This window comes from Calonectris borealis, chromosome 3 (genome assembly GCF_964195595.1).
Source record: "Calonectris borealis chromosome 3, bCalBor7.hap1.2, whole genome shotgun sequence".
Taxonomy (NCBI): Eukaryota; Metazoa; Chordata; class Aves; order Procellariiformes; family Procellariidae; genus Calonectris; species Calonectris borealis.
In genome coordinates, this window is record NC_134314.1 from 37,749,604 (window position 1) to 37,865,471 (window position 115,868).

The following is a 115,868-nucleotide window of genomic DNA, read 5'->3' on the forward strand; positions in this document are numbered from 1 at the left end:
AAAACAAGAAGGGCTGCTCCTGTAGCCTGTCTTCTGATGGAAACTGAAAAATTCCCTATCTTGCAGTAAAATCACCTTATTTTGCATTTTTCAAGACACTTCCTGAGAATGTAATAGAGCAAATATATCCAAAATTTTCCTCGCCTTCTCAGTCAACAGAATTTTCTCATCAGTTTAGGAAGTGTTTTACTGACTACGCTCAGCCTCCCATGTCTTTTGTCTCTCTCACCACTCTTCAGAGCTCTCAAGCTTATTTCACCATCTATCTCCCTTCAATCCAGCTTCAGGACATCAGGCCTCCGATGGATGAATAAACGGGACTTGCATCAGAGCCCATCAGTTCTGCCTGTTGAATGACATAAGCTCCCAGACCATTTCTAAATGGTAAAGCAAAAAATTGAGCAGCTTTCAACCAAAACTCGTCTACACTGCAAGGGATACAACGTACCTGTGAATGAGATGTAAATTTTTCACTATATTATTTCCCAATAAAATAAACCTAGCACGCTTCTTGGCCTTCTATTCCACTGTCTATACATGCAGAATTGCATAGCCAAGGAGAACAGCAGTGTCAGCTGCCAAGACAGGTTTCATTACAAATTCAAGCTTTCTGGCCCAGTTCACTGTTAGCACAACTCTGTCTCCAGTGACTGGAATCCATTTGCTCTCATAATCTATACAGAAGGAATTAGAGGAATAAATATCCCAACAGATTTCTAAACTAGGAAGCTGTTGGGAAATTAATTCTGAATTATTTGGAAGACAGTGGTTTTCTTTACTTAGGGAGTAACTTTCCAAAATAATGTTTTTTAAGCACCTAAATATTTTCCAAGTGGTCCAAATAAATTACATGTCTAAAACTTATGTCAGAGAAGATTATGATGAAAACTAAAATTGCACTGCAAAGCCCAGAAAGAAGACAAGCTATACTTGAGATCACTTGTCCTAGAGATTGCTAAACACATGCTGGAAGGTATCAGTTATTGCAAATATTCAAATGACCAGTAACGACTGTTCTTTTTTCTTCTTAAATAATGCAGTTATTAAAAATATTGCAGTCTTGGGAGCTGGGTAAACCCAGTTTTATAGGCTACATATAGAACAAAGAACAAGTACTCAATGTATGTAAAACACACCACATGTAGTAAATCCAGATGTAACGTGGAAACATGAATCAATGTATAGAATAGAACAGAACAGAAAAAAGAGCAATAGTGTGTTAACAAGCATACAAAAATGATCCCAAATGGACCCAAGGCAAGGAGGAAGAAACCATCACCATCCTCCTCCTCCTGTCAGGGAAAGATTTGGGATGCTGACGACTTGCTGTAAAGACTTCCCCCTCCCAGATGAAGCCAGTCAAGTCCCAGAGGGAGAGTGGGTGGGTGAAGATAACACCACAGAAAGGGTTTGGTCCTAGAGTTTGTGCCTGTATCACTGCAACCATATATAATTTGAACTGTGTTAGGGTCTGGACTAATACTAAGTCTTTGATTAGACCGTTAAGATTTTCATTAGACTAACAATCAATTGTTGGCTCTGCATCTCAGATGTGTTCCCTGTTTTGCTCATAACAGCACACTGAATAAAACAAACTGGTGGGAATTCAAGCAACCCAGTCTGTTACTTGGATGCAAGTTTGTCCCAGGGCCACAGGGGCACACGTGGCATCCAGAAGGGTCCTGGACCTCTGGAGTGGGCACATCAGTGTTAGAGGCATCACCACATCCAGAGGTGTTAACCTAGCCCTGTGTGGAGGCAGGGATTACTCTACGGGGCAAATATCTTCAACAGTGTAGATGTAGCCAAGATACACCCAAACTGATCTGCCTTCAGGACACAGGAGGACAGAAAGAAATCATCAAGCACAGACTTCTTCTTGAGAAGAAAACAAATACGAATAAAAACAAATGGGACTGCATTTAGGGAAAACATAAATGCCTACATTCAATCATCAAGATGTCAATTATATGTATAAAACAAGAACACTCACTTTCACTTACTGACTTGAAGCCGATCAGTTATTTTATAGTCCCACAAGTGTTCACTGCAGAGGCAATAATGTTTTTGAAGAATGCTTTTCATAACTCAGTGTATTTAAAACAGACAAATTTTAAGAACTGGAGGATTAGAATTATCCATCACTTCTGTACTGGATATTCCCCACTTTTGAGAATAGTTTGCTAAGTATCATTTTGACATACAGCAACATAAATGAACAATAATTTTTGATGTGTTCTGGAAGTACTTTGAAAAGCGCTGAAAGTACTTTGAAAAGACTGAAAACAAATTTAAAAAGGTGCACCAATAAAAGCTCCTTTAAGGAATTGCTAAAAACATTTTCTGAATCTTCAAATGGCTTTCGGTTTTATAAATTGGTAATATTATCATATTTTTCATACAAACCAAGAAACCTTAGTCTGTCAAGTCTTGCCAAATTCAGTTTTCCACCAGTTTATAATGTAATTTGATTAACATAAAGAATGCAGAGTTTATCTTGAGAACAAATTAATCACTAGGATATTTCAGTTTTACTTCAGTTAGCCTAAGGACTGTCTAATTAAGAAACGCTTTGGTTCATTGACTTTTCAGTTGTTACCAACTAGTTTGAGTTGATAATAAAATAAGTTCAACTCGTGTGAGTAAGGTCCATAAAGACATCTATTTTGCTCAGTATATTTAATAAGTTTGTGAGGAGTGAAACATTGTGGGTCAGCAGTGGATCTACTAAGCTCCACCACCACCACCGAAACCGCAACCTCCTCCCCCGAAAAGCTCCATGCATGCTTTTAGAAGCCTAATGCATCAAGATAGATCAGTATAGAATGGCTGAAGTAAATCTGGGACTTGTACAAACTTCTGAAACTTTTTTTTCCAGAATTTCATATTCCTTCATTTCAGCAACTTCTGCTATTGCTATTATTTACATATTTTGTATTAAAAACATGCTCATTATTACAAAAACCAGTCAAACTCCACATCACTATGAAGGACGTGACAGACAAAATAGAGAACACAAAACAACTGCACTGGTGACAGAATACTGTCACTCTATCACTCCTAAGTAAATCACAGAAACAGAAATTGAACTACTGAATTACAGGTATTAAACAATAGAGAGAAAGGAAAATTTCCCAGTAATTCTCCTCTCACAGTACACTCAGGGCTTAGTTCTGTAATGCAAGACTCATAAAACTTTTAAAGTTCTTTTCAATCTTAATACCCTTCTAAGACCAGAAGAAGCTAGATGCTTTTACTGGTCACCGTATAACACTTCCTGAGCACAAATGCTGACCTCTAACGGTCCACTCAGTTTTTCCACCTGTTCTGAGAAACGGACAGCGCAAGAAAGAGCCAGCGTCAGACAAGTAGAAAAGCACCAATCCAAATTGTTAAAGTGCTGAACTTAAGAGCAAAGGATAACTTCAAAAGAAATTCGTCTTCCTCCTTTTCCTCCACCCATCTTTTTCAAATCTAAATACTGTAGTTTTTCCAGAAAAGAGAGGAGCAAAAGAATTAACTTGTATCACATCAAAAAGTATTCACTGATGAGGCTTTAGTGAGGAACAAATATTTTATTAAGGAAGCTTTCTGCAGCTGCTAACTTAACTGTACGCATTTCTTCTAGGTTTACCAGCTTTTTGGGAATTAAAATGCTATATGGTTTTAAAAGCCAATATTAAATCTATGCTCTGTGACTGTAATACTTAGTGTTACTTTTATCACCAGATCTCAAAATAAAAAAGTTGCAGTAAGTCCCAGGTCAGAGATAAGGAAACAGTAGTCCAAATAGGTAATACGCAGGCCAGTCCTACAACCAAGAAAAAAGATTATCTTTCTAAATCCTCTAGCAAGGAGGCCGATGCCATCGTTCCTATTTCCACCTATACCTCTGGTGTGTGTAGACTTACCTAGTTGAACTTAGCCATTCCTGAAAGCAGCTCTCCAGTTCCCAAAGTGTAAGCAAAGCAATTTTCCTTCACTGGGGAGAAGTTCTTAAAGAGCATATCGAATATTATTCTTAATTAACACTTTTAAAAACAACTAACGACTACACGTGACAGTACATTTTAAGTGCAATCATTTAACCCTACAATAAATGACTTCTGAGGAAAGGGACTGAACATTCGTGTACACCGCTTTTCGGAAGGCCTACTGCCTGAAACCCGCCGGTGCTCGGGACGAAGTCTCTCCTCCGCGCCCGAACTCCGCCGCTGGGAGTCCCGGGGCCCAGCCGCTGTCCCCGCTGCCCGCCCCGGCACCGAGCCGGTCAGCCCGGCCCACCTAGCACGTCGGGAGTAAGATCCGCAGCTGCGGATCCGAGCACACCCTCCCCGGAGGCTAAGCCTAGGCCTAGGCCCGAGCCCACTCTCAGCCCCCCCCAGCCCCGAGGAACAGCATCCCCCCCCCGGCTCCTCCCTCCGCCCCGCGATACCCCCGTCGCCCCAGACGGCCCCGGCCCGGCGCGGCCCCCCGAGCGGCCCCGCCGCCGGCGGTACCTGCCCGCCCGTCCGGCGGACGCGCCGGCGGTTGCCACGCTACGCTTAAAGGGGCCGCCGCGGCGCGCGGGGGCTATTGACAGCGGCTGCCCGAGCAACGGGGCGGAGGAGGAGGCGGGCTCTCGTCGTCAGCCATTGGCTACCCGCCCTGCCAGCTTGACGGGGCGCGGCGGCTGACTGGTACGGGAGGATGGCGGCGGCCGAGGGGCAACCGCTCTCCCCATTGGTGGGAGGCTACATTCCGGCTGCCGATTGGTTGAAGCGCTGCAGGGGAGGCGTGAGGGGGGCTCAACGCCCGGGCGCTGGCGGTGTCCCCTGATGCTTCGGTGGCGGCTCAAGGTGGCGGCAGAGGCCGGGCCGGGCCTTGCGCCGTGTGACCCCCCCCGCCCGAGCTCCCGCCCCGCCCCGCCCCGCGGGGAGCCTCCGGCGGGGGTGGCCAACCCGAGGCCCTGCCCCGAGGCCGGCAGCTCCAAGGCACTGCCACTGCCCTGACGCCGCCATCTTGGTTTCATAGGGCCGCACGTGTGTAATCGAAGGAGGTGTCAAGTGCAAGGTCAGAGAGGCACCCAGGAGTGCAGGGGATGAAGGCAGCAGTCCATCTTTGAGCTGGCATCCATCGTGTGGTGATGAGCCACCCCCCTCATAACCCTCCAAAGGGGAGGGGTTGAGGGAAACCTTGGGTGGCCTCGGGCACTTACCGTCCTCTGGGGTTTGAAATGAGGCTTTGGGTCAGAGGAACATCTGGGAGTCATGACTGATCAGCGAGGGTAGCAAAAAGGATAAAAATACTCTTTGCTTTAATGTTTAAGTAGGATGGGAAGCTGATGAATAACCAATATATGATAGGTTTTATGCATATATACATCTCTCTCTCTCTACATGTGCGCTCTGTGTGTGTGATGTCATTTAAAAGCAAAACTCCCATAAACCAGGTGGAAAGAAAAGGAGAGGAATGGTATCAAATTATAAAATAGCCCAGAACTTAAAGCAAAATGGATTACACCGACAAAGGGATAAAATACTGTGTAAAGCTAGCAAATAAGCTTGAATTCAGGGGCAGGTCCAATTTAACAAGGCTGTTGTGTTTTATTCCACAAAGAAGTAAGAGGGTTTCTAAACCTTGGCTTTTATTACTCCAAGTTGCTGCTGTTTTTTTTTTTCCCCCCCCAAATGCTAACCTTTAATAATGAATATAGTCAAGCAAACTTCTTTCTGGGGAAAGGAGGGGAAAAAGAAACAAATAGCAGATCTTGCTTACCTTGCTTCCTGATGGAATATGTTATGATAGCACAGTGATGAAAGTGACATAAGAATTTGGGTGGAGTAGAATAAACCAGAACATTTAATATGAAAGTTATTATAACTTGCCTGCACAGGAAGGCATATGTCCCATAAATGGGACATTCAGGAGAGGGAGACAGATTTGCACTCGACAGAACTGTCTGCAGTTCGAATTGTTCAAAATTAACACCTATTGACCACTAAATGAAAATAAAAAAACTGGAGGAAACAGGACAAGGTACCAGTTTTGTTAACCAAGGTGATGTTTTCAGGCAAAAAACCTCACCTTCTTCACAATAAAATATAAGGAAATATGTGAGAAAATACAGTTTTAATGCACTTGAAATTAAAAGATTGCCATCCCCCGGAATATGAATTTTAGGAGGAAACATTGTATCCATTTCAATGGAAAAAGAAAAAAATTAATTCATTATTATGAAAGTCAGAATTGAGAGATTCTCAAAATTGACATTGTGCACAAGAACTCTGAATATGCTTAATTAATTTTTTTGAAAATGTAATTTAAAGAGTAGGCTAGAATGCAATCATAAACATGTTGGCATAAACTCCTGTGAAAGAAGAGGAGTCGGGAACAGGTATTTCAAAAGCACAGAAGCGCTTGGGAGGCATAGACCTGACATGGAGTCTCCAAAGCTGAATGGAGCTTTTAATTTTTTGATCCTAAAATCCCAGAAAATGGGCATGAAGCATGCAAAAAAACCAACAACCAGTCCGTGAATTTCATAATTTTGATTGTCTCCCTAATTGCACTTAATATGTTTGCTATATTTGCATTACTATTATGAAATTGGTTTTAAAAAAAACAATAAAAACTCATGTGGATAATTTTTTAAATTCATGCTCCTGTGGCTTTGTATAGTTCACCCTTGTGCTAAACAGCTAAAGCATATAATTCATCACAGCAACGCTGGCAGAGAATCATTGATGTCCTTCAAAAAGATCCAGGGAAATGCAGAATAACAAAGACGGAATAATTTTATTGCTTGCAACAGGAGGAAATGTATTGCTTGTATCTGGCAGCAAGCCAGGCCAGAATCTGAAATGCTGTTGCTGCTGTAAATAGGATGAAAGGGATTCATAATCCATCTCCATGCCCACTGTAGCTAGGAAAATTGTAAGCAGAAAAAGCAATTAAAAAAAACAAGAGAAAGCATTAAAAAATGTGGAAGGGACTTTTCTGTGTTGATAATTTATAGACTAATTGTCATGACTAACTATTTGGGGCTTATTAGCAACTAACTGATCATTATTGAATATAGGTAATATAGGTATTGAATTTAGGCAGTATGTGTATTTAATACAGGTATTTAATTATACTGAATACAGGCCTCTTGTTCAGAACAAGTGACATCTCATCAGACTTCTCCATCAACTGCTCCTTCCAGAATAATGCTAACATACTTGAATCAGCTGCTGAACTGGAATAAATTCAGATATTGTGCAGTATCAGCATAGGGATTAATTGATGGAAATTTGTTAATCTAAAATGTACAGTAATGTATTTAAGGTATTGTCCTCTATGTAACAGTTGATACAGTGCAGATTAATGGTGTGGTATTTCAGATTCCCTTGGACAGGACAAATACATGAATCATCTGAGCAAGAAGTAATGTTTTGCAGTTTTCTTCTGTCTCTCTAAAGCAAGTCTGATGTCTTAACTGCTTGCTTGGATCAGAAGGTTGTTGAAACCGAGTATTTCATTCAAGAGCTGGAGGGGGAAGTAGAAGGCTTGAAAGGAACGGCCCTGGCTTCAGAGCTTAACTGAGGGGAGGGCTGCTCCAGAAAGGAGAATGGAAACCTTCAAAAACTAAATCAGGTCATAGTGTCACGTAGTTTGATATTCCCAGAGGTGCCAACAGGGATAAAGCCCCCGGGCTTATTCAGATGAGTGGAACCCGTGCTCATTTAATTGTTATATGTACATATTGATGGGAAATCCCTGATGTACAGAAAAAATGCTATTGATTTCCACTGCACCATAGCAATAGCTGTGGCATATGGGGCGGGAACTATTACAATGACTGTATTAAGTGTGATGGATAAAACAGATTCCCTGAATTGCCACAACAAAGACGGTGTTCAAATTTGGAAAGGGAAAATCTTCATGGTATTGCTTTGAATACTGTAACTTCTTGAAGAAGTGGGGACTTAAAGAACACATGATGATACGAGGGAGCCAAAGAGACATGCTGCTTGCTTTAACCAGGAGTACGGCATGATGTGAAGCTTCACTGTGAGATTCAGACTTTGTGGTGGATTGATGCCAGGTGCCCACCAAAGCCGCTCTGTCACTCCCCTCCTCAGCTGGACAGGGCAGAGAAAATACAACGAAAGGCTCGTGGGTCGAGGTAAGGACAGGGAGAGATCACTCACCAATTACTGTCATGGGCAAAACAGACTTGACGGGGAGAAATTAGTTTAATTTATTAACAATCAAATCAGAGTAGGGTAATGAGAAATAAAGCCAAATCTTAAAAACACCTTCCCCCCACCCCTCCCTTCTTCCCTTTTTTTACTTTACTCTCAATTTCCTCTACCTCCTCCCCCCAAGCAGCGCAGGGGGACGGGGAATGGGGGTTGCGGTCAGTTCATCACACGTTGTCTCTGCCGCTCCTTCCTCCTCAGGGGAAGGACTCCTCACACTCTTCCCCTGCTCGAGCGTGGGGTCCCTCCCACGGGAGACAGTCCTCCATGAACTTCTCCAGCGTGAGTCCTTCCCACAGGACTGCAGTTCTTCACTAACTGCTCCAGTGTGGGTCCCTTCCACGGGGTGCAGTCCTTCAGGAACAGACTGCTCCAGCGTGGGTCCCCCACGGCGTCACAAGTCCTGCCAGCAAACCTGCTCCAGTGTGGGCTCCTCTCTCCACGGGTCCACAGGTCCTGCCAGGAGCCTGCTCCAGCGCGGGTTTCCCACGGGGTCACAGACTCCTTCGGGCATCCCCCTGCTCCGGCAAGGGGTCCTCCATGGGCTGCAGGTGGATATCTGCTCCACTGTGGACCTCCATGGGCTGCAGGGGGACAGCCTGCCTCACCATGGTCTTCACCAGGGGCTGCAGGGGAATCTCTGCTCCAGCGGCTGGAGCACCTCCTCCCCTCCTTCTTCACTAACCTTGGTGTCTGCAGAGCTGTTTCTCTCACATATTCTCACTCCTCTCTCTGCCTGCAGTTGCTGTTGCGCTGCAGTTTTTCCCCTTCTTAAATATGTTATCACAGAGGTGCTACCACCGTTGCTGATGGGCTCAGCCGTGGCCAGCGGTGGGTCCGTCTTGAAGCCGGCTGGCATTGGCTCTGTTGGACATGGGGGAAGCTTCTAGCAGCTTCTCACAGAAGCCACCCCTGGAGCCCCCCCCACTACCAAACCTTGCCATACAAACTCAATCTGAGACGCTCAATTTCTGCAAAAGGTCAAAGGCTGGTGAAAACCATCAGACTGAGTATGAAATACCAAAAAAGATCCCTTTTGGCTCCTTCAGCCTTCACATTTTCTGATGCTTTCCCTCAGAATAGGCTATATGGTACTGCCTTGCACATTGGAACAGATGCATAAACATTTATACCCATCTCTCTACATATACACCAGAAGTTGTATTCTGCATCCACGCTTGCAGAAAAGCTTTGTTCAAAATCCAGGAATTGATACTAAAGAGATTTAACATCAAAGCAGTTCCGCAGATCTGGGTAGCCAAGAGTGCCAGTTCAGGCTGCTGTTTCCAGTAGCGAGGTAGATATTTGTTCCCTCTCTCCACCGCTATAAAGGTGGCCTACGATGTGACTGAGATGTCTGTATTAAAGCATGAGTATGGATGTAGTTAGTGTCCCGCTGCAGGTTTTTTCCTTTAACGTTGGAACATTCTCCTGCATACAAGATACATCGTGTATGAGCACATGCTTCCTGTTGCTCTCAATTATCTGCAGTCATATCATCAAAATATTTTAAATTCTAGTGCAAATAAAATTAAATGTCAGTCTGTTTTGGTGCTATAAATATTCATGGTCTCCTTGTACTTTTTAATGCATTTATCAAAATAAGCTATGTTTTTGTTGGAGGCCAGCTGCTTTTCTTACTGCATGCTCACCTACCTTGAGAAATGAGAAGCCCAAGATCGCTTTCAAAGCTTGGCTCCCATGCCCTGGACTGTAAAGTGACCAGAAATCTTTTCACTGTTTCTTTCCTCAAAAAGTGACCGCTCACCTTTTACAATTTAGTGTTATAATTCTTTGAAAGAACGTCTATTGGTGTCACTTCTCATACTACGACGAGTTGCAACCCCCTCAAGGGGATTTTCTTGAGCATTCTGTAACTGCGGAGCTGTTTAAGGGCGTTACTGACGCCCCTTTTGTGTCTCTGACAGGCAACGGAGAATGGGCTTCCATGAACGCAGCTGAACTTGAAGATGTATAAAAGAAGCACGTTGGGCATTGTTCCTGGGGAATTGTTTTTAACAATACAATTTTCCAAGGCTGTGAAATACTGAAATATTAAAGGGAAAATGCAGTGCAATGAAAGAAATATTTACATATACTTCACACCACTAGTTGATTTCAGAGATTTTATGAATTTGTTAAAATTCTTTGGTTTAGTATACCTGCTTGGATTTTGAGTTCACAACTGCCTTGTGGAGAAATACTAGGTGAATAACAAAAGTGGTTGGTGGTGAATCACAGGAATATGATTTACAATGTGATGAATTAACACTTCCACATAATAAAATAAGATGCTCCATTGCTACAAAATGAAGCTTTAACTGCTCATGTTGTGGGTATAGGTGTGTTTTAACAAGGTCCCAAATTAAAACAATGGAATTATTGCTTATGGGCTAGAACAAATATTTCATAAGCAATTTAAATAACAAAAAAGCCCAGTAAAGCCTGGAAAGGTGGAGAAGATGCTGAGGAAACAAGTATTGAATGTTTGATTAGAAAAAAATATTATTTGAAGGAGACATTTTGCTTAAGGACATCTTTCTCCAGACAACATATGCTACTGGGAGGAAAATTTCACGCAGATTGTTCAGGATCTGGCAGTTTTATGTTAAATGCTGCATTTGTTCTTAGAAGGTTTTAGTAATGTTTTTCCAGAAAGCCGCTTTTTGAAGGACAAACGTGGTATCTGTGGACTTGTTTCTGCTGCTTTTGCATAATCTACAATTTCATATTCACAATATGTATATTAGTCTTCAGAAAAAAAATTAATGCAGTGACCAAATAATTTTGACATATTCTTTAATCAAAAGCAATGTGTATTGCTTCTGAACATCCATCTCTTTTGGCTTTAAAATTCATTTCTGTTGCTACGATAGCAAATTAATTTTATTCTGTCTCTGTAGTGTTTAGTGGTATAAATTATGTTGTAGAGAAATAAGGTCAAATGTATCTTTGAAACCAGTAAAGTGAATGGATGTTATATCAAAATAAATTTGGCCCCAGTGTTGAATGTGACTGCTTTGAAAATATTTTTATTGTCCCAGTTACACAAGCGTCGCATAGGGACGAAGAAAAATCTTCCCCTTAAAAAAATCTGCATTCAAAATATAAACACATCCTGATTATTTGTGTTAGAAAGAGACCTAGGCAACTCACACCGCTTCTAGGCACCTGATCGTACCATCAAAATTTTATTAATTTTTTCTTTTAAAGCAAAATGGAACGCTTCCAGTGAGGGGGGAGAAATGCCAACATCTGTCTTATGTGTCACGGACTTTGGGCAACTAGGAGGTAGGGATTTGTGCCCACTCATTTGGAGGAGGGAGTTGAAACATGGGTCCTCAGATTTCTGGATGCGCCTCCCAAGTCAAACTCGTTAAGGGAGCGTAGGCAGACCAAAGTTATCCGTGAGAAACGTCCCGAGCTGCCCGTCACAGTGAAGGCTGAGATGCCTCTGAGCATAACACATGCCTTGGGAACTTTGGGCACCACTGATTAGGACAGCAACTTGGAGGCAGCATTCTTGACTTAATTACCTTAATTTCTTAAAATCCTATTTAGGGAAAGTCTGAGTCTTTACAGCTTGAAGTGTATAAACTCTTGCAATGTATGCATCAGCTTACTGGAATTCTCTTTGTTGGAATTAAATAACGTTAAACCAACATCCTTTTCATCTTCTCAGGATTTGCAGTAGTTTAACTTTTTTCGGCAATAAAAAAGCTAGAATATTCTATTATTCATGTTGTGCCTCCATACTATGCTTCAAGGATGCTTTGATTGATGAAGACTGCTTTCTGGATGTTTTTTTCCCTTTCTGTTTTTATAACCCAAACTGTCAATCCCCTCCTCAGACCTAGTAAATAATGAGATCAATCACTGCGTAGTCAGTGGAAAAGCAAGGCCAGTGACTGAGCCAACCCTGGACTACGGGTGAACAAACAGAGGCGGGGTATTTCAGATAGTTAAAGCAAAATCCTGGGCCTGCTCAGACAGATTGAAGGACTGCACAAGGGATGTTTACAAAGGCTAATGTTAGTCTCGAGGGGCTAGTCCTCTGGACAACCTATATCATCAATAAAAAGGGAGAGACGCCCATCCAAACAGAGCAGGTGAAGTAGGCTTTACTCTCATTTGCTTTATTTCTTTCTGTTCACCACGCAGGGAACCTCCTAGCAGCCCAGCACAGTGACATGAACTGCCTCCCTGCTGGATGCACCATCTGAAGCCTGGTGAGGCAGCTACTACAAGGTGGGGGAAGGCGGTGATGGGGAATGCTTCCTCAAGAAAGGATTGGATTCACCTGTGCCACAGAGCACATTCTCCTCCTTTCTCTCTGTCCTGCACCTTCCATGGGCATGAGTTTACTGCAGTTCTGGAGATGGAGAAAGGGTCAATTTGTAATTGGGGCTTTAAGTCCAATTTAGTTAAAATAATAAAAAAAAGATAAGAAGTATTGATCGTTGGGGGTTTAGTTTGGAGAGGAAAGTGGCATCACGTCTTTCCGTGCCACAAGTGAAACCTGTCAACTGAAACAAGGTAGGCAGTTCTGGTGTCCACACTTGAAGAAAGGTGTTGAAAAACTAAAAAGTCTTCACAAATACATTTCAGGAATCACTGGGGTCCATAAAACTTGATGTTATGGGGAGAGACACCCAAGAGAAGATTCTGTACAAAAAAGGGTTGAGAGATCATTTGGTAGTCAGTTCTGTTGTTCCTGGTGGTAGACGGCTTTTAGTGTAGCAGTAAAAAGGTGCAATGAACCTTAGTGGTTAGAAGTTGGAGCTAGTTCAAAGCAAGAAAGTGCACATTTTTAACAGTGAAAGGAAGTGCTTTTACCCAGATGAACTGAGCAGAAGGGAAGGGGGAGTTTTAAGTCATGAGTGCTGCCAGCTGTCTGCTCTGCCCCGCTGCTGCAGGTGACTGCTCCTACAAGAGCCTACAGAAGGAGGTGAGGGGCTGTATCTCGGGTACTTCAGAGTATTTTTACTCAAGCTCATCTTCACTGGTAACTGAAGCTGCTGTTCTGGGGAAGGGGGAATTGTATCACGCTAAATAACCGTAGCAGTGTTTGCCAGAATTGGCGGGTTGTGTCCTCATTACACTGTGAGAACAATGTGAAAGGCCTGGTTGACTGTGACTACGTGTCACTGGGTGAAATAAGTGTGACGCAGCAGGCTGGGTAGTTCTCAGAAGCAGGATGCTGAAATCAGCTAACCTCGTGGTTTTAATTGGATCCTAGCTCCAAGGTCATTTCCCGTCTGGACCAGCCTCTGTGTGACAAGGATAGCTGGGTACCTGTGCCAGGGAGATAATTAGGTACTGATCACTAAGTGCATGCTAGGATACATCATGCGTGATGTATGAGCGTTAACTTGAGCCAGCAAGGCACCCTTGCGGCAAAGGCAGCCAATGGCGCCCGGGGCTGCAGGAGGGGGAGCGCTGCCAGCAGGTGAGGGAGGTGACCCTTCTCCTCTGCTCAGCACTGCTGGGGCACATCGGGAGTGCTGGGACCAGCTCTGGGATCCCCAGTACACAAGAGACATGGACATACTGGAGTGGGTCCAGTGAAGGGCCATGAAGGTGATGAAGGTGTTGAGGCATCTGACATGCGAAGGAGAGACTGAGCAAGCTGGGACTGTTCAGCTTGGAGAAGAGAAGGGGGGTCTCATCAATGCCTATAAATACCTGATGTGGGGAGTAAAGGAAAAGGAACCAAACTCTTCTCAGTGGTGCCTAGAGACAGGACAAGAAGCAATGGGCACGCTTTGAAATACAGGAAATTCCATTTAAACATAAGAAAGCACTTTTTACTGTGCAGGTGATCAAAGACAAGAAGTTTGCCCAAGGAGGTGTTGGAGTTTCCAGCCTTGGAGATACTCAAAACCTGACTGGACATGGTCCTGGACAACCTACTCTGGCTGAGCCTGCTTGAGCAGGGGGGGGCTAGACTAGACGATCTCCAGAGGTCTCCGCAACCTCAGCCATTCTGTCATTCTGCGATATCAGAATGCAAATTACATGCGAGGAGTGCTGGGGCTGACAACACTGGTCCTGGTAAGATACTTTATCATTTGAATTCTCATGTATGCAGTGTTTTGATTAGGACTTTTCACTGTGGCATCAGCACCCAACTGCTGTTGATTAACCCCTCAGGATTTCTTCTGTTGGGGTTCTTGCTCTGTGTCCTGCTGCATTTTAGGACTCAGCCCCAGATCTAGAAATTTGATGATTTTTTTTGTTCTTAAGTGCGTAAGCTTGCATTTGGGTTCACATCTGCCTTAACAAAACTGGACATTTTTTTATGTCAACAAATGATCAGTCAGTCTGTATAATAGAACTGTTGCCTTTGTTGCTTTCCACGTTCGCAATTTGTGTGTCATATTGCAAATTTTACGTGCAGTAATGCTATGTTTTCATCAAGGGCATTGATAAACGTATTGGAAAAAAATCATGCCAAAACAGATCCCTCTATAAGCTCACAAAATATGCAATCCCTTGGAATGAAAACACTTCAACTATAGTCTGTTTTTATGACCTGGTTGTTAAACAGTTTTAAAAATTATCATTTAATATGTGTTACACTGATTTTGTTTAGAGTTATTTTTTAATGCAAGATTATGTCATATGTTTGGTAAAGACAGTATTTCAACCACAATCTTCATTATCAGTCTAATGCTTAATCTTATTAAAACAGTATCAAATTTGTTTGACAGTCTGAGTTCCTGGGAAACCATGTTGACTGACATTAATAAATCCGAAATCCGTTAATTCTTTCATTAGTATCCCATATCAGCATTTCTATTAGTTTGCTTGATGACACGTGCTAGCTAAAGCTGCCTGTAGTTACCCAAGCGATTATAGTCTGAAAATACTGGTTCAACATTAACTTTTTCTATACAAAGTCTGAAATTCAAATTACTGCGGTACCATTGCCAAGCCACCTGGCAGCAGGAGCACAGCATTGCCGCCCAGACCATTTCGTCTGCAGTTCCTTAACCCTCCTCCGCTTCCTTAAAGGCGATGGACGCGTTATTTTTCGCTCCCCCCCCGCCTCGCAGCGCTGCCGGCGGGCGGGGCGGGGCGGGGCGGGGCGGGGCGGGGCGGGGCGGGGCGGGGCGGGGCGGGGCGGGGCGGCGGGCGCAGTAGCGCGGCGATGCTCTAGGTGGGGCTTCAGCACCGGCAGAGGCAGCGAGCTGGCCTGCCCGCCTCTGTAAGGGTAAAACCAGCCCTTAAAGGCGATGGAGGGATTTGGAACAGCTTTGTCCCGTCTTTAAATTCATAGAATCACAGAATCGTTTGGGTTGGAAAAGACCTTTAAGATCATCAAGTCCAACCATTAACCTAGCACTGCCAAGTCCACCACTAAACCATGTCCCTAAGTGCCACGTCCACCCATCTTCGTTCCATTGATCTAATTGCCTTTTTACACTGGCTTGCTTGCTGGGCTGCTTCCTTTTCATCGTGCTTAACGAGAAAACCTGTTTATCTTCCCTTAAAATTCATACGTGCATGGCAACCAGCCAGCATGCATGGAGGAGGTTTGCACGGCAGTGCAAGTGTGTAGTCTTGTTAGCAGAAGATACATCCACAAGTCCTCTAAACCATTTTGAACATCTCAACCTTCCATCTTACTGCGCTACTGGGGAACAGCATGGCCTTGGTCTGGCACCGAGGTCTCTGCAGGCAGAAGGAGAGCTGGCCCAGCATGCGATTCGGGATCTGATCTATAGGCTAGGAGTCTCTGTCCCTGGAGATATTCAAAACTTGACTGGACACAGCCCCGAGCAACCCAATCTAGTTGCCCCTGCTTTGAGCAGATTGTCTGGCTGATGACCTCCAGAGGTCCCTTCCAAACTATATTAGTCTGTGAGTCTGTGATTCTGAAATAGCTGTATCCAAACCAGCAGTGCTCCCTGGCCTGTGCTGCCTCCCAAACCGTGCACGGGGATCGTTGGGGAGAGTGCTAGCTGACTAGGGGGAAAGCCATGGCACTGGCCACGGTCACAATTTAACAGTGAAGGATACCGAGTTCCAGTATCCGGTATGGTTTAGGTAAATAAACACAGTTTCCAAAAATAGAAACATAAATATAAATTTGGAAAATAAACACACTGCTTTATTTTCATGCAAATGCTATTAGCTTGTTCATTCCATTCACTTCATTTATGGCAATAGTTACAAATGTGAAATCCTGATCCTTCTCAGGCTGCATACTGGGCAGGTATCACCGAAGGCATACCATTACAACTCTATGCAAATATCTTTGCATTAGCAGTGATATTTCATTTGCACTTTTGTAGATTGAAAACCCTTCCTGAAACAGAAAACTGAAATTTCAGAACCAAACTAAAGAGTTCTTAACGTTTGACTGATTTTCTGTAATAATACATATATCTAGTTATTAATTCCTTATTCCTGGTTAAGATCCATTCATATCAAGATTTGTAAAACATGATGACTTATAGGATTGCTCAATTTTTTGCATACAGAAGACAGTATTTACTTTATACATATTTTCAAGCAGGTTTTCTGGAAGCTGAGAATCTTTCCTGCACCTTCCAAGTTCACAGTGTCATTCCTAGAGGGGGAATATAATCCAAAGCAACTGAAAATGCCCTGCCATCAGCCTTTCTCTGTTTAATCTATTAGCCACTCAGCTGTATAATGTATTATCTGACACACAGTGATAAGCAGCTTAGCTGTCCGAGATCATATTAAATATGTTCGGTTTAGCTTAATTCTGCAGCACAGCATGAGGAGACACCCTGATGTCCATCTGGAGCCCTTTTGAAATCACTGCAGCCCTGCACAGGGATGGGAACCCTCCTGCATGGCTTATGGTGTTGGAGGAGAAAATACTTTCCAATTGTCTGGTCCTTCCTTCTTTTCTAAAACGTTTTCTTCAGCTCATGTACTTAAGAAATGAAATATTCAAGTGAGTCCATGCCCTAGAAAACAAAAATATCCCTGTAGCAGATCATCCAGAAGTTCATAGGTTAGAACGGAACTGCCTTGATCTCTTGTTTAATGAGTTCTGCTGGAAAAACACATTTTAAAAAGAACCCCTATCCTGCATTTTCCATACTTTAAAAATACATCTTTTTAGTATTTTGTTAATAGTTCATTGGAAGATTGACAATCACATCTACTCCCCATATTCTCTCTTTAATTACTTGTAAAATTCATGTCACCTTGCAAAAAACCCTGAACAATCAGGTTTCTCTTGAGTCTGCCCAAAAGCCCTGACACTAACACACAGGTGAGGTAGCAGTCTTCGCCTCTTTTTGACACCTCTCTGAGGTCGAAGGGATAAAGACTCTGTAATGACAGATCCTCTCAGCCCCCTCTCCACTGTGGCTCCAACTGTTCCTGGCACGGACGCGTGGACTCCTTTTGCTGTTCGGGGAGCTCCATCTGCAGCTCAGTGATCACAAGCTGCATTTTAACCAATAGATATAAATAGATTTGATGGGGATGATGAATGTGATAGTCATCCCTAGACAGCCACTGCCAAGAAAACAGTGATATTATTAAAAAAAAAAAAATCCAAAATGCTTGCCTTTTTTTTGGGAAATGGGGACAAACTGAAGGAAGGAAGGAAGTTAAGGAAACTGTAGAACTCAAAAATAGTATTAATTGATATTAACATTGGCTAAATATAATAAATACAGCACTGGCTAAAACACAGGTCTACCAGTATTGGTGGGTGACCCTGAAGTAAGAATTGGTGAATACTGCTTGTGGTAGGAAAAGGAGAACAAGCATAAGTTTCTGCTTTTTTTGCTTGACTTTTCTGTTCATTCTTTGCATATTTTTAAACACAATCATCACAGCCCTCAGATCATCAGCTTTAAAAAAAATTCTACTCAGGCTTCTTCTCTTCCTTATAAATTCTAAAATGCCTATTTTAAGGAGATTGCCTGTACTCCTTTTTGGTGGGAAATTACATTCGACATTGGAATTAAAGGTCATATGACCTCAAACAAGATGTATGCCAGTGCTGAGAAAACTGAATAGAGTGGTACAGTTTCCACAGGATTTAAAATTAACCTCATTGCATGATTGGCTTACATTTCTAATCCGATATATCAGGCTAAATATAGCCTTTGAAGACAATTTCTTTCCATGCAAATAATCACTGCAGGCTAAAAATGAGTAAGAATGTAAATTAAGAAAGAAAAATGTTAAATTAAATTATAGACAAACTGTCATCTTGCTACAATATTGACCTGAAACTGCACATAAAGAGGACACCTGCAAGGGAGAGAAGGCAAAAGGAAAAAATAAATAGAGAAATTAGAATGTTTGAATATATATTTATAGAGGGAGAGTTTCTGATGCTGTCAGCAATTTCTGTCAAAGACCTACCTTCAGAGGCATCACTGTTGACTTTCAAACATTTCATGTTTTATTACTGCATTTTAATCATTAACTATGAATGGCATCCCTGGATGATCTGCAGGAGCTATGAATCATTCATTATAACTAAAACAAACTCTTTCTTTTTTTTTTCTCATTAACATAAACAAATACGAAATATTTTCCAAAAAATCAGGACAGCAAAACCTTTAGAAAAGAACTAATATTTTAGGAAATGCTACAAATCAATACTACAAAAAACTCCAAGGTCAGAGAAGGAACCAGAGAGTTGGGGGCTGAGATTAAGACTGTATGCAGGTTTTTTTTTTTTCTCATCTAGACTCCTAAATTCCCAAAGAATGTAAATATCATAAAATGTATTATGTAGGCAGGTGCAATTCCAATTTAGTAAGTCCATACTAATATTTTGTAGATAAGAGAGCTGCTTCTGTGCAAGAACCAGCTCTGTGGCACTAAACCCATTTGGGAACAGTCTTTCATTTCCCGTATTAGTGCAAGACATGAATTTCCATGTGACAGACAAAAAAGATTTGGTTCACTGACAAAGGTTCCTATCTCTGTTGGAATTCAGTGAGCTCCAAACATAGGAGAAATATTATAAGCCGGTTCACTTGGTTTTATTTATTTGTTAGTGTAACTTGTACCAAGAAATATAAATAGCCCTTAGCTCCTGGGGAAGTTCACGGCACTGTTTTCGATCAGCTTCACAAGAAATTTGCTCTGAATCCCTAAGGGGTTTATTCTTAATACATGAATTCCAACCTATGAGAGAAACCACATCTTCAACCATGATCTTCATTAAATCCAAGTCCCATAAAAATCAGTTTCATTCGGTTCAACATCTAGATGCAGCTTTCAGATAAACAGGTGAGACAACCCAGGCTTGGAAGCGACAGCAACATGGAAACAGCGTGAAGATACCACAGGTAAAGCTGAATCTGAGCAAGATGGAGATGTCTGTAGGTGTGAAAACCATGGCTAACAATTATCTACTGCTTGTCATGCGTAATGGCTGCATCCCAGTGAGTGACAAAATGGAAAGATCCTAAACAAAATATTGAAAGAGAGAGACTGTTAGAAATTGCTTTAAAAAAACATATACCTGCTGCACAGTCAGTCAACGGCAAAACTCAGAACCAAGCCAGGTTTCTTGGCCCATAGGCCAGTGTGTCAACACTGGGTCATGCTACATAAGGTCTGTAAGGCCCTCAGCAGTCATATTCCAAAGAGAAGTCTGCTGTTCGAGTTCATGTTGATTCATAGTTGCTATTTCACAGCCTGAATCTGCAACCCAGTTTGCTGAACATCATTCATTCACAGAGATGATAGTCCCATTTATTTCACTGAATGCTACTTGTCTGAGTGAGGTCTACTCAACGGGAGTAAGGACTGCAGATACGGGCTTTAGTGATTAGATGGGGAGGCAAGCAAGTGAATCGAAATGAAGACGCTGAACTGGCTCTGCGGGCATATGAAACAATATTTTTCCTTTCTGGGAAGTCTTCCATGAGGATTTTGCTGGACCCTTTCTAGTCTTTGACTCACTGATGATGTGAGGGATCTCAGGAGGAACCCCTGACACTGGCCTCCAGTGTAGCCTATTCTGTAGTCCAAAATCTCCGGGAGAAGGTCTGTTGTATGTCCTATTATCTAGATTCCATTAAGAAAAGCTGCATCCAATTATGATAACGAAGTATACATTGTGCTGAGTTTAATATTTCTCAGACTTTTCTAGACTGCAGTTATCAACATTAAAAAGTTAATATTGAGTCAAGTTATCTCTTGTTATTTTAAATAGAACTGTTTTTTGAAGTGTAGAAAGTAGACTGGGCATCACAGATAGTTACCTACTTAGGGTCTGAAATAGCTGTGGTATCATATTTGTCCATTTGTGGTCAAAAGACAACTTTCTGTATACAAGTAAGGAAATAATTCATTAAAAAATAGGTTTTTAAAAATTGCAGCTTCTTTTTCAGGAGTTATCTAAGAGCAGCCTATGCTGACCAATTCATGGCTAAAATAATAGGTTATGATTGAGGCAGGTATGCTGTCTAAAATAGGCTAGTTTGCATGCATTGCTCTTGTAAACCTTAAGACTTGAGGTGTATTTCTACTTACTAAACAACCTCCTTGATAATTTTATCTGTTCAATTTTTAGCATTTTTACATAGCGCAGGGTCATATTCTGCACTCAAATTAATCCCCAAATTAATCTGAGAGCAAAAGGTTGCTGTTAGGTTTAGCAACATAGTTGCTTGGCCATACCTTCATTAGTTATTTTATATCTGCTATTCTGAAAGTAATTCTAGTTCAGTCCAGCTGCATTTAGAAAAAATCAATAGCAGCTTTGACATGCTTACCCTTGCCATGCCAACAGCAGACTTGACCCTGCTGGCTGCATGATATGTCTGCTGCTTAGTGAAACAGAAAGTATGTATCTTGAGAAGATGATTTTGATGAATCGAGCAAATAATATTTCTTGCAGCAAGATTAATTTTGCTAACCTCTCATAACTTCTCATTTGGCTTGCCATGTTTGTTTTACAGACTTCCGATGAAGACCAGTTGTGTGCCTTTCACCATCCTTTTCCAATTAATTAAAAAAAATGGGTTGAATTAGGTTTTTGTTCTTACCATCCAAGTCATGCTCTGAATAGTCTGGAAGCTGTCCTAAGCTGTGCCTTCACTGACAAAAGTAATACATACTTATTGTGTCAACCGGCAGTTCTCCCAATGGAAAAACATGGACACAAAGCACGTGATTTTTTCTGCAAAGAAGAGCTGGTAAGGTCAAATGTAACCGGGGTAACAGTACTGAGTTTTGTAGCTAACTTTTGGGAAGTGCTAAAAATGCCTCTTAGCATTTTCACCACTTTATATTTTAGAACTGAACAATAGTTGTAGGTTAATTAGTCCTCTATGGAAAATATTATTTCCCAACCGCTACCTCCCTGGTACCTTTATGGCAGTAGAAAATAAATCTCAGATAGCTCTGAGACAGAGTAACAGCTGCACTGAAGATCTGATCTGGGAAAACATGGTGCAAAAAACAGGACATGGAAATGCAAAATGTAACAAATTTTATGCTACAAATCTGAAAGGCATAAATAAATGTTAGCAAATTTTGCAGGGTTGCTTTACCAAAGAATACAAAAAGTGTATCTGCTTTGACAGGCAGGTTCATGCTTAGCAAAAAAAGAGCCCGGATTGAGACTAGTAAGACGATGCAGGGAAGGGCAATGATTTGTCTACTCATCACTTGAGAAGTTGTATGGTTTCTCTTTTATTTAGCTGCCGTTTAGCAGCTTTGGCTTACATTGCCTCCCACATGCTCCTTTGCTCAGCGCATTAGTTGCCAGGCCAGGCAGCTGGTTTCAGCCCAGTGTGCTCCTGCTCTGAATCCACATCTCTTTTGCTTCTGTCCAGGCAGGAGAGGGTCCTCTCTGTTCAAACTACCTCGCGAAATTGCAATCAGTTCCCACATAGGTCAACACAACCTGCCCACAGCACATCCCTAATCACCACTGCTACATTTCCTTTTCTGCCTTCTCCCTCCACCAGCTCCAGCTCCCTCTTGCTAGTCCCCTCTCCAGTTTGGGAAACAGGACCCGTGCGTTTTCCCCACCCCAACCTCTATCACTGTTCTGCTTGGCCCCCGCCCACGAAGCCTGCGATGCTGACAAGGCATCACACACCTGGTCTAGAAGGATGCCAGTAGGTTGGCTGCAGCCATCTGCGCTGCTTTTACGGAGTTAAATTCATGCCATTTACGCAGCCTGTCTGTGGGGAAGGGCTCTGTCAATCACGCGGCATCATCTCCAGAAAGACGGGATACACCTGCGACAGGGCAGGGGCCAGCACAACACGCCTGGGCCACCCACGCTGCACACGGGGACACCTTTGGCTCTGGGCTGAGGATTAGTGTGGGCCAAAGGCTCTTCCCTGCTGGGTCCTAAAGGTCACCTCAAACATGTGCCCGAGTACAGTCTTGTGTCCCCGCGATGTGAATGTGGCCTCCATTTGTGGGCTTGAACCCATGCTTGAAATGCAGTGCAATCATAATCTTTATCATCAAATTTATGTCAGCTTTCCAAGTTTCAGATTTTTTTCCCCCTCTCTGTTCTGTGAAACATCTAAAAAACTCCTAAGTACTATAAAAATAATAACTATTCTTAGTTTATTTGGTGCATACACTTTAGGAAAGTTGCCAGTATTCATGTACTCAGCTCCTTCTTATTCTCCACAAGATTACTCGCTCTTTGTCCTTGTATACATAAAAATTATTGCCGACCCGCTTCTCCTGCATCCTGCAAGAAATGAATCTTCTAAAGTGCCTTGTCAGAGTGGAACTGGACAGACATGGAAAACCAGCTGGAAAACGGCCAAAATGAATGTGGTGGTAGATTGCTTTTCCAAGGGCTTGGCAGAAGGTCCTCCAGAATGGCAGGAATGTAACGCTCTATGACTGCTCCCTGAGTGCACTTCGCATCTCGAGTGCTCGCTAATTTAAGTTTCGTTGGAACTGCAGATGGGGAAATGAGATTTGTGGGGGCTTTCATCCCTCATCCCTCTGCAGTAATGTAGATTAGTAAAATTAGTAAAAAATTAGCAGAAATAAAGATGAATCCTTTCTCTAAATTGCAAAAACAAAAGAGAAAGCTGCTCACAAGTTTGGTTTCACCAAGAAATGCAAGCCTACCGGGCTTGACATTGTTGAGCCTGATTTGTTTGCAATATCTTGGGCTGAAGGAGCAGATGGGGTAGAAGGCTGGGCGCTGACTGAAACCTGCCTGGATTCCTGCTCCTCAGCCAGAGCCACCGGGCTTCAGCAGCAGTGGGATCTTTAAAGACGCAAGTGCAAAATGAACTCTGGCACTTCTTATACAATGTAGCTGTAAGTTTAAGGAATGATGAATGATTTAATACAGCGTGTGAAAGATGTTTTTACCTCCAGGTTCAGTTATTGCAAGTCAGATGACTGAGCTACATCAGATGATGAATTTCACAGGAAAATATTTTTCTTTTCAAAGGTCCTTAGTATTAGGAATTCATGGAGGGAATTGAAGAAGCCACAGATACTAACTAGTCATGCTTTAACTAAAGGGCGGAAGATTGTGACTTTAACTAAAGGGCAGCAGCTAAGAAGAATGGACTCTTATATACCTTTGGAATTATCTAGGTATATTTAGATTTAAATGGCATGAAGGAAGGTTTACTCAGCTCTCTGTGGTGGTTTTTTTTTTGTTGTTTTTGCTGTTGGTTATAAAGAGATGGTACAGAAATCATTCTGAAATCAAGAACAGCCATACCTTTCTGCTTTCCTCAACATGCCACAAATTTGTGAATGCAAGAATCAAAACCTTTCTCAAAATTGTTCCAGCTCTGGCTCTTCCCAATAGCCTGTTTTAACACCTGTGCTTTTTAGTAGCTTCAGAGTAATTCAAGTCAGAAGAGAAAAAGCTTTATCTTGGGATCTTATCTCTAAAATCTGACTGTGGGGAAGGCTGTGAAATGCTCTGAATGTAAACCTCTGGCCACAATCAAGGTTCTGGAAAAAACAGAGTCCTGCACGAAACTGAGTTTGTTACTGGGACGCCCCAGTGTGATTTACAAAACCGCTGAGGCCATTTTTGCAAGGGATAGGGTGATCTTGACTAGGAGCTGCTTGACCTGTTCTGTATGTAGAGGAGGAGTCATAATGTTATGCACAACCCACAACTGTAGGCATTAATGCACAACTGAGAGAGTGTATCCTGGAGGTTTCTTCTGCCATTAAATTGATACCTTTAAAATACAGTGGCTTCTAGGACGTATGTGGAGAATCAGGCTCCAAACAGCATTATCTCATATGCTTTCAAGCTGTGTCTAGCCAAGATATTTACAGGCTATCAGCCACCACACTGAGTGCTGTTACTCAACAAGTGGAATAATCCTGTACTTACATCACATTACTTTGGCCATTTTGTATGTTTTAGAGCCTTTAAGTTACCCACTTTCTCTTGGGGTCTGCAGTGCAAGATCAGCTGATGATACTCCGTAGCTCTATTGCAGCTGGAATATTCTGTTTTCTCTACTATTTGTCTCATCCTTTTGCTGCTCCCTGAGTCACATTTCTATCAAGGAAGATTGCTCAGGACTGTCAGAACTTTTAATGACACTCTAAACCAGTAATTTTCAAAATGTTTTGATACTTTTAAAAAAGTGCTAAATACCCCTTTAGAAATTTCAAGTATGTGGATTGTTGCAGAGCCTATGTGAATTTACTACTTCTTAGCAACCTTTCACAGCACCCAGAGAAATAACTCTGTTGTGGGTACCAACAACCCACAGACCAGAAAACTTCTAAAATGCCTCAGACAGCCTGCTCCTTTCAGGTGAGAGATGAAGCCATCTTAACCACTTTTTCAGTTCTGAATATAATATTCCATTTCTCCAGGATTTTTCTCCTATGCCTGTTGCATCTTGCTATACAAATAATCTTTTATCATAATTAGAATCTTCTTTGTCCGAGGTTGTACTTTCATACTTCTGTTTTCACATATTCACAAGCCTTGGTTTTGTGTGTTCCTTGTTACCTTAGTAGCAGCAAAGTTCTGTTTAATCTTCCATGAAGATCTGGCATAACAATGAATCATTCTTACCATGAATCTTTAGAAACTATCCCCTGCCCCCTATAAATTCACATTTTCAACTCCAGTCTGCACCTCCTGTAAACATGGAAAACTGCTCATAAATCATTTTAATGATGTTTTTAATTTATTACATTTCTTCTGCTTAACTAAATGTTTGCACCATTTGGTCTTCAAGCCTCTAGAACTGTACAATAGAAATGGAGTTAAAGGTATGGCCTCAGGACATTCAGCAGCAGCAGCTGCAGGACAGAGGATGATGGCCAGTCTTAACCTGTACACCACCTGAAAGTGCAAAATGTCACGTGGCAATGTCCGATAGGTTTTACTCTCCACAGAGTAATAGTTCTCTGCTTAGGAGCCATGTAAAGTAAGAGGCCGCTCTACAAGCTTTGAAATCTTCAACTTCTCAGTGTAATATTTCTTTTTCCTAACTTTCTGGATTACTTCCACGATAGAACTAGCTTCTTTGTGTGTATGGAAACACTATCAAAGAGAGAAATGAAAAAGCTGTCTGGGTTCTCAATGGGCATGCTACATCAAAGTTGATACTGAGAAGTTATAGGTGCAAGATTTTTAGCCCAAAGTATTGCTAATACATGACTTCACCAGTTCCTGTTTTACAGAAGATAGTTAGAGTTGACATCTGAGCAACACGATCTAGTTGAAGTTGTCCCTGCTCATTGCAGGGAGGGTTAGATTAGATGACCTTTAAAGGTCCCTTCCAACCCAAACTATTCTATGATTCTATGATTATAAGCTTACTTATAAAAATTGAGAATTACAAGAAAATTCATTGAAATAGAGCTTGAGATTGCTCAAAATCTGTTTCAAAGGGTGTCTGAAAGGACACTTTAATTAAGTTACTGCATTCAGGGTCAAGTAGTTGAACGCAGGCAGGAAGCCCCCTGCTCTGTCTTTGATGGCGTCTCTATGTGTGGAATAAGGATGCTGAAGCATTGGCTAGAAGCTGTGTCAGGTGTGATGGATGGAAGATCTCCATGAGCTCTGGCACTTTTGCTCAATTTGGGTCTACCATCAACTCTGGCCATGAGTTTGGCTGCTCAGACTCTGTTTTGAAGTTCAAGCTGTAGGAGTCTACTCACCCAAGGGCTACAGGAACAAAAGGGAGACTCTAAAAACAATCAGAGGAAAAACGTACATTGGCTTGGCTGGCTGGAGATCAGTTTGGGGCATTCGAAATGGAGCAGTGGGTTTGGATTCTTCTAATGGGTGCTGGTTTTACCTAGTTTTACTTTCCTACCACCTCTTTTTCCCCCACAGCTTTGGAGAATTTATGCAGCTCCATAATACTTTCAAGTGGACTGAAATGAAAGTTGTTTTTTTTCCACGATGGGAAAGACTAGACTTATGGCTTTTGGAGCTGACAAAGTAGAGAAGTCTTACAAGGAGAGGAAACAACCTTAGAAGTACCTTAGTTACAGTTTTTGCAGTCCCATTAGAATTTCTTTATTTTCTTATTTACATCTTGTGCTTTTTTCCAGTTAGTGCTATTGCACTCTATTTCAGACTCTGCCACACGGTTATTGGTTAGGTGTCAAAGTTGTCTCTGAGAGGTAGAAGCATGTTCAGCACTTCAGAATTAGACTTCACTATCTTTTTTTTTTGTTTTGCTGTATGTAAGAAATATATTAGAAAGCAGGAGTTATTAATATTATAATTTAATGCTATGTATTAATGCTGTGAGAGAATCAAATACAAACAGCTGTAGTGAGTTGCCCTGATTCTATTTGTTTCATATAATAACAGTATGGCCACACTAGAATATTAAAAGCAGTATCTTCTAGTAGGGAGTAAATAAGGAAGTAATTGGTAGTAAACATCTCTACCTTTTCAAGAAAATTTAGGGAAAGACAGGAAAACATATTGTCAGAAATAATCCTGAAGCGTGAAGGAAATTCACTGAGAAAGGTAATGGGGATTTTCCATCAAATTCCTATAATTACTCTCTTATCACAGGGTTTTAACAAGTTGCTCGGAGTTACCTTAAAAACAGTTTGGTTCCTTTGCTCTTTTTGCTGGTCCTTCAGCAGCAATTAACCGGTAAACACTTATTAGTCACTGGTTTGTGGTTCCCACAGTAAGAGTCACGCTCAAATGAAGACAGACTGAAGCCAGAAAATCTTAACCTTTGTACCTAAGTTTACGGTGACAAAGTTTAGTCTGTTTTCAACAAGCACTCTCATGAAAGCAAAGTAATGCATAGTTACAAATGTTTGCAAGATTGGTACCTAAATTCGCATTACAGGGTTGGACTTTATATTGCTGGTATTGAGCTCCACTCCGGAGGACTGAAGTCAGTGGAAAGCCTCCCAATGACTTCCACAAGATATAAATGAAGCTCAAAATGAGCACCGAGCATCTTGATTATTTTTTATGGCTCTTGCTAGGTACCTTCCACGAGACCTGCAGGATTTCAAAACAAATGATCGATATTAAAAGGTAAAGAAAGCTTTAAGGACATATTTGGCAGCGAGTCGAGGTCTGCGCTTAGTCTGGACGGTGGAAGTTCACTGAGGGCGGTGGCGATGCAAAGGTGTGAAGGAGGCTGACACCACGCACTTCACCGTTGGGGTGAAATTGTGGGAAGGGAGAGTTTAGTCAGAGGGAAGGAGTAACCATCTGGCTGCATGTAGGGAAGTAAGAAGATGAGGGTTACGACTGTAGTAACACGTATAAGGCTGCCAGCTATGTGGTTCTGAGTCTTTAAAGACAGGCTGCGTCCTCACAGACCCAAAGCTGATGAGGGCTGTAGGGATTCCCCTCAGCCAGATGAGCTGACTGATGAAGGGTTATTTGGGGTTATCTGCTTATCCTGTTGATTAATAACATCTGTTCCACAGCTGACAATATTGAGAACTATGCATCTATACCAGGGAGTGAAAATAGACAGCACTGTTTAACTCCTTTGAGATGTATGGTGTAGGAGAGCCCTCTCGCCCTGTGGGCTACCTCCCTTGTGTTGTCCCTTTTGCCTGCCCTGACAGGAATGATCTGCCGTAAATGGCGGCCAGTGGGGCTGGACCCGGGCCCGGCGGACCAGAGGTGGTGGCTCCACACGGGGTAGGAGGACCAGGAGCAGCCAGGCGGGCCGAGCTGCCAGGGAGGAGCAGCCTTGATGGTGGAGGGTATGAATTTAAGCGCGTTGTTCATCATGCGCTGGGGCCACCTCGACCTGCTGGCAGCGCACCTGGAGGGCGGCCCAAGCCCCTTCTCAGTCTCTCAAACGCGAATGGTGGCACTTGGCAGCCCCGGGCGTTGGTGGCACGGCAGCTTGGAGCACGCAGGCTGCCGGCTTGGCGCGGTTTTGCTGGTGAAGCACGACCATGAGCCGGCTGTTCCCCGCCCGCGGAGAACTACAGCGCCCGTCGGCCCCTGCGCGCCGCCCCCACCTTTCCCGCCTCTCGCCGTTATCGCCTGCCTCCTGTCAGCGAGGAGCCGGACCCGGCTCGCCCGAGAGGGGCTGCTGCCGCGGGGAAGGGGGGTGCTGCGGGTGGCGGCCACCCTCGGGGGGCGGCGGCGGGGTGGAGCGGGGCGGCCCCAGCCCCGTCCCGTGCGGAGGAGCGGCGTCCCCGCAGCCTCGCTGCCCCGTCCCATCCCGTCCGGTCCCGTCACCGCGGCGGTGGCGCGGCTCATGAGGTGAAGATGGTGATCCGCGTCTTCGTCGCCTCCTCCTCGGGCTCGGTGGCGGTGAGTTAGGGCGAGCGGCAAGGGAGAGGAGCGGGGCCGCCGCGGCCGGGGCTCAGCCTCCGGGGCGGGGGACAGCGCGGGGCGAAGCTGCCCGGTGGTTGTCAGCCGCCGAGCCTGCCCTCAGCTCCGAGACGTCGCCCCGCACGCAGACGTGGACCTGAGAGTCAGTAGGCTCTTGCGAAACGCGGGTCTGAATTTGCCGGGGTTGCGTGTGCAATGGGGGGTAAAAAATTGACAACTACCTCCCCCCTCCCCCCGCCCCCGAAAGGCTGCCAAAGCTTAGCTTGTTCATAAACCAAGCCGCCCTGAAACCTCTTTGTAGGGGACAAATATTGGGTGTGTTTAAAGGATCTTAATGGTGATTAAAGTGGGCTAAACTTGCCCGCTTGGGAGGGGGGTTCAGCTCCTTGGTGCAGGGGGAGACCACCCTGAGGCGCGGTGAACCCGGTCAGGTGCGTGCCTTGGTGCCTGCCAACTACTGCAGGTTTAAAAAATAAATAAAAGGAGAGCCTAGAGACAAACTTCAGGCCAGTAGCACCTCTCCGCATTAATAAATACTCTGGAAAAGGTACAACTCCTTTCAAACTCGGTTTTGAAAGGCATCACTGCATCCTCTGCTTAATTGAAGCTCTTATAGCTTTCTCTTGTTGAATTAGTTATTCATGTGACCTATGAATTTCCATATTTTCATATAAAGTGACAGCTCTGATTTCCGTTAAGGCAATCTGAGCGTAAGCATTCTACTGAATTGTTCTTTAATGAGAAACATCAGAAGGATTTAGATATAATTGCTATTCTTTATGCTTCAGCAGTGAAGGCAGCAGCATTTTTGCATTGCAGAAGGATGTAGCACTGTATTTTCCCATCTGAAGGTTTATTGTGTGTTCGCTTCCTTCAGCCTTTTATTGTGCGATACTTGTTTTCAGTTCAGTGGCATGGTGACAGGTATGTGTTCTGATATGTTTTGGCATGAAGTGTTCAAAATGCTTAGTGGCTGCATCACAGCTAATAAAAACTAATTATCCATTTCAGTAGCCAACTGAGTAAACACAGAGCATCTTCAGAACTCTATAATCCCTGTTCATCAAGCATCCATAATAAAAACATCTCCTTCCCTGCATGGGCAGTTGGTTCACGCTGTGGTAGCTCAGTATTGCTAGGTTTAATTTCCGTTTCATGCCTCATAGCTTGAACAATAATGCACAGTTTTATATTTTGTTTTTGTTAAAGGGGGGGAAAAGGGCCACATAATTAGCTCACCCATATCTCCTGTTCTCACCAGTCTGCAAATAGGTTATTGATGGGAGTTTTTGATTCTGTCCTCTCCTTCCCTTGTCTCTGCCTGCAAGGTACATACCCTGTTAGCAGCAGCAGTATAACCCTCTTCACTATTTATTAACCCAGCCGGCCAAATCTGAGGTTGACAAGCAATTTAATTTGCACATCAGTTCATTTGCTGACTTTTTTTCTGGGTTGGACAACAAGAAGATGACATATAATACGGATAACAGTTTGCATACTGGTGATAGTCAACTTTCTTCATCTAGACAGCAGTATGTCCGAGTACAGCCTAGCCAGAGAAGAACAGATAATTTAGTGATTGAAGGTACTGTTACACATTTCTTTTCTGTCAGTTTTTCTTCATCTGTGTTATCACAGCATTTAGGAACCTTCATTATGGGCTAGGTTCCTGCTGTGCTCAGTCTTACATCACTGAGGCTTTTTTTCTGTGGGCTTTGCAGGGGGTGTCCATAGATCATGGCTAAGTGATTGAGGAAAACGACAAAGAAAAAATTATTATCAGCTGCTGATGTGGGAATCCGCATCAGGAGAAAAGGGCGGTTGCCATATTGCACGTCTCTAAACAGGGAAGTCTTAAACTTATTTTCATCCTCCTAGAACTAAACATTAGTGAAAGGAAACAAAAAGTATTTGAGTCATGTAATTCCTTGTCGTTTCCTCCAGCCTTCAGCACAACTATGTCAGCTACTTTTTGGGATCCTATGCAATTCATGAGACAGGATGATTTCCCTGTCTAGAGAAATGAGTACCCTTTATAGATCCTACTCTGTCTCCTGTTAAAAACAGTGTCATAATCCATGGTTTAATTTCCACCTATAGGTCAGTTTGAGTCAAATTGTAGGCTAGCTGCTTGTGAGAGTGAGTGTGGCTGAGGTTAGTATCTGACCTGCTGTAATTGACCAAAAACTTCTATACGTAATATGTGCTGATAAACTAAAAGCAATGTCATAGTTACACAATTCACTTTCCTAATCTCACTAGAGATACTTCGTTAAATTACTCTCTATTTTAAAATGAAAAGTCCATCTAGTCTCTAGAGTAAGCTTTTGGTTTTGTTTGTTACCTCATCAGCAGTGTACTGTTAAAGCAGGGATACTTCTCAGTCCTCTTTCCTCTTTGTGCCTGGAATAAGATTGGTTTGAGTTTGCAGAGAGGGAGGGGTGAAGACAGTGATTTGTTTAAATAAAAATAATATGCAGCGATTTCCTTATGTTAACTGGTAAAAGAGATGATATTACCTAGCAAATACAATGAGCTAAACTCTTTGTGTATGACTTCTTTTGAAATCTTCAGAATACCCAGGTCAAATGATAGGCATTTGTCTGAAACATTCCTGAGAAACATACTGGTTGTGTAGTCAGCAAAGGCATCAGTTTGCATAAATATAACTTTCCCTGGAAACTTTTGAAATGTTTATTAATCCTGATACTTGGTGTAATTTATTTTGTGCTAAAGAAGATAAAAATGCGTAATAGTCATACATAATTCTAAGAGTTCAGTGTATAAAATGTTTTGAGGGTCATTCTGGAGAATGAGAAAAGGAAATAATTGGAGTGGATGAGAAGAAGCCAAGAACAACGTGAACCTTCCCTCCATTTGGTCTTGGACTTCTCCCTGCAGCATCTTCCTCACATCTGAAGGTTCTTAGAGCCCAGAGAGGTTAATGATAGTAACTATTTTTTGTTGTTTTTTTAAATAAAGCTTGTGAACCTGAATGCCTCATGAGCTTAAAAGAGCTCACAGATCCCAAAACCTAGTTGTTGCTTGTTGTCATCTTCAGTGTTTAGGGAAGCTGGACTATGGATTTACCCTGTAGGGATGCTGTAGACAAGTTCCTGAGACCTTCTTGTGGGAAGGGAGGAGAGAAGCATTGTGTGTATGTGTACATTTCTAAATAACCTCGTGTTGTTTTAAGCATGCATTAGGCAGATCCAACTGAATCACAATGGGAAGCCTCTGAATAGGCAGACAGGCATGTTTCTACAAGCCTTACCGTCTCCTACTTTTTCTGACCTGAATTTCTACTTTTTGTTGGTAAGCTGTGTCTCGAATTCCAAGCACTTCTTTGTAGGACTGGGGAGGGAGGCTTTGCTACTCCTCCCTGATAAGGACAATCAGTGTTCTTTTGTGCTTAGGAGAAAGGCTGCTTTAAAATTAGTGTTTTGTTCTCTCCCTCAGTGGTGCTTCACTGTTTTCAGGAAATAGTTTATGCCCTCATTTTTCACCAAATCATTCCAAAGTGACTGTAATTTAATCTGTTTCACATTTTCCAGTCTATCAATAAAAATTTACACTTGTGCTACTGTAAATGGTTTTCAGTGTTTTAATGCAGCTCTGCCTTTGACAGGAAGCTGGTAGTATGAGCTAAGTAACTCTATGCCCGGAATACCTACAGTTATCTAGAAATGCCAAACCAGAGGAGACTTCAGTTCTCTTGCAGGCAGAAGACTAAAGATCAGGTAAGGGGAATGTCACTGAAGAGCTTTCAGATAATGGAGAAACTTCAAACAACTGTCTCACTTGTACTTTCTCCTCTGTGGTAATAATTTATTGCCTTGGAGCTTCATCTGTTAAGCTGAACAGATATTATAGGGGTGTTACTGAAATAATGGTAGAATCTCCTCTGACCAGTAAGAGATGCGAAACACTTTCCCATTGAAATTCTTGTGTGTTCACAAGATGTGAAAAACACATAACTGAAATGAATTCCATTTAGCGTACAAGGGCAAGTGCTGCTCAGCCACATTCTCCATGAGAACGTGTTTAGGGGGACAGGAGGGTGTGGGGAGAACAGCACCAACCTGAAATGAATAGACTTCTTTAAATGAGCAAAACTTGGACTTTCACTCTTGCTACTGAACAGAATTATGGATTTTTTACTAGGAAGCTTGATAAGATAGGTGCAGTTATAGTTAAATTGTTTCTATAGCAAATATTGGTTTTATGAAACCAAAGCTCTGCTTTTGTTTAAGCATATTATGGAGGTCAAACGAGTTGGAATTTTTCTTTCCGGGAATGACTTTAAATCACAGTATAAAACATCAGAATGTCAGAATAATTGCAGTCATGTTTGTTTGGTTCACGTGTTGTCGGGTAATGTAATGAGGACAAATACAATGCTAACATTCTTATGGCTAAGCTTTTTTCCTAGCGATAATGATGAATTTCAACTCCACCCTTGTTTGTACAAAGTCATTGTAACTCAACATTTCTCATAGCACTTCTCAGGAAGACTGTGCTTCTTGTTGAGAGGTGTGGAATAAATTAACTTAGAATATGTCACTTCTAGAATATCCACCATCTAACATTTCTTTTTGCCTCTCTGCACCCCAAAAGCACAACAGTCAAAACTGAAAGTTATTTGATTGAGTGCTACAAGTGCTTTTTGTGAAGGCTGTATGAGTTATGGTGGTCCCTTGGAGGGATTTACAACTTGTTGCATGTGATTTACGGAAATTTAACTACCTATGATATAAAATACTAAGCTTTGCAAATTATAAACATTATAATGATTTTTTAATATTAGAAGTTTGTAAAATCAGATCATAGCAGCAGGTAAGTTAGCTTTTCAGAAATGAGAAAATAATATTTACAATTAGAAGTGATCCTGCAATATTTACATGGGAAATAGCAGTATTTTAAACGCATAACCGAAGTATTTTCTAACATCTGTCAGCATGCTGACGATACACCTGTTGGATTGGATCCTCAAAGCCTGATTTATGAATCTCATCGTACTGTGTCACTTCACTTGGTCAAGATGGTGGTGCTTTTGGTTGTGCACCTACAGAGTAATGCTGTAGCAAGAGCAGCGATACTGGAAGTTTGATCCTTGCTCAGTCACAGGACACGTCATGTGTATCCATGTCTTGGACTTTAGCAATTATCTTGTGCCCACAGGAGAGATCTGTGGACTTTCTGGATCTAGTCCCTTTGACTGACAGAATTAGTCTCATCCTTCCTCAAGTTTCTTATTGTCAGGTCAGGTGGCTCATACTCATCTTTGCTGGCCTCTGTCAGTCCTGTTTTGCAGGGTTCACGTGGCAGAGGGAGCCTGAGAAGTGACTCGCAACTGTGAGTTCTGCGAGGCAGGGAGGTCAGCACCGAAGGCTTTAGCTATTTTTCTACCTAAGGACCCTCTGTGGAACTAGCTCTCAAGTCTGTATTTCAAAGAAGTCTAAATTTTAGTTACATACTCCTGCCTCATGATGGAGAGATCTAAGAGCCTCTGAACAGAGGTTCAGATAGCTTAAGGAACGTGTTCAGGAGGGAACCGGGTGAGAACTCTAGTCACAAGGATACAGGTGGAATTTAGACCATCTGTCTGTGGTATTCAGTGCCTAACTGTTGCACCATTCTTGTGTGCTCTAGCGCTTTTCAAATATTTACATTTCTTCTTGGCAGATAGATTATGTCAGAAATAATGCTACCTTGAAGAACACGCTTTAGACTACATAGTGTCATGAGCAGTAGGACTGTTACTAACCTTGGATTACAATTGTAGCTGTAATAAAACTTCAAAGGAGGTATTGTTCTGACTGGGTTTCTGAAGACTGGAGTGTGTGTTTTGACTCTCCATGTACTGATCTGCTTTGTACAGGCATATGGTTCAATGTCTCTAACAACTATATAGTGACGTTTTCATTAAAGATTTAGCCCTCTATATGGAATATATTCGTATGGGTTGGAAAGAATAAAATGAGTAACAAAAGTCAACTTGTTCATTTTGAGAAGGTTTTTCCCTTCTGTTTCTGTAGAGTACAACAGTGTCAAAGTGCAAGTCCCTGAATGGACATAGTTCACTGCACTGGTGGTGACCTGTTCTTCTTAATCTTCCACCCATATCATCAAAGCGTAGAAATTCTTTTTCCTAACCCTGGTGATAGTGTCAGCGATCACAGGAGGTCACATATAACTGAATTTGATTACATTAATGAAAAAAAAATTGAAGTAATAACTAACTTGCATGCAATTTATTAGTACAAATTACTTTTGGATTACTTTTATTTTCCACATTGTTTTGTGAAATGAAAATTAATTTGGGCACATAACTCACCTATGGGTTTTCTAGAGGGTACAACCCAGGAGGAAAGGCAGGGAATGAAGCATATGCCATTCTTTGGTTGTCCCCCCCGCCATTTTGTTGTCTGGCGCTAGTACACCAACATATACACTGCCACATTTACAGTTGTCATCGTCACATTATTCTCTGCCAACATTGCTTCTGCAGAGAGAAACTCCAGCAGAGGGCAAGGCAGGGACCTCTCATGCTGTAACTCATTGGATCAGTGCAACTGCTCGCTTCAGTGCTGCTGAACTGGAGATCTTAGTACAAGCAACTTTAATCTGGTGAATTCAAATGGAAAGCAGCATGTTTTCCATATGCAGCCTACTGCAGGCTTGGTGTCTGGTTTCTTGTCACTACAAAGGTTGCTCAGCCACGGGACAATGAACTGAATTCCATTACGTTTGGGCATCACAGAACTGCTTTCCCAAAATTTGTTCAGCTATTCTTCTGTAAACCTAGGTGAGATATTCATTTCCTCTCTAGATTTTTATTTTCAAGAAGTCTTATTTGGGCAAAATATGCTAAGCACCAGAGCATCAGTATTTTTTTTTCTTTTGTAGCTAAGTAAAAAGAGATATTAAAAGAAGATGTTGAATTAAAGTCACTGCTGGGCTAATGTGAATCCTGTGATCTGCAGTCAGTTACTGGGATGTGATGTCTAGCATACTAAATTCATGTAAGATGTGATCCAAAGCTTGTTGAAATTGGTGAAAACATCTTCATTGACCGACTGGGCTTTCATCCAAGCCAGGTGGCTTCCATGCTTACCAGTAAACCTAAACAGTGTCTCGTGTGTGAGAAAAGTTCAGGACTTTAATAATGTGTATTGTTCTAAATGTTTTTATTCATGCATGTAAACGGTACAATGCTGCTGGCTCCAACTTGGAATTGCTTGAGTACTGTCTGCAAACATAACATGTTCTCATTAGCAGTAAGGAGAAATGAACCTTGGGATATAATCTTCCACCTAAAATGAAAGAACTAGATTGTTGGTACAAGGGTTGTATTGGACTCCTAAGCCTCTGTCCTTGGGCAAACCATAGCAAGTAAGTACCAGTTGCATGACTTACAGGCCACATTGTAGGCAAGAGAGCTGAATTTCCTGAATCTCCACCATTCTGGTGGACAATGAGGCTAGAAACAAATAACTAGTTCTTGCCAAGTTATGTCTCTCTTCTATTCCTGAATACTTTCCCATTTTTAAAATTTAAGGACCTATAGATAAAATTCAAGAAACAGCAAAGACATACCAATGAATGTGGAAGTGTACTAGTCAAAGTTACCTGATAGTACCAAAGCCCAGCAAAGCTTGCCAATGTAATGGGACAATATTTATTCAGAGTAAATTACCTTTCGTAGTACTTGTAAGAGCTTAATACTCCCTCTATATTTTAAGTGTTATATTGAATATTCTGGTTCTAATAGTCTTGTCAAAGGTGGAGTATACTGCTGAATAAGTCCATTTCACTTGCTATATGAATGCTTTTGATTTTAATTAAAATCCAAGCAAAAATTAAGTCTATAATGCAACACGTTTCAGTTGACCTCTGTTAGATTCTCTCTGGTACTCTTCTATACAATCCATCTTCCAATTTATTTCAGACAGTTTATACTTCTGTTTATCCAAAGAGGGAAATGTAGAAGAAAGTAGGATTTGTGGAAGAATAGTCAGCATTTAAGGAAGTTCTTTCTTGTATAAAATCAGGATCACTTTCGTCTTTAGCAATCTGAGTGCAACTTGGAGATAAAGAATTGTCACTAAGCTCGTAACACCGAGTGTATAATTTTTCTAGCAAGTACACTGAGGGCAACAGTTTCCTCACCTGCAGCCTCAAGTCCTGGCTTCCTAAGGGAGTCTATCCAGAAGGAAATACTGCAATCTTTGTTTTGCTTGCAGTGTGAAAGCTTGGTAAGAAGAGTAATGAACACAGAAATGCTGCAGTCCTTGGAATCTATTCTTAGTTGAAATCTACTGTATCCAAAACCATGATCATGTCAGTGTTTTTTACCAGCTTAATGTTTTGATAAGTTTTACAGAAGATAGTTAACATTTTGCAAAGCCCTTAAGTTGGTGGATTTCCTTCTTGGTAAGGTGAGGGGAAATGTGGAGGTGGTGGTAGTGTTTCTTACCTGTGACTGCCAATGGAAACAGTCTGCAGTTACCTGCAATAGCTTGGAAGAGCTTCCGAGTGCTGCAGTAGCCATGAGATGTGGCATCTGATAGATACATGCACAGCCTTTATCATGAGTCTGAAGCATGTGGATATCCTTCTTTTGAGGTGATAAGAGCTATAGTGATGAGGAACCTTCTTAAAACAAGTTATTTCTATCTATCTTGTTAGTGGGGGAAGAGAAAAGCAACTGGATTTTACAACAGTAAACAAGCTTATTTAGTCTAAATAATGTGCTTCACTGTAAAGTAATTGAATTTGGCACAGAGGAAGGGGAGTAATTGTCTTGCTAGCTGATCTATGAAGAGAAGCTCTTAGGAAACGCAAGTTGTTCAGTGACTCATGTTGATCACCAGTAACAGCATGCCCTTCTGTTGTTGCCCATCTCCCTTGGGTAGGATAGAGCTTGTCTTGACAGTTAAGAGTTCCAGGATTTTTTGTTGTTGGTTTTGCTCTTTTACCTCTGGATAACTAATCCCCACCATTCCTAGTAAGACAATGTGGAAAACTGCAAGATGGTTCTCATTTTACTGCAAGAAATAAACTTGCAGAAGTTAATGCCTGGGAGTGACCTTTGCTTATGTATCAACCTGCCTTTTGTTTGAATATACATATGTAAATGTGTATTTTTGCATACACAGATATATATATATATGTCTTTATGTATCTATATAGTGTGTATGTTATGTATATTTGTATCTGTGTATATGTGTGTGTGTATGTTTCTTAACCTTGGAATCACCAATAGACGTTTCTTAACCTTGGAATCACCGATAGATGCTAATTATCACTTGGTAAAAATAAACCACTGTTTTTTGCATCCCCAGAAGAGAAGTAAAGATAACGTCCTGGTGCCTCACACTGGTTGCTCAAGACATGTCAGCATCTGTTGTGACCCTGTCAAAAATGACTGCTCCTTTATTTGAACGTCTGGACTTTATGGAATTGTAACCATGGATGTCTGTCTTCTGTGTAAGCTAGAGTGCTAAAATCGTGGTGCTTGCTCAGCTCTCTCTCTTATTCCATGTGTCTGACCTATACTTAAGCGCTTTACTTATGTAACTTATTTCAGATAATGAGATGCTTATAAAACATCAGAATAGTTATACCAATGTAAGATATCCACCAATATAATTGTGCTGGCTAATGGGCATAAATATTTCCCTTCCTACCTAGGAAAAAGGTAACATCAGTGTAAACAATGTTATGAAGATTTTTATCTGAGAGCTCTGACAGGGCTAGCAGTGGCAGTTGAAGACCTTACTGCTGATAACTTCAAAGTTGCTCTTCTGCCTGTTGCAGAGCTCCAGGACAGAACACGTGCCTACATTCTAGCCTCTTCGGTTGCAGCCTTGTGTGTTTACCTTCATGGGTGCTGAAGGTGGGCTGGTAATACATTGAACTGTGAAACTGAGCCTCTGCAGCACCAGGACATGTCCAGTTTTGCCACTGTTGCAGGAGTGATGATAACTTTTGGCAAGACGAGGGCAGCAAGCTTCTGCTTGTGACAAAGCCTTAAACAGCCACAGTTTCTGTCTTTCTGAATGTCCCATTTCATGGGATTGTTCTGCTGCAAACTCTGTCAGCAGGGTTACCTGCCCTCAGAGCTTTTGTCTGTAGGCAGAGCCCTGAAACCATGAACTTGTACTCCATATTAAATAAAACTCAAAACATGTGATTGTGTATGTTCCCTTCACACATGCTGATAAGTTTTTCCTGTTGGCTTTTGGCATTTTATGCTTTTACAAAAAGACAGAATTTTGTTAACCTGCACATGCTAGGAGATACAGCCTGCTGTGATTCCAATCTGCTGTGTAACATGGGTCCTCTGAATTCACTGGATAGATCTCAGTTGAAGCAAGAGAACGTGACTCAGGAAAAAAATTCGTCAGAATTTAATTGTGGAAATTCCATCACAACTTTCACAAATTTGTTTTATTTCCTGACATTTTCATATGCTACAGGGGATGATGTTGGTATTATCTGTGCTATTAAAACCTTTATGAGTGATTATTTGGAACAATTTAATAGTTTCAATTAAACACTAGTTTCTTAATCATGGAATTGGTTTTTCAGAGAAAGGCAAGTGAATTTTTGTGTGTCTTCATTTGAAAGAAAGCTTCCTTTGATCTGATGAACAATAGAGCATCAGCAACTGAAACCTGTTATTACTTTGCTGCAGGGTTAGTGAAATTATCATCCCTGTCTAATCTAAAGAAACACAATTCAAGTATGCATTAAACCTTTGCTTTGGATCTGCATCTCCTAAGGTCAGACAATCTTCCTGAAGCATGTCTAATTGTGTGATCTGATATGTTTGTATAGAAGCAGAGATAGGAGTGGCATTTGAAGGATTTAGATAGCCTCAAATTCTTCAGTAGGAACCTTCTGGGAAGCTAAAATTAGTTAGAAAGGAGATGCAAAACTAGTCTTTGATCAGAGAAGACAGCTGCTTTGAAGACCCTGATGTGCAAGCAGTCCCTTCCTACTCTGAGACTGGGTTGTCTGCAGCAAGGTCTACTTTCTGGTAAAGGTTCCCAGCATCAGGACCTGGTCTGAGAGTCTGAAAATCTGTGGGTTTATTCAGCATAGTATTCAGCGATACCTTTGGCTATGTGGAGGTGACTCCTGTTGACCTTACAGGAGATGTGTCTGCAGTTTATGGGATGATAATCAGATGGCTGCTGTATTTGGGGATGCAGCTAGTCATTAAGAAATGGGGCTGCAGAAGTAGAAAAGAAAAGGTAATTTGCACGGAGCTGCAAGAACACACAAGCTACATGGATATTGTCGCGTTTGTTGAAAGAGAAATAACATTGACATTTGTTAATAAAGTTAGAAGCCTCATTCTGCTCTCACTTGAGTCAAAGATAATTCTGTTATTAATGTGAATAATAGCAGTGGCAGTCAGCCCTAGTTTAGAGAATGATATCAACAAAATCTATCATCCTAGCCTTACAAAAACATACTGATAGGACTTTGCAGTAATACAGTCCAATTTTATCTGAAATCTGACATTTGTCTAGAGCTGCAAATGCATTTTTCTGTTGCTATTTCATATACTGCTGGGAAAACCTGTAAATATCCGTAAAAACTTAGCACAACAAATTCTGAATGACTAGCACTGCTGTTACTGCTGTTATTTTAAAGTGCATTATCAGGGGTGTGTATATCTGTAGTTGGCAGAATGACACATCTGTGCTGTGCGGATAGTAGCTGTGAGGAGAAAATAGTGAAAGTATTGACAGCTTTATTTCACAAACATTTTTCAAATTCTTTGGAGCGTTTTGGAATCAAAATAGGATGAGAAAACAAATAAATGCAAGCATAATCCTTCTTAGGGAAAGGCTAGATGTTTTTTCCAAGTGTTCAATCATTCTCTAAAATTCGTGGCGGGGGATTAGTAGCTGTGTGGAAGAAATATGGATGTGACCTTGTGTTTATGTGGGAACAGGGTTCTCCATAGAATCATAGAATCACGGAACCATTAAGGTTGGGAAGGATCTCTAAGATCATCAAGTCCAACTGTCAACCCAACACCACCATGCCCACTAAACCATGTCCCATGAAACCCAGTATGCCACTGTGGAGCTTGGCAGTACTGTAGTCTTGGAGTTTGCCTTCATGTCTCTTTGAAACTCTACCATACTGTCAGGAGACTCTTTGCTGCATGTGGCATCTTAGGGCTCCACATTCTTTGTCAACTAGCTCTTGTTTTAGAAATAGCTGGAGCTGCAGTTGGGTGTAACTGGATGTTGGGCTATGGGTCCTGAGTGACAAAATATAGAGGGTGCAGCCTCTCAGGTAGGGTAGGAGGTGGCCAGCGGGACTTACATCTTGAGCTAACAGAACTGAGACCCCACTCAGACAAAACAGGGCTAATTACTTATTACGTCTCATGGGCTGCTAGGTGTTTTTATCCATTCTAATAGATAAATATTTCTGTGCCACTGGGTTTTGATGCTTAAAGCTAATGAGCAGGAAGAAACATGGCCTATTTTTTTTAGAGCCAAGAAATTTGCTTTTATATCTCATTTGCAGTAAGTACAGAAAATACAGCTGCAGATGCTTTATTCATTGTTACAAAACAATGTGACTGATAAATGTGTAGAACTAGTTCACAACACTTTCAGTGTTCTGCTGACTCACCATGTCACAAAAAAAAGACAATTGTGTGTTTTTATCTTAAAAGTTTAGGTGATAAACATGTTACATAATAGGAAATGTGTGTGAATTTCTTGTTAGGGGGATTTTTTGTATTTAAACGTCTATTTTTCATTGCAGAATTTAGAATAGAATATTTCAGTTGGAAGGAACCTGCAACAATCATCTAGTCCAACTGCCTGACCATTTCAGGCTCACCAAAAATTAAAGCATGTTGTTAAGGGCATCGTCCAAATGCCTCTTAAACACTGACAGGCTTGGGGCATCGACCCCCTTTCTAGGAAGCCTGTTCCAGTGTTTGACCACCCTCTCGGTAAAGAAATGCTTCCTAATGTCCAGTCTAAACCTCTCCTGGTGCAGTTTTGAACCATTCCCACGCATCCTGTCACTGGATACCAGGGAGAAGAGATCAGCACCTCCCTCTCTACTTCCCCTCCTCAGGAAGCTGTAGAGAGCAATGAGGTCGCCCCTCAGCCTCCTTTTCTCCAAACTAGACAAAGCCAACATCCTTAGCCGCTCCTCAGAGGACATTCCTTCCAGCCCTGTCACCAGCTTTGTCGCCCTCCTCTGGATGCATTCAAGGACTTTCACATCCTTCTTAAATTGTGAGGTCCAGAACTGCACACAGTACTCAAGGTGAGGCCACACCAACACTGAATACAGCGGGATAATCCCCTCTTTTGACCGGCTGGTTATGCTGTGTTTGATGCACCCCAGGCTGCGGTTTGCCCTCTTGGCTGCCAGGGCACACTGCTGACTCATAACAAGTATTATAGCATTTGCTTACTTTCCAAAACCTGCTTATAAAACTGCTCTCTTCAGTGTTATTTCAGTGAACATTAAACAATTACCAAATATTTAACACATTTTAAGAAAATAAAGAAACAAAACATAGTTATCGTGTTTTTCTTCCCTCCACAAAATCATAATTCTACCAAGCAAGCTTGATTCACAGTAACAAAGTGATATTTCTTAAATCTCTGCAGATTTTCAGCTATAGCAGTGTTGGACTTCTGTGTGCAAGACACCAACTGTTCCCCGCTCTCCTAACTCTGCAGGAGGAACTGTGAGATTCAAAGGTCAATTTTCCATTAATCACTGCAGGACTAAGGACTGAATTTCCAATAGTTCAGAACTTCATGGTTCTCAACTACCTTGCTGAACTGGGACTTTACTGGGAAGCAAAGGATATTCTTCAGAATCAAATAACTTATAGAAATCAAAAGAAATAAACATATGAAGAAACGTAATATAGCATGGAGATCAGAGGACAACTTGCATTTAATCAGGAGGTACTAAAGAGCAGCTGAATTAATAAGGGTTGCAGTTATCATATTTATGTGTAGTATACATTTTGAAAAGGAATATAGATGTTGCTTGTTGAAAGGGTTTCTTTCATGATGCAAAATACTTGCTATAAATATGCCACTTTGACAAAAGAGAATAGTATGTAAAGGAGTTAAATGTAGAATGCTAAAGAGGAGATTTAAATTATTCTCTGGCAACTTTGAGGTTTCTGTTGGAAAAATGCATGAAAATAACACTTTCTTTATAAGCACTCTCTCGAATTACTGAAACATATGGTAAATTACAAGCAAAAACATCTATCGGAAGAAGTTAGCTGCCAGCTAGGGTTTGAATTGTTAGTCTTTTGAAATGAATTATTCTAGTCCTGCAGGATGGTTCCATCAGGAGAAGTTTTTGATAGATGAAAATATGCTTTAGGAATCCCTGAAATCTTCCAGGCTCATCAAAGTTTCTCTTGTCCTTTGTGCTAGCCACTGGTATCTCCAATCTCATTTTTAAAAAAAAAAAAAAAAAAGAAAGTCTGAGCACATAATTCTAATAATTTTGAAACTTCTTGGCTCGCTGTTGGCTGAGACATTTTTAAAAACAGACCAAGTTACCAGAATGCTCTGTTAATCTGCCCTCTGTTTTAGCTAGAGGCCGAAGAAGAACCGGTATGCCTTCCCAGAAAGAGGGAATTGTGTCCTCACAAGAAAATATCTATGGCTAGGAAGGATCCTGTATTTGTAGTACAAATATAATTTCCAATGTGCATTTTGTCAAATAAAAATGTAAATGTTTTCAGGATAGTGTAATTCCACAGAATGGAGCTCTTGCTGTGGGTTACGATCCAAACTGGAAGTAGGTTTTGCAAGCTTCCCTACTAGAACAACCAACACTGCCTCCTGACCTTCAACCTGGCAGTCACTGCCGCTTGCCAGGCTAGGCTGGGAATCCTCTCGCTACGTTGCTCAGTCTGCATGGAGTCCTCTGGCTGCTAGTCTGTCAAGGTCTCTCTGGTTTGGAGCTGCCTGCCTGTACACTAGGTGGGACTTCCAAATTCTAGTTCAGTTCCTGTTGCAAAGTCTTCAAGTTTCACTTTGTTTTAGCCATTTTTTATTTCCACAAGCAATGCTCTTTTTTTGGTTTCATGTTGATGCAACGGAATACAAATTCACATTAATTGGAAGATCCAGCTTCAGTGGTATTCTTATTCTTTTGATGGGAAGTAATGAGCCAAGATTTGGGTCTCATAGCATCTGCTTTCCTCCAGTCGGTCAGAGACTCATATATAAGTGGATTTTCAACACTGTAGGAACACATTGTTACTACTGCAAGAAGAAAATGATGATAGAATCACTTACTTAATTTGGCAAGTCTTGTTTCCTGAAACAGAAGAAATAGTTTTATTTCTCCAAGTATTTATGTGTAGTATACATAAATATATTTTTTGGATGTGAGTCCAAAAGTGGGAGTGACTTGAGAGGCTTTCTCAGCTGCACACAGCTCAAAGGCGCCCTTCATGGCGCTGCCTGTAGTTGATATTTCTGTAGAACCTTCTCTTTTTCCTTTCTTGGTCTTTCCCCTTTTTCTGTTTGTTCCATATCTGTCTCTCCTTTTCTCTTACATGCGTACTGAAATACTACCAACTAAACCCCTGAGCAAACTCCCATCATCTTGTTTTGCACAGTGGTAGATGTATTTGTACTTGCTAAAGGCTCCGTGTTTCTGAGTGTTACCTTGATACTTGTACAAAGAACAATAGTTTATTAATAAAAAACCCCCAAACCTTAAATAAGAAACTTTCCCCTTCAGCTTGTAATAGACATACATACACAGAAATAGATTTAAATGCATTTTATCATAGTGCAACATCTGACAAGGAAAATAGGAGGTTAGCAGGCTTTGGGCGTGGAGCAGTTTACTGTCTTCTGTAGCTTTATAGAAAAAGAAAATAGTATGTTTTCCTTTGCTGACTGCTTGTGATTAGGAGTCTTTTAAAAAACAAACCTGGCACAAATTTTAATTGCATTTCTTGAATACTGGTGTCTTTCAAAGACACCATACATACATTGCACAGAGGTAAAGGTGTACAGATTGCCTGGCTAAGCAGCGTGTCAGCAGCTCCCAGGGATCTGCAAACTTATTTTGCATAAAGCTGAACAGATTGCCCTCCCAGTTCAATAGAGTATTTCATATGGCGTGTCCTTAATTATGTCTCTGTATGCAAGCGGAAGATTGCTGCTAGTAGGAGACCAGGGCAGTGCAGGCTGCATGTGGCCACTGTTCCAGGACTGTACTATTTCTTTTCAGATTGAAAAGTTCCGTGGTCAATTTTTAGGATATTGAAACATTAACATATAGTTATATAGTTTTGCTGGAGGATGAAGCATTGCAGGAGTTTTTAGCTATTTGGAGGTCTGTTCTGAGGAGACTGTATTTTCCTTCTATCACATGTAATGCAGTATTTGCTACAACAGATAGCCACTTATTTTACTTTTGGGAATAGTTATGTGATGCTGATTTTTTTAATTTTTATTTTTTTAAAATTCTTCTTTATTACCCTCCTTCACCTCACCACAGCTTCTCATCTCCTTTTTCCCTATGTACTAGCCGAGTTGTATTTTCCTGTGCCAAGAACAATGAATTAATCATATGAACCTTTGTAAAGGTCTGTCACAGCACTACCATCTCTGTGCAATAAAAATTGCCAGGGGTCAGTTGTGCTCTCCTTTCCTAAGCCAGGCAAAGAAAGAGAAATTTGGCAGGAAGTCTCTGTCGCTACAGGTTGCAAATGTATCAGGACCATGAGGATTTGCATGTCAGCCTTGGTGAATGTGTGAGATTGTTTTCATTGTTTCTGTATGAAAGCAGAAACAGTGGAAACAGAAGAAAAGAATGCAGATGTTGCTTAGTGTGTTTGTGAGAGGCATTGCCTCCTCCTTGCTTTTCTAAGGAAGGTATGTGTAGGTTTGCAGTTAACACTGTTTAGAGTTCTGTTCATTTGGTGTGGTTAAGGCTTGCATCTCTTTGTTAGAGCGTAGTATCTCCTTATTATCTGGGAGTATGTGTTAAGCCTCATCTGTATGAGAAGTAAAGATTAGTAATCCTCTGCAGTAACTATATTACATCTGCATTTTACGCTGCAACAATCCCTGTGGTTATGTTTGCATGACTTGTAAAGGCAGAGGCTCCTGTTTGGTATTTTCAGCTCTGGGAGTGAGCTGGAGTTTGTGTTTATGTAACACAAATGCTGTTTATGCAGTTCGTATTTCAAAAACCTGTGGCTGGTCATGCTTCAGCTTCTGCTGAGCCATTTTCTTAGGGTGCGGTTTTGCTACAGATAGAAACTGATGAGATTGTGGTGCTGACATTATTGATGCTCCTTCCCTTGTTCCCCTGGTTCCTGCATTATGCTTGTGCAAGGAAAGCTGCAGGAGTTGCTTGGCAGGAGGGAGGAACACTGCGTCTTCTCAGTGACAGCCAGCGGTGAGATCGGCTTAGCTGTATCATCAAACAGCACCCTAAAGATGCCCCTGCCAAATGCAATACATTCAGTTTTCAGCTGAGTCAGTGAGTGGATAACATGGCTGCTGCAGTTCTGGAGCAAGGGCAGAGCTCAGGAAAGAGTAACAAGATTGAAAGAGAAGGAAGGGAACAGCAGGACCATCTCCGTCTTTAGAGGCACAGGTCTAGATAGACATATGCCAGTCTGTGAAACAAGTCTTTGAGGTGGACTTAGACATGCATTCTGTTTTGTTTTTTTAAATGTCAGACTTCTAAAACGTGTTTGTGGTCTGACAAGCCAGCTTAGAAGATATTCATCATAAGGCCTTGTTCTCAGCATGTGTGGTCAGTTGCAGTGAGTGGACAGTTCAGGTTAGTCTTTTGGTCCCTTCAGTTCCAGGATGAAGAGGCTGTAGGACAGTCAGAGCTACACATCTCACTCACCAGCCAGTGCACTGAATGGTACTGCTGTCATTCCCTCCACTTGCAGGCAGGAGGACTAAAGCCTAGGGAATGCCTTATCTCCAGAAGGTGGAGGTTGGAGTCCAGAGCAGAAGACCAACCTCCTGCGTCCACTTTGTGGGCATCAGCCACTCAGCAACATGCTGACACCGTGAAGAGATTTGAAACTGAGAACATGTCTGCTTTGTCCCATTTATATTAACTGGGCTAATGAAATAAGGCAAAGAAGTTCTCTTTAATCATGGCTATTTCACAGTTCCTATTAATACTGCTACTTGAGTCGTCTTGCCTACAGTATAGTAGAAGTAATATTCATTTATCCTATCTGGATTAGATAAAACCTGGACTAGTGAGATTTTTGCAGTGTATTGAATATATTGGTTAAAATAGTATAGAATAAAGAAATACTGCTGCCATTTTATAATGGAGAGACCACATGATACCCTCCTCTGGTTCAGCAGCTGTCAGTAGGCAAGCCTTTCCAGTACAGAAGATCTTCTGAAAACAGATTCAGGAAGCATAGAGAGGGAAAAAAAGAAGGAAATTGTGACTTGTTGGAAGTGATGAGAAGCTTCCAAGGAATTTTAGATAGAGGAGGTGATCTTATTTTGCTAAATTTCTGGTCCAGTCTGGACATGATTTATAATAGTAACATCCTTCTTCTGCTGTTAAATGAGTGATAGGATTTATCTTTTTACTGGAGATCACTGTTCAGGCTAGCTGGGAGATCTGTTTCCCCCCCCCCTCCATATTAGTTGTGTGGGAAACGGAAATCTTATAACAGAAGAGTTTTCAATCTAGCCAAAGATATAAAAAGTAAAGTGGCTGAAAGCTGGAAGTGAGGTGAATTCTGAACAGAAGCAAGCAAATATTTTAAGTGAAGGCAGTTAATTAGCTATGGGAACAACTTACAAAGGCTGGCAGATTCTCTGTTATTATCAGTTCAGGAATGGAGCTTAGTGGAAAAAAATCCAAAGAAACTCTTCACTCCTAAGGGGAATTAATTCAGGGATGCTGAAGGTCAGAACAGATAATCCCAGTGGTCCCACCTGGCCTGGCCTGAGGATGTCTTTGAAGTATTTCTCCAAAGCAGTCTGAAAGCGTATCCTCTTGTTACCTGCTGCAAATCAGTATAAAGAAATGAAAACTAGGGGAGAAAGCTGCAATACTTTAGCTGAGAGAGACTTTTTTTTGTAAATCAGGCTACTGAACAAGTGATTAGCTCATTTTAGCTGCTCTGTATGTCAAAATGGACATCCTATTTTTCTGTTTTTTAATCCTAATAAGGAGACCAGCTCCAAATACTGGGATAAAATGGAGATGTCTCTGGGAGTTTTTTCCTATCTTACTTTTGTGAATAGAAATATAGATTAACAGTAAAACCAAACCCAGAGAAATGATGTTCAGAAAACAATCAGCCTGCTAAAAATATGGGAGACAAACATCGTATTACGATAGTAGACTATTAGCTCTATCAGAGTTTTCTTCACCATGTTAAAGATAGATTAGGATCATGTTATGTAAAGAGACACAGATTTTATTTCAGAGTCAGTGTCACTGCTTAATAAAAAGAGATGATATTGCCTGTTCCTAGTTGTATTTATGGCTAATACTCTTTCATGACTACAAGGAAATTTTAAAAAATCAACATCCAACTGCCTGTTTGAGATGAGACAAATAGGATGCATATGGAAGCTACAGTCTCTTTACAGAATACAAAATTAAATGGGGGATGTGTTTTCGTCTGAAATTTCACAATGGATATATATTTTGATGGTGTATCTCGCAGTGTCTCTTGGTGTGCTGAAACATATTAAAAACAAAACATTTTGATGCTAAAGCAGTCTATCCTGTAAGAATGCAGATGCTTTCCCAAAGTGATGTATGAATAGCCATGAAGCAAGTTTTTCTGAACATGGTACCTCTGATTATATGAATACTCTTTTCAGATTCCTTTTGGTTGCATCACACTCTGGAAACCTCGGAAGCAGCAAGGTACAAGGCTGAGTTTCACAAAGAGGACGGAAGTATGCACCTCCATAGTTTGTCAAATGAGGATGTATTTTTCTCCACTGGGCTCTTGACAGGAGCTCAGATCTTCTGCATTGGCTAGGGAGGAAGGGACAACTGACGCTGCTCTTTGTGTCATGTTGTCTTTGCTCAGTGTTTCATGTTGTCGAATGCTGGAAGTTTTCATAGCTTAGAGTAACGACAGATGACAGCTGCAGGCAGGGTTGTGAGGCTGACGCACTCCTGCGGCACAGATCCAGTTGTAGAGGAAGACAAAGGTCCTGTGGTTTTCTTGGGGAATAATCAGCTGACTTCTGTTGTGGCAGATGCTCTGAGCATCCATCTTAAACAACAAGGCATAATTTAATAGGATTTTTAATGTAACTAATGCCCTTGTTTCAGTTTACAGACTTGAGTCAAATCACTTGGGGGAGGAGAAGATGCTACTTTTTTGGCTAAAAATTTTCAGGGCATTTTGTTTAAATTTATGCAGCTGGCACATCCACAGCTGATAACTCATGCAGATGTCATGTGGAGAATTACAAGGCTTCTGGCTAAAAAAAAAACACCCCACAATTTATTTCACTTCAACATCTTAATTAGTTTTATAAAAATGAAAAGGAGAGATTAGGAAATGTGGGTCTGTGGGAGAATTCTCATGGTGTGAACAGTAAAATATTAGGCATCTGATTAAATCTGAGTTGCAGTTAAACTTGTGCCCAGTGTACAGACTACTGGAAGACAGCGGATGAAAATGGTACATACAATGTAGATACATATGTACTGGTACGTAGCCTGGGCCGCAGCGATGGAGCTCTCTGGTACTCTGGTACTGTGAAACTGTTAGAATGGTTGCCAACATGGACAGCTTTGGCCAAGGCTACTTACAGTCTCACAAACAATTCGTGGCCATGATTTAGATGTTACAGCATGCCAGGGATCATTCCCAATGCACAGTTTGCATGCAGCCACTCGGGGAGGGTGCAGGTTTAACAGATGTCGTGGTTTAACCCCAGCCAGCAACTAAGCACCACACAGCCACTCGCTCACTCACCCCTGGTGGGATGGGGGGGAGAATCAGAAGAGTAAAAGTGAGAAAACTCGTGGGCTGAGATAAAGACAGTTTAATCGGTAAAGCAAAAGCCACGCATGCAAGCAAAGCAAAACAAGGAATTCATTCCCTACTTCCCATCGGCAGGCAGGTGTTCAGCCATCTCCAGGAAAGCAGGGCTCCATCATGCCTAACGGTTACTTGGGAAGACAAACGCCATCACTCTGAACGTCCCCCCCTTCCTTCTTCTTCCCCCAGCTTTATATGCTGAGCATGACGTCATAGGGTATGGGATGGGATATCCCTTTGGTCAGTTGGGGTCAGCTGTCCCAGCTCTGTCCCCTCCCAACTTCTTGTGCACCCCCAGCCTACTCGCTGGTGGGGTGGGGTGAGAAGCAGCAAAGGCCTTAGAATCATAGAATCAGAGAATCATAGAATCATTAAGGTTGGAAAAGACCTCTAAGATCATCGAGTCCAACCGTCAACCCAACACTACCATGCCCACTAAACCATGTCCCTAAGCGCCTCATCTACACGTCTTTTAAATACTTCCAGGGATGGTGACTCAACCACTTCCCTGGGCAGCCTGTGCCAAGGCCTGACCACTCTTTCAGTAAAGAAATTTCTCCTAATGTCCAGTCTAAACCTCCCTTGGCACAACTTGAGACCATTTCCTCTCGTCCTATCACTTGTTACTTGGGAGAAGAGACCAACACCCACCTTGCTACAACCTCCTTTCAGGTAGTTGTAGAGCGCGATGAGGTCTCCCCTCAGCCTCCTCTTCTCCAGGCTAAACAACCCCAGTTCCCTCAGCCGCTCCTCATAAGACTCTTGTGAGCACTGCTCAGCAGTAACTAAAACATCCCTGTGTTATCAACACTGTTTTCAGCACAAATCCAAAACATAGCCCAGTACTAGCTACTATGAGGAAAATTAACTCTATCCCAGCCAAAACCAGCACATTTGGCCTCAGGGCGAGAGGGCTGGCCCAGGCACTATGTGGTTTGCTAGTTGCTCTGGCCAGTGCAGGAGGGGATTCATGTTGATTTTAGCAGTACTCCACTATAAGGAAATGACGTCTCCCACACATCATTTTAGACGTCTCATTTCTGGTTGAACAAATACTTAATATTCGTGTTAAGAAAATCTCAGGCTCTATCTCTTTTGGGCCTGTCTTGCAGCTTTTTTTGGTGAAAGACAGAGGAAAATATTTTCGTCTTTCAATTCTACATTGACAGAGATTGTCAGTCAGACAATCAGAATTTGTCTTTGCAATTTTTAGGGAGACAGTGAAAGGCATGTTGTCTTTGGTACCAGCAATGATGATGATGCAGTAATTTTGCTGTTGTTGATAATGCATTATTTGCACACAATTTTAGGAGCTGCCTTCTGTATGAAAAAGTGATCCTTTCACATATGCCTAAAAAACCCCACCAGTATATGTATGAAAAGGAAGAAGAATAAGACACTGAGACAAACTTACTATGCAGCCACTTCTTAAGAAAGATAGTAATCATTTAAAAGCTTTGTCTTTGCAGTTTCTTGGGACGGCTAACCTCTTATTTCAAGGCAACAATGATTCCATCAGCATTACCTCCAAAGTCATGTATTTTTGTGGTGCATTTAGGTTGACAGAACGGGTTGTGTGACAAGAACAACTAGCACACGCACTTTAAAAATCCTCTGATTTCCAAATAGTATCTAGGTCATATGATACCCACAGGCATGATTCATCCACCTGGGCTTTTTGCCAGTCAGCAACTGCGTGGATCTGACACTCCAGGAATACTGTAAAATTTTTAAAGCTGTATTTTTTTTTCTTCAAATAACACTGTTGGTGATTTATAGTTCTTTCTGAAAGAATTAATTTCATTAAGTAGATGCAAAAAGTACAGTATGGACTGAAGAGAGTGCAGAGCAGACCTAGCTAATGAGCCCTGGTAGTTTTCCTTGGCCCTACAGACTTTAATTTCAACGGTTGCTATTCTTGATATAAAGTCCTATTTGAGGCAGAAGTAGTCTTCATCTGAATGCATCTGCTTGAAGCCCAGCTAGCTGTGGATTTATCTTAGTTAGCTACAATGAGCTAAAAACTGCCAGTGTTCTGCCTCTGTTAGGCTTTTGTGTAAAGATGGTAATCAACTTGAGGGGCAGAAACCCCATACATTTAGTACAAACCTCATGCATTTTTTTTGCAATGAAGTTAATTTTCAAGAGATGAGATCATGCTTATTTTTAGGCATGTGTATTATGCAGACAGACACTCTTAATTAAAGATTCAGCAAGCCTTGTTCAGGGAACCATCAAGCTGCGTTTTTAAAAGATATGTGTCTAGGAAAACAAAAATGTGTGTAGCTGGGATGGTTTTTTTTCAGACGTACCAACATGTTTATTTCAATGAACACTTATCGAAGTAGATTCTTCTGGGGCTTGCCAGGTTGCTTACCTTGCATTTCTAGGAGCCTGTATACTTTAAAAATGTAGGCCCTAATGACTTTGAAAACAAGCTACCTCTTTTAACTCCTACTTCTGAAGAGTCCCATACAGATTATATTTTTTAAAGCATCTTTAGAGAGTAAAGGCTGAAATTCCCACAGTTGAACTGAAGAGACAGCCTTCTAGAAATGAGGTGAGAAAGTATAACCTTTGCCAACTTGTAAAGAAACAACAATTTTTATGAAGTTAAAACTAAAAAAAAAAATTTCTCCTTTGTCTTCCTGAGTTTGTGACTTCCCATCCCATGAAAGCGGGACGGGAGAGGAGGAATATTCTCAGGTTTGTAAGCATGTCTGGGTTATGGTGGACTTGCTCTGAGTATTGTTTTTTTTTTCTTTCTTTCATCTAGATAAAGAAGAGGCAACAAGATGTGGTGAGGTTTCTGGAAGCCAATCGCATAGAGTTTGAAGAAGTGGATATCACTATGTCAGAGGAGAAAAGACAATGGATGTATAAAAATATTCCTGAGGATAGGCAGCCCGCGCAAGGCAATCCACTGCCACCACAGATATTCAGTGATGATCGGTACTGTGGAGTAAGTAGCTGTTATGGTTGTCAATGGACGATATATTAGTATACTCTGTTGGCCATTTAAAAAGCTGGGACTTGCTGTTGAGCTTTCTCTAGTAGTATCTGAATTAATGGTGGTAGTTTGGGGAGACAGGAGCAGGTGATGATCATAAGTGAAAATTCAGATCATTCATCTGTAAATCCTAAAGTTGTCTTCAGCCGGTGGATTCCCTCCACGAATGTAAGAATTTGTAATGTCACATGCTTCATGTACAACCTGTTTGTGGTAAAGTCCCTTGTGAAACCCCCCTACAAGCTGGGGATTTATGGTTTTCTTGCTACTTGAGTCTGGTCCAAGCATAAAAATTCAGAATGACATCTTCGGCACAGTAAACGAGAACATTGGCTAGATTGAGTTATATTGTCATTGTAATTAAGCTCCTTCTTTGCTGCTGTCATAATGTAAATTTCATTTATGCTCAGAGAGCCCTTATGCAATCAGAGGCGCTAGGTTAAATGAAAACTATTTGCTGTTTGAATTGTAGAACCGTTTTATTTTTCCCTAAAGCAAAGCAGCTTGAGACTTGTCTTCCTCTGCTGAAAGACTGCTAAGCATGAGAGCCTGTGAATCTGACCACAGATTGATAGGTGGACTGGTTTCTCTGATGGTGTAAGCTGCAATAACTTCTCCAGCTGGTAGAGCAAGCTGAAGTGGTAGCCTTTGATATGTTAAGAATGGCACCATATGAATGTTTTACTCTCCTGCTTAGCCAGCATGGTATGCTGCAGCTCTGAGTCTTGGGCACTGTTGTAGTCTGGGAGAATCTTCCCAGAACTTTTACTCACCTTTGAACAAAATGTTGTAAAAAGACCACAGATGGGCCCTCTTTGCCTTGCTGCATCTTTTCATACTTCAACCGTGTGACTTGTACATCCTTTAGGAGGCAGGTTTGAGGTACCTGTTAGACTAGCTGATGGGAGAAAGGGAGGTTTGATGTGCCACCCTGGCTGCATCAGGAAGTGATTGGGTAGGGTTTGTCTGTGAATTCAGTAGGAGAATGAAATGGGGAAGAGGGTCTCTCTGTTTATAATAGCTGGACCAGAGTAACTGTGGGTATTGTGTGGGTTCCTGACTACAATGTGGTGGAGGTACATCCAACCTGTTTTTAACGTAGTCCCTGCCAGACTCAATGGTGCTGTAACTAAGCTGCTTCTGGCTGGTGGATTGTTCAGATCTGCTGAGAACCTGTCGACTGCAATGCAATTGTTAGCTTGATGTAGGAAGCATATAAGAAGTGATTTAGGATCCTCTGCAACAAATAGATTGGGTATGATGCAGCAGCTAACTGGCTTCTTGAAGCGAGGTATTTAACATCCCTCCCATATGTTTTGTATTGGCCTTACTTGTTTACCTCAGCAGTATAACGCATATCTTCCTACTTCCGGGTAAGAAATGTCAGTTAAAGAAATGTATCTGGGAAGGGATTTTGACCCTCACTTATGGAGCAGCTCCTCACTTACAACTAACAACATTTACATTGTTCTATGTGATTTTAGTTTGCCTGGGAAATACAATGTTTTAAGCTGTTGTTTCTTACCCTTTCAGCTTGTCTTTATAGCATGTTTTAACTTCGTCTTAGAAATTGCTGTTTGGAATTAGCAAGGAAAAAGTTGTCATGCAACATGTGAGATGATCTTGTTAATCTGTCTGCTCAGCTGATAGCTGTTTTGGTTGAGCGGAGTTAATCCTATTACTAGATCTCACTGTCTGCATGAACATCTTTGAAGAGCGAACATGCTTTGCAAGAAACTGTTTTCTAGGATGAAGGAAGGAATATGTGCAGGATCTCCAACATTCATCAGTTAGTCTACTGCATTAGTTGATGAAGTGCTTAGGTAATAGAGTGGAGGCAAAACATTAGGCAGAAGGCAAAGGAGATCAATGCTGGAAAGGGGGTTAAAATATCGCATTTAGATGAAGTCAGCAGACATTGCACAACTTGTCACTCTTTGTCATTTCAGTGAGTGTTTTTCATATGTTTATCTTGACATAAATAAAAAAAAATCACTATTAAATAACTTAAACTGAAAAAATACCCACTGAGTTTTCTGTTAGCTGAGTTAGTGAAAATTGTGGCTTGTCATTCCTGATTTGTGTCCGGGCAATTTCTAATCCAATTTGTCTATTAACAAACACTGTCTGTTTTTCTGCCTGCCAGTTCTACAGTCTCACCAGGAAACTGCCTATGTAGTTGTTCTGGCTTATACATTGTCACTGACAATACAGACTTATTTACAGTACAAACTGGTCAGATCCATTGCTGTTCCTCTAAATGTATGAGGGCTTAGACAAGACAAAGCAAAATAGGTACACTTTTTATTTTGTTCATGTTATTGCAATAGCGGTTGACACGGATATGGTGTACGAGCCGTGACTCCATGTCATGTTCATAGCCATGCTGTTTTTTCTGTGTTAGTAAAAGGTTAAATCTCCTTGCGGTACACACTCGGTTTCGCCATCCTCCTGCATTACCCACCAAGTCCACCCTGGCCCTTGAGCAAAAGGAACCCCACAAATGGGTTTGCCTTTTCCTGAGGGAGAAGCAACCCACACTGTCTTTCCCAGCCACTGTTCTCCGCAGCAGAGAGGCTTTACCCACGTGACTTGTTTGATCATGGTGCATGTTTCGCATTCATGGATAACCTGTTCAATGGCTTCAATGGTCAGGTCCACCTCTCGACCACGAGCCCATCTATACATTTCATCTCTTCCTAGGTGTCCTGATGTGTCATGGGCCCACTGAGCTATGAATAGCTCGCCCTTATATTCCCAGTCCAGGTCCACCTTAGTGATTTCAGTTCTGGCAGCTTGGTCTGTCTGCTCCTTGCTTCCATGTTCTTCGGTGGCACGGTTCTTGGGCATGTGAGTGTCTATGTAGCATACTTTTACCCGGGCAGCAATGTCTTGCCACAATGCAGCAGCCCAAATGAGCTTACCTCTGCTGCATTGTTAGTCAGCTTCTGTTGCTGTAGCCACCCCCACAGGGCATTTGCTGCCATCTGTGAGTCAGTGTAGAGAAAGAGTGCTGGCCACTTTTCTCTTTCGGCAATGTCTAGGGCCAGCTGGATGGCTTGCACTTCTGCAAATTGACTCGATTTGCCTTTGCCTGTGACAGTTTCTGTGACTTGTCTTGTGCGACTCCACACAGCAGCTTTCCACTTCCGATGTTTTCCCACAAAATAACAGGACCCATCGGTAAATAGAGCATATTGTTTTTCATTTTCTGGTAATTTATTATACGGTGAGGCCTCTTTGGCATGAGTCATCTCCTTGGGCGATGCTTCGAAATGTCTGCCTTCTGGCCAGTCCATGATCTCTTCCTCCTGTTCCCCCTCAGGAGGAGCTTCTTTCTCCTTTACTAACCGGGTCGACGTATGTTTCCATTGTTTCTTCTTGACTGCAGGAAAAACTGTTGTAGTTGAGAGTTGGGTGTCTGATTTAACCGTAGTGTCTGTTTGTATGTCCTCAGATCCAAAGACCCTCACAGCATCCACTTTTATGTCCTCAGATCCAGAGACGGTCACAGTGTCTGTTTGTGTGTCCTCAGATCCAGAGATGGTCACAGTGTCTGTTTGTGTGTCCTCAGATCCAGAGATGGTCACAGTGTCTGTTTGTGTGTCCTCAGATCCAGAGATGGTCACAGTGTCTGTTTGTTTGTCCTCAGATCCAGAGACCCTCTCACTCCTTTGAGCATAGGCATAGGCCTACCCCAGGCCCCAATACAGTGCTGAAAGTTGTGTCTTTATGGTATATGCAAGGCATCCTTCCTTCAAGTGGTCTGCCAATTCAACAGGATTCCATGTCTGTTCAGGAGTGAAGTCCCAGACCATTGGAGGTGAAAACTGCTCTAGGCACCTGCCCAAATTCTCCCACACACCTTGCCACCAGGAATGGGTTGCCTCAGGGCACATTCCTGTGTGGCATTCCCAACTGGTTGGTTAACCTTATGAAAAGCCAAAATCAGCTTCACTGCACTCACCAATACACCCTTCTGGTTACATAGCAGTGTTCAAGAAACTGAAGGGCCATTGCAACAAGGGTGGAAACCTCTGTCCTGCAGAAGAGGAAGATGCCATTCTTCATTTCCTCCACAAAGTGGCTCCTGGAGAAGAGGAGAAAGGTATAATTGCTAATTGTCTCCAAGAGATGGTTCCGGGAGTACTGGAGTGGCAGCAGTGCAGGGGCCAAATACCAGATTAGGCTCAAGGCCAATGTTTTTATCATGGCTCTCCCAGGCAAAGCAAAAGAAAGTGATAAACAACACGGCAAACAGCAAAAGCTGAAAACAGCCAGTAACAACCTCTTGAGTTTGATGTGCAGGAAGAAAGGGAGCAAGCAGCAGAGCAACTGAGGGAAAAAACAAATCAGTATCAAGAACAAGCAAGTCAACATCATGATCGGCAACACAAAGTAACAGCCTGCCAAGTAAGAGCTAAGAAGGTATAACAGCTGTATTCAGTCTAGCACACTCTGATCAAGTCTGTCATTATCTCGAACCTTTTTGAGTGCCTGTTCAGGAGCCAAAAAGGATTGTTGTGGGTTGACCCCAGCCAGCAACCACACAGCTCCTTGCCTTCCCCCCCAGCTCCCAGCAGAATGGTGGAGAAAATAGGAAGAGCAAAAGCAAGAGAACTCATGAGTTGAGATAAAGACAGTTTAATAATCGAAGGAAAGGGAAAAAAAACCAAATGATGCAAACGCAATCACTCACCATCTCCCAAAAGCAGACCGATGCCCAGCCAAAGTCCAAGCAATGGCTACCTTGGAAGACAAACAAACACTCTCCAGTTTTTTATGAGCATGACATATGGCATGGAATATCCCTTTGGCTGATTGGGGTCAGCTGTCCCAGCTGTGTCTCCTCCCAACCTTTTGCCCACTCCCAGCCTACTCTCTGGGGGTGGCAGGGGGGAGCAGAGTGAGAAACAAAGAAGGCCTTGATGCTGTGTAAGCAATGCTTGGCAATAGCCAAAACATTGGTGTGTTATCAAGACTGTTTTAGTCACAGATCCAAAACACAGCACCATAGGGATTGCTGTGAAGAAAGTTAACTCCATGCCAGCCAGACCCAGTAAAAACAGGAACATGACGACTGTAGTTAATTTTCTAAGTTTTTACTAACTAAATCCTTTGCTTTCAAGGTTACAGAAAAATTTCTAAATGCTTTACCTCCCATTGTGAATTTATTTTACACGGCGAGATCAGTGATTTTGCACGTGAGTTATTCAGATTTTTCTAAAGTACTGCTGGTAGGATCCAACCTAGCACTAACTATTCAGTATCCTGCACGTTAAAAACACTATTTAAAAGAATGAACAAATAATTACTTATCCTTACTTACTTATTACTTACTGTTACATTTTTTACAAGGACCATGGACAGTCCAGACAGATGGAGGGATCACTGCAGATTAGGGCCAGATTCACGAAGGGACTATAGCATGATGCCAAGCAGTGAAATGCTTAAATTTTGGGCCTGTGGCTTCTGGATTGGAATTTGCAGCTCCCAGCTAGGGCTCTAGCTTCTTCATATGGTAGGTGAGTTACCTGTATCCAAACAGGATCTGCAGTGGCCAGAACGCTGGACATGGAGAGCTCTTAAAGCAGCAAGCAAGAAATGCTGGAGAAGTGATTTCTGAAATTAGGCCTGTGCCTCACACCTTCCTCTTCTGCTTTCTCTGAAATCTCCACAATTGAATACATAATCCTTCTTAGACTAGAGTTGCCTTCTGGATCTTTCAGAAGATTGGACATCTCCACTTCCCAGTGAAACTGCACTCTAATTTTAACCTTACAAAGCTGCAAGTTAGCAGTTTGAAGCAGTGACAGTTTTATATGCAGAAACCTGCCACTGATGTGAGATTGCCTGAAATTTAGGCCAACCAAAATTAAAAGGAAATCTGTTTCCAGGTGGGAGTTAGAGCTGAAGGAAAAATATTTACATAGCAGGCTGACTCTTTTTTTTTTTAAGCTGCTCATATGGTTTAGAGTGTTAGGGTAAGTCCTGATAGAGTGCCTAGTGGGTACAGCAGTAGAGACAGAGATATGTGATATTTATTGTCCTTCCCTGAAATGTAATATATGGGTATCAACTCCATCAAAACAGTGAAAGCCTATAGACAAGAAAGAAATAAAATAGGCTGCTGAAAGAGGTGCACTGTTCTCAGGAAACTATTTAGTGCACAGGCAATTACTGTGGCACTGATTTCTTTGCACTGTTAAGTATCAGTCTCTTCTGGTTTTTTTAGAGATCCTGGAAAGATTCATACACATTTCTTTTTGTTCCTTTTTTGTATGTGTCAAATGATAAATCAGTAACTACTCACTGATAAGAGAAAGAAGAGGAAAGAGAGGATTTAAGAAAACTGGCTAGAGGCCACCTCAGAGTTTCTGCCCTGGCCTGTTGTTGGGGAGTTTGTAATTATTCTTGTGCCTACAAGATACAGAGAGCTTGAACTCTGTCTCTCTAAATCCCCAAGCAACGTGGCAGAATTCACCTTCGCACGCCTGCTGTAGTGTGGTTACTTCAGGAGCTAGGGCAGTTGTGAGGTTAATTTGGTATTCAGCAAGTCTACATTTGATTCCCCGCACCATTGGAGATCTCTTACCTGACTCACTTAGCATCTTGGTGGTCTGGGTCTGTCTTTAGAAAAGGAATAATCTCGCTAGATAAAAGTTAGTGTGAATTGCTGAGAAATCATGTAACAGTTGTTAATGATGGATGATGCTGAAACTTTCTTGATTAATTGTTTTTTTTATCAGAGGTAGAGTCTCCTGTATGGCCAGTTGAAGCTGTTTGTTTGAAATCGTTCTTAATTACCTTTTGCAGTTGCATTAGGGCAGTTTGTGGCTCACAGGTGTCCACAGACCCTAGGCTGAATGTGAGTGACTTGGGGCCGGTGTCACAGCACTGTTTATCTTCCTGATGAAGCCCTTTTCTCAAGCAAGGAATATAGAAGGCAAAGCTGGCATTGGAAAGCAACCCCTGCCCATGTGTCTTCTGCATGTTGGCAAGATACTGTTCAAGGTCTGTATGGTTGTAACTTACAGGCTATGCCTATGCTTTTGCTGTCCACTTCACCACTGCTTTTCTGTGTCCTGAGGCAAAGAGCTTTAGTTCTGTGTGATATGTACTTAATAAAAGGAAGTGTGGTACCAAAGGCAAAGTGCAGAGTAGCCAGCCTGCCCAGTGTTAGAGCTTAAAAAACAGAAACTCCACAACTCAGTAAAAATAAAATAATCCAAGAATTTTATCTTCCCCAGAGCAGTTGGAACTGGTATCAGTAATGTCTTAGTGCTGCTGTTTACCCTGTAGCGGAGATAGTTCATTCCTGTTGGGCACCGCAATTTTTATTTTGACTCTTTCCTCTCTGCTTTCTAAACTTCATGAATAGCTGTTTCAAGGTGAAGTAGCAGGTATTTTCTTGTAAACCATCCCACCACATAAAGATGATAGCTGTCAAAGATTTGGTACATCTCTGGAGATAACTTACTCTGTTTTCAGACACTCTATTTCCTAAATATAATAATATAGGATGTTTATGTATTTTAAAACATTTCAAGGTGACCAGTATAAAATGAGAATTGTCACCTTTATAGGAGATAGTAGAAAATACCACAAATCTTTTTCTTTTAGATTTTTATATTTATGACATTGATGTTCTGCAGAACTTATGGATAATCAGTAAGCGTGACAGAAGCTACTAACAGTTTTGTTTGGGATACTAATTCTCCTTTGCATGGAATGGAAACTTCCTATTGTGCCATACTTTCTTGGGGAGAAGGTGTTTATTCTTGAAGGCATTGTTGTCCGAAAAGCGGATTCGTGCCCGGCGTGCAAGTAACCAATTCCACACGCTCAGGAGAGATATTGTTTTATTCAGGCCTGGGTGCTCGGTGGACTTGCCACAAATCAAGCACACCTGGTCTAGTCACCTGTCTGTTTATATCCATGCTTCTCATACATATTTTAAGTTTCCTTGTTACATATTCATTACATTTCCGAGAACTAATTATAATATTACATCATCTTAAACACATGCGCACTAAAACCTTTAGGGTCTTCTTGGGGGTCTCGGGTGGTCTCTGGTGGTCGGCAGGTTAGTGAACTCTTCATGAACTTATTTCCTCTTTACCTTATAGGGTCGCAATTTGTCCCTGAGCCATGCTTGGACCACGTCTGTTTATAGTTTCCATAGCTAAAATTAATTATCACTACTTCTAAAACACACACCTGTTAGTTACCTAACTTCTAAGCAACAAGTCTTCATTGTTTAAAATTACAGAAGCGAGCAATATAGTTTAGTTTGTTGTGGATTCTATCTATCACCATAGTGTTCTTAAATTAAAACATATACATCTTGATCTCCTCCAATCAAACACCCACTCACTAGCTTCATCATTCTGGTTTCTTATTAACTGGTCTTTTAACCCAGTTCTGGGTGAGGGCTATACACAGGATGATAACACTTTGAAGATTAATGTTGATTAAGATTAACATTAACAATTCCCCCCTTTGAGACTTATGATGTTAAGCATCATGAGTCTCATAATACTTATTTTCTACAAAAAGATACAAATTGAATCATACAACATGTAATCATAATTAAAATAACGATCAGTACCACAAACAAAAATAATTGTCTAAGCCAATTTAAATTCGGAAGCCACGAGAACAACCAAGAAAAATCTAATCCTTCCCGTTCTTTAAACCCATATGCCAAATCTTTTAATTGTTGAATTTTCTTCTCTACTAACTGTGAATTATCACTCAAATTAAAACAACACATTCCTTTAAATTCTTCACAGCCATGATTGTGTCTTAAAAGTAAATAGTCAATTGCAGCCCTGTTTTCAAGTGTGGCTTCTCTTATTTGTGTCATTTCCATACCAATAGTCGAAAGTGCTTGGGAGGTATAATTTATATCTTTTCTTACCAAACAAGAACTATACATCTCTCCCACAGAATTTTCGGCTGCAATACAAAAGGAAGACATGTCGGTTACTTCTCGGGCTAAAAGTTCCCAGATATTTCGATTTCTATAACAAAAATTGAGAATCAATCTGACTGATCGTTATTATTAACAACAACACATTTTACATCTTCCTTCTCTCTCTAATTTAATTCTGTTCAAAATCAAATTGTTACACTAATTTAGCAGCATCTCCAGTATCTCATTGAACACGCCGCAAAGTTAACTTCAATGGTTCCTTACATACAGATGTCCACAGTCCAGGTGGAATTTTTTTAATCCTCGTATAATGAATCCAAGAATCTATTCCTTCTAGTTTCACAGCAGTGTTTGTTATTAACAGCACCTGGAAAGGTCCTTTCTACTTTTCTCCAAGAGGGTCGTCCTTCCACGTTCGCAAATAAACTTGATCCCCTGGATTAAATGAGTGTACTGGAAATTCAAGAGGTAAAGGTGTCTTCAAAAGGACATACTTATGGAAAGAATTCAACACCTTACTCAAAGATAAAAGATATTCAGTTAATACTTTTTCTCCTATTACATGCATTTGTTCTGATCCTCCTGTCAAATTAACACTATAAGGTTTTCCATATAAAATTTCAAATGGACTCACTTTTTCTTTAGCTCTAGGGGTCACCCTAATTCTCAACAAGGCAAGTGGTAAGGCTTCGATCCACTTCAATTGAGCTTCCTGACATATTTTAGAAATTTGTCTTTTCAATGTTTGATTCATCTTTTCCATCTGCCCACTAGATTGAGGTCTCCAAGGGGTATGGAGATCCCACTTAATCCCTAATGTTTCACTCATGTTTTTAACAACCTCTGCTACAAAATGTGGACCTCTATCTGAGGATATTCCTAAAGGGACTCCAAACCTTGGAATTATTTCTTTCAACAAATGTTTTACAACCTCTTTTGCTTTGTTGGTTCGACACGGGAAAGCTTCCGGCCATCCAGAGAAGGTATCTACCAATATCAATAGATATCGGTATTGGTTACATCGCGGTAACTCTGAAAAATCTATTTGCCAATACTCACCGGAAGTTATGCCTCTTTTTACCTCTCCAGGAGGGGGTCAAATTTGTATTTTTGGATTGTTCCTAAGACAAATCTCACATTTATTACTCACACTTTTAGCAATCAATAACATTTTGGTTCCTATCGCATATCGTCTTACTGATTCCACCATTGCCTCTGCTCCCATATGTGTTTCAGCATGGGTTTTGACCATTAATTTCTTCATAATTTCAGGGGTTACTATACATTGTCCATGAGAAGTTATCCACCATCCTTGATCATTCTTCTTACAATGTAATAACATAGCTAATTTATTTTCTTTCTCATTATAATTTGGGGATTCCACCTGAATTTCTTTTGATGGAATTAAAACATAAATCATAGTATTTAATGCTACACGTTTAGCAGCCTCGTCTGCTTTTCGATTTCCTTGTATTACTTTTGAGTCCCCTTTTTGATGAGCTTTACAATGAATCACCGCAACTTCTTTAGGTTTCTGTACTGCTTCCAACAAATTCAAAATCTCGGTTCCGTATTTTATAGGGGTACCGCTAGCAGATAAAAGTCCTCGCTCCTTCCATATTGCTCCATGAGCATGCACAACTCCAAAAGCATATTTAGAATCTGTATAGATGTTAACTCTTTTACCTTTAGCCAAATTTAAGGCTTTTGTGAGGGCTATAATTTCTGCTTTCTGGGCGGATGTATTTGGAGGTAATGCTTTTACTTCTCGATCTTCAGTTAAAGTTACCACGGCATAACCAGCCCTCCTTTCTCCTTTTACAACGAAGCTGCTTCCATCAGTAAATAATTCTTCATCCGGAGTTTGGAGAGGGACATCTTTCAGATCTGGCCTGCTGGCATACACCTGTTCGATAACTTGTAAACAATCATGGTTAAGATCACTCTCTTTTTCACTTGGCATTAAAGAGGCAGGATTTAAAATTGTACTCACTTTCAAAATGATGTCGTCTTGTTCCACTAACAAAGCCTGATATTGTAACAAACGACTAGGGGTTAGCCAATGATGTCCTTTTTGTTCCAGTACTGCAAGTACCGCATGCGGGACGTGAACCGTTATTTTCTGTCCCAATGTCAATTTTCTAGCTTCTTGAATGATGAGAACTGTTGCCGCAACTGCCCGCAAGCAGCTAGGCCATCCTGAGCTTACTTTATCTAATTGTTTGGAAAAGTAAGCCACTGGTCTTTTCCAGTCTCCCAAAAGTTGAGTCAAAACCCCCATAGCTACATGTCTCTTCTCATGCACAAATAGCTCAAAGGGTTTGGTCAAATTTGGAAGTCCTAAAGCTGGAGCTTTCATTAAAGTCTGTTTAATGTCATCAAAACTTTTTCGGCACTCTGGAGTCCATTCTAACAATTCTTCAGGGCCTTTGGTTGCCTCATACAGTGGTTTTGCCATCAAACCATAATTTGGAATCCAAAGGCGACACCATCCAGCCATTCCTAAAAATCCTCTCAACTCTCTTTTAGATTGAGGGGGTGCCATCCTGCAAATGGCTTCTTTTCTACCATTTCCCAATCTTCGCTGTCCTTGGGAAATCTCAAACCCCAAATAAATTACAGTTTGTTTTGCAATTTGTGCTTTCTTCTCTGACACCCTATACCCAGCCATTCCCAAAAAGTTTAGGAGGCTGACAGTCTTTTCTTTGCAGATTTCAATGGTATCTGCTCCCAATAGGATGTCATCAACATATTGAAGGAGGGTGATTTGATCTTCCTTACCGGACCACTGTTCCAGTTCCTTATTCAGAGCTGCTCCAAAGATGGTTGGGCTATTTTTAAACCCTTGTGGCAGCACGGTCCAGCAGAGCTGAGTCCTCCTCCCAGTCGAGGGATCTTCCCATTCAAAGGCAAAAATCTTTTGGCTGTTTTCTTCCAGAGGTATACAAAAGAAAGCGTCTTTCAAATCTATAACAGAGAAATATGCATTTGATTCATTGATAGTTGTTAACAGCGTATATGGATTAGGGACTATTGGATGAATGTCCACCACTAACTGGTTTATTGCTCTTAAATCTTGAACCAGCCTATATCCTTGGTTATGTGGCTTTTTCACTGGAAGGACAGGAGTATTATAATCAGATTGACATTCTCTTAAAAGTCCGTATTTAAGAAAATTATTTATTATTGGTTCCAAACCTTTTCTGGCTTCTATACTAATAGGATATTGTTTCTTTCTTACCGGTCGAGCTCCTGTTTTCAATTCAACTTTTACCGGTTCCACATTTTTCGCTCTTCCTGGTTTCTCTGTTGCCCAAACAAAAGGGTAAACTGCATCTTTAATCTCTTCTGGAATTTCTTCAGATTCATCTGTGTTTGTCTGTAATAAATAAACTTGGGCTTGCCAGGCATTAGCTTCAGGAAAATGAACTTGGATTCTTCCTTTTTTAAAGTTGATTTGTGCTCCCAATTTATTCAATAAATCCCGTCCTAAGAGAGGCATGGTGCATTCCGGTATATATAAAAATTCATGCATCAGTGTTTTTCCTCCAATTTTACATTTTAAAGGTTTCAAAAAAGGCCTTATCTCCTTCTTTCCCGTGACCCCAACAATAGATACATTAAATTTACTCATTGGTCCTTTACATGTATTTATAACAGAATATTTTGCTCCAGTATCTACTAAAAAATCGACTACTTCATCTCCCAGCTTTACTGGAACCAGGGGCTCAGCTGGGAAAATATCATTTTCTACCCCCGGTCCCCATCATTCAGAGTCTCCTCCCATCATAAGTAAATCAGCTTCAGGTGGTATCTGCTGTGACTGAGTCATGACTACTCCTTTGTTCTCTGGACACTCACTCTTCCAGTGTCCCTGTTTCTTGCATACAGCACATTGATTAAATCCTAATGGGGTATATTGTTTAAACATATCTCTACCTCCTCCGCCTTTTCCTCTCAAATACCCTCTACCTCTACCTCTCAAATATCTTCTACCTCTTCCTCCAGCTGATCCTTGGGCATTTACAAAAGCAGCTGCTAAAATAGCAGCTTTTTGTTTCCTGTCTTTTATTTTTTCTTTTTCCTGATTTTTCTCTTCCTCCTCTTCCCTATTGTTATACACCTTATAAGCAATTTCAATTAACTGTGATATAGTAATTCCTGTAATCCCATCCACTTTTTGCAATTTCTTTCGAATATCTGGAGCAGCTTGCCCTACAAACAAAGTAGTAAATATTGCTCTATTCTCATCAGTCTCAGGATCTAAGTCTGTCCATTTCCTAGCTGCCTCACATAATCGTTCATAAAAGGTGGATGGGTCCTCTGTTTTTCCCTGAATTATTTGAGTCAATTTCGCCAAATTCTTTGGGCGGGATATTCCATTCTTTACTCCATACAAAATTAATTGTTGATACTGTTTAATCATCAATTTCCCATCATTACTATTAGGATTCCAATTTGGGTCTTGAGTTGGCATAAAATGAGCAGGACCTTCTCTTGCATTTATTCTTTCATTTTCCATATTTGCTTTTTCTAATACTACCCTCTTTTCTTCAGGAGTAAACAAATTATTCAAAAGAATTTGAATATCTTTCCAATCTGGATTATGATTTTCAATAATTGTTCGAAAGGATCTATACACCTTTTCTGGATTCTTTCGACATGATCCTGCTAATTCTTTCCAATTCATTAAATCAGAAGTTGTAAATGGTACTTTCACAAATACTGGCTCCCCCCTTGGGCCCACTGCCTGGCGAAGGGGTGCTAACCCTTGCTGGGTTCTAGTCCTGCCAGCTATCGGACTAAAAGTATTGCTTCCTCTTGCTTCGGTTTCAGAAGTTTCATTTTTACTTGGTGGTACTAACATTTGTGTATCTTCCTCTTCTTCTCCTAGTTTTAAACATCATTTTCCTATGCTACAAGCAGAACAACAATGCACTTTTGGTTCCTTATTTTCCATCATCATCATCATCACATTAAAATCTAAATCTAAAAGTTTATATTTTTTCCAAATTTCATGATCATTTCTCAAAGAAAAAAAAAACAAATTACATAAGGTACCTCATAACATTAATTGTAAAATAGTATTATATTGCAAGGTTTCCAATTCTGGCCATTTTTCCTCATCTTCTAATTTATACATTGGCCACCATTTAGTACAATATTCAATTAATTTATCCTTTCTCAAAGGATTACCCCCAAATTTTCCCCAATGTTTAATGATGCATCCTAAGGGGGAACAAGGTGTTACTTTTGATGGTTGAGCTCCCATATCTTTACCAAAAAAAGAACGTTCTTTACCACAACTTCATATACTCCAGTCGTCACTGTCAAACGCATATGAATATACCGGTTTACCCCTGGCGCCTACAACTTCATATACTCCAGTCGTCACTGTCAAACGCATATGAATATACCTCTTTACCTGTGGCCACAATTCCTTACCAAATGCATGCACAGTTTTATACTCCAGAACAATATCTCATTTACCTTAGCGTTGCACCGTTGAGTCGCTCACCTGCTCTGGTCGGGGAGAATACTCACGGAGTCCCCGATCAAAAGGTCGGTGCGCGCTGGAGTCCAGAGAGCAGGGTCTCCCCACCGAGAGCTGGCAAGTCGATCCGGGCAAGGCTTCACAGCAGTCCCACCTGGGTCGCCAAAAACTGTTGTCCGAAAAGCGGATTCGTGCCCGGCGTGCAAGTAACCAATTCCACACGCTCAGGAGAGATATTGTTTTATTCAGGCCTGGGTGCTCGGTGGACTTGCCACAAATCAAGCACACCTGGTCTAGTCACCTGTCTGTTTATATCCATGCTTCTCATACATATTTTAAGTTTCCTTGTTACATATTCATTACATTTCCGAGAACTAATTATAATATTACATCATCTTAAACACATGCGCACTAAAACCTTTAGGGTCTTCTTGGGGGTCTCGGGTGGTCTCTGGTGGTCAGCAGGTTAGTGAACTCTTCATGAACTTATTTCCTCTTTACCTTATAGGGTCGCAATTTGTCCCTGAGCCATGCTTGGACCACGTCTGTTTATAGTTTCCATAGCTAAAATTAATTATCACTACTTCTAAAACACACACCTGTTAGTTACCTAACTTCTAAGCAACAAGTCTTCATTGTTTAAAATTACAGAAGCGAGCAATATAGTTTAGTTTGTTGTGGATTCTATCTATCACCATAGTGTTCTTAAATTAAAACATATACATCTTGATCTCCTCCAATCAAACACCCACTCACTAGCTTCATCATTCTGGTTTCTTATTAACTGGTCTTTTAACCCAGTTCTGGGTGAGGGCTATACACAGGATGATAACACTTTGAAGATTAATGTTGATTAAGATTAACATTAACAGCATCATGACTACTTTGTTTAAAGGGCCTGGTCTATTAAAAGATACCGAAGAAAGGATAAGAAAGCTTACTAGGTGACAGTAATACTTTGAGGGCACATAGTATTGCACAGGATATGGATGCAGGATGAAATAAGAAATCTAGTGCACCACTGTTTCACTTGTAATTGTGCTAATATGATTATGTTCTAAGACATACTTTGAAGATACAGCAAAGTTTATAATCCATTTGTAAGTAAAAATGTTGTTAATACATTGCAGTGCCATTACAATTAGTGTGGCTTTCTTCTTTCTTTAGTAGATTCACATTTCTGTTCTCCTCTGAAGGAACCACAGAAAACAAAGGAAAGGTTGAAAGATGATTCTGCCAGTGTCCGATTCCTAAAATAAACAAATGGAAGGGGAAAATCCATATTTCATTTAGTTCTCTGAGATGTCACCTAATATTGACATGAGTAAAATGTTTTAAAAGGAAAAACAACCAACATGTGGTTGTCATGTCCCTTGTAAAGTTACAGCTACCTTAAAACATGTCCAAGTTAAAACATGTGCATGCAGTTCTTCTGTGCAGCACGGTCAATTTATGTCTCTTAGCCATGATTTCATGTAAAAGGATGACTACCACAGTTAACTCCCTGACATTTCAGTCCCTCCCTCTCTCAAACTCTTGTCATGGTTTGATTTGATAAAATTCTTATCCAAACAACTTGTAAATAATATGATGAGCTGGAAGGTGCCCAAAAGGGAGAGGTGGCACCTCTATGATGATATGTTATTATCATAGTATTTACTGATTCTGCCACTAACTCCCCCTGAATATTCCCCTGCCCCAGGTGGGCACTATGTCAGCTTGAGGTCTTCAGTGCTTAGATGGGGGGAAGCCCTTCTGCACTTTGACTCCATCTTAGAGGTGAGGGATATTGGTTCTTAGAAAGTTGATGTCTGTGTACTGTGTCACGGTTGCTGAATGAATGACAAACATCAGCCCGAGTTTGTTATGTACTATTCGAACAACAGAGCTGTAGATGACATCTGCCTCCTTTTTATTAAAGCCTTTGTTTTTGGGAGCCTACAACAAGGGATTACTGAAATAAACATCTAGCCCTTAGGAAAGGAGTAACAGGTTGCTTTGTAGAGTCAATTGTATAAGCTCTTTAAAAATCCTGTGCAGAGATCTTATCAGAAGGTTAGCTAATTGAAAACGGTCGTGTTTAGACTGTCCTGTGTTGTGCAGACAAGATCTTCTTATTTTTGTGTGTTTATATAATCTTAAAAAAGACTCACACATGCACACACACTCGTTCTCCAAGGAGAGCTGTGCTGAGTAAGACCTTTCCATTGTAATCCTAATCAGATCAGTAAGTGACTGTCATCTGTCCTAGAGAACTGGACTGCCCTTTTCAGGAAGGATGCTAACAGCTCATTGTCAATGGCATACAGTATTAACTCAGTCAGTAGCAGAGTGCTGATTCAATGCATTTAAGTTCTCCATTATTACTTGTAAGAGCAATTACATTGCCCCTTTTATAAGAATGAAGAGATTATAATCATATATTAAAAAATTGTTGCCAAAGAGAAACAAATTCAAACAGCATGCCAATAGACTTATCTTTAAGTGCTGTCCAATAATTAGTGCATTTAAAAAATCTGTATAACAAGCAGTGCAAGCTACATTTGGGCGGGTTCCTTGTTTTTCTGCTTCTTGGTGTGGTAAGCAATAAGGATTTGTCTGAAATGTGTAACAAGCTTGCTCTTGCTCTTGTTGCAAATTAAAAGCAAACAATGAACAAAGCCAACTTGCTCTTTTAAGGAAACTTACTGGGAGGAGTTTTATTCACAGTTATTGTCTTTGAAACTTCATTAGATATAATGTGCTTCTAATCTCAGTTGCAGTAATGGATAGACAGTGTCTGTATAATTGCTAATTGTAAATGCAATCTACTTACTTTTACTTTGACCCAATGCCATCATGTTGTGTTATGTTCCTTGAAGCACAAATAATTATTTATGCTGAACTGCAGTACTGCCAATTTTAACTTTCGTGTGTCGTAAATAGTTTCTCCCAGCAGTGACAGTGTTTATTTAAACAAGCCTCAGTGTACCTGCTTAACAAAATGCTGAGCCAAATTAATTATGGCAGTGTCTGTAATAACATCACTACAGTGATCTGGTTTCCCAGCACCAGGAATACAACACACTTAAGGCCTCCACATCACAGCTGGGATACAGCTACTGCTATAGCCAAGTTGAGCTTTGTGAACTTGGCAGTTGCTGTTGAGAGAAGGAGAAGCTACCCTGGAAGTGGGATTTCTAAGGAGGAGAGAATTCCCAAGGACCAACAGTTTTCCTACTGGAGTAAATTGGCATAAAACCCACATGAATGCCAAAAGGATGTAAGGCATTTGTGTCATAATGAGGAGTTAAATCCAGATTTCCTGAATGCTTGTCCACTATCTCAAAGACTAAGTTGCTCTTACTTCACTGTAGCATTTGGGCAGTGGATGGCTGTTGGGATTTCTGCATAATCTGGACATTAAGAGAGTTCTCCTGCCTTTGCAAAACAACCACAGCACCTTTTGGTTTCAGGATAAATTGCAAGGACTCAGATTTTGAAAACAAAGCTATCTAAGTGTGAAGCTTTTTTGTTTTTTTTTTTCTTTTTTTCTTTTACCAGCATACTAAGTGGACAATATCACTTGACTTTGCTGGTTATTGTAAAACTTTGTGTAAGATAAGACTTAAGATAACACAAGTGGCCTTAATTGTGTGAGACTGAAGGTCCATCTAGCCCAGTCTTGTCCCAACAGTGGCCATAAGCACATGCCTAGGAATGGCTACAAGTGAGTCAAGCATATAAAATACTTCCGTTGAGTATTCTCCCCATCTCTAGCTATTTTTCTGAAACAAATGTAACTTTAATGTATTTAGTAATTCTTATAACATTTCTCTTTCATGAACTTCAGCCTTCTGGTGAAGCCATGTAACCATTTAGCATCCTTAGTGTGTTTTGGCAATGTGCACCATGGGTCCACTGAGCTCTGCATCTAGTACCAAATCATCCTGCCACCACAGTGAGCTTCACAGCCTTCCTCCCATTACCATCTGGGTAACTTTGCTCCTGAAGACCTTTGCAGCCACAGCCTGCCTCTCTATCCTGATTTAGAGTCACTCAGCAGAAGCAGGGAAAGCAAAGAAGCGCTTTATGCCGTGCCAGCAAGATTTTGCTTATCTCTGTAGTGAGCTGTTGAAACTTCAGTACAGTTAGCTTTGCTGATTTTCCACAAAGCATTCTGCTGGTAAAACAGAGGGACTGTGTCTTTCTCAGACCACTTGGAGATCAAGCTGCCATTGACTTTAAAGGTGAGGAGCCAGGCCTAAAGCAGCCAGATGGCTGTTATTCTGTTAAGAAACCTTTTCTGACTTGAAATAGCTTTTTACTTGCCTTATTTATACTCCTGTCACTTCTCTATCCCCTCAAACCATTCTAAGATACGTTCTTCTCCTAACTGGCATTTGTCGTTCTCTGTAACATTTCATACCCTTGTCTTTGTGATTTGTCACCTGTATTTTTGTGACTTTTCAACTTTTCCAGAGGGACTGAGCATTTGTGCATCGCTGATGATTCATGTCCACTGTCTCTATGTCCCCTTAGTTTTAGTAGCCTTAATCAGCTACTAATGTTGCCAGAATTTTATATGTTAATAATGTGTAATTACCAGCTCTGGAAAGCACCAAAGATCATAATTCAAAGCAATACGGTCAAAATTATATTTGTGCACATAGTTGCCTTTTGAAGTGGGGCAGTGGGTGGCAGTTTGCCAAGCTCGTGTATTTTTAGGTTAACAGCTGCTTTCTGAATGCCTCCAGGCATCAGTGGGAGCCACTTCCTTGCTCAGCTGTTCCCAGCAAAGCCGCAGCACCCTCTGGCTCAGTAGAGCTGCTTGCCACAGTAGCAAGGGGATTGTAGTAGCTTGCTACTGGCAGTGAAGCCTGGTGCAGAAACAGGGAACCACTGCCTTGCCAAAAACAGCGGATGGTGGTGTCCTTCTGTGGGAGGCAGAGTGTCCCACAGAGGTTTTCCAAGTGGAACCCATTGGCTTGCAAGCAAGTTGGGCTCTTGTCTGTGTATGAAGGTCTCAGCTTCCACTGAGCTTGGCACCATTTTCATTCTTCAGCCTCTGTGTCTACTGCTGGTAGCAGTGGGATGTTCTGTATGTGAGACAAGAATTTTCATGTCCTCACCCGTGAATTTAGTGTCTTTACATGTGGCCCAAATCAGCACAGACTTTCTCTCCTTAAAAAGGTAAGGTCAATGGCAGGATATTTTCGGAACATCTGTTATCTCGCCTGTATTACAGGGAAAGCCAGGGATGCCCACTTTGAACTCCTACCACATGCCAAAGCAAAACTGATGAGTCCTTGGTATCATGTTCTTTGAGATCATGCTTCTCAAAAATCTCTTAAAAAACTACCATACTAAAGTGATTTCTTTCAACTTTTATAGGACTATTATGCATTTTTTATAACATTTTTTCCCACATGTGAATGTTTTGGGATCATATGTTTTCATTGCAGAAATTAGTAGGAAAATTCTCCTATTAAAATTTTACTGTTACTTTATCAAAAAGCATGATGCTTCTACCCGCCATCCCCCATGAAAGTAAGAAAGTGTCAATAGCTTTTTAATATGTTTTGCAATGCAGATATTTAAAAACATTGGGGAGATTGCTTCTGGTGGATAATCTCTTGCGATTATTATATATTCTGCTCCTTTTAAAATGAATCAATCCACTGGGTTTTGTGCTCTTTCAAACATACACTTGCTCAGTTTAGCTCATTGTTTAACCTTCACGATTTTTTCAGTAAGTGAATCCAGCTTTGATAATCTGTAAAAATGTGGAAGAAACATACTAAATCAGGCCTGGGTACTTCTGGAAGTAAAAATTGATAACTAGCACTTGCAGAAAGCTTTTTATGATTAAGTCTTAAATTACTTTACAGAAGTTAAGGTAAACAGATGTTCACAGATATTGGTGGATTAGCTGAGTCACAAAGTCATTGTCAGAGCCAGGAATGCAGTCTTATTTCTTATGACACTATTTTCAGGCTGTGAATCCTTCCCTACTCTGTTTATCTTTCCAATTTACTAACAAAGAGTGAAAAAACCATGGTCTTAGAGCAGTGATGGTTTTACAGCTAATTGAAGTACTAGGATTAAGACACTTCTGGAGAACCTCAGAACTTGAAAATGGTGATGAGAAATGATGACTCACCCGAACAAACAGAGACCCTTCTCTTCGACAAACTTATTGAGACAAACAGGTGTCTGGGGGTTCATGAAAACTGCCTGTGTGCTTAGGAGGAAAGGGTTTTCTTGGCGGGGAGTGAAAATGATGTGCTGCTGCAGAAATGCTTGCAATAGCTGCCTGCCCACAGGTTGGCTGCTTACAGTTTACAGGGCTGTAATGAGCAGCTTAAGGCAATTTAAACCTGCCCTGATATTAAAGGGGTGCCCTTGTTCTTCCCATTGCTCCCCTACCTTCAGCTCCAGAGGTAGTGTGACTCATTTGTAGATGAACCCAGTGGAGAAAATTAAGGTTATTTCTCAGTTAGATAAGGCACTGTCTTCATGTGTCGTTGCTTGTAGAGCTCATGTCCCTCATGGCTTTTCATCTTTTTAGCAGAGTCAGGCTGGACGCTTTTCAGCATCCACCCTTTTCAGGTTTAACATGTCCATGCAGTTTTTCAAGTCAAGGGCTTAATCAAACATCCTTCTGCAGAGCTTCAGTATTACTTATTACTCCTCTAGGTATTCAACGATTACATTGTCCTCTTTTCATCCATGGCATTGTTGGGGTTGCTTTCAGTACTGTTTCAGCTTATTCCATGGCCTGGTTGTGAGATCTGTCTATTTTATTTGGATTTACTTGCTGGCTATTAATTGTGAATTTACATTAAATCAGAAATTAGCATCCGTTCATCACCTTTAATCATTTTTTAATGGATGTAAATTTGTCTATTTCCTCTGTTTAATTATATGTTTAATTTCAAGGTTAGGTAGAACAGATCATACCTAAAATTAACAGTGAGGGAACTTAAAACTGTTTCTAATATCTTCATATGGTAATATTTTAAAAAGTAATGGTAATAGTTCTGTGCTCATAACGATAAGCAGCATCTGTCTGCAAAGTCTGTTTTCCAGTCTCTGATGCTGATCGTTGCGGGAGAGTCAACCTTCCTTTGCTCCAGAACTGCTTTATTCCTTGAAGTGTTTCATTCCCCTGGCAGTGAAAGCAAATAAACTTGACTCTTCCCATAGAGTGAATTGCGTAGATGGTATTCATTGGAAGTTATGTATCGCGCATAGAAAAAACCATGGAACTGAAAACTAGATAGAGGAGATGCATACTGGTGAGGCTGCACCTCGAATACTGTGTTCAGTTTTGGGCCCCTCACTACAAGAAGGACATTGAGGTGCTGGAGCGTGTCCAGAGAAGGGCAACGAAGCTGGTGAAGGGTCTAGAGCAAAAGTCCTATGAGGAGCGGCTGAGGGAACTGGGACTGTTTAGCCTGGAGAAGAGGAGGCTGAGGGAAGACCTTATCGCGCTCTACAACTACCTGAAAGGAGGTTGTAGTGAGGTGGGTGTCGGTCTCTTCTCCCAAGTAACAAGTGATAGGACGAGAGGAAATGGCCTCAAGTTGTGCCAGGGGAGGTTTAGATTGGACATTAGGAAAAACTTCTTCACTGAAAGGGTTGTCAAGCCTTGGAACAGGCTGCCCAGGGAAGTGGTTGAGTCACCATCCCTGGGGGTATTTAAAAGACGTGTAGATGTGGTGCTTAGGGACATGGTTTAGTGGTGGACTTGGCAGTGGTAGGTTGGACTTGGTGATCTTAAGGGTCTTTTCCAAGCTAAATGATTCTGTGATTCTATGATTCCATATATACAAGTGTATGAAAGCTGAAAGGATCAGTAGACATAAAGCTTAGTCCTGGAATACTGACATATTGCCTGAGTCTATAGCACAGCACTACGCCATCTCTTAAGAAGGCGACAACAAAAAGCCATCTTAAGAAGGTTTACTCCTTCTACTTATGTCAGCTAATGTCTGAGGCCTGATGACCATCATACACTTCTGCTGGCCTCTCTGTGTCTTTCAGGGCACATGCTTTTAGTACAGTGTTATGCTGGGAAACTGCCTCTGTGCAGCTATGTTTTCTTCTGAGCTGAGGGTATTTGAATGATTATGCGACTGCAAAGTATCACTTTGCTAGGACAGTTGTGTTCACATTGGTACAGCAGTATATCATTATGGAAATACTAGTGAAACATCTTTGTCTAGTGCACCATAAAGATTTTAAGAGAACTTCTGCACATCTGCAGGATGATTATGGATCTCATGGGAAGTATGTTATCCCTGCAATGGTGACTATATATTTTCTGTCCAAAGAACCTTTTATTTTAGGTTGGTGGAGAGAAAAAAAGAGAACAAAGAGAAGTAAAGTCTTCATCTACAAGCACACACTTTCCTTACAAAGTTATTTCACAAAATACCAACCATCCTTCTGCAAGGATATAATTTGGTATATCTTATAATTGGGTCTGGCAGGTGGCATGAAGGGCTATTCAGGGATTCGCACTGCATTGTGAAGACCCAGAGAAATACTGGGAAGCAGAATGCTTGCCCAGACCATTTTTGCTTCCTGCTTAGGATCTGAGAAGCCAAAATGTAAGCACAAGTGGATATTGGCTAGGCATGAGTAAACTCTGGTTGGATGATAAAAGAAGGTTCTTAATCTTTGCATATCCTATGATGGCCTTCCAAGAATAGCCACATCAGAGAAAGATTTCTGCTTTTCAATTAGAGCTGCTTCTGTTTATCTTACATGGTCCCCTGTGATTGTGGGGTGGTTTGTGAGGTTACAGGTTCAAGAGAAGACAGGAATGGAAGGAGGCAAGTGGGCAAAGCAGCGCAGCTGCTGCTGGGGAAACATTGAGGTCCAATTTCAGGGAAAGCACCTGAAACTGTAACAATGAGAGATGAGCTCTCAAAAAGTAATGAGATTAGAGGTTAGGAGCCAAAGAAGTGCTAACTTTGGGGTCAGGTGTGTTGGGAATGACTGTTACACAGATGGGAAGCATGTGGAGGCACTAAGACTGCCTGTTACTTTTTCTGTATTGAAAGCATGTATATGCACAGTCAATATTTAAAGGGATTTCTCTTGCTGAATGCTTTCAACTTAAGCGTAACTACTAATCTTAGATATTTAGAGATAATTGCTATGTAGTGATGAGTACATACCTGAAATTTCCTGACATTTACAGAGTATTTTACATGTCAGAAGTGGTTAAGTAAGGATTAATATTTCCATTTTGCAGTTATGTGGAGGAGGAAAAGAGTCTGAACTGGGTGATGTATTGTTTGCTAGTGGTCATAGAGGAAACCTTTGCCAGACCACTAAGAGAACCTGAAACTTCCTGGCTTCTTGCCATATAGCAAATCCATTCACTAAGCTGTGCTCTGTTTTTCTCTTTTTCCCTTGAAAACTGAATATTGTCAGCTCAGCTGATGATACAAGAGTAGCAAGTGTCCAATGCAATAAACAAATCAGTAAAGCAGTAGTAACACTTTGAGATCAGAACCTGATCTTAAGCAGCTGAACCTAAAAGGAACTTAATCATGATATTGAAGCTTGTTTTTTATTTTTCTATACAACAAGTTTCTTTATGGTAACATTTTGTATTTAATTATGTGGTTGTCCAGGGCTGGGATATGATTGCTGATTTCAAAGGATACAATGATGATGAAGTCTCTGTTCCACCACAGAAGAAGTAAGGAGTTCAGCTGCTTTAGGATGACTTCTTGGAGGTTTCTATTTTAGGAAGTATTTTGTTTGCTAAAATACAGATTGGAAACCCAGTCAGAAACTTATTTGCATTGTTAGGCACTGAAATACCTTTAAAATATACCCACAATAGATTTCTTTTTAATGCAAGTCCATGTTTACATTTTCCTGTGAAATAAAGTAGTGAAAGGTGTTACAGTTAGAGAATTTGTATGTTTTTCTTTGCCATTATAGTTGGGGATATCATTGCAGTTTAGAATAGCTTTTAGGTTTGCATAGAAGAATATGGATAAGTGTCAGTATTTTCCTGAGCATTATTACATCACCCTTTAGTCTAATACATGGTGTGGTAAGATCAATCAGGAAAATACGAATACAAACGTTGACTCATCTTTTTTTTTTTTTTTCTCTCTAGGATTACGATGGCTTTTTTGAATCAAAGGAGAGCAACACTGTCTTCTCCTTTCTTGGACTGAAACCTACTTTGGCATCAAAGGTCAGTGTAGTATTGTAGACTTTTAATGGAATACTTGAAAAATTGAGATTGAATTTTCTTTGAACCGAAAGAACTCTGTGGGCTCAGATGCACAACTGCCTTGATCCATACCTTGTCCATATCAACTTCACGTTAACGAGGTAATTGAAACTGTTGCCATGAGAAGCAAAGCATTTTAAATGAAACTAAGCATATACATGGGAGTTAATTTGAGGCAGCAGATAAATGAAGTTTAAAGAATTCTCCTTGACGTTATCAATGTAAATTGAAAGCAGCTGACTTAATTATAACAGGAGATGGAACTAGGATCTCAATCACTGGAATATCTGCAGCTTATGTCACCAAAACATCATCCTACTGGGACAGCCTGGCAAAATGGCTCAACCAGGACATCATTTATTTATTAGGCATTAATTTTTTTTTTTTAAATGCTGAAATGCTGGAGCAGTCAGGAGTTATAGCAACTTTTTGGATAAGAATTAAGCTTTAACAAATACATATATACTGGTCAGAACACAAAGCCAGTTAACATCTTTCTGTTGAGGGCAATATAATAGACGAGATTTTATTGCCATATGGAAGCCTGGACGCTTGTTCAAAGAGATTGTATGGTGCACTTTTGGGCAGTAGATCAGACACATAGGAGAGAATTTTTCTTCCCTTGGCCACTGTAGATACAGCTGTGTTTGGTAGTAGTACTGTTGCAGGCCTGGTCGGTAGCTCTCGGATATCTATAGAGTTCCTCTTCTGCCAGAGATTCATTTATTTCTGGATCCCATGAGGGAGAGGAGTAGAAGGGAACCTCAGCAGGGAACCACAAAAGCAGGTTATGCTGGCAGCCTGCCTTGCTTTATAGCTTGAAGAACTAGTCCTAGGAAAAAGATGATGTCCTACTGCAGTCAGAAATAGCAGCTTCTATGCAGCTCTGTTCCTATTGTAGGCCTGGAGGACCGTCTTTATAAACTTGGCGAGATCACTGCTTCAGTCTAGTAGTACTTCAGAGCGATGCATCCTCAGCTGTGTGGACCAGGGTTAGGGGCTCCTTATATGCAAAGGTCACAGACACAGGAGATGCGAATGTATTCATAGCATTAGTAATTGTTTTTTCCTCTTTTCTTTTAAATAGGAGTCGGAACCCTAGAAAGCCTATCTGAAGAATCGACAAGCACATCTCCTGAATGAATGACCCCGTTCTTCAGTACACAACAGCTTCCCTAATGGATCACTGTGATAGACCAAACATGCATCATTAGTAGTCTGCTTGCCATGAGACAGTGCTCTCCAATAATGTGGAGTTAATAACACATATATGAAACAGAATTAAGGCCGGGCTATTCATCTTCCTTTTTAAAAATACTCATTGTTGACGTTTCACTTTTGTCTTTGGATTGCTTTTGCAACTGGCACTGATATTCTAACAGACACGTATGTTTGAGAATAAGGAGTGGAGGTGTAGGGCTTCTGTTGTTCATGGATATACTTATGTAGTCAGATTCCTCACCTTTTTTAATTCTTTCAACTACTGTAGTTGAAATTAGCTCATCATGATAGTTAAAGTGCTGGTGGTGATTAGAATGTTTGTACTGGCTATGATCCAGAAGGCAAAAACGGTCAATTTTAAGATCTCAGTCTAAGCAAATAACTGCCGTATTTTTGCTCTACATTTATTTATTGTGATGTTTATGCTAAATCATGTTTATTGTAAGAGACATGGGCTGCTAACGTTGTTCACGAAAACTTGATTTGTCTCATGATGCAAATTGCAACTGACTGTTTAAAAACAGTTGTTACCATGGAGGAGGTGCCAAAGTGAAATATTTTGACATGGTTCCTGTTCCAAATGTGGGTGAAATGTGCAGGAAAACACTTGGTGGAAAATACTGAGTAGTTCAGAAGAAGGGGTCTCATAGCTAATGATAATATTAAGTTATCTCTTAACTGAGAAAGACTTAACACCCAAAGTTGGAGCTGTCTTAAAATGAATTTTTGCCAAAATCTTGACTTTACCTTCAGTAACACACAGCTCCACCATTAGCCACATGAGAGTCAGGGGGATACTTTGAGAGCCAGGGCTCAGCCCCATAGATGGTTAAACACTCTACCATGGTCCAAGAGCACATCTAACTCGCCCAGCTGTTGTCCTTGTTATATCCCAGGTGTGGAAATGTGGAGGTGCCTCAAAGAATGAGAAATTTGAGCATGTGCTTTGGTGGATGAGGCCACGATGGTCAGCTCAGCTGAGGAACAAGAGCCAAGTAAAGGAAGAGGAGATTGTTCCAGTGTGACTGCATTGATGTACATAGCAGAACTTAGGCCCGTGACTTGCCAATAACCATTACAAAATACATTCTAGACAAAAGTCAAATTGCATTATGCATTTTGAATCAAGTCTGGCTATGAAAATAACAGCTATGCTGTAGCGTAGCTTTTACTCAAGTGATTTCATAATGACAGGGTAGTGCCAATACCCAATGTCCTTATGTCTTTGGGTAAATGAAAGACAACCATTATGTGGGAAAGCTTCTTTGCAATCACAGCATCACTCAGACTGCGTGGCTTGAAGGAAGCCAAACTTGTAAAGTGTCAGAAAGCAACACTGTCTGTGCAACAAATCACATGTTCTGTTAAAATCAGTAACAATGACATCCAAGACATCTTAGTTGGAAGGGACAACTGGAGGTCATCTGGTCCAGCACTGTCAAAATCAGGGCTAACACCAACACTATTCGGATCAAATATGGGTTTGTCTAGCAGAGTGTTAAAAATATACAGAGATGAAGATCTCATAACCCTCTAGGTAACCTGTGCCGGTGCTGTAGTACTCTCCTAGTGAAAACTTTCTTTTAATGTCCAGCCTTAACTCCCAGGCTGTAATTTGTGGCTGTTGCCTTTGCTATGTTTTCTGGCACTCACAGGAAGAGACTGGCACCATCCTTTTTGTAACTGCCCTCAAGATAGTTGTAGGCTACCATTAGATCACATCTTAGCCTTCTTCTTACCAAACTAAACAAACCTCGCTTCCTCAACCTCTCTTCACAGGCTGTGTGCTTTAGGCCCTTGACTGCTTTGCTTTGGTGGAGGCCTACTCTTTCCAGTTTGTTCGCATCCCTCTTGAACTGAGAGAAGGTTCCAAAACAATATTTCTACTTGTCCTTATCAAACTTCATGAAGTTTCTGTTGGCCCAGTCCTCAAGGTTATTCAGATGCTACTGGACTGAAACTCTGCCAGCTGTTATCAACCACTGAACCAGATTCAGGTGTCATTCACAGATTTGCTGAGGGTGCACGCTAGGTTGTCATCCAAGTCCCTGCTGAAGATGCTGAACAACAGGAGAACTGTAGCCTCTCAGATTTTGGACAAGGGCTTGCTCACGAATACTGAGGTATGACATGAACAATGTTCAAGACTACCAGTTGCTGGAGTGAAGAACAAGTTACCTTCCCGTTTGTGCTGTCTCAGCTACAACCTGCTTACAACTGTGTGGCTTTTCCCTCTAGTACAAAGGCAAGAAAGCTTTAAAAAAGGAGATGTTAAAGGAGTCCATCCATAAATCAGTTTCTCTTTGGATCCTCTGATGCCTCCTCAGCTCAGTAAGGGAGCTAGACGGAGCAAGAGCACACACAGATTTCAAGTCCATGGTTGTATTTACTGGTCAAAATCTTAGCTACAGCACGTTCTCTAGAGGAATCCTGAATGAAAGTTGATAACATGCATATACATATATATATACATATATATGTATCTGCATTTTTAAGAATTATGTTGTCTCTAGTAAGTTATTGTGATATTCTTGTCACCAATCCCATATTTTCATGAGACCTGAACCTCACTATAGATAGGGAATGTGACATGAGGTGGAGCTGTACATTGTTAACTTCACCAAGTTCAATATAACTATTCCTAAAAAAAAGTTAACAAAAAATGTTTAACTTTGCAAATGAATACAGATATAAATTTACATAATTACGCAGTTGATTACAGAGAAGCCATCCTGGATTTATCATGTACTTGATATGTTGTAAACTTTGAGAACTGCCTGAAGTCCCAGTTTTGAAAAACTTACCTAAGTGTGTAAGTATATACACATGACTAATCCTGGGCGAAATCCCAGGCTTACTGATGTGAAAGGCAAAACCACACTGATTTCTCCAGGCTGAAATTAGTTTCACAAAACTCCTCTTGAATTTTGATAATTGTAGAGTAGAAGCCTTCTGTTCCGTGGAGAGATAGTCCTGTTACAGCTGTTAGGTAAACTTAGCTTATTTCAGAATACGCACATGGGCATAATCAGTTGTATGGAGGATGATGCTAGCTCCAAAGATATCCTGCTTGCTTGCATGGATTGGCAGTGTAAGTCCCTTAGAATATGTGCTTTTGAGTTATCAGTGGCTAGTTTTAAAAAAAAAGTATATATGTTTCTTGAATGTGAATTTGGTCTGTCGTGCGACAGCCTTATTTTTGTAATTGAAGCAAGTAGAGTTCTAGTTTGTTACACAAGATGATCTGGAATTTTTTAAACCAGTTTTGTAATAATGAAATGTAACTATTGGGTAACTGAAAAGGTCTGTGGAAACTTAAAGCCATTTATTGAAAGAAATAGCAAATTCTTAATTCTGTTTAAAATACTTGCATATAAAGGTATGCTTGAGAACCAAATGATCCCAATTTTTAGCTAATACTTGTAACTACCCCACTTTTTAAAATGGAGAGCAGTGTGAATTAAACTAAATCTTTGCTAAACCTAGCTAAAATTGCTGTGTGGGCTGACGTGCACGTGCACATTCACTGTATCAGTGGCTTTGATAGAGGTGTTTTTGTTTGTGCCACACACTACTGGATAGTGCCTTGCCAGAAAGAGGACTGTTTCTATAGGGTCTTCTTAGATGTGCTTAAACTTTGAACTGAGAAAGGGGTAGTTTCTATATTGCTATTTTTTTAATAATGCAGTAAATTGATTTTGAGGCCTGAGTCAAAAGACACATGTTTTGTAAGGTTGAAACAGTTTTGGGTGAGTCTTCTGAACTCTTGACTTCTCTTAGTGTAGCTTTCTCTTTTTTTTTCTTTTCCTTTTTGTTGACTGTCTACAATCAAACCTTCCAAGGGAAGTGGAGTAAAGCCCCTAAATCCATGTTTACACTTTAAAATAACTATCATCTGATTCATGTGTTGAGCAGCCCAAGCGCTATCACTGAAATGAAGAGGATTTCTCAGTGGATTTCTTGGTTGTCCCTCCCTGCCCTGTCCCGCCATCAGGCCATTTATTTAGGGAGTCCAATTCTGGGAATACCATGATTCAGAAGCAGGACCCTGAGATTTTAGACAGTGCCTTGTGGCATTTCAAAGGAGTGCAAGAGTAGGGTCGTCACCAGGAAAGTGCCAAATCCCATTAGTCTTCAGTGACTTGTCCACTGATTTCACTAGATCTTGGCGTGAGCAGCGGGAGGAGGAGGGAGCCCCGCGTGCTCGCCCTGCATAGAGAGCGGGAGTAGAAGACATGGTGCAGAATGGCCCACAGCTTGTTGACGGCACCCTGAGCAGCTGTCCTCACAGGGGCCCTTGGCTGGCAGTGCCGTGCGTGAAACCACACAGTGCCGCTCTCCATGGGATTCCACCTGCATCGTGGCCTATCCTTCACCCTCTTGCTCCCTAAGGAATTTGGGAGGGGAAATGGAGAACAGCTTCTTGAGAGCAGTCCTTCAGCCAGGGCTTCTTCCTATTCTTTACCTCTTCCTAATGTGCTTTGTCCTCTCCCGCGTAGACCTACCTGCTTGCAAAGCTTCCACTCCCGACCATTTGTAACATGCCTGTGAGGTCGCAAACACAGCGCTGGTGTTCACCTTCACGGTGTCAGTGTTTCATAACTCAGTGGGGGAGGGAGCACATTGCATCCTAGGCCGTGTACACGTGGAGTTTGAAATTATATATTAAAATCGTGTTCGTCTAATAAAAAAATGTAATTCAAAAAAGACATTTGAACTGTGTTGTATGTGCCAAAGAAAACTGAAAATACGAGTCTTTATTCTTGCTGCAGCTCCCTCTGGTGACAGCCTGGTGCTTTGGCTCGGGCAGCCCCGGCAGATGGAAGCACTGCAGAGCTCTTCGCCTGCGATGGGTGAGCCTGATCTTGCAAGATGCTAAGCGCCTCTGATCCCTGTTGACTCGGTGGGAATTGCAATATGCAGAATACCTGCTGGGTTAGGGTCTAGGTCCTCCCCAGGTAAATAGTAGTAAAGGGAAAAAAAAAAAGGGATGATATATTGTCTTCCATTTTTGCGCTTGGGTTAGTTGATAAATACCATGGAAATAAAAGACAGATCCTTTGGGGTGGCTTGGGCAGTGGGGCCAGGAAGTTTTCTCACACTGAAGTTTTGCTCCTAGGGCTAAAATCTTCAGGAGCGCTGCTTTTTCCTGTCTGAAAGGAATGTGAGTTCCTGGTTTGCCTATCCACTTTGCCAATCTGTGGAAGGTATTTAAATATGTTTTACACAGTAAGTGGCTAACCAAAGGTCCAGGCTTGCATTATTGCAGTCTTTCATTGATTCTCAGTGTAGCATGTAATTTTAATACCTTATCGTTCCTGTCTAAAACTTGCCCATTATCACCAGTGTGAACACCGCTATGAAAACTCCACCCGTTTTGTGGCTTCTTCTGCACCCTGAAGCGAGGTTCTGTGCCACCTGCTCTAAGACAGGACAAGTAAAGGAGAAATGGATGGGGAAGGCAAGCCTGAAATGAGATCCTCGGCTGATGTAGGATCAGTAGCACCCCTCTGACAGGAGTGGAGCTGTAGCAGCTCAGCTATTGTGTCACGGTGGGTAGAAGCAGCCAGATTTTGCTGCAGGTGTGGGCGGAAACTTCTTGATTTCCAGAGGGGAAGGTGAAGAGATGTTCTGTATCCCTTTGCTCCTGTAGCATCACTGCCTGTGCTCCGTGTGTAAACCTGTGGCACTGCCATTCCTCCTACATGGCTGCAAGAGAATACACTGAGGGCAGTCAGCAGGCAGAGGTCACACAATGTGGGATGCTTTGCCACTAGCTGTCATCCTCCCATGTGTCCCCAGCTCTGCACACGCTCTCTGTGCCAGGGGAGCATCAGTGGGCGAAAGTACTTTAAAGTCATCTCTGTGTTTGCACACACGCATGCATGCATGTGTCTGTCAGTATGACTACATCTCCTTGTACCTACCCCAGAGCAGTCCATCTGGGCTGTGAGAAGGTTCTCCTGAACTGGCACATTCACTTGATTCGCTTTTTAGGTGCCAGAAGCACTTTTCTTTTCATTCCGTAGACTCACCGAGCTGTCACTGAAGGTGCCTTCATGCTCTCGTCTGAAGTAACCTCCCTCAGGCTGCACGGTGCAGCACAGGGGAATGTGGTTTTGGGTGCAAGTTCTCCATACATTGATTACTTAAAGGTGACCATTGCACGTAATTCAATCCCCTGATGAATCTGGGAAACACTAGAAAATTATAGGATTAAGGAACTAGCACCCTAAAGAAAAAGTCAGCTGCAGCCTCAAAAAATTGTGTTTAGAAGGCAAGAAAGAAATTGTTAGATTCTGTCATGGAAAAAGAGAGTTCAGAAGCAGAGTCCTAGAGAAATGTGTGCCAATCCTAGCTGCTTTGTTGCCCCATCCAGTTTAGCTGTCCTCAGCACATACATCTACCTCACACTCGTCAGGGAAAGCACACACTTCTGGCCATGACTTATTTCATCCCAGGGCAATATTCAAAAGTCAAATGAATCATGTCTTAAAAATATTGCCACCTCTCCCCTCTAGAGGAGCTCAGGTGCAAAGCCAGCGTAGTTAGGCGCAGTAGGGGGAATTCCTTCCTTTGTGTCTGAGGAAGCAGGCAGACCCTGAAACCCCCATCCCTCTCCCCGGACTCCAGGATGTCCCCAGTGGGGTCACCCTGTAAGGGAGAGAGCCGTTACGTGGTGCTACTGCCATCAGAAGACACCTCACATCACACAGCAGCCCTGCATCCATCTGGGGATGCTTCCTGCTCCCTGCTGCTTGAGAGAGAAGGCATTCTTCACATAACGGGAATAAACAGCACAATGTTTCGGCGCCTCTCAAGTCCCAAAGATTGTACGCCTCTTCCAGGTCCAGGTGCTATCTCCCATAACTGTGCTGCACAACAAACTGCGCTTACCTTTTTTTTGCACCTCTTTGAAGATCAAGAGCAATTCCACGGAGATTGATGAACATTAAGATGTGTAAAACAAGAATTGAGCCTACACGTCTCTGCATTACAGCACCTTCCATAAATAAATTTGGCGGAGTAAGTTATTCCGCTGGGAACCAACAGAAAAAAAATCGGTAATAGCTTGGTTTTTTGCCTCCTTTCTTTGGGTGAGGCGCTTCGAGGATCAACGAGGTTTTGCAAACACCTCACGGTGAAGTGCCAGAGCTGAGAGCGTAGCAGGACTTAAAGCCCCGGCTGCCAAACAAAATCTGTGGCTGCTTTTTCCTCTGCCTCCCAAAGGCACCGACCCACCGCCGGCTGCACCTGCGCACGAGGGATTCGTTTCCCCAATGTGTGACCGAAGGAGCAAGAGGCAGATCAGTGCTGGCAGGGAGAGAAACCCACAGAGGGTGATCAGGTGCCCATGGGCAAGGTCAGGTGAAGAACATGGGGCTGTAGCGGGTGAGGTTTGCTGAAGAGAACAGCTCAGGTCTGTCCCAGCCTGCTCCTCCAGCCGCTGCTGCCTGTCCCTCCGCTTCTCTTCCTTAAATACTTTCAGCTCACACCCTCCCGGTAGGAGAAGGGTAATTATCAAATTTGATAGCTTTTTCATGCATTTACAAGATGGATAACTTCAGCCAATTTTCTTTCTTCCCTGCAAATTCGTGTGCCAGCTTCTTTCCCATGGGGCCAAGCACGCACCCACGGCACTGGAGATGGTGTGGGCGCAGCCGCTATGGGGCTCCTGGTCTCGCAGCACGTAAACACCGGCCTGTCCTCCCTTCGTTTGCAAAATCCATCCCACAGAGTCTGCAGCCAGGGGTGAAAGCGGTGCTAACAGCTCTTCCCTTCTTTTTTCTTTAGCTTCTCTTAATTTCACGGTGTTATATCCTTAATGGGTGAGAGGAGGGAAGAATGTAGGTGTGAAGAGGCAGAGATGGATGATGTACTGACCAGCCTTTCAGATGTGAGAACTAAGATAGCTGAATGAGTCTTAAGCATGATATGAGCAGCATACTAACGTGTTCAAATACATAACTTTTATCATTTAATTATAAATCGTCTAATTGAAGCTGTATCTGGAGAGGAGTCCAGTTCTTTGTGCCTCAGCTTCGTTTGCCAACATACCCATATTGTCCTCTTTTAGCTATTGCCTAATGACTCTCTGTGCTGGGAACAGCCCTTGCAGAGCCCTTCGGTGATGTCACGTGTGTGCAGCAGTGACACAGCCATATGTCATCTCCAGAAGATGGGAAAGCTGCTTGCTGAGCTGGCTGTAGCCCCCTGGCCGGCGCTGCAACCCATGAAGGCTGGGTGTCCCGCCACCATCCTGCCGTGCTGCGCCCCATAATGGCTGATAATGGCTTTCACCGCTGAACCCCGAACTAATGGTCTTCCTACTACAAGACTTTTGTAATCTTTGGCACCATTGGTATAATTTTCCTTCAACACATTTTCTTCTCGGGGTTTTCATAGCTTTACATTCTTCTGTGTTTCTTCCTGGTTTTGTTGGGTATGCTTTTTCTTTTAGATGTCTTCTGTGAGTAGCATAAATTTGAGTTTAAGCCACGAGAGAGCTTTTAGGTCAGGACAGCTATACAGCATTGCTGTGAAATACACTCTTGAGTCATTAAGGTAAATTGCTGCAGCATCAGTACTGCTCCAGCCGGTCTATAACACTTAAGCCCTAAGTGGCCATTTCATGTCCTTTGGAGCATTCTCACTCTGAGCAAAGTGTGGGTATCCATCAAACCCACTTACACCTACAGAAACCTACAGAGGTGATGGCATTTCAGTGCAACAAAATTTCATGGTCTGCCTTAAATAGTCAACGTAGAGGAGATCTCCTGGGTTACAGAGCCAAATCCTCTGCTGTTTCTGTCATCACAGAGTCTGTTTCATAAAACTACCCAACTCCAGCTAAAAGCACCAAACTGGGTCCGAGTTGATATTTTTTCCCTGTGTTTTTTTTGGCTCCGCTATGCCGGTTGGAAGGTTGTCTCAAAATCCCACTTCTCTTGCACCAAAAAATAAACCTTCTTCCAAATTCCAGCTGAAGTTTATTCATGGCCAGCTTATCTCCATCGCTCTTGTAGTCCTTTCATGTAAATAAGTCTCCCTCACAGGCACATTACCTGTCGTATGTACTTACAGAGTGGTTTCCTCTACTGCCTTAGCTACTGCTTTTGTCAGGCAGAAGAAGCGGCTGAGCCGGTGCAGAGTCTGGTTCTGCTGCCGGTGCCACTGACTTTCAGGGACAACTGAGATCCCTGGGATGAGGAGATCTCCCCTATACAATAGCATGGAGTAACTCTGTGAAGCGAGTCCAGAAAGAGCTCTTTAATTACTTCGGCTAGCAGAATTCATAATTTAGAGGTGTAACGAAGACAGAGGTGATCCTGATACTTGCTTTCAGCGTTTTGGCAGAAGTCTTAGCATTTAACAGTTTCTCATTTTAGCCCTGACTGAGCTATTGCTCCAGTTTAGCGTATTTGCTGAGCATATTGTGTGGGCAGATGAAAGAACTGCGCTTGCATGAATTAAACATTCTCTTGACAGACTTTAACCTTCGATTAATTCAAAGGTGTCAGAAAAGTCGATAGCCGGAGATGTGCTCCTTGAACTTACACCAGCTGCAGGAGTGAAATACAGATCTTGGAAAGACCATGAGTAGCCAGCCATCTTTTTAAAATTTATTTCAGTTTAATATATAGACATACATTAAAAAAAGTTGATAAAGGTAGATCCTAATTCCCCACTAATTCAAACAAGGAACATGATTCTCCATGGCAGACAGCAGTTACCCTGGCATAAAAATCTGTACGTGAGGGGCTTGAGACCTGTTGCGGTCGTGGTTTTATTTGTGTGTGCTGTGGTGAGTGGGATAAGGGCAATGGCCACTTTCCCCCCAGCATTTACACAATCTGTCTCCTGCCTTTCAGCAGCCAAATGCTGCCGGCTGTTGCTGCACGGGGCTCAGGCTCTCCCCCTTCCCACTCCTCTGCCCACTCTTGCTGCTGCCTCTCCTTCACCTCCCAACGCAGTCCTGCTGCCTGGCTTTCCTGCACGTCAAGCCAAAATCACTGTGTTTTCCCCAAAAATCACTCTTGTTTGCTCCAACCTGCTCCCTGCACGCATCCCTCAGCAGGCTCCCACAACGGAATCCCTGCCTTTTCTTACCATCCTAGCTGGACTTCCAGCACATCTATCAGTGTATTTTCCAGTCTTCTCTCCTTGCTTTACACCTTATTGTGTCTTCAAATACAGCCTCCGTGCCAGTGGCCTTTCCCTTTGCCACCCTCCCCAACTTCATGTCAGTCTCCTTGCCTTGCGTCACCAAGGTTATGAAGATACGTGAGATATTTTGGAATATTTGATAAGGGGAAATGTAACAAACTTCTTGATTATCTTCTTCCCAGGATAATCAATTGCCATTACAAAGCACCACCCACCAGAAAACACCTCTCACTGTATTAGTCGAAACCCCATGGAGCAGATGCATCACTGCCCCAAGGGGTGCTTTGGAGTTTATGCTCTCCAAGCCCCAATGCTCTTATGGTTAATAATAATAAGAAAAACAGTGTTGCATATGTCCTAAAACCACTGAGAATAAAACATGAAATGGTTACTGCTTCAGCAGTTTTTCCCAGCTAAAGACCGGGGAGAGTTTTGATCACTGTAACTTTACAGAATCTTCTTTACCATTAAGACCTGCTCGATATCCTCTCAGGGTTACATATGACCTAAAATTTAAATTAATATGTCTTCAGGGATGATGATGGTTGAAACTAGAAATACATTCAAGTTTTTTTTAGCTTCCTCTAGCTCACTTAACTGTGCATTACAATATCTGTTTCTTAGCAATGTCTTCAGCTGACCAGAAACAACAGTCCTTATAAAAGATCTTCTTATAGAGACTTAACACTGTAGGGGATCAATAAAGGCAGACTATATGATGATTGCACCATCTTGAAGACCTTTTTGACATCTTGAGGGAATAAAAAGAGGGGGGGATGAAAAGACAGTGAAATTAGAGAATGAGGTCTCTAGTGAATATGGTCTTCACATTGTGCTGACGGAAGATCTTCACATTAGAGATGTTTAGAAAAACAACGTCCACTTCCTTTGTAGAATAAAATGATGGAAAACAAGCCCACATGATAAAGAAATGAATTGTTTTTCATATCCTCCTTAAAAGATAGAAGCTCCAAAGAGAGTAGGTGTGTTGACCATTTTTTTGTGCACTTTCACCCACCTCATTTTTCACTGAGAAAAACTTTGATGGAAAATTCTTTTACTAGCAGCTCCATTAATAATTTCACCCTCATATAAATTAGCATAGCAAGTTGTTGAATAGTCTTTTGTTTCTGTTGCACCTCTTTATCTATCCGTTATTGAAGATCCTCCTGTAACACCATCAGCACACGCTGGCGTGGTATTCCCCATTCTGATCAGGGGGCTGCAGCCATCCTCCTCCGCCCACTTCTGAGAAGAGCATACCGGCTTTGGGAAAGCACCCCCATGTTAACTTGGTGATCTGGATGGCCTGGTCCTACCAGTGCATAGCGAGAAACCATGTTACCAACGATTGGAAACCCACAGGAAAATTGGAGACTGGCCTTTTCAAAAAATTAGGTCACAGATTTGCATCTGAGCTTGGTTTGGAGGACCATCTTCTTTGGTGCTACCACGAAGGGTCAGTTCCATATCACAGAGACAATGAAGCCAGGGAAGGGGAAGGAGGGAAGAGTCTGGCCCAGCCATGACGGGGTGTGGGTGGGAGCAGGGAACTGGGATGTGCTGGCTGCCACTGACAACTAGAAGACAGCGCAGACAGTATGTGTGTTGTAAAGCATTATAAAGTAACCAAACCTGGGGCATGACGAGTCTTCCTTTGCCCTGGTGCCGCTCATGGGCACAGCAGCGCTCGCAGCTGAAACGTGCTGGTGTTCCAAACTGGTGCTTGGGCTGTCTTTAAGCATTTTACCCAGTTTGGACACTGACATTGCATTTTTTGTTGTCGGTGAGACACCAGCTGTCTTCTGCGGGGGCCTTCTCATCTTCCTCTCCCCCGCAAACACACAAAATTTGAGACCGACCAAACCAACTCACAGCGATGGACGTTTCCTAATGGGGAAAGCTGGCAGCTGTCATCACCCACCACGACCATGAAGCCCATGGGCTTTACTCGACCAGGTGAGGGAGGCCAGGTCCTGGTAGAGCCCCCGCAGCTCCAATGCCAGGGTCCATGGGCACCTGCTTGGCACCCTGCGCCAAGCGTGGTGTCGGCAGGAGGCTGTGGGGTGCTGCTGGGTGCCGCATGGTACAAGCCCTGCTGCAAGGTGCGTCTGCCGCCCCGCTGTGCTGGGGCTGGGGGGCTGGAGGGGATCCCTCTGGTTGGAGGACCAGCTGGGAGCGTTACGAGATCCTGTTGTCATCCATTTGTATTATGAGTATTTTATACCTGCCTATAAAAAATATGTTGTTCAAGCCCCTGTTAATGCAAGGTAAGCCATCTTTTTAAATTAAAGAAAATAAGTAGGGAGGCTCCTGGGAAATTAGTTTTAATTTTAGAGACATATTTTCACAGTAGGCTCCTATTCCTGGCGCAGCTAAAGAGGATGAAGAATGAAAGTTATTATAGACAGGCCACCTTCTCCGTGTCTTTCTGCCGGCACCAAGCTTTTGCAGATGTAGAAAACAACTGAAGAGGCTGAAACAGCAATTCATACCGTTTCCAGAAAGCTTTAGTGGGATTATTTTTAACTGTTTGCAGCTCTTTGGGCTGGGCTGGTTTCTTTTGCCCCAGGAGGCCATCAGTAATCACTTCAAGCCAAGGAGCTGCTGCTACTGCATCAACAAGGGCATCACCAGCAGAGATAAAGAAGTCATTATCCCACTCTACTCAGCGCTTTTTAGGCCACACCTGGAATACTGTGTTCAGTTTTGGTCCCCACTATACAAAAAAGATGTGGACAGGCTGGAGAGGCTCCAAAGAAGGGCCACAGAGATGATCAAATGACTGGGAAGCCTGCCATATGAGGAAAGGCTGAGAGAACTGGATTTGTTCAGCCTTGAGAAAAGAAGGCTTAGGGGAGACCTTATCACCATGTTCCAGTATTTAAAGGGTGGCTACAAAGAAGATGGAGATTCCCTTTTTACAAAGAGTCACATGGAAAAGACGAAGGATAATGGGTACAAGTTACTCCTGGGGAGATTGGACACAAGAGGAAAATTTGTCACAATGAGAATAATCAGCCACTGGAATAATGTCCCCAGGGAAGTGGTGGATTCCCCAACATTGGACACTTCTAAGATTCGGCTGGACAGGGTGCTGGGCCATCTTGTCTAGACCCTGCTTTTGCCAAGAAAGGTTGGACCAGATGATCCTCGAGGTCCCTTCCAACCAGGTATTCTGTGATTCTATGATTCCTCTCAGAGTGGCTGAGCATGCGCACAGCAGCTCATCGCAGCTGCTTAGACCATGCCAAATTGGCACCTAATAGGGCAATTTCCCAGGATCAGCGGATTACCCCACACCTTGGTTTTCCAGCACTCCTGACCGTGCTGTCCTCATAAAGAGACTGTGAGCAGAATAGTAAAAGGATGAGTAAACTGTTTTGCACAAAGCTAATAAAAATTTTTATAGGGATTTTAATTGAGTGCTGCATTTAATTAGCTTTTCCCATGCTTTCAGCTTTGCCCCCTGGCTTTACAGGGCTGAGGTCAGCGAGGGCAGGTAGTGCGGTAGGTGTAACCCATGCCAGCACTTCCCAGCAGCTCTGCACGTTGGCTGAGCAGCGCTCCCCTCAGCCACCCCCATTGCTGCCTACTTTGCAGCTGGGAAGGATCCTGCTGGTTTGCTTTTGCAAGCAGTGGACCCCAGTGGCTGACATTTCCAGGGGCTTATTTTATTTTATTGGATTGATGAAGGATCTCCAGTAGAGAGAGGTCATCACTGACCATGGTTCTCATGCCTGTGGTGTTAGAGATGGCCCTTCTGCTGCCCCTGCACACCATGCCAGGAACAGTAGACAAACACAACTGGAAAAAAGGGGGAAAAAGCATTCACCTGCAATGAGAGCGTGTTATATGTGGAAAATAAATTGGGCAGTGGACATCTGATGGTATTTCAGTAGAGCTGGATGACACAGGGATTGACTTCTTCACAAAGCTTTAAGACTGCAAAGTTCTTCCAGTTGTGGCCTGGGACAAAACCCCCAAATCTTTATTGTTTCACTTTACAAACCAGCCAGTAGCTGCTATCCTTAGACCACAGGAAATTTCATCGGTGGATGGAAAGAGAAAGGTTACTTTATTCCTCCTTCCCACTCCCCCAAACGAGGGGCTGTCAGGTACGGTTTCAGCAGGGACCCTTGTGAACGAGACGTACGGACGAGGCAGAAATGCCCTCATCTCATGGCACAACACTCCCCTGGTGCTGGGGCCACCTCTCTCGAGCGCTCCTGCATGAGGGCAATGGCTTTGGGGGCCATTTTGCACCACCTGAGACAGCCGGCACAGAGGACGGTGCCTGCGTGCCCAGGGGAAGACCGATGGAGGTGGGTCCGGGGGGCTCGTGCCGCGCAGTGCCACGCAGGGACACCCCAGCGCTTAGGCTGGTTGCTAAAGGAAATCAATTTTAAAAGCAGATGATTTAATTAGAGCGCCAGGCTCCCTCATTGTAATGCTGTGTCTCTAGATATTTTTACTATTTTATTAACAAGTCTCTCTTACTTATTGCTTTCCCGTTACTTGACAGATGCTTTCACCAGGGTTATATAAAGTCCTATTTTCATCCCTGCTTTGCCTAGAAATAGATTAAAGAAAAGCTGAAATACAGATTAATAATGATATGCAGAGCGAAATATTTACCGCATACATTTTTAAAATAAAAAATGCAATTTTAAAGCAATTTTACAAGAGTTGATGCAGTATCTGCGTACTTAGGAGAGGTTTCTCCAGGGAAGCAGCTCTTTTGCTGAGGCTGGCAGGAGCTCTGCGCCGCCGGGGGAGAGACGGCGCGAAATGCCTCTCCTTGCACAGGCACACAGAAATGGGAAAAACCCCTCAGAGAATTTCAGTGCTGCTGTTGTCAGGCAGCAAAGTAGGCTGAGATTAGATGGGCTCCCGTTAAAATTCTGCTAGATGTGTTTCTGAGCAGTCAGACTGAAATTATATGGGGTGACACAAGTTCACCAAAATTCGCTGGGTAAAGATAGCTCTCCTTATTGCTGGGTTCAAAGAAGCACTCACAGAAGGCAGAAGCTTGCTGGCAATGATGTCCTTGCACGCTTGCTTGGCTGGACAGTCAAAGTAATCAGTAGATGTTACAGGTACATTTTGAAAGCAGCTACGTGCTTTCTTACAACCCAAGCCACCTAAAGTACAAGTTCTTTTAAAGCAAACCATGGTGATAGCAGCCACAAGACATAAGTAGCACCATTTTCAATTTTCTAAATATTGGTTACAACCCTTCAACATTAACAATGTCATCAAGATCATAGCAACTCTATAAATACCTTCTTAACCCCCCTACCTCATCGGCTGGCTTTGTCACTGAATAAATACGTCATCATTCTGTTGACATTAATTACAGTCCAACAACGGAATGCATCCTTTGGCTTTGTGGTTTTTTGTCCAGTTTAGAAAACATATAAACAGAGGGATGAGATTTAGCTCCATTTAAGGTATCTGAATGCATGTTCTTATGCGAGCAAGGTGTCAAAGTTCCCATTGCTGCCAATGGACATCTAGGGAAAGCTCAGTTTAGCTGCCTGAATGCAGGCATTTGGATATCTAACCTGGACCCAAATCCTGTCTTTTGTGGGAAAGATAACTAATCTCCATGTTCTACCCCACGCCCATCTCCGATGCACCAGCTGACGTAGCTCCCAGGGCGCATTTTCTTTCTGCTTGTTCTACTACAATTGCCCAGAACTTTAATACAGTCACTGTGAGGCAAGGCTTTGGGGGTAGAGGGAAATGAGAAAAAGTCTGCTTGAGGTCATTTAGCAGTGGTTATCTTTTACGGAAAAACTTATTTCAGCACAAAATGAAAGGCTAATCAAAGCCAAATTTAGTCTTACAAGAACTTTGAAAGTCTCAGCTGTGCTCAAGAAGATTTTCTCCAAACCTGTATGTTTAAATCACATTGATCAAAATAAATGTAAGTTCAGAAAATATTCAACTTTGCATTTATTTTGGCGTAACTATGGTTCATAAACAGACCTCATGCATCATTATCTTCTTCAAAGAAACATCTGTAAAAAACAAAAGTAGTCTAAGGGAGGGTATTTGGCAGCAAAGTGCACTCTTGCCAGGTGCAGAAGGATCTCCCCATAGCACCTGGGATCACAGATCCTCACCACGCAGTGGACGACTCTGACTTTCGCCTCCTGTCATCTTAACACCAGAACGGGCAATACGTCACCACGTGTGAAACACAGGTCATGGTGTCACCCGTGGGCAACAAAGGTCCCACCTTCTGAGTGCTAATATGGAACCCAAAAAATACATCATGAGCGTGCTTTCCTCTGCAAGGGCTGGATTTCTTTTTGACTGAAAATATGCTTATTGCTAATGAAGTACTAATATGGTTGTGCCTAGTTTCACGTATCAAAAAACAGCAGAACATCCTTGAACTGTTCTTGAGGGAAGGACCAGAGAGTCAGGGAACAGGGCGAGGTCAAGGTTCCCTGAGAAGCTGCTTTTAACAAACAGCATTTAATGAACAGCAAGCAGTGTATGTTACAGACTCTGTGTAGTTTAACTAAGAGAGGCCATAACCCTCTGGAGTTTACAAGTGCTTTGTATGAACTAAAACAATTTGGCTGACATCTGCCTCTACAGCAGATTTCCCACAGCATCCAGCTATTCCAGTTTATTCATAATTGAATAACATCAGAGATATCTGCTTTAAAAGTGGAAGCAGGTTACAGCTGCATGGTCTTGATTTTATTTTTCAAAGCAATGGGATCATCTTCTTTTCAAAATGACCTTTAATTAATCTCCTTCTTCTAACTACCTCTACAAATACTACCATTGTCCATGGCTTGTTACCACAGTAAATTACTGAACTAGGAACAATACAGAATGACCTTCTTTTTGAGGAGATTACTGGGGCTGCAGCGGCAGCAGCAGCAGGAAGGAGCAGGAGAGGCAGAGTGCTTAGCAGAAATAGCAGTGACATGAGAAGTGATAACCTTTAAAAATGTTTCCTATGAAATGGAGATCAGGTGAGAACATAATCAGGCCTTTACTGATACAAGATCATAGAAAAAAAATCTTACATGGGCAACACTCACAAACCTTTCTGCTCAACTGGCATTTCATCTGGTTTAGGTGTTGGGAAGGAAGATCAAGCAATGGAGCAAGTGAATCCTTTCCCACTGGCCAACTCCCTTCATAAAGTGTTTTATAAATGATGATGCATAGAAATAAAGCCTTGCTCGCCTGGGAAGTGAAATATCACTGCCTGTTTTTTCTTGGTGCACTTTTGTTTCAAAGGAAGCCCAGGTTTCTTCTGTATTTTCTGCTACCCTTTCATCGGCTGTCCTGATCATAACACCCTATTTTCAGTTTCATGTAATCTCTTGTCTTGGATTTGCAGTCACTGGTGTTACCCCTCTGAGAAGGTAACTGGCTAGCTGCAGGGACAAGAGAGGTCACCCAAAGCTTGTGTTCCTACTAAAATTACTACAATAAATCGTTTATCACCTCTGAGGAAAATATCTGCTGATTGATAGAAAGTACCTTTCTCAGATACTTAAAAAGCGAAATTGCATTGGCCCCACCAGATGTCAAGTAATGTGGCAAAACCTTTTGGTTTTTTACTCCTCTCTTTATCCAAACCTGGGCTTGGCCACTTCTCCTCAAAGGTGTATCCTCCACAAAACATGTTTGCTCCCTGAAACAAAGCAGCAGTGCACACGTCTGCTCAAGTGCAAACTTCAAAAGAGATCCACACCCTCCAGCAGTGACAGATCCAGGCAGACCCGAGCCCCAGAGACATTTTGCGTAGCCCCCAGTCAACAGGAGGTTGTATCTGCCCCGTTGCCCTACCCCTGCTGCAGCGCCAGGGCTGATGCTGCCCTCAGCCTGGGCGTCCCTCCAACACCAGGAAAGCATCACCGTAGGGCACCGGGTTGCGGAGGATCTGGATGGTGTTGAGATGGTGCCTCTGTGGGAAGCGGGACAGTGTGCCAAGTACATGTCCAGGCTAACGATTTGTGACTGAGCAGCAAAGGGAGAGCAGGATGTGCTGTGAGCTCAAAAACAGAGTGAAGAAAACATGCTACAGGATGAGCTTTGACATGGTTTGCGTATGGGAGAAAAGCTTACCTGGAGCTGAGTAGAGGACTCAAGACACAAGCAGGCTGGCATGTCTCAGAAAACATATAAGGTAAGCAAACTGAAACCAGTATGAACCAAATAGTTCAAGGGGAGTTTGGAGGCTTTTTTGGGGAATGGAGCCTTGCAAGGGCAGCTGTACCTAGGAAACCATATCATTAATGCCATGTAATGCTGAGATTGCATATGTAACATATGATGCATATCAGAAATACCGAATTTGGAAATGGTTGTAGCAAAATAAAAAATAACAGGGTGGTTTTTTTGGGAGGAGATCGGGTGGAGAAAGGGAAGTAAAGGTGGTGAAAAGGAGAGCAGAGACAGCAAAAAAAATGGACAACAAGGCATGAAATCAGTCAGTGAACAACAGGAGGTGGGATGTTCGATGGCAGGAGCATGGACACCTACAGGCAGTGCTGAAGATGATGGGCACACCCCAAGCCCACTGAGATGCTGGAGGAAACTCCTTGGATAACTCGCCAGACTCTCCATCAGGTCTATCTCCAAAAGACTTGTGCTGGAAGAGCAAAGAGGGGTGGAACTGCACTGCAGTAACACGTGGCGTGGGAGGGCGCAGGGAGGGGTGGCAGAGCTGGGCACCCTTTGGAAATGACCAAGGAGTGAGCTGCCTGACTGTTATAGTTTCTCATTACAGCTTTCAGTCTTATAAACAGATAGATAAAAACTGCAGTCAATCATTGGAAAAATCATAGTGCTGTCACCCAGTCTAAGAAATAAATATAATAAAAAAATTAATATCACCTATTCTAAAAAAAAAAAAAAAATTTGCATGAGGTTTTGAACATCCTTTTTGCTGCTGAAAAAGTATCTTTGTATTCAACAGGCATTTCTTAATACAAGTGCAGTTAAGGTGAAATATTTATTGACAGATACGTAGTCAACTTGGATTTTCCTCCTTACGATGAACGATGACGAAACATGTATGCATTTAGAATGTGACAGAGTAGCGTTCATCGTTTATGAGCTGGTTGGTAAACTAATAATGTGGGACCGTTCCCTATTAACCATCTGTTCTGGCAGATAATGGTTCAGCTCTGAGCACTGTCTTATCAACAATGCAACGGTCTCTGCAGTCTTGCACATCAACACGGGCCTGGGAGTGCGTAATACGGAAAGGCTCTCATTGGGTTAAGCAATCAGAAACTCTCCAGGTGCACCCGTAATCTGCTTACTGGTTAAGCTGGTTGGGAAGCAAGAGGCTGAGATCCTGCTGACCTTGCCCAGGAGGTCATCTCAGTCCACACAAATTTTGGGGGGTCTCGGACTGTGCAAAGGTGGAGTGCTGGCCCCACTCAAAATTACTGCTACTGCATCAGTCAGAGACGTGTCTGCATGAATGTTTAGAAGAAATCTGGGTGTGATGATGATGATAATTGGCTGTTAATTTGGAGAGGTTGACAAAATAGACAAAAGGCAAATAGCCGTTGCAGGAAGAAAAGGTGCATTTTCCAGCAGTACTAATAACACTGAATTCAAGCAAAGAGCAAGGACAGCTTTCCATGGCTCTCATTGAATGCCTTGAAACACAGAGACTCCTATGCATTATATTTAGATTTTAAAAAAAAAAAAAAATATGAGCGTGATCCAATTTGAGGGGGCTGGCTGGCCTGAGGGGGGCAGGGATAGAGTTATGCCCCTATCTTTGCATTGGGTTTGTGTGGCAAGGTGTTGGCAGCGGAGGGGCTACAGGGGTGTTTTCTGTGAGAAGCTGCTAGAAGCTTCCCCTGTGTCCAGGCTCCTGGCAGAACCTGTGACCCTGTGGAGAGAGGAGCCCACGCTGAAGCAGGTTTGCTGGCAGGACTTGTGCCCCGTGGAAGGAGCAGTTCATGAAGGACTGCAGCCCGTGGGAAGGACTCACGTTGGAGGAGTTCGTGGAGGACTGTCTCCCGTGGGAGGGACCCCACGCTGGAGAAGGGGAAGAGTGTGAGGAGTCCTCCGCCTGAGTAGGAAGGAGCAGCAGAGACAACGTGTGATGAACTGACCGCAACCCCCATTCCCGTCCCCCTGCGCTGCTTGGGGGGAGGAGGTAGAGAAACCGGGAGTGAAGTTGAGCCTGGGAAGAAGAGAAGGGTCGGGGGGAAGGTGTTTTTTAGAGCTGTTCTTATTTCTCATTATCCTACTCTGATTTGATTGGTAATAAATTAAATTAATTTCCCCAAGTTGAGTCAGTTTTGCACATGACAGTAATTGCTGAATGATCTCCCTGTCCTCATCCCGACCCATGAGCCTTTTGTCGTATTTTCTCTCCCCCTGTCCAGTTGAGGAGGGGGAGTGATAGAGCGGCTTTGGTGGGTGTCCTGGTTTCGGCTGGGATAGAGTTAATTCTCTTTCTAGTAGCTGGTGTGGCACTGTGTTTTGGGTTTGGTATGAGAGGAATGTTGATGGCACATTGATGTTTTTATTGTTGCTAAGTCGTGCTTATATGGTCAAGGACTTTTCAGCTTCCCATGCTCTGCTGGGTGCACGAGAAGCTGGGAGGGAGCATAGCCAGGACAGCTGACCCAACTGGCCAATGGGGTATTCCATACCATATGATGTCATGCTCAGTATATAAACTAGGAGGCATGGTCCGGGAAGGGGGATTCGTGGCTCGAGGACAGGCTGGGCATCGATCGGCGGGGGGTGAGCAGTTGCATTGTGCATTGCCTGCTTTGTATAATCTATTATTGTTGTTATTATTATTATTATTACTGTTCTACTTTGTTTTATTTCAATTATGACACTGTTTTTATCTCAACCCACGAATTTTCCCACGTTTGCCCTCCCGATTCTCTCTCCTATCTGACCAGAGAGGGGGAGTGAGCGAGCAGCTGTGTGGTGTTTAGTTGCTGGCTGGGGTTAAACCATGACAGTGGGCACCAGCCAAGGTCAACCCACCACAATCTTAAAAATGCAGTGTGATATGATACCATTGTATACTTTTTCAATTTGTGACCAAAAATCTGCCATTATTCAACCTTTTATTTCCTTACTTTAGATATTTGTTTATACCTCAGATGTGGATGCTATAGTGACCATTTACCTGATGCAATATTAGGTCTTTTATACTTCTTTTTCCCTTCCAGAAGGAAGCCACATCCAATCCCAGGCATTCACAAAGGTTGGTTTTACTGGGAAAGATCAAGGTGAAGGCAGCATTGAGTACCTTGGCTTTTTCCATCACCTTCCCAGGGATGGAGGTGCGGCTGATGTGTCTGTAGGTCCCTGGATCATCCTTCTTGCCCTTATTCAAGACAGTACTGACATTTGTTTTCTTCCAGGCCTCAGGAACCTCTCCCAATTGCCATGACCTTCCAAAGATGATCAAGACTGGCCTTGCAATCACATTGGCCGGTGCCTTCAACACTCATGGGTGCATCACATCAGGTCCCATGGACTTGTGTGTGTTCAGTTTCTCTAAATGTTCCTAACTTGATCCTCCTCCATGGAGGGTAACTCTCTAGACTTCCCCACTGGCCTCAGGGACCTGTGATTCCTGAAGGCTGGTTTTACTGGTAAAGACCAATGAAAGAAGGCATTGACCATGGCTTTTTCCATGTCCTCTAACAGCATTCCCCATTCATCAGCAGGCCTACATTTACCCTGGTCTTCCTTTTGCTGCTGGTACACTTGAAGAAGCCATTCGCTTTATGTTCCTCACCAGATTCAGCTCTGTAGGAGTTTAACTGGCCACCTCTCTTTCCATCTGTGCTGTATTCCACAGGGACCATCTGCCATTTAACCTTAACAGAATCTACTGTTTTTTCAGTAATTCTGCATGATCTTCTATAATAATTTTGTATTATTAATATACTTCACATATTGCATTTATTTTAAATTGGCACCATACTATGGACAGATATTTGTATGTGAGTATTTGAGATGACTCCTCACTCCTTTAGAAGATCTTGCAGAAGCAGCAAGCTGTTGCCATGTTAAAGGTTCCATGTTCATGTTATCATTGTTTATGCTTAATACATATTTTCTTTTTCTAGGATGAAAGGAAAGGATAGAGGATAGTTGGAATTTCTTCCTGCACACGGACTTTCATTTTTTCTGAAGTTGATCAAAATAGATTAGAATTTCTCTGCAGAAATATTTCCCAATTTGGACTCTTTTTTTCAGGCTTTGAAGTGGTTTTGGCCCTGTAAATGAAGTAAAGAAAAAATTAAACATTTTTACATTTGTATTTGTTATAATTTTCTGCGGGGTCACACCACATTATTACAGAGGTAAGAACCTCACACTTGTGGGACATCGCTGGAACAAAACCCTCAGATATGTCTGTTGTCTTGTCTTGCCCTGACCATGTGTGGATGACCTCCACAGTGCTGTGGCTCTTGAAGGGCGTTCTGGAATTTATCTGATAGTGTTTCCTACAAGATAAATGTCTTTTCACTATGATGCTAGCTTGAGATATTCCCACGCCAAATGCCTTTGCCTCAGGCCACTTGTTCCCCTTCTTAGTTTCTCCATCGCCAGGCACTGCAGTTTGTTGCCACTTCAGCAGCGTTGCTGTTCCTCATCTCCCCGATGCTGTTTGCATGCGGACCTCAGTAAACAATAGCAGAACGGGGGACAGAAAATGAATGGAGGAAGGGAATAGTGGCACAGACTTCTGGCTTGAGGAGGACGGACTTAATCCAGCTTTGCATGAAGCCAGTCTATTATGCAATTATGACTTTGGAGGTCAGCTACTTCTTCAGAGGGTGATGAAGTAGCCACAAAGTCTATGATGTTTTGAAGGATTGTTGTTAAGTCTTTACCCTACCAAGTCTCTCAGTTTATCCTAAGGCAAAAAATCATGCTCTTGTGAAATGAAGTCATATTCTATTTCTCATCCTACACAGAAATGAGAAACCAGCATGTGTGGGAGGTGGAGAACGAGGACAGATTTCCATATGTTGGGCCCCAGGAATGCTTGAATTTGTTTTTAAGCTGGATTTGGTAAAGATTTGGGCAAGATTTATTCACTGTTTTACTGGAATTACAACTCCCTTCCTAATTTAAAAACATCGCTGTGTCTTACCCCGTTCATCTTCGGAAAAGAGGCTGAATTGTTGTGCTGGTAGCAAACTTCAACCCTTCCCTCTCTGCTGACTCGCCCAGTCATAACTATAGAGCACAGCTTCTTATAGGTCCCCCTGGGGAAAACCTATATGTGCATCCATTGGGGAGGTTCAGCATTTCTCAGCAGGCAGGAACAGCCATCTGCTATGACTTCTGATGCTTAAACGGACCTCTGGCCTTTCCAAAATTGTGTCCCCACCACCATCCCTGCTCCCTTACAGCCTGTTCCCCTCCAACCTCTTCTTCTCAAGGGTCGTTAGTCCTTCCTTTCCACCGTTTTAGTATTATACGTGATGGACCAGACTGTGCTAGTGTGTACTCCTTGCAATCCCCCGAAGGTCTCCCCATCCCTGCCCCACCATCAAGAACCGACACGGATTTCCCCTAAAAAACCCAGCGTGATGGGAATCACTGATTTTTACCAGCTGTATACTGACCCTGAGTTAGTTTTAAACTGCAAGATTCACACTTGGACAGAAGCATATGGATTAGTTCTATTTATTCATTTATTTTTAACTGTCTCTAGAGATTCTCACTGACATTCTGGATTCTAAGTCCTGACGTGGTAAATACTATGCTTGCAGATAGCTCACAGTTTCGACTTATTTAGTGAGTCCTTCCTAAATATCCACAGGGAAGAAAAAATTATATGTCCATGAGTCTAGTTCATTTGAATACTGATACTTCATTTCAATAATTTATTATTTCCAATTTATAATTTAATGACCAAAGCTACACATTGCTGTCTATTTTTTATATACTTTCTCAAATAATGTTTGTGTTTTCACTTCTCTCCTAGCCTTTGTCAGACTATTTATCAGATTTGTATTTCCAGCTTGATTTTACTAATCTTTGTATTCCTGTGCTTCACTTTCCTGGCATCAGGAGGAAATTCAACAGTAAAAAACATCAGATAGTTGCTCTATTTCTTATTTAGTAAACCTCATTTCAAAACCTGATTGATATAGCTAAAATTTGGTGAGACTACTTTTCTCCAGTTGTAGAAGCAGCAGCTCTTGGGTCTCCGTTAGCATTCAAATCAGTTATTGAAACAGAGCAAAACTGCAGTGGCACAAGACAACGTACTGGCAATGTCCAAAACAGTTTCTGCAAGACAGGAAAGTTGGGAAAGTCTTCCCAGCTTGGATGAATTTCTGAAGAAAATGTTCATTAATGTACAGATTTACAGTTTCCCATCTAACAGAAGGGGCTTTCTGCTCGCCTGCGTGGTGGCATTGCTTTCAGCAGTGTGGCCACAAGAATATTTGTTAGATGAGAGGGCTGCATGGCGTCGTTACATATCGAGGGATACTTGTGTCTCTCCTCCAAATAACATTGTCTTGTTTCTTAACAGATTTTTAATTTTTAACTTACAAGATAATAAGGGACTTAAGGCCAAAGTAGGCATTTCAAGCATTTCCTCTATAATTACTGTAGCGGGTTCCATCAGATAATGCTGGACATTATTACAGTGACCCTCCCTAAGTCTCTGATACAGAGAATAAAGAGTGAGTCGGGGTCCCTCTCCCTTCAGCGGGGGCATTGCTGCTCTCTTGACTTTAACCAGCCAGTTTTCACAAATTTAAAAAAACCCAACACCACTTCTGTTTTCCCTCTCAAAGTAGTTTGAATCATTGATCAATGAGTTCAAAGTTATAGGGGAGAAGAAGGTTACCTGGGAGAAGCAGTTCAGGCAGCCAGGCCGTCTCCTTCCCTCCTGGGCACTGACCGAAACAGCCTTATGGGAAAAAGGGTTAAAAACAGGGGTTCTGTAAGCCCCAAAAGTGAACACCAGCTCCTGATTGCATTTCAAAATGGACAATGCTGCGTAAATGTAAGTCTCGCTAATGCCTTTTTTTCAAAACATAAATGAGTTTCTGTACAAAACAAGTACAATCAGATTTTTTTTTTCTAAAAAAGAGGTGTTCACTTCAAGTTATAAATTAAACAAACGTTACTTTAGAGTAGGATTGATTTTCCATACCAAGATAAGAATTCAGTGCTAATAGCACGGTGTGGATGACTAATTACTTCAAACCAGATATAGAACAACATATTTGGACATCTTTAGAAAATGCTGAAATTTATTTTAGCCTTGGCTGATTTATTCAATTCACTAAGAAAATCCAGCCATTTATTACAAGATGCAAAATAGTGAAAATTACGTAAATGATTTAAAATCTAAACTCTTATTTTCAAGAGAAAATGGCTGGATGGGAGCGAGAACTGTGACCTCAGTCCCCCAGCATCAGCTCGGGAAAGACGCTTCGTACTCCACGCAGCATGCGTCGGGGCAGCTGTGTTTAAGAAATAAGTTTCAATATTATTCACAGTTTACATTTGACCACCTTACATCCGAAAAGCACAGAGGCTAAACGCCAGATTTGAGCTCCCAGCGGAGGCAGGACACGGCTGTGTCCCCGGCAGTACCGGGCAGGCTGATTTCCATGACGAGGCAGCTACTGCTGGCAGTTGTTGCTGTGACTCTTCCGCAATGAAAATCTGACAAATTTTGCCTCGGTCCCATCTCTCACACCTGACTACCAAGGAATCCTAAATGACCAGGTACTGGCTCCTAGATGGCTAAAATTAATCAGATTTTGTGCCTTTTTATTTCTGTGACATACTAAGATTTTATTGTAGCTGGGGAAGGTTATGAATAAAAAGCTACAGAAATATGCTCTTGGGAGTCCTTTTAATCCACCCTCCAGCTCCAGAGAGGCTAAGCTGTACCTAAACCATCCCCAACAGAGGTCTAAGTAACGTAAAAGCCTTCCAGGGCTGGAGACCCCTCATGCTCCCCGGGCGATCCATGCCAGGGCCTCGCTATCCTCACGGCTGGAAAGCTCCTCCTAGCATTTCAGCTACATCTTCCCAGATCCCTCCAGCTAAGGCTCGTGCTCTTCGTCCTTCTTGCAGTAGACATGAGAATGGGTAATTCCCTTTCTCTTTGTGAGAGTCTTTTAAAAATTTTTGTTTGTATCCTCCTGCACTCGTCTTCACCTGCAGGTAACCCTCTCAGACCTGCAGCCTTGCGGGGAGTCGCTCCCCTCTCCCTCCTTTGGGAGAGGATTCCCTCAAAGTTTTCTCTATTTTCCAAGTGCATTCATCATTTATAATTACAACTTTGAAATCTTAAATCCAGTTGTCATTTACAGTTCTGTCTATCTTCCATTTCTTGGCAAATAACTCGAAAACTTACTTCTCAGGCTATGCCGCTCTATTCTTCTAATCCATTTTGCATGATTTTTAGTTGACTGCCACGGATAAAGCAGCATGAAAGTAAGCTGTGTGATTGAAGGTACCTTTCATAAAAGCAGGGGATACAACCTGCTCTCAGCATTTCACTGAAAGCTCAGCTCTATTAGCATGTGTTATCTCTGCTGGAAAACAGTCAGATTGCTTCTCCGGGTGATTTGCTCCTGTGAGGGTTTCTTACTGCTAAGTCACAAAGAAATGGCAGTGCTGGAGTCTGGTTTTTTGTGAAAGACAACGCCTGTCTTATAAAGGTTCTTATTTCTGAGGCAGTTAGAAAAAGAGGAAAGTTTATTCTGTAGTGCCTATTTTGATAGCAATTTTTATTCCAAATACTGTTATTTCAGCCATTTTCCAGTGATCAACTCTGTAATGTGAGGCAATTCTGTATCTCATTTCACTGTGATTTTGGATACACTTTTTGAATTCCCATATTTTCTTTTGCTTTTCTTTTCTAGTGAGAGAAGCAAAAGAAAAATCAGAGAATTTTAGAGGAGCGTTGGCCTTTTGCCTGGAAGACTTGTAGCCAAACCTTGCTGTCCTTCCCAATCCAATGAAACCGAGTTTTTTTCCACTTTAGTTATAATAATACTCTAGCCTCAATACAGAACGCAGAGGTTTTTCTCTTTCTTTTGGATAAATTCAAAATTTGGATAAAATTTCAAATTACAGAGAAGCAGAGTTAATCATGGTACATATAGGAGCACCTGTGGAAAGCATGGCAATAGCACGCACAATATTCTTTGCATGCTAAACATGAGCTTCTTTGCTTCTTACGTGAAGACTAGCAAATCAAGAGGCTGCTACTCACCTAGCTAAGGAGGAGGCAGAGGGTATGATACCTTAGTCAAGCGGCTGAGGCATTGGGGATGTGCGTGTTGCACGTCCCCCTTAAGTAACCTTAAATAACCACTGGAGACAACACATGTCCCTCCACACAATATTCACCCGGGGAGATGGTTTGGGGCAGCCCAGTGTTGGAATTGCCTCCTGGTTCAATCGTTTACAAAAGAGCTAGTGCACCCCAGGTCCTTTTTGGTCAGTGGAGGGAACCAAGGGAAGGGGGTCTGCTCCAGGACACTGGCTACTTCTGCAGTGGGGTTCTGCAGAGGCTGGAAGCAGCCTGTGTGCTCTGAAATGCCTCTGGGCCAGGCCTGGCGGGTGAAATAGCAAGTAAATTGCCGAGGTGGTGGGTGTCCAGGAGCTGCTGCAGCCACAGCCAGGAACGTACCCGAGGTGCTGGGAAGAGTTATTAGCAGAGATGATGCTACAGCCATCAGAGTGTCCCAAAAACAGGTGGCAGAGGTCTGTGCATGAGTATCTGAGGAACAAAATATTTACAATCAATCTGTATCTACTGGAAGTTTGGCAGTTTTTATGTGAGTGCTTGTATGGAACAAATTTAGCCAAACTGAAAGATATTTTTTGTACTATACTCATTCATGCTCTGTAGGAAATTATATCCCTTATGTCTGTGGTTGCAGGAACGTGGGGAATAGGGGTCTCGGGCTGCCTTCCCCCCCTTTCTCTTCCTCATTTGTAAAGTTTATTCTGTCAGACTATACTGAATAAGAAAAGCCCATCCAGAAACAAGTTTATCTGAGCCTCCTGATACTTAAAACCTTCTTTTTCCTACCCCCCATCCCTACAGTAGGCAGGATGCCTATAAAGTGCTGAGGAATCCCTGGGCATGGGAGGGTGGCCCTTCCAGTGTCTCAACATTGGTAATATTTTCCAGGCTGTCCAATAGGTCAGAGGGAGCAAACTGTTTCTGGATCTCAGAGAGATTATTGAAGAGTAAGGCTTTGGCTATGCATCCTCATACTCCTGGAAAGTGCTGGCAGTCACAGTTCTGTCCTTTTAAAACACTATAATGTCCTTTTATGGCTTTCAGTCAGCAACTTTTTCAGACATGGTTAAGCGGAACCCTTTGCATATGGACATTTTATATAAAGCTCTTCATTAAGTACATTTTTGATACAAAATATAATGTAAAGTTAGTAACCAAAATAAACCCAGCCATCCTTCTGCCTGTAGAAAATTTGAAGCTTTGGGTGACATGGTTGCATGAGAAAAAGCAACTAGTCTGGAACTATTTTTTTGTTTTCATAATGGTGAGCCACATGATAAAGTAGATTTTGAAAACCTTTGGGTTGGGAACTGCAGGTCAGATCCCTGACAAACTCCACTCCAGTCCCTGTGAGGGTCTCCTTGTCCTCCTAGACCAGCACAGGGGGCTGGTGCAGCAGAGGGAGGCTCAGGGGACGCCAGGGTCCTGTCCTCTCTTCAGGGACATGGCAGCAGCACCAGGCGCATCCGTGTGCTGCCTGGAGGGCAGCGCTGGGTTTGGGGGCTCGGCACAACTCTGTTGGTGCAAGGGGAATGTGAGGTGCTGCATTTTTAAAATGCAGGTATGGTGTCTGGTAGTGGGTGTTTTTCATCACAGCCTCCTACCTCTTCTGAGAACTAAGCAAGGAGTGCTTGAAATGGAGCGTAGGCATCGCTCGCTGCTATTTTTACTTACATCATTACCAGTCTGCCTTGCTTGTCCTGTTGAGATGTGCTGAGTCCTTTGAATTAGCGGGAGACTCAGTGGTGCAGAAGGCAGAATTACAAGTCATGGCAGTTCTTATGAGCAAGCGCCCGTAAGCGTCACTGTCGAATAGGTTAAGGATGGTACCTCTGCTCACATCCAGCTGCCAGGGCAGTACAGCAGTGTTAAGGGACGTTTTATTCTGATGTGAATTTTGGAACAATAGTTCACTGTTCCTGAGCATTATTTGGATTTTAAAGAATTCCTAGTGATTTGTATGAGCGATCTGGTTTTGAGTGATACTTGTGGTCTCTGCCAAACTCTGTTCCCCATTTATGAGAATAATTAGTTAAAATGGGAGAAAAAGAGTCTCTGAATTAACTGATTTTTTCCCCCCATCTACTACATCAAAATCCCATCCAGGGTTTGCCATCTGCTGCCTACTTTGGGGCAATATTTCTAGCCTGAAACGTGCATCTGAAAATGTAAATGACGCCTTCAGCTGAACCTTCAAACTATCCAGTGGGCCACCTCTGCCAGGCACTTTCTCTGGGTCTGAAAACAGTGGCAGCTCCTCGGGCTACGGGCTAAACCTACAGAGAGGTGCTGGAGTTGTGGCACGCACCCTTTGGCATCCTGCCCCTCGGGGACGTGCTGTGCCCGTCACGTGCCCAGATTCCCTGGGGGACATGGCCCCTTGAGAGCATCTCAGAGCCACCCAGACAAACTGAAAAGTGCCCAAAGCAACAAGTAGGAAACGCCAGCAAGCAAGTAAATAGACTTTGTTTGGCATGCTGTGTATGGTCCTGCTCTTCCATGTTCATGAAAGACAAAGTTAACCTGGAGCAGGGGCAGAAAAAGGCTATGAGGCTCCCTTTCCCCTCAACAGCTTCTTATTGCATGCCCTTGGAGCAGCTTGGTGTGTTTTACATAGCAAAAGTAAGGCAGAGAGGGGATGTGTTTTCTGCATTTGGACGCTGCAAGGGTGGGAGAGGAGAAGCAGAAAGGATGGAACTATTCGAGCTGTAGACACCATGGGCACAAGAACAAGTGATGTAAACCGGCCGTGAATAAACTTACACTGGGAAATAAAAGATTTCTAACCACATGTGATATAAATTCTGGAATAACTTCCAGCTAAATGCAGAAAGCACATCTGCTTTCAAAGCAGAATTTAAACACTATATAGGAGGGATGAGATAAGGTAAGCACATAAGCTGCCTTACTTATGTGTGAGAATTTGTTTTTCATGGGATTGTCTGAATCATGACGCAAGGAGCACATCGCACGGGGCACTTTGCTAGCTTCCCGTTGGACGCTTTCTGCGTCAGCAGCCCCTAATGCATGGCAGTGTGTGCTCAGCTGGGGAGGTCCCCCCCAACCAGTGACCAGGGGAACCGGGTATTTTTCAAGAATGAGTGCTTCAGATTGAATCGGGGAAGCCAGGGTTTTAAAACCATACTTCTGTGTGTTGGGTGAGCACCTGCGTCTTCTGTTTGGAGCAGCAGATAGGCTCTGAGAAAAGCTCTTGGGTGGGTAGGACCTTGCAGACAAGGCAGGCAGGGAAATGCCTGGTTTGAAAATCCTCCTGTGGCTGAGACGGGAGATAAAGCTCTGAGCAGCTTAGTGGCGTCAGGCTCTTCCCCGCTGGGCACGCGCTCCCCGGAGGAACCGTAGCCGCTGTGGGGAGCGGGGAGGGCTGGAAGCGGGGCTGGGAGGGCGCCTGTGCCACGCACGTGCTGGAGACGGGCACCTCTGCTTTGGGGGCTACATCTGCTCCTCCGTCCTACATTCAAACACCCATGAAGCCTTCGGGAGGGAGATATTTTTATTATTTCACTCTTAATGTTGCAGATATTTCCAAAATGTTGCACCCTAAAAAGGTCTTTCCTTCACCTTCTGGCTGCTCCTCCGCTGAATGCATTGGAAGAGCATTATCTGTGTAATAAAATCAGCTGAGCATCCCCAGCCAAAATGGTGCTGATGTTTGAGGACGGGAGCTGGTGGTGAGGTCTCCCACCTCGGAGCGGTGCAGTTCAAGCCCCTGGGGCTGTGGACCATACATGGACTGTGGACCAACAGCATGAAAACATAAGTGCATGTACGGCTCTTGCAGTATGTTTCATTCTTCAGCCAAATAAGATATAATCATGTTTCCTTTATGTGCTTTTAAAGGCCCTAATCCCTGCAGGAATAAAAAGAAATTATTTGGTAGATTAATGTAAACACTTCATTATACAATCAGAGTTTTTATGTTTGGGCCAAAATATTTATGTTTTCCATCAGTAGGAAAAAACATAACACATACCTGCCCATTATTAATCATCTTTATGTTAAGAAAACCTTTCATTTATGGTTACCAAGTACATATTGTGTGATTAGGCTATTTTAAAACATGATGAATGGAAATTTTACCTCTGTTCTGCCAATGAGGCAATTTTTATACTCAGATGATATTTACATTATAAATAGCACAAGCTGACTGCATTAATACTAATAGAATCATTTGTTATTGCTCTCTCAGCACTCCTTGTGAAAGCTGGCTTCATTGGATTTAAATCCAGCCGGAGCGTTTGCCCGAGAAGGTATTTGTATGCCATTAACACCCCGCTCGCGCCGGCGTTGGGCTGCCAGCGGCAAGGCATGTTTCCCTGCGTTTTAGCTTCGCATGGGAACAAATCAGTGGTCTTTCACAACTTAAATTAGACTATTTCTCCCCTCCTCCCCTTGCTGATTTGAAATGTGGTCTTCACATTAATCTTGTGAATAAAGCTTGGAGGCACCTGTATTACATTTCCTTGACCGTTTATATATCCAAATTTCCATGAAAGGTAAATCAGGACATCTGGCTCGCTGCAGTCAACACTTCTCCTTTCCCCACTTCTTCATACAAACAGTATTTCCTAGGGAGAGCTCCAAGTCTAATGAGATGCTTCGGTAGTTAGACAAGCGCTGCTGGGCAATAATGCGAAGTGTGCTGCTAACATGATTAACTCACCGCAAGCCCTCTTCATCACAGAAGTACATTTCTACGCCGACATACATTTCTACACTCAACCCCTTCAGCAAACAAAAGACTAGTTACAGGATAAGGACTGAAATTACCCTCTCTCATATTAGTTTCCAATAGTGCTTAAGGCTGTGCAACAGCCCAGATGTGAGTGGGCATACAGAAAATCCCAGTGCCGGACCTTGCTGTGGACCTCCAGCACCATCTGGCACCATCCCCCGGCTGGTGGGGAGTGGGAGGTTGCGAGCCGCAGCTCAGCACACTTTGCTTTACTTCTCCTTGGGTAACAACATCACACACACGCGTGCACGCAGAGCCACGTGCTCTCGGAGCTGCATCAAAAGCACTCCAAGGAGAGGCGGTGGCCCCGCCGGGGCGGCACTGCGGCCTGTGCCGGGCCCCCGGTGTGTGGTCGTCACTGGCCCCCGCTTGGCTTTTCCCGCGGGGCTGCTACCCGGTCTGGAGCTGGGGAGGCACTGGTCCCGCTTTGGGAGCAAGCTGTTCAATATTTTGTTTTTCCTTGCTGCCAAACGTGTGGCCCCAGGCCTTATTTACTGCATGCTAGCCAAAACCCTGCTCTCAAATACTAATTTCCTAATATTTTTTCCTGTGGCATTCATTACCCCATAATGTGACTGCTTCACAAACATTAATTAACTTATCTTCACAACACGCCTGCAGCAGCGGAGAGGCACCGCTGGCCTCGCTTCCAGCCCTTCTGCGGCGCAGTGTGACAACGCAGCTACCGACCGAGCGATGCCCCGCGGCGAGCTCGCAGCACGGGCAGGAGGAGCAAGAAGGAAACTTTGGTGAATTTTGCTCAAGCGTGTGCATAAGAGCCGCCCTGAACCCCTTAAGTGCCTGAAGTCAGAAAGAGGTGCTCTAGCTGGGCATTATTTTCTGTCCTTTCGACATGCCGATGCACTGGGCTACGACCATGGCTCCTGGTACCCTGGAATCGGCACTGTAGTGAAACCAATGGGGACATCTCCATCCTCCTTGTAACTCCTGCAGCTTGCTCATAGTGAGCATCAGAGCAGCAAATTAGATTATTGGTGGCAGGAGATGGCATCTCCATTGTCTGGAACAAGACCCCAAACAACTGAGAAAAAGCAAGACAACGGAGAGCTGAAATCTTAACTTTCTGTTTTCAAGTACCTGGCTTTATTAACTAGTAGAGAAATAAATATGAAACAGCCAGTAGTCACAAAGGGACGTGTTTAGACCATCTGCAACAGAGCCAGTCTTGAAGATAGCAATGACTGATGTAGAGAGTCTCTATTGCCATATTCTACCCCTATGGTTGATGGCGGGAGTTGGGCAAGCTGTGTTAGACACCTAGGCATGAGCTATGTGCATTTACCACATATCCCTTTTATCCCTGGACTGCAGAGACTGAGGCATGATCACCCCAGGTTTTTGGAAGTCAGAACAACTTGGAGCTTTCTGGTGTGGGAAATGCTAAAACTTACCTTTGTGCCATAGCAGGCAATTTAACAATGGCATGGTATTACCAGAGACACGGAGCGAATCGCCATCTCTCTGTGAAGAGAATATGTATGAGGAATAACTGGAAGGACACTGCAAATGGAAAACAGCAACCTGGAAATCAGCAAAACCGCGGTGCTGCGTTACTGCTCTGTAATGCTCTGCTTACCAGAAACGCATCCACATCCTCGCTTTATGGGTCCTCTCACATTTGGACTCCAGACACTTCATTGCTTTTAATATTTACTTTTACATGCATAGATGCTCAGTGACAGTCAGATTCTAATTAGACAGCATTATTTAAACATGTAAGATTTCCCAGAAGATGGCATTTGAAGTGTCTTGCTATGGTAATTGGTGTTTTTGCTCATTCCTAGATTACAGACATCATAATTATTTCACATCATCTTCCTGCTAGTTGGAAAAAATGTTTACTTTTTTTGGGGGGGAGGAAGGAGACCAGCTGCTTATTTATATATATTGGTTTTTATTCTGAGAAAGAGAGATATATAATAGCACAAAGTGTCCCCTTTCACTTTTCCTGTCTTCTCTTAGGGTATGCATTAGCTGCCACTAGAGATAATCACAGCTTTGTCCCTTCCAGGTGTTTCAAAATTTCTCCCTTAATATAGTTTATATACAACCAACATACATTTCATAATCAATGCCTTGACAAAATGTGGATTAGGGTTATTTTTCTGAATAAATATTGCCATTATTTTAACACTGAATTAAACTTGCTCGCTTTTGCAATTACATCACTAACCTGATTTTTACAGCTGCTAAAGTAAACTTAGGGAATTATATTAGCAAACAGCATCTCTAACCTCTTTCATGTTATTTTTTTAGATCCATTAGAGCAATAGTAACAAAATACCCTTTAAGATGTTGTCTTTATTCTCTAAATCATAGTATTCAGTGGAGCTGAGATGAATGTACGTGGGCCATCATTCCACGGGATATTAGATTGCTTCGGGGGTAACTTCTGAGCAATGAAAAGTTCAAATAAATAAATTGCAGCCCACAAAATCCTCTCATCCTTCTACCATGTTATTCTCTTCCGAAATCTCAGCTTGATTTCATGGTGACAATTGCAGTATCAAGATGTCTCCAAAGCAACAGTTTATTTTTTTTTGCAACTGCAGATCATGGCTTCTGCTTTTGTGTCGCTTTACACTGTCTCACAATTACCTTCAGCTCCCCAGTGCCCACAGTTCATCCAAAATCTTTGGGGCAGGAATGTTTTCTCTAATATGTACAACGCCTCTCATGAATCTGGCGTCCCTAAACACTAAGGTACCATGCGTCATCATTAATAAGATGCCCATGCATGCAGTCAGGCTATGACAGAGATTTCTGAAGAGGCTATTGGAGGTTGCAAGTACTTCTTTATAACAAATCCTTGGGTTTAAAGTAGAAATCTAGTACTTTGCTGAAATCCATGAATTTTAATCTTCTTACCAACCTCCATCATCTGTCATTAAAACTGCACTTCATAGAAGCTAATCTGTCCAAATATTTCAGTTGTGGTTTCACTGTCCATTCTATCATTGCACAGCAAGCATGGCAAGCTTTAGAAGCTTAAAAAAAAAGATTCCCAAAGACTTTTGAGACTAGAGATAGGTAATGCTATCTCTTGTCATAAGATCTAATCAACTGTTTCGAAATAGTGCCATTCCTTGACCCTATTTCAAGAGAGCTCCTGGAGGAGCTCATTCCTGCAGCGGCACGTTTTGGTGGCTGCACCCGAGGTGTGTGGGTGTTCAAGAGAAACAAACAGGTAAAGTACGGCACTGCAGCATTAAAAAAGGGTCTCCCGGTCTCCCTCCCTTAACTTTGAAGCTGATGTGAGCTTGCTATTGCTGTTGTGGAAATGCAAGTGGAAGAGAGCGGGTGTGTACGTTTCCAGGCCACTCTTGTGGGAAAGAGGGAGCATTTTCCAGGGACTCCCAGAGCCGGTGGCTCCTCTCTGTCAGCCCACCCTACCATCGGCTCTGTGGGAGGAAGGCTACAGGGAGCCATCTGGGACCCGTGGTGCTCTCCAAATCACTAACGGAGGGTGTCCTGGGTTTGGTCAGAAGAAGCTGGCCCAAAGCTTGCTCCTTTGTACAGACACAACCCAAAGAGCCTCTTTCAAAGTGGCTCTAAATCAGGCTTGAAGTTATAGCTGAAAACCTCCGGCACAGACTCTCCGTGGGTTGTAACTGATGTCCAAGATAACTTAGGCAACGTGGGAGAGACTGAAGTGGTGAGGGCCAGCCCAAATGTGCAGGTGGTGATGGAAGGGTGTCACAGGACCACCTCAGAGGACCCCAGGCAACAGCCCAGGTGCCCTTAGAAAAGGTCTGAGAGAGTTCTAGAGCCTGGATTTTTTTCACCCACAAAGCATTTTGCATTTTTGCATGTATCAAAGTGGTTACAATATTCCTGCCTTGTGTCTTGGACCTTAGTTATACTTTCAATTTTCCTTTCAGTCACTTTAATTAATTCATTATTTATTTCTCTCAGATATTTAAAGGACATATCTGTCAGAGTAGATAAAATGGAGCTGGGGTACTGGATCAAACCCTGGCATGTGATTATCCACCACGTTTAAACGCAGGTGGGGGGAGAGGGAATTTAGGGAATGTCCTCTGCAAACTCTGCCAGGCCACTTGAGCATAAGGCCAGAAAATGAGCTCTAGTCCCTTTCATTTACTAACAAAAATACAGCCACTGAGTCCAAAATAGTCATTCTCAGTGCGTCCCTATGGCTGGGGCTGGGGAGCTGGCCTGTTTGCAGTCACTTCCACCATAAATGTCCCATGTGAATTTTGGACAACGTGCTTGGATGCATACTCCATTTCAGTGGTAGTTCAGTGTGCCAGCTGTTTCTGCAAATTTAAGAAGTGTTCATCTTTGGCTACCAACATGCATTTTTATAAGTTGACCTCTTAGCTCTAAAAATTTTGGAGAATATCTGTGAAGATACTTCCTTATCCTGGTGGTCTTGTCTGGATGAAACATGTAAGTGAGCAGAAGTACTGCAGCAACAGGAGGCTCCGTTGCATAACTATTGTCAGCTTAAATGATTTATGAGTGCTAAGATAATGGACAACTCTTTTCAGATGCTATCTACATGTCCTGTGTTTGTATGCAGTGAGGTAGGGGGGATCTGGGATCTCAAGCGTTGTAAATCAGGCAAACATAAGCAGATTTACACAAGTTGGCCATTTGGGTGAAGGCCATTATGTTTTATTTATGTGTTTGTTTACTTATTTCTGGAACTCATGAACACTATAGA

The 115,868-nt window shown here is 42.3% G+C and overlaps 2 protein-coding genes and 2 long non-coding RNA genes across 7 annotated transcripts in view; 2 read left to right on the plus strand and 2 right to left on the minus strand.

Annotated features, from left to right (window-relative positions):
- The window catches only part of LCA5 (lebercilin LCA5), a 19,410-nt gene extending 14,808 nt beyond the window's left edge, over positions 1-4,602 (minus strand). The window contains exons 1-2 of one of the 2 annotated variants that reach the window (XM_075145364.1): positions 4,500-4,602; positions 3,912-3,995 (exon numbers count right to left, since the gene is read on the minus strand). The gene's annotated coding sequence lies outside the window, so the exon portion shown is untranslated. Of the gene's footprint in view, positions 1-3,911; positions 4,221-4,499 lie in introns of those variants that run through there. The other variant, XM_075145363.1, reaches the window with a different exon arrangement.
- Positions 4,603-28,700: 24,098 nt separating this feature from the next.
- On the plus strand, positions 28,701-82,780 carry SH3BGRL2 (SH3 domain binding glutamate rich protein like 2). Of its 3 annotated transcripts, XM_075145368.1 has the most exons (6): positions 28,703-28,944; positions 32,594-32,705; positions 38,313-38,457; positions 52,812-52,997; positions 77,607-77,687; positions 78,814-82,780. In XM_075145368.1, the coding sequence occupies exons 3-6, from the start codon at positions 38,443-38,445 to the stop codon at positions 78,826-78,828; spliced, it is 297 nt and encodes a 98-aa protein (XP_075001469.1). In that variant the 5' UTR covers positions 28,703-28,944; positions 32,594-32,705; positions 38,313-38,442; the 3' UTR covers positions 78,829-82,780. The 3 variants fall into 3 exon arrangements, with proteins under 3 accessions (XP_075001468.1, XP_075001469.1, XP_075001467.1); XM_075145367.1 differs by lacking the exons at positions 32,594-32,705; positions 38,313-38,457 and adding an exon at positions 42,636-42,941 and having other exon boundaries at positions 28,701-28,944; XM_075145366.1 differs by lacking the exons at positions 32,594-32,705; positions 38,313-38,457 and having other exon boundaries at positions 28,708-28,944.
- LOC142080262 (uncharacterized) lies at positions 52,784-57,217 on the minus strand. The gene is made up of 2 exons (XR_012672915.1): positions 57,013-57,217; positions 52,784-56,836 (listed from the first exon to the last, which is right to left on the minus strand). It is a non-coding gene; the product is annotated as an uncharacterized LOC142080262 (long non-coding RNA).
- LOC142080263 (uncharacterized) lies at positions 57,245-77,328 on the plus strand. The gene is made up of 3 exons (XR_012672916.1): positions 57,245-57,473; positions 59,862-60,059; positions 71,310-77,328. It is a non-coding gene; the product is annotated as an uncharacterized LOC142080263 (long non-coding RNA).
- Positions 82,781-115,868: the final 33,088 nt, after the last annotated feature.

Coding starts and splice junctions, on each gene's coding strand:
- SH3BGRL2 (XM_075145366.1), top strand. CDS start 28,900: ATGGTGATCCGCGTCTTCGTCGCCTCCTCCTCGGGCTCGGTGGCG. Junction 28,945..52,811: donor CCTCCTCGGGCTCGGTGGCG/GTGAGTTAGGGC, acceptor TCTTTCATCTAG/ATAAAGAAGAGGCAACAAGA. Junction 52,998..77,606: donor GTGATGATCGGTACTGTGGA/GTAAGTAGCTGT, acceptor TTTTCTCTCTAG/GATTACGATGGCTTTTTTGA.